The sequence below is a fragment of the Scyliorhinus canicula genome, chromosome 2 (genome assembly GCF_902713615.1).
Source record: "Scyliorhinus canicula chromosome 2, sScyCan1.1, whole genome shotgun sequence".
NCBI classification, from domain to species: domain Eukaryota; kingdom Metazoa; phylum Chordata; class Chondrichthyes; order Carcharhiniformes; family Scyliorhinidae; genus Scyliorhinus; species Scyliorhinus canicula.
Window position 1 is genome coordinate 186,079,173 of NC_052147.1, and position 144,179 is coordinate 186,223,351.

The 144,179-nt window shown below is 47.1% G+C and overlaps 1 protein-coding gene and 1 long non-coding RNA gene across 4 annotated transcripts; one reads left to right on the forward strand and one right to left on the reverse strand.

Moving 5' to 3' along the window:
- The first annotated feature begins 54,112 nt into the window (after positions 1–54,112).
- LOC119961825 (tissue factor pathway inhibitor-like) lies at positions 54,113–109,465 on the forward strand. 3 transcript variants are annotated; one of them, XM_038789204.1, is made up of 5 exons: positions 54,113–54,328; positions 71,230–71,430; positions 88,342–88,545; positions 105,981–106,166; positions 107,813–109,465. In XM_038789204.1, the coding sequence occupies exons 1-5, from the start codon at positions 54,247–54,249 to the stop codon at positions 107,827–107,829; spliced, it is 690 nt and encodes a 229-aa protein (XP_038645132.1). In that variant the 5' UTR covers positions 54,113–54,246; the 3' UTR covers positions 107,830–109,465. The 3 variants fall into 3 exon arrangements, with proteins under 3 accessions (XP_038645132.1, XP_038645131.1, XP_038645133.1); XM_038789203.1 differs by having other exon boundaries at positions 54,116–54,328; positions 71,227–71,430; XM_038789205.1 differs by having other exon boundaries at positions 54,119–54,328; positions 71,227–71,430; positions 88,366–88,545.
- On the reverse strand, positions 69,742–77,826 carry LOC119961826. The gene is made up of 2 exons (XR_005459753.1): positions 77,772–77,826; positions 69,742–71,085 (listed from the first exon to the last, which is right to left on the reverse strand). It is a non-coding gene; the product is annotated as an uncharacterized LOC119961826 (long non-coding RNA).
- Positions 109,466–144,179: the final 34,714 nt, after the last annotated feature.

Genomic DNA, 144,179 nt, shown 5'->3' on the forward strand with positions numbered 1-144,179 from the left:
TTTATATAATCTACTGCCATGGCCATTGTAAAAAATATTAAAACACTTTTGAGTGTTTAAAAGTCAGTCAAGTATTCCAAACTGTATCGGTGCCTTTAATAAAAGTTTATACAGCACTGTTGCAGGTTGGAATAGCTTACATTATTTCAAAACGTGCCAAACTTGTCAACCATTTTCAGCCATATACCCTGAAGAAATTCAACTGGATGAATGCAAAATCATACAAAGTATTTAATTAATATTTATTCATTGATACAGAGCAACATTTAAAGTTTTCAACCAAAGTAGCACGTTTACTGTACTGTTGCATAATACCTAGCCCACTAATGTAGCCATCAGTGCACTAAAATCAATAGAAATCAGCTGACATTGGAAATTGAGGCAGAGTGTCAGTTGTCACTTAAAGTTGATGGGTTGCAAAGCTTGTATATAAATAGGTGAGTGTGTGCTCACACTTCTAATTATTGTTTAGTATTTTTGGAGGTGGAGGTATTTATTTTATTGAAAAGAAAGTAATTTTAGCCCGTCCTTTGGTTTGTGCTTTCCCAGTCTGTGTACGGTTTGTTCCTAGCTAGGATAGCAAGGCTGTGACCTGGGTGCTCAGAGTTGTCCAAGGCAATATTTTGAAATATTCCTTCCTTCTCTGTTAGATCTTCAGTTATGACTTCCCCATGATGGCACAGCTAGGATTTTGTAGATAACTATATGTGCAAAATCACTGTGTTGTCCATATTTGAGCTCCACTAGTTCAAGTTTTCATTTTAATGAAACCTTCTGCTGTAAAGAAAAACTGCAATGGTAGGCAACACAATTTTACGGAGGAGATCTCTCTCAGAGATTTTGCAGGCACTGAACCTAACCACAATGTTTTGAGGAGGTGAGAACACTCCTTTAAAATGGAACATGGTTTTCATTCTCTGCTGAAAACAACATAATGGATAACAGCTGTGTAAAGTTCACAATTGTGACCTCTTGGCCAAAGTAGCTCAATAAAGTGGCAGAAAAATTGTTTCATTGCAACATGAACAAATGATCAAGATGTTATTAGTTTTAGATGTTATTAGTTAGCTGCCACAGTTACTGTGGCTGGTGACCAATTTTATTTAATCACTTGTTATGTAGTAACTAGAGCTATTCAGTCCCAGCAGCAAGAAAAATACCTACCTTTCCTTTTGGCTGACAGCAAGAATAAACTGCAGTGTTTAATTGTCTGGCAGTGCACACGCTGTGTGATTCATCGTCTACCAAAAATTCTCCTATTTTACATCTAGGAAATGCTGCAAAATAAGAGGATTCTAACATCTGGGAAATGTGTTGTCATAGATACTGGAGCCCACACTTAACTGAATGGAAATTGTCTTTGTCCAGATGACTGCACACCGCAATTTCAAAATTGTTTAAAAATGTGAATGCGTCTTTTATAAATCTCTTCGCCTTCATCTCCACAAATCATTTCCCTTCCTTCTTTCCTAGAGGTATTGACTATCTGGAATAAACACAGAAAATGTTGGAATTACACAACTGGGGCGGGATTCTCCCCTACCCAGTGGGGCGGCGGGTCCCAGCGTAGCGGAGTGGCGCCAACCACTCCGGTGTCGGGCCTCCCCAAAGGTGCGGAATTCTCCGCTGCCGCTGACGTCACCCGCATGCGCGGTAGGGGGTTCTCTTCCGCCTCCGCCGTGGTGGAGGTTGTGGCGGCGGCGGAAGAAAAAGAGTGCCCCCACGGCACTAGTTCGCCCGCCGATCGGTGGGCCCTGATCGCGGGCCTGGCCACCGTGGGGGCACCCCCTGGGGCCCACTCACGCCGCCAATCCCGCCGCCACCAGAGATGGTTGAAACCACGGCGGCGGGAGATGCCTCTCAGCGGCGGGACTTCGGGCCATCGCCGCGGGGGGCACGCCGATCGGTGGGGCGTGACTTCCGTTCCCGCCAATTCCCGGGCGGTGGAGAATTCCGGCCACGGCGGGGGCGGGATTTTCGCCAGTCCCGGGCGATTCTCCGACCCTGCGGGGGGTTGGAGAATTTCGCCCAAGGTCTGGAAGCATCTGTGGAGAGAGAAACAGAATTAACATTTCAGGTCAGCTCATTCATCAGAACAATCTAACTTTCTGGATGCGGTCACCCTCTTAAATTTTGCAAGTTTGACTATTACTCATGTCTAAACATTTTTAGTGCATATCAGCAGGCTGTTGAACCTCAGTGGGCTTCATACCTGGATACACACCTTCCTTCATCTGATGCCCACATCGACCCCCTTTCAGCAGTGAATTACCAATAAGGAGTCACAATTAATTCTCCTCTGTCTAATCCATAGATGACTAGACTAATTGTCGCATCCCTAAACTGCCTCAGCTGAAAGGAAGTAACTCGGCATAGAGGAGAGTTCAAAAATAGCACCCTGTTTACTCATATAGTTCAGCTACTCCCTGCCTCAACTGACTAGGTTATCGGATGGGCCTTTTATCCGACGTATTATAGGCATGAAATAGAAAAGCTTTGGAAATTTCCTGGGCGAGATCCTCCATTTCCGAGACTAAGTGTTGATGCCAATGCAGATTCCGTGGACTTTTACGACAGAAAAACAGGCGCCGCACCTGGATTGATTCTGCTACTGTTGAGGGGCTAGAACCGCTGATGCATGGAACACAATCGCTCCCAATGAAAAATGGTGCTGGTTTTGCCGGGTCTGTGGTTGACACTCAGGAGGCTGACAAGCTGCAGTTGCACACACACATTACACTCCCACACACACTCATCCCAGTCAACAAGATGGCACTGGTTGCACTGGAGCATGCCCATACAGATGATGGGTCGGCAGAGTCAGAGGGCACCCAAAGGCGAGCCCTGGTGGGGTACCTATACGACTCATGGCACTAAGTTCAAAGTAGGCTACTAGCGGTGTGCATAGCTGTTCCCTGCCCGTCCACCCCGACCCCACAGCCCGCCTCCTGGCCAACCCCCACTACTCCCCTTAGCCCTGGCAGAAGCCCCCCGGCCAGCGGTACAACTGTCAGAAAACTATGGTGATGTTGGACCCCTTCCGTAAGCCCTCTCTCTCCCTCAGCAGCCACCACAAGCGAACCATGCCGTTGGGAACTCAGCCCATCGGATGCGGAGGCCCCGGAGAAGGTGCCTACTGTATATGCATTCCAGAATGCATTGACGCCACAGTCGAGGTTCTGAAGCATTGCGATTTGTGTCAAATCGGCATCTGCCGTGATTTTAGCATCGGAACCGATTTTCAGCCCAATTGACTTTCCTGATTTCGGCAAACAGAGAATCGCGCCCCCTGTCCTTTAGTAAGAGAAAATCATGAAAGGATTGATTAGCAATACATTATTTTTTTTAAATTTAGTGTACCCATTTCATTTTTTCCAAATAAGGGGCAATTTAGTATTGCCAATCCACGTAGCCTACACATTTTTTGGGTTGTGGGGGCGAAACCCACGCAAACACTGGGAGAATGTGCAAACTCCTCGTAGACAGTTACTCACAGCCGGGATCGAACATGGGACCTCGATGTCATGAGGCAGCAGTGCTAACCACTGGATTAACACTACATTAACAGCAAAGTTACGATTCTATTTTGGATAATACTCTGGTCTCTGAAGAAAGTACAGCTTTCCTCCTGCACCAAATTGAGAAAGCTTTTTATGTTATTGGACTTTAGATTGACAGAATAAATGTTATTCTAAAAAGTTGGCTTGTATTATGTACGGTGGGGGACAGAAAGGAAAATGGAAGTCTTTGTGAACGTAGGCTCCCAAAAGACAAGACTGTCCTGATCCAACCATCTTTCCAGTGAGAGACAAATGGTCTATTTAAATGAAGACAGGTTGATTGATATTTAAGTGTCCAGGATACAGCAGCTTTGTTCTCAGTGATACTTAAATTAGTAAGCTCTCACAGGATAATGATTATTTGATGCATAGAACTCAATTACTGCCCACCAAACATTAGGAATGATTCTGATTGTTGGCAAGTGTTTTGCAGGCTGGAGGAAATAGATGAATACATCATCTTTGGAGACTGACTCGCCAGAGGATATATTTTAAAATGAAGATAGTTAATGTCTCTCAAGAGTAAGATCTGTGATATGGAAGGTTGCTTTTGGCAGAAAAGAGGATGCTTTAATTTTAGTTCAGTATTCATTATCTGTGGTTAAATTTTAATTTAGTTTCTGAATTTGACACTCCAGGGTTGATTCTTAGTCACAATTAGGAACACAAAAAAGTGAGCCATTTGCTATACTGGGAGCGGCAGCAGAGAGGCTCTGATCATTTTAATAGCTGGGCATCTTTAACAAGTTGCTTGCTAACTTCCCGAAGAGGAGGAGCAGTAAGTTGGAGGTAATTACTGTTAAGATTCTGCAGTCAAAGCTCACGGGAGACCTGCTGGAATAGTCCTGAAACAAGGTGAATAATCAGGGAATCCCTATTGGGGAAAAGTGAAATCCCAGCTTTGGTTATTTGGATAAATATTTTTGTATGCTGTGGCTTATCATACTCATGTGACCCCTGGTATCATGGTACACTAGTAAAGGTTTCAGGCCAGGAGCCATTTTACACTATGGACGGAACCTGAAGTGGAATTTTATGGTCCCTTCCACCAGCGGGATCTTCCAGTCCCTCCGAAGTCAATGGAGTTTTGAACAGCTTGCCACTTCTGCTCGCCCTGCCCCCACCGTGAAGGAGCCGTAAAACCCTGCCCATGGTGTCAGAAGTGAGTAACAGTGATTGTGTGGATTTTGACAGCTGTCAGATGTGAAAAGAAAATTAGAGTCATTAAGACCTAGGTCTGAAAGTCTGATTCGGACATCGACAGGTAGGTCATAATGGCTTATAATTTTCCACCACCTGCTCCTCCTGAGAAAGAAAGGTTTGAGAAGGAATGGGCAATTCTTCCAGCCGCAATGGCAAAGTGATGAGAGTCAAACAAGAAATTTGAATAGATAAGAATAGCTACTCTGTTAACAGTGAGGGGAACAAGTACATTCTATAAGTTGCACTGCACCTCGGCCTCACTAAGAAGCAGAACAGCCAGACTTGTGAAATTTTGGGAATCTTGAATGTTAATTGTATTGATTAATGTTAAGCGCCGACAGATAGGGAACACTCATTGGAGACCCACTTTGAACCCGCTCTGTGTTTAACTCGAGAACTGTGAATGGGTGGGAGGATATTGATCGGTATGTGACTGTACTGAAATGTCCAGGTGAATCTTGTGAGTTTGGGAAACTTGAGGATGATTTAATCAGAGATAGAATCGTCTTCAGAACCAAAGATCCTGGTTGGAGTGCACATCTCCTGAGAGAAGGGAAATTTACTCTCAAGAAAGCTATCGACATGTGCAGAAGCTCTGAACTGACTCATCGTCAGCTGAAGAGTATTTGTAGGAGAACCACAGGCACTATGCTGAGAAGCAGTCCAAACCTTCCCAACACAAGTCCATGAAGGAAGGAGGGCCAACATACAGGAGGGCCAGCAGGAAGATCCAGAATGTAAATAGTATGGGGGACAGCACAAGAAGGAAAAGGAAGTCTGCCCACCGTGGGGAAAGCAGTGCTCTAACTGCAAGAAGGAAAAGGAAGTCTGCCCACCGTGGGGAAAGCAGTGCTCTAACTGCAAGAAGGAAAAGGAAGCCTGCCCACCGTGGGGAAAGCAGTGCTCTAACTGCAAGAAGGAAAAGGAAGTCTGCCCACCGTGGGGAAAGCAGTGCTCTAACTGCAAGAAGCTGAACCACTTTGCATGCAAGCGTTGGCTGGGAAAAAAAAGTAAAGGAAGCCTTTAAAGACGGTTATTGGAGAGACGTCGAACAACAATCTGAATTCTACACCTTAGAATAGGTTAGGACAGTTTGTCAAGTCACGGGACAGAAAATGGTTTGTGACTGTTCGAATGATGACAGCAGAAGGAGAGAACCAATTTACCGCAAAGCGTCAGAATAGCCACTGGCACCATGAGCTTCGCCGGCCTGTTTGCAGTGACCCAAGGTGCTATTCCAAAAATAGAGTTGAGGCTCTGATCGCAGGATGCTCACCTGGGGAGGCCAGACTAAGCTGATTGTCCAATTCAAGTGGGGACTATTTTAAATTAGATATCTTCTGAGTAAATTTCTAGGGCCTTTGAACACCCTTCATAAACTTTCCATTTAGATATATTTGTGGGGTAAGGGTATCCAGCACATCAATAATCAGACAGTATCCTTTCCACCAATGGCAAAATCCAAGACCTGCGTTCGGTACACAATTATTTTTTTTAATGAGATTCAAGGGATTTTATGAATGACAAAATCACACAATTGTTGAGTGCAGAAGGAAGCCATGCAGCCCATTGTGTCTGCACCAGCTCTTTGAATGTGTAATTTACCTTGTCCCAATCTCCAGCCTTCTCCCTATAAACTTGCACATTTTCCTTTTCAGATAACAGTCTAATTCCCTTTTGAATGCCTGGATTGAACCAGCTTCCACCATACTGTCTGGCAGTGTCTACCAGACCTGAGCCGATCTCTGCATGGAAACGTTTTCCTCACATCATTTGAGCCTTCCTGAGTGTAGCATGATAGATTGCGACTAAAGACTAATCCCATATTATTTCTATGGACGGGATTTAATGCACAAAACGCAGAGTCTCGTTTTGGGTGTATGTAGCGGGGTCATTCTCGGCACCTGCAATGCTGAGGACAATCCCGCTATCAAACGGCTCTTTGTTTCTAGCCTCAGTCGAGAATGCCCCACCAAGGCCGTACTTACCTAATTTCCTGCACTGACAAGCTCAGCTCAGCAGTGCAGAAGAGATTGGGGCGCCATTATTAAATGCGGTCCCGATCTCTTGACCCACCGAAGACACCAGACTGTTCCAACTTACTTTGTGGTCGTCCTTGAGGTACCCCCCCCACCCGACCTCTTGAGGGCAGGACACTCCCAGGCCTGATCCCTGGCATGGGCAGCCTGACAGCCTGACACCTGTGCACCTTGGAACTGCCAGCCCGGCATCATGGCAGTGCCCTGACAGTCTGGCAGTGCAAGGGTGGCACTGTCAGGGTGCCTGGGTGGCACTTCCAAGGTGTCAGACTGGCAATGTCAAGGTGCCCAGGTGCCAGCAAGAGTGCCAGTGTATCACCCTGTCCAGAACCCGACCATCCAGGGGATTCCAATAGCCTGGGAAATCCCCCGTGGTGGCACTGCACCTGGTCCATATCCATGTGGGCCAGTGCTAAATGGTACCGTGGCGAGGTCTCTCAGGCGAGATCCAGATCGCGACGTCTAGATCTCACGAGATGTTCCGCGTCTTGCACAACTGGTGAGATTTAACAGCCTCCTTGCATCACCGAGTGGGGCATGATGAGGACTTTCCATCATGCCCTATGAGTGACATAGCAGACAATTGCACGCAGCAGAGGCAAGTCCTACTGACAGTCATCTTTAATTATTCAAATTGGTCTCCAGTAGGGGCTGGTTTAGCTCACTGGGCTAAATCGCTGGCTTTTAAAGCAGACCAAGCAGGCCAGCAGCACGGTTCGATTCCCGTACCAGCCTCCCTGAACAGGTGCTGGAATGTGGCGACTAGGGGCTTTTCACAGTAACTTCATTGAAGCCTACTCGTGACAATAAGCAATTTTCATTTTCAGTAATATTCAGGGGCTGCTTTAACCCAAGGTGTGAGTGGATTGGGTGGGTTGGAGTGGGGGTTGGTGTTCCTCAATCAGTGGGGGCAAAACTTTAATGAACCAAGGATGGAAGGAGGGGAGTCACTGGTATGGGAGTGGCTGGGGAGTAACTTCATTGCAGTGCTAATGTAGGCCTACTTGTGACACTGATAAAGATTATTATTATGAAATCCCAATTGTTGAAATCAAGTCAGGAATCCAGAGATCATATTCATATCTGGGTTTAGACTGGAGGGTGTAAAGGTGGAAAAGTATCCTCTACACTCCCCTACCCCCACCCCCTCCCCCACCCTGACACACGCACATCCGCCCTCGCCACCACCCCAGAAGTTGTCAGGTAAGTGATTCAAATTCTCAATGAGTTCAGGAATTAGTTCAGTTCAGAATTCTGGCTTTGGCAGTGAGTGCCCAGTTGTCCCGAGCTGTATGGAGTTCACTACATATGAGCAGGGCAGGGAATGCTTGTTCAGGGAAACTGACAGGCAGGGAAGCCTTCAAAAGACTGAAAATTAATAACTGCAACCCTGCTTGGGGAGGGTTAATCACACAGATCTTCTTCTGAGAGTATACTTCCACTGCTTGGTAGGTGACTTCTGGTCCTGTAGTCCACATACCTTGATCTGGTCTTCCATGCTTTCACTGTGGTAGGGGAGCAGTTTATGCAGCTCTGCTTTGAATCCCTGATGAGGAACTAGAGGAATCGCACCAGCAACACCAACAACATTAGATGCAACATTTCTTCCCCAACCACAACCTGCTTTGCTGAGATCCAGTTGGGAGGAGCTAAGACCCCCACCACAGGCTCCACAGGTAGAGGATCAACATGCCTGAACATCAGTTCCTCAGGTGGTTCAGGTTGATGCTAACTTCGGCAGCTTCCTCATAAAACCTCCTCCGTAGGCCAGGTGGGCAGTCATTGCCAAAGTTTGTCAAGGTGGCTTTAACTGGAGGGCCCCATCCCTACCCAAGTTCTCTGCTCTTGCTGGTGTTGCTGGAGCACTTCCTCTTGTTCCACATCAGGGGTCTAACGCAGAGCTACATAAACTGCTCCCCTACCACAGTGAAAGCATGGAAGATCAGATCAAGGTATGTGGATTACAGGACCAGGAGTCACCTGCCCAGCAGTGAAAGTATACTCTCAGAAGAAGACCTGTGTCCATCAGTCCAGTGCTTAAACAGACAAACAGATTTCAGTGCACAGTTTATATATTTTAGTGGAATGTCATTGTATGAACATTTTAGATTATGAAATCTAAGTGGATACAGAGTTTAATATGGGAATCTGCCAACAGTCCTTCATTATCTGCTAACAAATTACCTTCTTTCAGAGAAGTGTATATTTAAACATGGAAAATCCATTAAGTATCTATAAAACATTTACCCAATACATTTCTTATCAGAATAATAGGTTCATACTCACAAACTCTCCAGATACTGTGGGCTGGATTCTCCACGGCTCCACGCCGAAATCACCAAAATGCGATTGGCCGCAGAACCGGCTCTTATGCCGAAATTGGCTTTGATGCCGGTTTCGCGCCGATTTCCGATTCTCCAAACCCCCCACCACAACGGAATTGCAGCGCCTGCAGCATGGCCTGGAGAATCGCATTAGGTACCCCGACAACCGATTTTCCGGGGACTCAGCGATTCTGCGGCCCGGATGGGCCGAAGTCCCGACCATGGGTCTAACCGCCTATAGAAAATCGTGATGACAGTGTATTAGCTGATGCTGCGGTGGGAGGAGGTAGGAGTTGGCGTGGGGGGACCGTGTGCTCCCGAAACGGACACCGGCCATGCTTGTGCTTTCTGCAGGGGTGGGGGGGGAGGGGGGGGGGGGGGCTGCCAGGGTCGGCGGAGGGGAGGGGAAGGAGAGGGCACAGGCCGAGCAGTCAGGGAGCCCTGACTTGACAGGGCAGTGTCCAGGCACCGAGCCCCATTACGTCGGCCATCTTGTTGGGCACCCACCCCGGGCGCTGGGTGAGCACAGGGTTAAGGACCGTATGGGTGGGTGCTGGCCCCATCCGCGGCCACCCCACTCAACCGGCGACACCCATCGGGGGACCACACAGGGCCACACCGATGGCAGCCCCCATTGAGGGCAGTGCAATCAAATGGTGGCCATGGCAGCAGGGGCGGGCGCCAGGAGTGGGGGCACCGGCGGGGCGGAGGGGGGGGGACATGCGTGGCAGGGCCGCATGGAGCCAAACGGGCGGCCATGTTGCCCATGGCACCTGGTTGTGCACTGGTCCATGTCCCATGTTAACATGTCCTCCTCACCCCCAAAATGTTTTTGAAACCACTCAGCGATCTTGTCCGCCGTGGTGGGGGCTGCTGCCCTGCATGCAGCTCTGTCGCACCATGAGGGCAGGCGGCTCAGGGAGGAGGCAGAGGCTGCAGTGGGCCACAGAGGGATAGGTGGCAGTTGCTCAGGCTGGAGGGCCACCCGCCCAACAGGCCGAGGAGGAGGAGAAACAGGATGAGGAGGAGGAGGTGGTGGTGCCAAGGAGGTGCCTGATGAGGTGCCGCGTGTACCGGCACCGCATATCCTTCGATGACCTCCCAGACCGGGCATGCAGGAGGAGACTGCTGATGAGCCTGGAAACCGTCGCTCACATCTGCTACATGATGGCACACCTGGCACCGCATGGGAGCTGGGGGGGGCGGGACCCGCTACCAGTGGCCATCAAGGTGACGGTCGCCCTCAACTTCTACACCACGGGTTTTTCCAGTCGTCGAGTGGGGAGCTGTCCGGCATCTCACAGGCATCAGTGCTGAAGTGCATTTGTGATGTATAGGACGCCCTTTATGCCCTTGCAGGCAGGGACATACAGTTCCCTGTGGACTGCACCCATCAGAATGCCCAGGCAGTAGGGTTCGCAGCTGGCGCCGGGATGCCCCGGGTCCAGGAGGTCATCGATGGGGTGCATGTCGCCATGTGGCCACCAGCTGATAACAATGGGATGAGAGAAGAATTAGCTGAGGTAGACTGGGAGCAAAGACTTTATGGTGGAACAGTTGAGGAACAGTGGAGAACCTTCCAAGCGATTTTTCACAGTGCTCAGCAAAGGTTTATACCAACAAAAAGGAAGGACAGTAGAAAGAGAGAAAATTGACCGTGGATATCTCAGGAAATAAGGGAGAGTATCAAATTGAAGGAAAAAGCATACAAAGTGGCAAAGATTAGTGGGAGACTAGAGGACTGGGAAATCTTTAGGGGGCAACAGAAAACTACTAAAAAAGCTATAAAGAAGAGTAAGATAGATTATGAGAGTAAATTTGCTCAGAATATAAAAACAGATAGTAAAAGTTTCTACAAATATGTAAAACAAAAAAGAGTGGGTAAGGTAAATATTGGTCCTTTAGAGGATGAGAAGGGAGTTGTAATAATGGAAGATGAGGAAATGGCTGAGGAACTGAACAGGTTTTTTGGGTCGGTCTTCACAGTGGAAGACACAAATAACATGCCAGTGACTGACAGAAATTAGGCTATGACAGGTGAGGACCTTGAGAGGATTGTTATCACTAAGGAGGTAGTGATGGGCAAGCTAATGGGGCTAAAGGTAGACCAGTCTCCTGGCCCTGATGGAATGCATCCCAGAGTGCTAAAAAAGATAGCTAGGGAAATTGCAAATGCGCTAGTGATAATTTACCACAATTCACTCTGGGGTGGTCCCGGCGGATTGGAAATGAGCAAATGTGACACCACTGTATAAAAAAGGAGGGAGGCAGAGAGCGGGTAATTATAGGCCAGTGAGCTTAACTTCAGTAGTAGGGAAGATGCTGGAATCTATCATCAAGGAAGAAATACCGAGGCATCTGGATACAAATTGTCCCATTGGGCAGACTCAGCATGGGTTCATAAAGGGCAGGTTGTGCCTAACTAATATAGTGGAATTTTTTGAGGACATTACCAGTGCAGTAGATAACGGGAGCCAATGGATGTGGTATATCTGGATTTCCAGAAAGCCTTTGACAAGGTGCCACAGAAAAGGTTGCTGCATAAGATAAAGATGCATGGCATTAAGATGAATGGTAAAGCAAAAAGTGCAGAGGATACTGGAAGTCTGCAGAGGGATTTGGATAGGTTAAGTGAGTGGGCTGGGGTCTGGCAGATGGAATACAGTGTTGACAAATGTGAGGTTATCCATTTTGGTAGGAATAACAGCAAACGGGATTATTATTTAAATGATAAAATATTAAAGCACGCTGCTGTTCAGAGAGACCTGGGTGTGCTAGTGCATGTGTCGCAAAAAGTTGGTTTACAGCTGCAACAGGTGATTAAGAAGGCAAATGGAATTTTGTCCTTCATTGCTAGAGGGATGGCGTTTAAGACTAGGGAGGTTATGCTGCAATTGTATAAGGTGTTAGTGAGGCCACACCTGGAGTACTTGTTCAGTTTTGGTCTCCTTACTTGAGAAAGGACGTACTGGCACTGGAGGGTGTGCAGAGGAGATTCACTAGGTTAATCTCAGAGCTGAAGGGGTTGGATTACGAGGAGAGGTTGAGTAGACTGGGACTGTACTCGTTGGAATTTGGAAGGATGAGGGGGGATCTTATAGAATATTTAAAATTATGAAGGGAATAGATAGGATACATGCGGGCAGGTTGTTTCCACTGGCGGGTGAAAGCAGAATTGGGGGCATAGCCTCAAAATAAGGGGAAGTAGATTTAGGACTGAGTTTAGGAGGAACGTCTTCATCCAAAGCGTTGTGAATCTATGGAATTCCTTGCCCAGTGAAGCAGTAGAGGCTCCTTCATTAAATGCTTTTAAGATAAAGATAAATAGTTTTTTGAAGAATAAAGGGATTAAAGGTTATGGTGTTCAGGCCGGAAAGTGGAGCTGAATCCATAAAAGATCAGCCATGATCTCATTGAATGGCAGAGAAGGCTCGTGGGGCCAGATGGCCTACTCCTGCTCCTAGTTCTAATGTTCTTATGTAACAGGTAAATGTCCATGAACTAGAACAGTTACTACTTCATGAACGTTCAGGTGGTCTATGACCACCAGATGAAGATCCTGCACATCTGCGCCAGGTACCCGGGCAGTGGCAGTATGCATGACTCAATTATTATTGGCACTATCATTCACCCCGGCATGTTCGAAGGGCACCCCCCCCCCCAACCCCGCTCCCCCCCCCCCCCCCCCCCCCCCCCACCCCCACCCGGCTGCTGGGTGACAGGGGTTACCTGTTGTGGTCGTAGCTGATGATGCCTATATGGAGGCCACAGAGTGACACGGAGACCTGATACAATGGTGGCCATTGTGTGACCAGGGGTGTGGTGGAGGGTTACTTGCTTTGGCATGCCGAAGATGCGCTTCAGGTGCTTGGACCACTCTGGAAGGGCCCACCAGTACCCGTCGGAGAGGGTCTGCCGCATCGTTGTGGTGTGCTGCATCCTCCACAATATAGCCCAGCAGAGGATGTGCTGGAGGAGGATGAGGAGCAAGGGCAGGCCTCTGGAGACGAGGAGGATGAGGGGGAGCGGGACAATGGGCGGGACATGGGTGCTGGCCATGAACGGCAGGTTGCACTATGCCATCGGCAAGGCCAGCAAGCACGGACACTTTGATCGACGCATGTGGCACGCATGACCGGCACCACTCCCTGCTCCTGCACGCGGTTGGACTCCTCCACCCATGTCTGCAGTGCTGGAAACCAGCCGTTATCCCCTTCTCTGGTCCCTGGGTCTCTGACTGCACCAAAACTATGGGTGGGCGTGGTTATTCCAGGAGCCCCGGACCCGTCTGAGTGGCAGCTGGTTGCTGGGGCCGGGCTGCCCTCCGACCGTCTGGCCCCTTGGCTGCTCCTACTTCCACCTGCTGTACCGGAGTGGCTGCATGGTGCACACCAGTAAGTGTCCCAGAAGCCTCAGCACTAAAGAGCCCAGCTGAGGTGACAGTCTCTGAGATGGTGGAGGGTGTAGGAGACAGCAGTGACGGAAAGTCAGTGTCATCGTCGGACCCGAAGTCCGGCGTCTCCATGTGTCATGTTGTAATGTGTGTCTGTCCCCTGTGTGTCTGTCCCCTGTGTGTTGGCCCCCTGTGTCGTGGTATGCTGTGTGTCGGTCCCCTGTGTGTTGGTCCCCTGTGTCGGTGCCCTGTGTGTCGGTCCCCTGTGTGTTGGTCCCCTGTGTCGTGGTTTCCTGTGTGTCGGTCCCCTGTGTGTTGGCCCCCTGTGTCGTGGTTTCCTGTGTGTCGGTCCCCTGTGTGTTGGTTCCCTGTGTCGTGGTTTCCTGCGTGTCAGTCCCCAGTGTGTCGGTCCCCAGTGTGTTGGTCCAATGTGTCGGTGCCCTGTGTGTTGGTCCCTTGTGTGTTGGTCTCCTCTGTCGTGGTGTGTTGTGTGTTGGTCCCCTGTGTGTTGGTGCCCTGTGTCGTGGTGTGTTGTTCCCCTGTGTGTCGGTCCCCTGTGTCGTGGTGTGTTGTGTGTGTGGTGATCTACGACTGTATATATATGTGTGTGCTTGCATTAGGGGATGTACGACAGTACCTGTATGACAGGTTTTCCGGTAAGCCCCTGCCGGCTAGCTCCACCCACAGGGTGCAGTATAAATATTCATAAGTTTCCCTGAGATGCCATTCTACAGCTGCAGCCGAAGGAATAGCATCTCACTGTAATAAAGCCTCTCTTGTACCGATTCGAGTCTTTGTGTGCAATTGTTAGCGCCACAATTTATTACAGTGAGATTTTCCAACATCATGGACATCAGAATTAAGCCTGATCGCCTGCAGCTGGATCCGCAGTCGCCGCACGCCAGGAAAGACTTTAACCACTGGCTGGCTGTTTTTGAGGCCTACATCACCTCAGCGAACCCTACACGATCGGAGGCTCAGAAGGTACAACTCCTATACTCAAGATTGAGCTCCAGTGTGTTCCCGCTGATTCAGGACGTGCCTAACTACGCCCAGGCCATGGAACTTCTCAAAGAGAATTATGCCCAGTCGACGAACACTCTGTTTGCAAGACATGTACTCGCCACGCGCGTTCAGCAACCGGGTGAGTCGATTGAGGACTTCTGGTGGGCCCTTATCCCTCTAGTACGGGACTGCGACTGCCAGGCCATCTTGGCCACGGAACATTCGAATCTGCTCATGCGAGATGCCTTTGTGACGGGTATTGCATCGGACCCCATCCGGCAACGACTGCTGGAATTGGCCGCGCTCGACCTTGCAGCAACAAAGACCTTAGCGCTCTCAATGATGGCCGCTTCCCGTAATGTGCAATCCTACCCAGCCCGCCTCGCGGCACACCCATCCTACCCCTCGTAGACCCCGCAACCGACCCCCCCCCGACTGGGGCTGCTCCCGCGCAGTATGCCTGCGCTGCTCGCCGCACCCTGGGGGTCCCCGCTGCTACTTCTGCGGTCAGCAGAAGCACCCCCGCCAGCTTTGCCCGGCCCACACCGTGACCTGCAAATCCTGTGGCAAGAAAGGCCATTTTGCAGTGGTGTGTCAGGCCCGCGCAGTTGCCGCTATCATGCCCGAACTCTCCCCCTCGCCTCAGCCGATCGTGCAATGGGCCCTGCCATCCGCTGCTCCCAGTGCCACGTGCGATCAGTGGGCGCCGCCATCTTCCTTTCCCGACTCCATGTGCGATCAGTGGGTGCCGCCATCTTTCGCCGCCCCCACCATGTGCGGACCATGGGCGCCGCCATCTTCATCCTCTGACTCCATGTGCGCTCCATGGTCGCTGCCATCTTGCCCCGCCCCCGCAACGTACGCTCCATGGTCGCTGCCATCTTGCCCCACCCCCGCAACGTGCGCTGCATGGGCGCCGCCATCTTCTTCCCCACAGGTACTCCAGACACCGCCATTTTGTCCTCCCGTCGGAACTGGACCACGGGACCCGGGTCGCTGCCGCTACTCATCGGACTTGTCGGACTCTTCGGCCGATCGCCCGCTACTCGCCTCCATGACGCTCGACCAATCCCTTCCTCGCAACCTGGCTACCGTTTCTATGACGGTGCTTATCAACGGCCACGCGACCTCCTGTCTCATCGACTCCGGGAGCACCGATAGCTTCATTTATCTGGACACGGTAAGGCGCTGCTCCCTCGCGGTCCATCCCACCAACCAGCGGATCTCCCTGGCCTCCAGATCCCACTCTGTCCCGATCCGGGGCTTCTGTCTGGTCAAACTCAACGTACAGGGCGTTGAATTCAACCGTTTCCGCCTGTACGTTCTCCCCAACCTCTGACACTTTTACTGGGCCTGGACTGCCAATGTAACCTCCAGAGCCTCACCCTCAAATTCGGCAGACCCCTACCTCCCCTCACCGTTTGCGGCCTCACGACCCTCAAGGTTGACCCTCCCTCCCTCTTTGCCAATCTGACCGCAGATTGCAAGCCCGTCGCCACCAGGAGCAGACGGTACAGCACCCAGGACAAGACCTTCATCAGGTCCAAAGTTCAGTGGCTGCTTCGGGAGGGTATTATCGAGGCCAGCAACAGTCCCTGGAGAGCCCAAGTGGTGGTGGTTAAAACTGGGGAGAAACACAGGATGGTCGTGGACTACAGGCAGACCATCAACCGGTACATGCAGCTCGATGCGTACCCCCTCTCTCGCATATCTGATATGATCAATCAGATTGTACAGTACCGGGTCTTCTCGACAATTGACCTGAAATCCGCCTACCGCCAGCTCCCCACCCGTAAATCGGACCGTCCCTACACTGCCTTCGAGGCAGACGGTCGACTGTATCAATTTCTTAGGGATCCCTTCGGAGTCACTAATGGGGTCTCGGTATTTCAGCGAGAAATGGACCGAATGGTTGACCGGTACGGACTGCGGGCCACGTTTCCATACTTAGTCAATGTCACCATCTGTGGCCACGACCAGCAGGACCATGATGCCAACCTTGCTAAATTTCTCCACACCACATCTCTCCTCAACCTTACTTTTAACAAGGAGAAGTATGTGTTCAGCACAGACCGCTTAGCCATCCTCGGCTACATAGTCTAAAACGGACTACTGGGGCCCGATCCCGACCGCAAGCGCCCCCTCATGGAGCTTCCCCTCCCCCACTGCCCCAAAGCTCTCAAATGATGCCTGGGGTTCTTTTCTTACTACGCCCAATGGGTCTCACAATACGTGGACAAGGCCCGCCCACTGATCCAGTCCACACAATTTCCCCTCACGGCCGAGGCACAACAGGCCTTCGCTCGTATTCGCTCAGACATAGCCAAGGCCGGGATGCACGCAGTAGACGAGACACTGCCCTTCCAAGTAGAGAGCGACGCTTCAGATGTCGCCCTTGCCGCCACTCTAAACCAGGCTGGCAGACCCGTGGCATTCTTTTCCCGCACCCTCCATGCCTCCGAAATCCGACATTCCTCTGTTGAAAAGGAGGCCCATGTGTTGCTACTCGTGTCTTAATAAAGCTCGTAGTCTCAAGTGTGGAGAAGATGCTTTATTGTGAGTTCGTTCAGTTTCCAGAGCTCGACCTAGAACGACCTTCCAGTGCTAACTACCAGCTTTGCTTGCTGTGTGTGTCCTGCTTACCAGCCCGCCTGCTGTGAAGTGTGTCCTCACTTCCTGTCCTGATCTATTTATATGGCTCTCCCGTGCTCCCTCTAGTGGTTGCTCAGTTGTGTTGCATCAGGTTAACTTGTGATCACCACATCCCCCTTTTTCTCTTAACATATTTTCTGTACATCGTTAAAGAAAATTGTACATCCTGTCCCGGTGTATTTGTAGCTCTCCCGCTCGTGTTTGCTCTGTTGTTCTGTATCTAGTCACTCTACGATCACCACATCCCCCTTTTTCTCTTTACATAGTTTCTGTACATCATTAAAGAAAAATTATAGAAAACAGTTACTTATGATATGCGTATCTATACAGGTGATGGTGCTATTGCATATTTTACAAAGCCAATGTAGTTATATGTCCAACCTTAATAAACACATTTATGAGTCCAAACTTGATGAATTTGTTCAGAGCCTTTTTTCTTTTTGTTGTTGATGACGTGGTGATATTGATATTGCAAGTCCGCTGTGAATGTTGTTGGTGTTCCTTGTTATTTTAAGTACCCAATGCATCATCCCGAGGTGTTTGCGTGGTCACCTCACTGATGTTGACTGGCATGGCCTTTTTTCTGTGCTTGTGGTATTGATTTATTGTCTCATCCGCCTTGGATGCTGGTGTGCTTGCTCGTTCTGGAGCAGACGTGAGTTTGTGCGATTCGTTGTCATCCCATGACATGTTTGTAGTCTTGTCATCGTTTTGCAGTGTGCTGTGGCATTGTCCTTCATGTGCCGAGTAGTACCATTGCGTACAAGTCGTTGTTTCATTGCTGTTGTTTCTGTCGTTCTTGTTTTTGTTGTTTTCGTTGCCGTACTTGTCGCTGTTTTTGTCGTTTCCGTCTTTGGTGTTGGCACTGTCGTTGTTCCTGACTTTGTTGTTCTCGTTGCCGGTCTTGGTGCTGTTTTTGTCGTTTCTGTCTTTGGTGTTGTCGCTATCTTTGTTCCTGACTTTGTTGTTTGTCTTGTTGCGCTTCATGTTGCTTTTATTCTTGCTGTTGTCGTTCTCGTTTCTGCTGTGCTTCTTGCTATTGTTGCTGGTCTTGTCGCGCTTCATGTTGCTTTTGTTCTTGCTGTTGTTGGTCTTGTTTCTGCTGTGCTTCTTTTGACTTTTGTTTTTCTTGTTAGACTCTATGAGTGTCCCGAGTGGATAATTTGAGTCATTGAGCATTCCGTCTCGAGAGTGGTGCGAGTGATCTGATGTTGCATCGGTGCAGGTGACCTCCATCATTTGTGGAGAATTGGATTCCTCATCTTTGCTTTTGTTGTGCACCTCTTCCGGAGTCAAATTCTTCTCGATTTCGTTTGACGTGGTGTCTCTGGATTCTTGGCGCTCCTCTTCTGGAGTCAAAACCTCCATGATTACAATTGACGTGATGTCTGTGGACTTCTGGCGCTCCTCTTCTGGAGTCCAAATCTGCATGATTTCAGTTGACGTGGTGTCTCCGGACTCTTGGTGCTCCGCTTCTGGAGTTGAAATCTTCATGATTTCCGTTGATGTTATCTCACTGGACTCCAGGTGCTCCTCTTCTGGAGTCAAAATCTGCATGGTTTCTTCTGGCTTGGTCTCTCTGGACTCCAGGTGCTCCTCGTCTGGAGTCAGAATCTGCATGGTTTCTTTTGGCTTGGTCTCTCTAGACTCCAGGTGCTCCTCTTCTGGGGTCAAAATCTGCATGTTTTCTTTCGGCATCGTCGCTCTGGACTGTTGGGTGGCCCGACTCTGTGCTTCTGTACAGACAAGCTGAGAACTGTCAGTCTCGCTGTGATCCTGTACGTCGAGTGCGATCACCTTGTTACTGTTCTCGCTCTGTGCGTCGGTACAGACAAGCTGAGAACTGTCAGTCTCGCTGTGATCCTGTACGTCGAGTGTGATCATCTTGTCACTGTCTTCGCATGCAGTGGGTAGAGGTGCATTGTCTTCTTCTTGTTCATGTGAGCTTGTTAGACTTTCATAGTCTGCTTGTGGTTGCTCAGATACTGCGGGTTGACCTTCATGGTCTTGTGCATGCATGGTGTCAGTGGTGAGATGTACGTTGTCTTCTTCTTGTTCCTGTGAGCTTGGTAGACTGTCATAGTCTGCTTGCGGTTGCTCAGATACTGCGGGTTTACCTGCATGGTCTTGTTCATGCATGGTGTTCGCCAGGGAGTGTTTGCTTGCATCCCTTTTGGAGTCTTTCATTACTCGCACTGTGGAGCCTGTCATCGCTCGCTCTGTGGAGTCTTCCTGTGCTCTCTGTGTGGCGTCGTCTTCGTCTTGGGTATTGCTGTCATCCAATGTATCGACGAGCTGCCATGGCCTCATGGTGTTGGATTCATCTACCATGAGTAGAGTCGTGTTGAGCTTTGCAACGGTGTCGCTGATGCTGTGATCAGCATGTCCAAATAACTCCTCCATGTCTGAGTAGTATTCCTTGATACCCATTTCATCTTCGTTGGCTTCTTCTACCACGAGTTGATTTGTGTTGAACTTTGCGACCGTGTCGCTGATGCTGTGAGAAGCATATCCGACTGACTCAGCTGTGTCTGAGTAGTATTCTTCGAAAAACAAATCATCCTTTGTTGTTTCGGAATTCTTTTTGTTCTCTTCACTTTGGGTGGTGCAGACTGTTTTTTTCAGGGTGTTGTGCAAGTTGTTTTTAACTGTTGGTGTAAGTTCAGGCGTTTTTCTGTGTTCTGAGGCAAGAAAATTTGTGTTTACCACTTTGAGTGTCTTATTTTCAATTTTCGGGCATTTCCCTTTTAAGTGGGCGTGGTCGGGATGCTCAGACGTCATGACGTCACGCGCAGGAATGCATTGCGCATGCGCAAATCGGCCTTCCTCCTTCACTGTGCGGTTTTGTTTCCATTGCGCATGCGCGGCGTGCGCATGCGCATTACGACCCGCGACCAAAACTTCTTTTGACTGCGCATGCGCGGCCTGCGCATGCGCATCACGATCGGCACCGCGATCTTTTTTAAACTGCGCATGCGCGGCTTCCGGTTCCGGCGCATGCACAGATACAATTTGTAGTTCTTTGCTTACTGCAAAATGTGCTCCAACGCCATATTTTGCCGTTTTTCGCGGATTTCAGCAATTTTTCTGTCCCACCAGGACCGGTCTTCCAAAATTCGTAAGTTATCTTCTCTTCCCGATTTGGACAGGGTTTCAGCGTTTTGGCTTTGTGAGAAATTCTTTTTATTTCTTCTTTTTGATCTGTACTTTTCATTCGCGATTTCTTGCTCTTTTCGTGATTTTTTAAGTTTTGCATCACTCAGTCTCTGTGCAGTTTGGACTCTGAGTATGTCTTGCTGTTCAAATTCCTTACAGTACTCTTCAAATTTGTTTAGTACCGTTTGTAAGCTGTTTCTGTCTTCACCTTTTGAGTATTTAAATCCATTATAAACTTTCGTAGCTTCATTTCCTTCGATGAGAATTGCTATTTTAATTTCGTCTGAGGCTGCTGCTGCATCATTTGCTATGATACCGAAATCGAACATTTGTTTAAACCTTTCCCAGACACTTCTTACTTTTCCAGTCGTGTCCAGGTGAAGTGGGTATCCAAGGCACATCCTCTCATCAGCAATGTCTTCCCAAGTCGAATGTCCAGTAGGAGATTTCCATGCCATTTTTTTGTTTTCTGTATCTGCAGCTGAGTTGTCCTGTCATAAGCGTCTGAAATCACTCCTGGAACCATGTGTTGCTACTCGTGTCTTAATAAAGCTCGTAGTCTCAAGTGTGGAGAAGATGCTTTATTGTGAGTTCGTTCAGTTTCCAGAGCTCGACCTAGAACGACCTTCCAGTGCTAACTACCAGCTTTGCTTGCTGTGTGTGTCCTGCTTACCAGCCCGCCTGCTGTGAAGTGTGTCCTCACTTCCTGTCCTGATCTATTTATATGGCTCTCCCGTGCTCCCTCTAGTGGTTGCTCAGTTGTGTTGCATCTGGTTAACTTGTGATCACCACAGCCCAGGCAATCGTTGAAGCTGTGCGACACTGGAGGCATTACCTGGCCAGCAGGAGATTCACTCTCCTCACTGACCAACGGTCGGTAGCCTTCATGTTTAACAACACGCAGCGGGGCAATATCAAAAACGACAAAATCTTGCGGTGGAGAATCGAACTCTCCACCTATAATTACGAGATCTTGTATCGCCCCAGCAAGCTCAACGAGCCTCCAGACGCCCTCTCCCGAGGAACATGTGCCAGCGCACAAGTGAACCAGCTCCGTGCCTTGCACGAGAGCCTTTGCCATCCGGGGGTCACTCGGTTGTACCATCTGGTCAAAGCCCACAATCTGTCCTACTCCGTCGAGGAAGTACGGACAGTCACCAGAGACTGCCAGGTCTGTGCTGAGTGCAAGCCGCACTTCTACCGGCCAGACCGCGCGCGCCTGGTGAAAGCATCCCGCCCCTTTGAACGCCTCAGCGTGGATTTCAAAGGGCCCCTCCCCTCCACCGACCACAACACCTACATCCTTAGTGTGGTCGATGAATTCTCTAGGTTCCCCTTCGCCATCCCATGCCCGGATCTGACGTCTGCCACCGTCATCAAGGCCCTTGATTCCATATTCACTCTGTTCGGTTTCCCTGACTATATCCACAGTGACAGGGGATCCTCGTTCATGAGCGATGAGCTGCGTCAGTTCCTGTTCAGCAGGGGTATCGCCTCCAGCAGGATGACCAGCTACAACCCCCGGGGAAATGGGCAGGTAGAGAGGGAGAACGGGATGGTATGGAGGGCCGTCCAGCTGGCCCTATGGTCCAGGAACCTCCCAGCCTCTCGCTGGCAGCAGGTCCTCCCTGACGCGCACCATTCCATTCGGTCACTGCTGTGCACCGCAATTAACAACACACCCCATGAATGTGTTTTTGCCTTCCCTAGGAAGTCTAGGGGTGTCGCTCCCGATTTGGCTCGAAGCTCCAGGGCCGGTCCTTCTTCGTAGGCATGTCAGACTCCACAAGGCAGACCCTCTGGTGGACAAGGTACGCCTACTCCACGCGAACCCCCAATATGCCTACGTGGAGTTCCCCGACGGCCGCCAGGATACAGTCTCGCTCAGGGACCTGGCTCCCTCGGGTGCCGATCCAATGCCCACACTCCTCCCTACCCACGCGCCACCCTCCTTTTTCCCGGCGCCCCCGACTTCAGCCCCACCAGGTCCATCCCTCGTTACCCTGCCCACATTAGAGGATATGGAAGGTTTTGGCTCGCTCCCGGAGTCATTCAGCCACTGGCCAGCACCAACACCGCCAGCACCAACACCGCCAGCACCCACGCCGTCGACGCTGATACCGCCTGTTCAGACGTCGCCACCACTGCTGCGTCGCTCACAACGGAACGTCTGACCGCCGGTCCGACTCAACGTGTGACGGGCACCGGGTTGCCCGATGGACACTTGGTTCTTTTTCCACCCCCTCTGTAAATAGATCACGTTTATGTATTATAGTTTCAAGTCACCCCCGCCGGACTCATTTTTTACAGGGGGTGAATGTGGTGATCTACCACTGTATATATATGTGTGTGCTTGCATTAGGGGATGTATGACAGTACCTGTATTATATGGTTTTCCGGTAAGCCCCTGCCAGCTAGCTCCACCCACAGGGAGCAGTATAAATATTCATAAGTTTCCCTGAGATGCCATTCTACAGCTGCAGCCAAAGGAATAGCATCTCACTGTAATAAAGCCTCTCTTGTACCGATTCGAGTCTTTGTGTGCAATTGTTAGCGCCACAGTGTGTTGGTCCCCTGTGTGTTGGTGCCCTGTGTTGTGGTGTGTTGTGTGTTGGTCCCCTATGTGTTGGTCATCTGTGTCATGGTTTCCTGTGAGCCTGTCGTGGTTTCGTGGCTCGTCTCGGGCGTAGGATTGTTGTCACGGCTGTCCACCCTGTCAGGGGTTGGGGGTGAGGGGGATGGGGTGTGGGTGGTAGGGTGAGGGCTTGGGGGTAATGGGGATGGGGTGAGGGTGGTAGGGTGAGGGGGATGGGGTGACGGGGATGGGGTGAGGGGGATAGGGTGAGGCGGGTGTGGTGGGGGGGTGGGGTGGGATGAGGGGGGTGGGTGAGGGGGTGGAGGTGAGGGGGTGGGGATGAGGGGGTGTGGTGATGGGGCTGGGGTGAGGGGGTGGGGTGAGGGGATGGGGTGATGGCATTAGTGCACAGGGCACCCTACCATTGTGGCTGGCATGGGTGGGAGCAGCCATGTGGATCAGGGTGGGGGTGGGACCTTCCCCCCCCCCGGGGTGGGGGGGCTTGTCACATGTGTGTGGGGTGTAGGGGGGTTGGTGCCAGGGGCACAGTGCTAAGTACTCACCCTGGAAGCCCTGAGGAGGTTGCGCAGCTTATTTCTGCACTGGTCGCAGTACTGGCCATCGCTCCGACGGTGCTGACGGTTTCAGCCACCTGCGCCCACACACGCCGAATGATGGTGCCTGCTGTCCTGAGGCCCGGCCCGGGGTACAACACCAGCCTCCTCTCCTCCACACCATCCAGGAGGGAGTCCAACTCGCCGTCCCTCAATCGTGGGGCTGCTCTTCGGGCAGCCATCTTTCCTGCGACGCTGAGTATGAGGGGGAGAATGTTTATGAGCAGCCGCGACTTTGTGTCAATGACGGACCGCTTTGTGGCCGCTCCCTCGGGCACTTCACGTTCTGCCCGTGCTAGCCCTTGTGGGCTGTTGAATAGCTCCACCTGGGGGCCCGTGACACCGTCGGGAAACTCCACGGTTTTCACGACGACGTCAACACAGCCCCATTTACGGAGAATCCAGCCCTGTGCGTTCGATGAGACAGGCGGTTTGAACAGAACTTTAACTCTTGCTCTCCCTTTCTGGGAGAGCTTGCAGGAAGAAGTGATTAGCTTTGTGAAACTGTCTATCTTATACCTTGCTTCTAGCTATTCTGTGAATAGCCTGTCCTGTCTTATCTGTCTAATGAGCACTTTCTTGACAATTTTGCAATTTCATCCGGTCTTATTGATAGTCTGTCTTTCAAAGCTGATTAATGTTCTTCGATATTGGTTTCGGTGTCAAACGTTTTAACATATACTCAGTCAATAGTTCATTCTAAAAATGACTTCATTTTGTTTATCACTCAGATGTCAAGAGTGCCAAATATATAGTTGAACAGCAGCTTTCAAGACTGATTCTCACTTCTTATCGCATATTTTAGGGAGTCATATATGGTTCGGGGCGAGTGTTACTTAACTGGCATTTCATTATCTGGTGTGAGGGCCTCTTGTTATGGTTTAAAGCCACAATTTAAAATTAAAAGGAATTTAGTCTTTCAAATTATGGGTCCTTTCTGAAAGTCTTTGAGGCAATTTAATTAGCCTAATTAGGTGAGGTAATTTTTCTCCAGTTGCTTAGTGACTTCTAAAATTATGTCTGCTATAATGATTTTAATTTACAGGGAATAAAACACACACGGAATTCTCTGTGAACGGGATCCTCCGATCCACAGGCAGCACACCCACACCTGCGGCTTTCCTGAAGGCGTGAGGAGGCCACAATGGGAAACCCCATTGGCCAGTTGCGGGAACGGATAATCCCGCTGTCGGCAGGAATGTGCCACTCCGGGAAATGCGGCTAGCAGACGACAGAATCCTACCCTGGGATTAATTTCTGTATTAATTTCTGATTCTTAGAAGTGTCTTTATTTTAAACTGAATTCTATGATCAGTGTGATATTCATTGCAATTTGCGACGTCAAAACATCTCATGAGTTTTAACAGAATCTCGTGGTCTGGTTTAGCTCACAAGGCTAAATCGCTGGCTTTGAAAGCAGACCAAGGCAGGCCAGCAGCACGGTTCGATTCCCGTACCTGTCTCCCCGGACAGGCGCCGGAATGTGGCAACTAGGGACTTTTCACATTAACTTCATTGAAGCCTACTCGTGAAAATAAGCGATTTCCATTCCATTTCCATTTCATTCGGCTCATTTGAATATGCATTAGTTGGATTTACCCGGGTCCCATGACTCAACTGCTATGCCTGGGAGATCTCGCCAGGCACCATTTAGTACTGATCCACACAAATGTAGACCAGGCATAACAGCACATGGGGGGTCTCCCAGACCATTGGAGACTCCCAGGTGATCGGGGCAGGACAGGGTGGCACCCTGGCTCTCGCTCTAGCACCTGGGCACCTTGGCATTGCCAACCTAGCACCCTGGCAATGCCACCTTGGTTGTGCCAGGGTGCCTAGGTGCTAGGTTGGCACTGCCAGCGGTCACCCCCTGGGGGATTTTCCAGGTAGAGGGGGTGAGGGGGGGGGTTCCCGGGGACCTCCCAAAGGATGAGGGAGTGAGGGGGTCACAAAAATGAGGGGGTTCCTGAAAGGGGGGGAGAGAAGATCGGGGCTGCCAGTCAAAATGGCACCCCAATCTGTGAGGAAATCCCTCTAAATGGTGCCTTGGCGGAGAGAATCTCCACAAGGCCAAAAAAGACCACGCCCATAAGTGTTCCAACCAAGACTGAATAGTCTGTGCGGAGTCTGCATGTCCTCCCCGTGTGTGCGTGGGTTTCCTCCGGGTGCTCCGGTTTCCTCCCACAGTCCAAAGATGTGCGGGGTAGGTGGATTGGCCATGCTAAATTGCCCGTAGTATCCTAAAAAGTAAGGTTAAGGGGGGAGTTGTTGGGTTACGGGTATAGGGTGGATACGTGGGTTTGAGTAGGGTGATCATTGCTCGGCACAACATCGAGGGCCGAAGGGCCTGTTCTGTGCTGTACTGTTCTAGTCTAGTCTAGTTCTAGTCTAGTGTGCGCTTCACGCTTTTGTTGGTCCACTATTCCTTCCATGATTCAGGTCATGCAAATGGGCCAGTGCTCTGCCAGTGCAAAGTGGAAGAAATCCCCGGCCCCGGGAGGTGTAACCTGCCCTGGATTTTGGGAGCCTGAAGTGGACATGCTGTTCACAGCCAACGGGGAGAGGAGAGACACCCTCTTCCCCAGAGTGGGCTGCAGACTCAAGCCTGCCCTGTTGAACAGCACCCAGGAGGTGGTGGCAGAGGCAGTCAGCACTGCCAGCCTCACCAGTTGGAGGCAGCTTGTGATTCTGAGGGTGGGGAGGTCACTGTCCTGTGTTGCAGGACACAGCTATGTTGCAGGTGTCCTTTGTTTGGGATGAGTTCTGTTTAAGGATTGCAAAGATGATTCTGGATAGGAGCGAAAGTAACAGGGTAGTTGTTATGGGGGACTTTAACTTTCCAAATATTGACTGGAAACATTATAGTTCGAGTACTTTAGATGGGTCCGTTTTTGTCCAATGTGTGCAGGAGGGTTTCCTGATGCAGTATGTAGATAGGCCAACGAGAGGCGAGGCCATATTGGATTTGGTACTGGGCAATGAACCAGGACAGGTGTTAGATTTGGAGGTAGGTGAGCACTTTGGTGATAGTGATCACAATTCGATTACGTTTACTTTAGTGATGGAAAGGGATAGGTGTATACTGCAAGGCACGAGTCCTATCTGGGGGAAAGGCAATTATGATGCGATGAGGCAAGACTTTGGATGCATCGGCTGGAGAGGAAATCTGCAGGGGATGGGCAAAATGGAAATGTGGAGCATGTTCAAGGAACAGCTACTACGTGTCCTTGATAAGTATGTACCTGTTAGGCAGGGAGGAAGTGGTCGAGCGAGGGAACCATGGGTTACTAAAGCAGTTGAAACACTTGTCAAGAGGAAGGAGGATGCTTATGTAAAGATGAGACGTGATGGTTCAGTTAGGGCGCTTGAGAGTTACAAGTTAGCTAGGAAGGCTCTAAAGAGAGAGCTAAGAAGAGCCAGGAGGGGACATGAGAAGTCTTTGGCAGGTAGGATCAAGGATAACCCTAAAGCTTTCTATTGATATGTCAGGAATAAAAGAATGACTAAAGTAAGAGTAGGGCCAGTCAAGGACAGTATTGGGAAGTTGTGCGTGGAGTCCGAGGAGATAGGAGAGGTGCTAAATGAGTATTTTTCGTCTGTATTCACAGGAAAAAGACAAAGTTGTCGAGGAGAATACTGAGATTCAGGCTGCTAGACTAGAAGGGATTGAGGTTCATAAGGAGGAGGTGTTAGCAATTCTGGAAAGTGTGAAAATAGATAAGTCCCCTGGGCCAGATGGGATTTATCCTAGGATTCTCTGGGAAGCTAGGGAGGAGATTGCTGAGCCTTTGGCTTTGATCTTTAAGTCATCTTTGTCTACAGGAATAGTGCCAGAAGACTGGAGGATAGCAAATGTTGTCCCCTTGTTCAAGAAGGGGAGTAGAGATAACCCCGGTAACTATAGACCAGTGAGCCTTACCTCTGTTGTGGGAAAAGTCATGGAAAGGTTTATAAGAGATAGGATGTATAATCATCTGGAAAGGAATTATTTGATTAGAGATAGTCAACATGGTTTTGTGAAGGCTAGGTCGTGCCTCACAAACCTTATTGACTTCTTCGAGAAGGTAACCAAACAGGTGGATGAGGGTAAAGCAGTTGATGTGGTGTATATGGATTTCAGTGAAGCGTTTGATAAGGTTCCCCACGGTAGGCTATTGCAGAAAATACAGAGGCATGGGATTCAGGGTGATTTAGCAGTTTGGATCAGAAATTGGCTAGCTGATAGAAGACAAAGGGTGGTGGTTGATGGGAAATGTTCAGACTGGTGTCCAGTTACTAATGGTGTACCACAAGGATCTGTTTTGGGGCCGCTGCTGTTTGTCATTTTTATAAATGACCTGGATGAGGGCGTAGAATGATGGGTGAGTAAATTTGCAAATGACACAAAAGTCGGTGGAGTTGTGGACAGTGCAGAAGGATGTTACAAGTTACAGAGGGACATAGATAAGCTGCAGAGCTGGGCTGACAGGTGGCAAATGGAGTTTAATGCAGAAAAGTGTGAGGTGATTCATTTTGGAAAGAATAACAGGAAGAGAGAGTACTGGGCTAATGGTAAGATTCTTGGTAGTGTGGATGAGCAGAGAGACCTCGGTGTCCATGTCCATAGATCCCTGAAAGTTGCCACCCAGGTTGAGAGGGTTGTTAAGAAGGCGTACGGTGTGTTAGCTTTTATTGGTAGAGGAATTGAGTTTCGGAGCCATGAGGCCATGTTGCAGTTGTCCAAACCTCTGGTGCGGCCGCATTTGGAGTATTGCGTGCAGTTCTGGTCGCCACATTATAGGAAGTATGTGGAAGCATTGGAAAGGGTACAGAGGAGATTTACAAGGATGTTGCCTGGTATGGAGGGAAGATCTTATGAGGAAAGGCTGAAGGACTTGAGGCTGTTTTCTTTAGAAAGAAGAAGGTTAAGAGGTGATTTAATTTAGGCATACAAGATGATCAGAGGATTAGATAGGGTGGACATTGAGAGCCTTTTTTCTCGAATGGTGATGTCCAGCACGAGGGGACATATCTTTAAATTGAGGGGAGATAGATATAGGACAGATGTCAGAGGTAGGTTCTTTACTCAGAGAGTAGTAAGGGCGTGGAATGCCCTGCCTGCAACAGTAGTGGACTCGCCAACACTAAACACATTCAAATGGTCATTGGATAGGCATATGGATGATAAGGGAATAGTGTAGAGGGACTTTAGAGGGGTTTCACAGGGCGGCGCAACATCGAGGGCCGAACGGCCTGTACTGCGCTGTAATGTTCTCTGTTCTATGTTCTAATCCACTTTTTCCTATGCAGTGGGGCAACGCTGCTGAGGAGTGTCAACACCTGGTGGGTCACTGATTGAGCTTGGCCATGCCCATCTCTTTGATGATACTGTTGGGGTATGAGGGTTTCCAGAGGAGCATCCTGGGTGGGATCCTACATCACCAGAAGCTCGCTGAACATTCACAGGACCCAGTGAGCCCGTCAGCAGCATGAGCAGCCAAGATTCTGTAAGGAGCAGCAAAGGGCTGTGTTTATACTGCATACTGCAGCAATGGTGGTCTGTGTCAGGCCACCCCAATCCTGAGGGGGACATTCTGAGTCCATGTACTTGCAGCAAGTCATTCCCCGGTACTGTCCCCAGCCCGGGCAGCCAGCCCCAGCAAGCCCGACAATATTTGAGGGTTTTTGAGAGGGTTTTCAGCCCCCGCTCTCCCTCTGCAGCCATGGCACCCAGCCCCACTTGTAAATACTTGCATTAATTTGTGCCCAAGAGACTTGTACCTAAAAGGGGTGGAGCATTGCATAGGGATGGAGCATAAAGTCTCCGAGCCACAAATAATATTTAAGTCCATGGAAATGATAATTTTGCATGGGCCCACAGGCGTAGGGCGCAAACTTCAAAAACGCCACCAGTGAGGGACCAGAGCATGGCGTCGGAGCTTTCACCAGGTGCAAAACACAATTCTTCCATTCGCGCTATTTTCTCGCCCAATCGCAATTCTTGCTGCCCATTAAGTGGAGAATTCAGTCCAGTAATTAAATATTATTCAGTAATTGTACAATGAAATTATGCTCCCAGATAGTTTCAATTACGCTATCTGAAATCCTCTAGTTATCTTATCTACCTTTTCTCTCCATAAAGCATCAATATGATATAGCTGACAAATTTACAGCCTGTTGACTCACACTTAAGGGCACTTAAGGCACAAATAGAATGGCATAGATAAGACTCGCCCAGCATTATAATCAGCAAATAATGTTACCTGGTTTGTGCATTTATATTCACTTAATGGAACAATGCAGCTTACTCACTGTTATGGTATGGGGGGATGTCAGAGGTAGGTTCTTTACCCAGAGAGTAGGGGGGCATGGAATGCACTGCCTGTGGAAGTAGTTGAGTCGGAAACATTAGGGACCTTCAAGCGGCTATTGGATAGGTACATGGATTATGGTAGAATAATGGAGTGTAGATTAATTTGTTCTTAAGGGCAGCACGGTAGCATTGTGGATAGCACAATTGCTTCACAGCTCCAGGGTCCCAGGTTCGATTCCGGCTTAGGTCACTGTCTGTGCGGAGTCTGCACATCCTCCCCGTGTGTGCGTGGGTTTCCTCCGGGTGCTCCGGTTTCCTCCCACAGTCCAAAGATGTGCAGGTTGGGTGGATTGGCCATGATAAATTGCCCTTAGATTATCATAGAATTTTGGACACTATGATTAAACTAGGACAAAAGTTCGGCACAACATCGTGGGCCGAAGGGCCTGTTCTGTGCTGTATTTCTCTGTGTTCTATGTTCTATGTTCTATGTCACCATGCTGCCGATAGGTTAAGTAAGTTGGCAAAAATGTGGCAGATGGAGTAATGCAGGAAAATGTGTACTTGTGCACTTTGACAAGAAGAATAGAAAAGCAACAAATTATTTAAATAGAGAGATATTGCGAAACATTGTGGTGCAGAGCAATCTTGAAGTCCTGGTACGTGAATTGCAAAGTATGTAGATAGTGATCAGGAAGGTAAATAGAAAATTAACATTTATTGTAGGATAAATTGAGTATAGTTTTGCAACAGTTTACAGGGTATTGGTGAGGCTGTATCTGGAGTACTGTGTACAGAAAGGATATAATTGCAATAGAAGCAGTTCAGAGAAGGTTCACTTGACTAATTCCTGGACCTTTATCTACTGGAGTTTAAAAGAATAAGATGTGATTTTACGGAAACATATAAAGTCCTGAGGGATGAGGATGTGAGAGGATGTTCCCCCTTATGGGAAAGATGAGGACTAAGGGACACAATTCATAAATAAGACCGAGATGAGGAGAATTATTTTTTTTCTTTCACAGGGCTGTGAGTCTGTAGAATTCTTTTCCCCAGAGAGCAGTGAAGGCTGGCTCATTGAAGACTTTTAATGCTGAGTTGTATAGATTATTGATTAATAATGGAGTTATGGGCTAGAGGAGAGTAAAATTGACTCCTCCAGAGTCCTTGTGGCTGCAGGTCATGCTGGATAAGCTCGTACGTGTGACATCCCTTGACATACGAGAGCACTTGCAGCATCTTTCACTCATCTCTAGATAAGAACACAGTCTGCGATACACCCAAAAAAGCCCAGCCTCTTGATCTTATAAAAACCCGTTCCCTCTTGCTGCTCAGGCCCTTTCACTTCTTGGCCCTATGCCAACCAACATTGGCCCCTCCTCATCTGAATGAGAGCCATTATCAAGGTAGAGTTGCCTGCAGCCTGCATCATCAACGCTTCCATGTAAGTGTGAATGACTTGAAGTGATACATTTAGTGAGCATGTTTTTATAGCTTTCTCTTCATCTCACAACCAGAAGCCAAGTGCTAGCCTTTCACATGGTCTCTATAGAGACAAGGCATCACCACACCCAAAATGGAGACATTGCTCAGGGTGATGAGAACCATGCTCTACAAGCCTAACACAGACATTTTCTGCTTGTCTCCACAACCGTAGAGATTCTATAGAGACACCATTGCCTTGGCAGCATAGAAAGAATAACTAGTTGATCCCTTGTCAGCCATGACCATTCACCTGTGAGGATAGAGATTTGGATTCACTAATTCGCTGCAATCCACCAGCTCTGCTCCTTGGAGATATCTACCTCCCTCCCTTCCTTCATCCCTGCCTCTGACTGCAGCCAATGGAAAATAGCACAGAATGAATGGCAGCTCCACATCTTGTTGGATCACATTGCTATGAGACCCCTGAGTCGAGAACAAACCTGCTGCAATGCTGACTTTACCAAACAGAGGAGAACACAAGTGAGCGTCTTTGACATCTAGTTGCCTCATAATTATTAAGACTGTCCCTTTCATCACTTGTGCTGACCTTGAATTTCACCCACCTGAAAAGGCTCTCCTCTCACCTCCAGGGATATCACTGACTGACTGCAAGGGCAGATTGGAAAAATAATCCCGGCCACCTTTCAAACTCACTCCATCTATTACCCTCTCCCTGTCACCGAACAAAGCCCCCCACTCCCAACACCATAGATCAACCAAATATCACCATTCCTCTCCCTCTGCCACCTTTGAAGCTCCTCTCATTACTCTGGATCCTATCACAGTCCACCTCCACATGCTATTCCTCCTCTCAAAGTTGACACCCATGAGTGTACCCCTGCCCACCCTGCCCCCTCCTGTCATCCAAGCCACCTGTTTGTCTCCATCTGAGAGTCACCTGATGGGACCTTCACCGACTAACTCTCAACCTGAACCTCCCGCTCTACCACATCCCATCCCCACTCTCTGTGATGCACCCTCCCCGCGCCGCCCCCCCCATTACCAGTACCCTGAGTTCTCCCCACAGCACCCCAGCGTTGATACCACTGACACTCTCCAAGACGTTTGCCCTTTTCCCCGGACATTCCTTCCCACTAATGCATATTCTCCCATCTTTTCCCTATGTGCCTACCTCCCTTTTGTCCCACCCTTCCAGCCTAATCCCCTCCCTTCTAGTTTTCATCTTCTTCCCTTGTCCAGCCTCGGTGCATCATTTACTAATGACACCTGGGTGAAGTTATGTGAGTTTCCAAGAAGGAGAAAGTAATACCTTTGGACCTCAAAGTTGATGATGAAATGAAACTTATCAGGTGCCTGCCATTTATATACACTCGGGAAACAAACTGTTCTAAATTCTTGCTGGTGGGGCACTTAATTTGGAGAGGAATGTAATTCCAGAGAGTTGACCTTTTAATGAACATTCATGAGATGCAAATTAATGCAAATGTGGTTTGCAACAGATCAGTGGGAAGCGAGGCCCGGCTTTAACCCACCATCAAAGTCGGGAGAACAAATTTCCAATCTTATTTCCTGCCGGCAGGAAACTGACTTTTTTTTAATCACACCTGGAGGAAGACTCGGGAGTGACCGGTCAAAGGTTTGCACCAAAGTCTCCATGGCAACCACCATCCTAACCTCATTGCGTTAAAGTGTCAGCACAATCACCTCAGAGAGAAAGCAGAGAACCTCTCCATGGAGCCTTTAAATCTGAGGACTGTACCCGACATCCCTTCTTAATTTTCCCAAGTTTACTTGAAACATGACTGAGTCCAAAGGTTTGTCATCTGACTGGGAATCAGCAGATTCCTTGTCTCCAGCAATCCTCCGAGTGCCGGAAACTTTGAATGTCATTGCCTCCGCCTGCTGTGGATCAGACAGTACAATGTGCTCAACAGATTGTGTCCCAGAGGCTAATCTAGCACTAGGTTCTACTAAAGTGTGTGTTTCTGTGATGTGGAAGGTGTGACTAAGAGCTGTGATGGTTCCTCTATTTCCTCTTATGGGCTGCTGTCAGCGCTGGAATTGTAGACCTGGCTGGTGCACTCCCTGGGCTGCTTCCCAGATGTGTCTGTGAAAGAAAGGAGAATTCAATAGTGCATGAAGACCTGAGAAAAAGGAGACATGACTTACAGCATTAGTGACGGATGGATGTGGCAATGTAGGATCCTCACTTGATTGATCACCACCAACCTCACCCTCAGCACAGGAGTGGTCCACATCCTCCCTGGCCAGCAGGATGGCTCTCTCCTCAAACTCCATGAGGACCTTCTGTTCTGGCATCCCTCCACCCATCTGGGATGTCTCCCTCTATGGTGCCAGCTTGACCTGCATGAAAATAGATGAAGAGAATTTCAGCAGGTTGCATGGCAGGACAGATGATAAGGATGTCTGGCATGTGTGGATGATGAGTGGCACCAGTGAGACGATGAGGACCAACCCACTGCAGAGATGAAGATGTGTGTGGGAGAGTGAGTGGTGGTGTCCCTTGCATTAGCAGTGAGATCCCTGTGGATGTGAAATGAATGGGTCTGTGAGAATGTGTGTGTTGAGAGTGATGAGAAGAGAAATTTACCTTGGCAAAACAGAGATCATTCATCCTCTTGTGGCACTAGATTACTGCCCATTTCTGCAAGGAGTTGGCACAATCATCAGGCCACCACATTCAAAAGCCACCTTGCATACAGCTAGCACACTTGATAATGGGAAGTCATGGCTGTGAAAGCTAAGAAGCATATTGCCCCAAAATTCACCAATGCTTCCCTGGAGCACCTGCTTGATGCAGTGGAATCCTGCCGCGATGTGATATATCCGTGCTCTGCATGAAGACCTGCCAGCAAGACCATCAGGCAGTATAGGAGGTGGTGGCAGCGGTGATCAGTGGATAGGTGGAGGTATGGGCTTTCCAAGGGCCGGGGTAGACTCAATGGGCCAAATGGCCTCCTTCTGCACTGTAAATTCGATGATTTTATGATTCCATCTTGCAGATTTAAAGGCATGGTAGAATCCATAATTCGGGTGCTAATGGGCTTGCCCCTAACCTGGGATAGCTGTCATGCTTAAATTTAAGCACAGTGAGGTAACCAGCTGGCTTGTAAAGCAGAACAAGGCCAGCAGCATGGGTTCAGTTCCCGTACCGGCCTCCCCAAACAGGTGCCAGAATGTGGCGACGAGGGGCTTTTCACAGTAACTTCATTTGAAGCCTACTTGTGACAATGAAAGATTTTCATTTAATTTTTCATTTCATTTTCTTTTGGAGAGTTTGAGATTGAAATTAATGAACTGCAAACCATGGCAACAATCCTTTCAGCCTCCACTGAAACATGCCCAAATATTATTTATGTTCCTTTCATGCTTTTGGTGACTGGCCAACAGCACTCCAACCCATATTACAAAATGATTCTCACTTGCTCATAATTCCATTGACAGTACAGTGACTCAAATTTGCTCAGGATCTGTACCTTTAGGAATAAAAGTGTAAATATTAATATAAGCCCTTACAGTTTACCTACAAACAACAGAAATATGGGTGGAGTAGTGTTCTGCAAAAATAAAATTCAGCTGAAATGCATCCATATCATTCAATAATCACATTTGGAACTTCTCAAAAGTACAATGTGCATTAAAAAGACAATTCAAAATGTTCAAAAATATCCATATCCAATACATATATTATTTGAAGGTGCTGATGAGTTCAGTGTAGAACTGTCATTTGAAACTAAATCTACAGGATGAGAGTCTGGGACATATGAGGTTAATGTGGGACTGCGTATTTTGCCACTATTGGTCGTTTCAAAATCATTAGTTTAAGTGCGACTACCATTTTGCAGTTTTAATTAATATGTTCTTAAGCATTTTCTGCTCAAAGTGATGGAAGCAATTTTAATTAACAAGCTGAACCTGTATCATTGGAAACCAGCCAGATTAGTTAAGTAGACAGCCTTAATTGTGAGACAATTAAAGAATAAGTAGTTCATTAATAGAAATTTAGAAAGCTGGAAATGTAATTTGCAACACAAATATTTGTAACTTTTATAGCTATAAACATATTATTAACACTAGATTATTGACACAGACTCTTGGAGTCCTGTGGGAATAAGAATATTTTGTGATTCTCATGCCACAAAATAAAGAGAAAACATGAATATTAACCTTGACTAGGAGAACTGAATAGGATCTTTGTCTCAGTGACCTCAACCCCAAATGACAGACAGCAATATTGGCCAATTATTGGTCGACATTTAACCTACCTAAAGATAATGGCCAGGATTCTCCTAACCTCCGCATCGAAATGGCGCTCGGCGTGGGGGCGGAGAATGGAGCCTCAGACCCGCGATCGGGTCCGATGCCGGGACGCGATTCTGCGGCGATCGGAGAATCGGTGCCAGTTGTGTGCGCACGGTCGACACGGCACTGGTCGGGAACCGTTGATCGGGGGCCCTGCGGCGATCTCCGCAGTTGACGGGCCGAGTTCCCGCCAGCAAGGTTCACGTATAGTTCCACCAAGCGGGAGCTCGGCATTACGGCTGCGGTGGCCATCCTGGTGGAGGCGGGGATATCAGTCTTGGGGGGCGGGGTCCCCCACGACAGCCAGGTCCGCAACCGGGGGCCACCGATTGGTGGGCATGCGCATTCTGGGAGGGGCCTACTTTCTTCTGCGCCGGCCCGCTGTGTGGCTCCGACGTGGAACACGCGCTTGCGTGGACCTGCGGCCAGCAGCCGCATGCGCAGACCTGTGGCCAGCAGTGCAGGGCTACGTACGGCAGCTGGAGCAGCGTGGAGCACTCCGGCGTTGTGCTAGCCCCCTGTGGGCTACAGAATCGCTGGGCCAAGAGGCCTGTTGATGCCGGCATGAAACACTCCGGTGTTTACGCCGGCGTCAACATTTAGCCGCAATTTACAGAATCCCGGCCAAGAGCTATAGTTTGATAAGAATCTTTGGCTGAAATCTGAGACAACATGCGTAATTATCTAAAAACTAAAAGGCTAATTTTCATTTCATTATCAACATGCTATAGACCAACTGGCTACGGTGTGCTTTCAATTTGTAAGGCCTAAAAATCATAGAATCCCTGCAGTACAGAAGGAGGGCATTTGGTCCATTGGATCAGCACATCCATTGCTCCGATAGAGCACCCTATCTCGACCCAACCCCCGCTCTATCCTCATAACCCCACTTAACCTTTGGGCAACATGGCCAATTCACCTAACCTGCACAGCTTCGGACTGTGGGAGGAAACCAAAGCACCCGGAAAAAAACCACGAGACATGGGGAGAACGTGCAAACTCCACACAGACACCTGATGTCTGTATTGAACCAGGGATCCTGGTGCTCTGAGGCAGCATTGCTAACCACTGTGCCACCACACCACCACATATAAAAAAGAGTCTTGAGAAGACATTTTGGGTAGGGCAGGGACAGAGGAAGAGAAGGCAGAGACAGGAAGGTAGACAGACAGATAGACAAAGGCAGAGAGAGAAATGTGAAGAGAGATGTAAAGAGAAAGATATGGGTAGTGAGGGAGAGATAGAGCCATTTACAAGAGGCAGAGTAGAAGAGAGGTGGTAAGAGAAAAATGTTCACGGAGACGTGCTAAGCGCTGACTTCAATGTTTTTTAGAGTCATTATTTCACTACTCGGTCTGGTGTGTAAGTCTGTTCAATTGTTAAAGTTAAACTTCCTCTCCTTACCGTTAATTACTGATGATTGCTATTAATTGACACTTTTCCTTTTATCTTTCTGACTTGTTACCTTTTTAATGATTAATAAACTTTCTGAATTCACCATTGAAAATGTTCTTTCTTAACATATGGTTAAGTCTCTTAAAGCTGAGATGACTTACATTTCGAGGGTTATTGCAAACAAGTGAACCCCATAAATCTTAGTTCATAAATCAAATTAAAAACTGCATAAACTGCCCACATGGCGATATGACAAAACATGTGACTTGAAACTAGGGACCAATCTTGTGTTGGACAGTGCTAGGAGTCAGCTCCTAGCTTGAACTCTTTACTGTGTTGTCATGATCGGGAGATATTAGGAACTTGGTTTCAGAACTGGGGTCCAAGATATTGCAGGCAATTTAGGGGTTAAACAGACTGGAGGAAAAGACTGCCAGCAGCAGAGCCTGAGGGATACGCCCACAATCTGAGTCACCTTGTCCCATTCAGTCTTAACCTCATGAGTGGGAATACACAGGACGTCCCGGTTCAGCCAGGATGATCGACTCGGGATCCATTGTCATTTGTGTCAACCTTGTTTGACCAATCTTCAGCAAATCACAGAGTCTGGTGATCTATTTGTCCATGAATGGAAGGTTAGTTGCATATAAATGGCATAGTTCTGTTCTTTTGTATAAACGGGAGTGGGCAAAAAGCCAAGATAACTAGAATAGATTAATGTCTGGCCACCTCAGGGGACACATTTGTTTGAGGGGCGGAATGTAGAGAGAGATAGAGGAAATACTATTTGAACAGAGAAGGCTGTGGAATTGATCAGGGAGGTCATGAAAGTTGTGACCGAGGCAGACTTGAAAATAAAGATTCTGAATAAATGTTCCTAACAGAAGAAAAGTGATTTGTAAATGCAAGTATTGCATTTGTCTGTTTGTGTAAGTGGAACAAGAGCTGCATGTCCATATACAGTGTTGTGTAATGTGAACTTGTGTGTTGAGGTTAAGAAACTGCATGTATTCTGTTAGTATTAGCTGAAGTAAATATTGTTTTCTTTTCTTTTGTTTTAATAAAACTTGTTTATTAAATAACCAAGCCCTATTTCTTATATTATCACACCCGGAATGAATCAATCTTTCTGCAGTCTTAAAACTTTAACAAGATGCATCTCTGGTTCAGTATCTTAGCAACTGTTGAGGGATGACCAGGCATCTGCAACAGTGTATATGTATATAGTTCTTGTAGTCAATAAATACATACAGTTAATTTATTTAAGACTATGAATACATTATTAAGACCCAATGAACGGTATCCAATACCCAACCACATGATGGCAGTAAATGAAAAAACCTAAAACCTTGCAAAAATGCAGAGAGAAACTAAAATCCTGCAAGTCTGAAGAAAAATCTCAAGAAGCATTTTCACTTGAAGAACAGCTCAAGAAGCAAACATGCAGAGGAAAAGCTCCAAAGAAAGGCTTGGAAGCTCAAGGCAAAAATTATAATATTCTCACTGCAGCAGAAGACTTGGATCCAGCTTCAGTTCCAAGAGTGCAGAGTCAGCAGGCCTAGCAGGGGTGAGCTAACACTTCTAAATTCTGAGATACAGCAAGCCCTGAGAAACTATTGTATAGTTCAGTGGTCAGAAATTACCGCTTAAAAACTCTGTTGGAAAAACCCAACTCCCAAGTTGGCGTCTGAACATGCTAGCTGTTGGAAGAAAAAATATTAATGAATTAAATTGGGCAGCACGGTAGCATAGTGGTGAGCACAATTGCTTCACAGCTCCAGGGTCCCAGGTTCGATTCCCGGCTTGGGTCACTGTCTGTGCAGAGTCTGCACGTTCTCCCCGTGTGTGCGTGGGTTTCCTCCGGGTGCTCTGGTTTCCTCCCACAGTCCAAAGATGTGCAGGTTAGGTGGATTGACCATGCTAAATTGTCCTTAGTGTTGGGTGGGGTTACTGAGTTATGGGGATAGGGTGGAGGTGTGGGCTTTGGTAGGGTGTTCTTTCCAAGAGCCGGTGCAGACTCGATAGGCCGAATGGCCTCCTTCTGTACTGTAACGTTTATGACAAATTGGTAGAATCGTGACGAAGGAATGAGCTTGAAAGACCAGCAACGGCTGGTCTAGGTAGAACCCTACCTAGGTCCATTCCCCATCCTATCCCTGTAACCCCACCTAACCTGCACATCCCGACCAGACAGTCACCAAAGCCAGAATTGAATCTGGACTCTGGCGCTGTGAGGCAGCAGTGCCAACTACTGTGCCACCCCACAATCTAAACCTCAAGAAAACTGCCCAGAATGTTAGGCTGTCTGATCTCCATGTGCAGGCAGCACACGTCCTTTTTAAGAGGAGGAACTAAACCACAGTACAAAGGAAACCCCAAAGTCCTGTCAGCTAATTAGGGAAACAGGGACACTCCAGTCCAAGGGAAGCAATACCATAATTGACTAGTAAAGCGACCATGATAGCGCTGTGGAGCAAAGCATCCTCACAGGCTAGATCAAAGTCTTACAATTTCAACTCAGTGCTTTCAATGTATCAGGGCTGGACACATTGGCAAACTGTTCAGTGCCAAAACATCAAAAGACACAGAAGATCCAAAGATGATCGACAAAGTCAAGAAGCCATGCTTCCTGGGTGAGGTCAACAATCCTGGATTTCTGTTTTGAATGCAGACATTTCAGCCATCTCACAAACTTGAAACTGGACACGGGAACCAGTGTTATGGTCATGTCGAACAGAAAACCATGGCTGATGGCTCAAAGGCTAATAGCACCCACAACACACCTACAGAGAGCAGGAGGCATGAAGCTCCCAGTGAAAGACTCCGTGCAGGCTACGCTGAGATAACAAGGATCAAATAATCCAAGACGTTTATAAGAACATAAGAACATAAGAACTAGGAGCAGAAGTAGACCGTCCGGCCCTTCGAGCCTGCTCCGCCATTCTATAAGATCATGGCTGATCTTTTTGTGGTCTTAGAACCACTTACCCGCATTCTCGGCATATCCCGTAATTCCTTTATTTTTCAAAAAAGCATCTACCCTATCTTTAAATATATTCAATGAAGTAGCGTCTACTACTCCTTTCGGTAGGGAATTCCATACTTTAACCACCCTCTGAGTGAAGAAGTTCCTCCTTGATTCAGTCCTAAATCTGTTCCCCCTAATCTTGAGGCTATGCCCTCTTGTCCTACTTTCACCTACCAGTGGAAACATCCTTTCTACTTCTATCTTATCCATTCCCTTCAAAATGTTATGTTTCTATTAGATCCGCCCTCAACCTTCTGAATTCCAGTGAATATAATCCCAATCTATTCAGCCTCTCCTCATACGATAACCCCCTCAACTCCGGAATCAGCCTAGTGAACCTCCTCTGCACCCCCTCAAGTGCTAGCACATCCTTTCTCAAGTGTGGAGACCAAACTGCACACAGTACTCCAGGTGTGGCCTCACCAGCACCTTGTACAACTGCAACATTACCTCTCTACTTTTAAACTCAATCCCCTTTGCAATGAAGGACAAAATTCCATTTGCCTTCCTAATTGATGGCACAAATCACCGTAAATGACTATGATTTAGTGGCCATTACTGAAACATGGTTAAAGGATGGTCATGACTGGGAGTTAAATATCCGAGGGTATCAAACTATTTGGAAGGACAGAGTGGATGGTAAGGGAGGTGGTGTTGCTCTGTTATTTAAGGATGACATCCGGGCAATAGTAAGGGATGACATCGGTGCTATGGAGGATAAGGTTGAATCCATTTGGGGGGAAATCAGGAATAGTAAGGCGAAAAAGTCACTGATAGGAGTAGTCTATCGGCCACCAAATAGTAACGATATGGTGGGGCAGGCAATAACCAAAGAAATAACTGATGCATGTAGAAATGGTACAGCAGTTATCATGGGGGATTTTAATCTACATGTCGATTGGTTTAACCAGGTCGGTCAAGGCAACCTTGAGGAGGAGTTTATAGAATGTATCCGCGATAGTATCCTAGAACAGTATGTAATGGAACCTACGAGGGAACAAGCGGTCCTAGATCTTGTCCTGTGTAATGAGACAGGATTGATTCATGATCTCATAGTTAGGGATCCTCTCGGAAGGAGCGATCACAATATGGTGGAATTTAAAATACAGATGGAGGGTGAGAAAGTAAAATCAAATACTAGTGTTTTGTGTTTAAACAAACGAGATTACAAGGGGATGAGAGAAGAACTAGCTAAGGTAGACTGGGAGCTAAGACTTTATGGTGGAACAGTTGAGGAACAATGGAGAACCTTCCAAGCGATTTTTCACAGTGCTCAGCAAAGGTTTATACCAACAAAAAGGAAGGACGGAAGAAAGAGGGAAAATCGACCGTGGATATCTAAGGAAATAAGGGAGAGTATCAAATTGAAGGAAAAAGCATATAAAGTGGCAAAGATTGCTGGGAGATTAGAGGACTGGGAAATCTTTAGGGGGCGACAGAAAGCTACTAAAAAAGCTATAAAGAATAGTAAGATAGAGTATGAGAGTAAACTTGCTCAGAATATAAAAACAGACAGTAAAAGTTTTTACAAATATATAAGACAAAAAAGAGTGGCTAAGGTAAATATTGGTCCTTTAGAGGATGAGAAGGGAGTTTTAATAATGGAAGATGAGGAAATGGCTGAGGAACTGAACAGGTTTTTTGGGTCGGTCTTCACAGTGGAAGACACAAATAACATGCCAGCGACTGATAGAAATGAGGCTATGACAGGTGAGGACCTTGAGAGGATTGTTATCACTAAGGAGGGAGTGATGGGCAAGCTAATGGGGCTAAAGGTAGACAAGTCTCCTGGCCCTGATGGAATGCATCCCAGAGTGCTAAAAGAGGTGGCTAGGGAAATTGCAGATGCACTAGTGATAATTTACCGAAATTCACTAGACTCTGGGGTGGTCCCGGTGGATTGGAAATTAGCAAATGTGACGCCACTGTTTAAAAAAGGAGGTAGGCAGAAAGCAGGAAATTATAGGCCAGTGAGCGTAACTTCGGTAGTAGGGAAGATGCTGGAATCTATCATCAAGGAAAAAATTGCGAGGCATCTGGATAGAAATTGTCCCATTGGGCAGACGCAGAATGGGTTTGTAAAGGGCAGGTCATGCCTAACTAATTTAGTGGAATTTTTTGAGGATATTACCAGTGCAGCAGATAACGGGGAGCCGATGGATGTGGTATATCTGGATTTCCAGAAAGCCTTTGACAAGGTGCCACACAAAAGGTTGCTGCATAAGATAAAGATGCATGGCATTAAGGGTAAAGTTGTAGCATGGATAGAGGATTGGTTAATTAATAGAAAGCAAAGAGTTGGGATAAATGGGTGTTTCTCTGGTTGGCAATCAGTAGCTAGTGGTGTCCCTCAGGGATCCGTGTTGGGCCCACAATTGTTCACAATTTACATAGATGATTTGGAGTTGGGGACCAAGGGCAATGTGTCCAAGTTTGCAGATGACACTAAGATGAGTGGGAAAGCGAAAAGTGCAGAGGATACTGGAAGTCTGCAGAGGGATTTGGATAGGTTAAGTGAATGGGCTAGGGTCTGGCAGATGGAATACAATGTTGACAAATGTGAGGTTATCCATTTTGGTAGGAATAACAGCAAACGGGATTATTATTTAAACGATAAAATATTAAAGCATGCCGCTGTTCAGAGAGACTTGGGTGTGCTAGTGCATGAGTCACAGAAGGTTGGTTTACAAGTGCAACAGGTGATTAAGAAGGCAAATGGAATTTTGTCCGTCATTGCTAGAGGGATGGAGTTTAAGACTAGGGAGGTTATGTTGCAATTGTATAAGGTGTTAGTGCGGCCACACCTGGAGTATAGTGTTCAGTTTTGGTCTCCTTACTTGAGAAAGGATGTACTAGCGCTGGAGGGTGTGCAGAGGAGATTCACTAGGTTAATCCCAGAGCTGAAGGGGTTGGATTATGAGGAGAGGTTGAGTAGACTGGGACTGTACTCGTTGGAATTTAGAAGGATGAGGGGGGATCTTATAGAAACATTAAAAATTATGAAGGGAATAGATAGGATAGATGCGGGCAGGTTATTTCCACTGGCGGGTGACAGCAGAACTAGGGGACATAGCCTCAAAATAAGGGGAAGTAGATTTAGGACTGAGTTTAGGAGGAACTTCTTCACCCAAAGGGTTGTGAATCTAAGGAATTCCTTGCCCAGTGAAGCAGTTGAGGCTCCTTCATTACATGTTTTTAAGGTAAAAATAGATAGTTTTTTGAAGAATAAAGGGATTAAGGGTTATGGTGTTCGGGCCGGAAAGTGGAGCTGAGTCCACAAAAGATCAGCCATGATCTAATTGAATGGCGGAGCAGGCTCGAGGGGCCAGATGGCCTACTCCTGCTCCTAGTTCTTATGTTCTTATGTTCTTATGTTCTTATGTTCTAATTACTTGTTGCACCTGCAGACCAACCTTCTGTGACTCATGCACAAGTACACCCAGGTCCCTCTGCATAGCAGCATGCTGCAGCTTTTTACCATTTAAGTAATAATCCGTTCTACTGTTCTTATGCTTCTTGCAGTTAAAACACTGCTTTCCCCATGCTGGACAAGCTCTCTCTTCCTGAGCGTGCTCTCCTCTGCAGTATTTGCATTTTGCTCTTTGTCCACAATTGTTCCGCTCTTTTAGCTTGGGCTGTCTCTCACCGTAATGTATCCCGTTGTCTGCTGTGCAATGCATATGTCTCAGCTGGCAATTCCCAGCTTCCACATCTTGACGCACTTTTATTGTTTTCTTTAGTTTCTCATCTTTCAGTTGACTTGCTCTCATCTTGGGATCTCTCATGTGTAGGATCAATATATCTTTAATCAGATCATCTTTTAGCTAGCCAAATCACATGATTCTGCTAACTGCATTACTACCATGATGTCATGTTCAATGGTCTTGTTTTCACTCTGAACTCAACTGTTGAATATGTAACATTTATATGTAACATTCACTCGCAATTCAAAATCTGCATACTAGTCTTTCAAAATCATTGTCATCATTTTTGCTCATATAATAGATTTAGAGGGTAATACCTTGTAGCAGTTCTTCCCCAGCAATATTAACACTGTGCCTACTCTTATCACTTCAGGCTTGTTAATTAAGTCTGTTGCAATTTTTTCCGCTGTAAGTGGAATAAATTGTCAGTTATTCCATGTATCACTGACCAAGGTAACTGGACATGGGATTGGAAAATTTATTGAAGCCATTTTTACTCAATCCACAATTTTCTTGCAGCCTTTGTTTGCGTTCATTTTGTCATTTTCTCTGCACTTAGTAATTTCACTTGCAGCAGTGTGTGCTTTTTTTGACCTTTTTTTGAGTTCCTGGGTTCTCTGTGTCTTCTCTGAATCATTTACAGGGTTCAAAATCACCCAAACACTTCCTTTCATACTGAACAAAAGAGATAAGCAAAACTCTTTACAGGACGAGGGTGACTGAAAAACACATGCAAAAACACAGTGAGGGAGGATGCTAAATCCCTGTGCTTATTCACACCAGTAAAGATTCTCCACCCACTCATCAAGCAAGTCCAGCAACAGCTGCACAGGATCATGAGCGTCATCTCTCCGTTCACACAACTAAATGCATTGTGTTCCAGGGTGATCTCAATCCAAAAATCAAACGGGTCCTTTCGTATTTACATTAACTTGACACAACTCAATAAAGTTACAACCTGAGAAATACATATCATGTCCTCAGTGGATGAAAACATGACTGGGAGAGATAGGTATATTCAAAGCTGGATGCTAACAGCGGCTGTTGACAACTTCCCCTTGAAGAAGAGTTCAGGCTGCTCACCACATTCATTACCCCCTTTATCAGATTCTGCTTTAATCACCTGCTACTGTATTTAGAATCACTTCGCCATCAGAAATATTTCAGCATACGATGTTGGGCATTTTCCAAGGCATATAGGAAGTTATGTGCCACATGGCTGATGTATTGGTTTGTGAAATAATAGGGTAGGAACATGGCAAGAGACTCACAGCATTCTTAGAACACCTGAAGGAATCAATCAGGGCTGACGTTGAATGAGAAATTTGAGTTCTCCAATACATTAGTTCAGTTCCTGGGCCATATTGTCAGCAATAAAGGCATAACGGCAGAGCCATTGAAAACTAAAGCTATTACTGAGATCCCAACCCCATCATCCATTCCAGACCTCCTGCTAATCTTGGGGATGGTGAACTAGCTGGCAATTTTTTTTAACTGAATTTGGTACATGTCACATTACCTTTGAGGCATCTGCTTAAGAAAGACCAGACATGTGCTAGGGCCCACATCATGAGCAAGCACCCACTAGCAACAAGGTAATCTGCTTTCCATTGATGTTCTGGTCCATTGGTCAGAGGCTAGGATTCCTGCAATGACTAACTCACCTCCTGACTCCCAAAGACTGTACAAAGTCAACAGGGTAAAAGTCAGAAATGTGATGGACTATTCTCCTGGATGAGTGCACCTCCAACAACATTTAAGAAGCTTGACACCATCCAGGACAAAGCAGCCTGCTTGATTGGCACCCCTTCCACAAACTTTCACTCCCTCTAACACTGACCCACAATAGTAGCAGTGTATCTCATCTACAAGATGCACTGCAGGAACTCACCCACTTTCCTCACCCACGACTGCTACCATCTAGAAGGACAAGGGCAGCAGGCATATGGGACACCAACAGGAAATTCACGTTCAAGTCACTCATTATTCTGACTTGGAAATATATCACTGTCCAAGGTAAAAACCAAACAATGGCAGACACACTTTACACCAAACAGGACATCAATCTCATCGAAGAGCTGGAAGCAAAGTCCTAATTGACATGAAACGCCTGCCATTGACCGCAGGTAAACTCCAATAGATTCAACAGGCGCAAATACATGATGAGGAGAATGTCCACATCTGCTGTTACTGCCAATAAGGGTGGTCATAACACAAACCAAGCAGTGGTCCCCTGAAAGCTTGGTACGAACAAAAAAAACACGATGGTCGTAGGTAATCTCCTGGTTTTCAACGAGTGGCTGGTCAGCCCAGTTTCCTTTTGGCTGGAGACTCTTCAAAAAAATACACCGGGCCACCTGAACATCACCAAGTTATGGGCCCAGTCTGCAGTCTTGTAACAAGGCATTTCCATGGAGATTGAGGATACCACAGAAAACTGTCAGGCATGTGTGTTGCACAGGTAGGACCCAAGAAAGGCCCTCTTCCCCACACACCTTTCTACCAGGACATGGGAGAGGATGGGCATTGACCTATTTGCCTTCAACGTTATTCCTTATAGTGCTGGATTTGTTTTGAAGATGGGTTGAGGTGAAACAACTATATACGACTACCGTGGAGTATATGGAACTTGTTAAGTTCTTGTCAGTTTCGTGTTTCTGTTTTTAATCTCTGTCCCTGCAACATTGTGCTTTTCTAATTAAGCTGCAGACTTTGGTCACTTTGGTCAAACTGAAAACACCCCTGGTCTAATGTACTGGCTCAGGTATCCCCTTGTTGCTCCGTGGCACAGCCCGTGATGGACTTTGCAAGCAACCATTCAGTGCCTCTGAAATTCTGGGACTCTCCTGTTCTTGCTTGCGATTGGTGGAGTTTTTTCAAAAATTTCTCGAACAGAAGGAAGTCTCCGTTTTGTCTCAGTTCTGTGCAGACTTGAAAAGCAGCATTCAGCAAAACTCTCTCAATCTATCAGCTCTCGGCCTAGCGATTTGAATGCTTCCAGCCAGCTGAAGGAAGTAACTTTTGCTTTAAATATCTCCAGCCAGGTAGGTGAAAGTGAAAAAACTATGCTTAAAAGGTCTGGTGATTTAAATGCCTCCAGCTGACCTGTGAAAGTGACCTATGAGGGAAGCTGTGGACAAGTAGACATTTTTATCCTGATCAGAAACTGTGAAACCAGTGCTCCAAATCCACTCTCCCCTGTTTGTTTCTTCCTAAGGGTTCAGAGCAATGAGAGGGGCTGTTTAAAAGCTCACTTAAAACCCTCAGGCTGAGAACTGTAGTTTTAACTCAGTGAGGCTCATACTCCCATCCTGTAGATGGAGGCTAGAATTGCACAGTCCTCAGAGGGGCAATTCTCAGTTTGAAGACCCCGGTTGTTAAAAGTGAAAGTGACTTACCAGAACAATTCTACAGCCTGAGGATTCTGATTGAAGACCACCATTAGAAGATCGCTGGCTACAGAGACAGCTTGGCAGCAAAGAATCATCTCATGCCTTTTAATTCCTCTTATTTTTTAACCTTTCCTCTTCCCACTGTGTGTCTGGCTTGTATGAGTCTGGATAGGAGGTGGGATGGGGTTTTGGGAATAGTTAGACTCGTAGACCGTTGTTCCATTATTTGCATTATATATTCATCTTTTACTCCTATTATAAATAAACAGGGTTTTAATGTTTAACTTATATATCTGTTGTCTGTAACTGATTGGGACAGTCAAGGGTTAAAGATCTCAGGGGAATACACAAATTATTGGTTAATTTATTTATGTTGGGACTCCAGGGTCTGTGGGGCTGGGATTGACCACACACTCGCCGAGGGTCTCAGCACATAAATTGGGGGCTCGTCCGGGATTGGAAACGTTGGACAATGAATTTGAGGTACAGTGTAAAATATAAAGTGACATCTGGTTTGTAGTAATATAACAGGATGGTTTTGAAAGCTGGTAATAAACTTTTTGTCCAGTTTGGAAGGCTTAACGCAGGTTCACTTATTGAGGTTTCACAAAGACAAACTTGTCAAGTTGGCAGGTGAAGTACACATGGTGGTATCAGCTAAAGCTATAAAGGTGGAGGCAGTTTATGCAATTGTTAGTCATTTAAATTTGATGCAGGTACCAAGGCACAGGGAAGCCAACGTGATAGTGTAGGATCAGAGCATTGATGAAATGGAGCTGGAGAGAACTCGGTTGCAGTTAGAGCATGAAAGAGAGTTTTTAAAAAATGGATTGGAAGCAGAAAGAAATGGAGATAAAGCAGAAAGAAATGGAGGTGGAAATGAAGAGAGAGGAAAGAGAGAATTTGAAAAAAAATGAGAAAGAGAGAGAGAGGCAAGAGAAAATGACAGAAAAGGATAAAAAAAGAGAGAAGGAAAGATAAAGGAAGAGAGAGCTCCAGCTTGCGGTATTGGAAAAGATGGGCAGCTGCCAAAACATGGAGGAGAGGTGGGGCCTAGAATGGAACTCAGTGGTGATATGTTTAAGTTTATATAAGCTACCCAATATTTGAAGAGAAATATGTAGAAATGTTCTTTCGGGCTTTTGAGAAAATAGCAACCAAAAGAATGGTCACAGGAGTGGACATTACCTTGCATAATATTGCAGAGTAAGTTGATGGGGCAGGCACAGGAAGTTTAAGCTGACTTGTCAGAGCAGGAAGATAGGAATATGACACGGTCAAAAAGGCAATTTTAGATCCATATGGATTGGTTCCAAAGCATATGGGCAGACATTTCGGAATTTTAAGAGACAGCTGGGACAGACCTATGCTGAATTTGAACAATTTTAATAGATGGATACGAGCATTGGGAGTTGAGACTACCTATGAGACTCTGAGAGAGATCCTTCTCTTGAAGGTGTTTAAGAATTCTTTAACTTTGATAATAAGAACCCATGTTGAAGACCAGACAGTTGAACTGCTAGGCAAGCAGCAATTATGGCTGATGATTCAGAGTCAATCCATAAATTTAAACTTTTGCTCCATCACCCCCATAATTTTGAAAAGAAGAGGAAGTGGGAGAGTGAGAGGACAGCAGGTAGCCAAGGTAGAGAATGGATAGCTGAGAAGACCCCAAAATCTCCACCTCAGACCAGAAAGGAAGGTACTGGGAATGGAAGTGAAATTTAGAAGCCTAGGTGTTACCATTGTAACAAGGTGGGGCATGTTCGTTCAGCATGTTGGAAGTTGCAAGGAAGGCCCACAGGACTTGTGGGGGTTCATATGGAAGATTCTGAAAAGAGGGCGAAAGTGGAGGATGCTACAGTGCAGACAATAGTAATAACTGGACTTAGCTGATCTAAGGTGGGCACCGCTATGGGTGTGAGATAGATGAGACATATGCCTGGTTTGTGACTAAGGGGATGGTCATCCCATTTTCTTTGATGATCCAAACCCTGAACAATTTTAAGAGACACAGAGACTCCTCAAACTCCTGTGCTGGAGAAGGATTTGGTTTTCTTTCCAGAGAACTCAATGAAAGCTGAGGTATTTGTGAATGTGATGGGTGGAAGTTCTATCCCAGTTCCATTGTATAAAGTGCAGTTGGAGAGTGATTTAGTGTCAGTTCCAGTAGTGGTTGGAGTGTTTAAAGAATTCCCAGTGGAAGGAGTAGATTTTATTTTGGGGAACAATTTAGCGGGAGTGAAGGTTGTCGCTTCACCCATAGTTACAGATTATCCGATGGAGGTACTGCAGTTAGCACCTGAAATGCTGACTGTAGGGCATGAGAGCTCGGAAAACTTATTGGGCAGTAGAGGACTTACAGAAAGAGATGTTGACAGCTGTTGAGCATTTTTCAAGTAACCATGGTACTGGACCAGGTCCTGAGTATTCTCAGACCAAAGGTGCCGATAAGGATGAGGAATTAGACAAGAGTCTTGACTTTGATTTTGGTTCTGATCATGAGGTGCTGAAAAATAGTTGTTACAAGAGTGGTGGTAAGGAGGAGGAGTCAGACAAAAGCTTTGGCTTCGAACTAGGTCCTCGTTATGAGGTAATGGTAAATAGTTGTTGCAAGAGTGATGGTAGGGAGGAAGAGTCGGCCGACAATCTTGATTTTGGTTTTGAGTCTGACTCTGATGCGTTGATAGACAGCTGCTCCCAGGTAGACTTGTCACCAATTGAACTTGGGCAACTGGCTAGCAATTCTTCCAAAGTTAGTAATGGAGTTAGCAACCCTGAGGAAGTGAGTGAATTGGACTTGCTAAAACGTAATCTGTTCCCGCCCCTTGCAGTAAACCCATTGCCAATTCTTTCAAGTGGAGGAAGTTACCAGAGCAGGCTTGCTTTGAAGGAATGTATACCTGACTGCGCTGCATCAGTTATTCAGGAAGAGGACAGTAAGGGCTGGGGAGTGATAGCAAGTAAGTGACTGATTGACCCATGTCCTTTTGAAGGTTTACCAATTGGAGTGGTTAAAGAATTCCCAGTGGAATGAGTAGACTTTGTTTTGGGGAACAATTTAGCTGGAATGAAGGCTGTAGCTTCACCCATAGTTACAGAGTGTCCGACGGAGGTACTGCAGTTAGCACCTGAAATGCTGACTGTAGCAGTGGTAGATAGTCAGGAAGGTACAGTAATTGGCCTCAATACTTTTCAAGAATTAAGGGGAAGGTGGGTGGTGAATCCTGCAGTGGTTCTGTAATCACAGAGGCCAGGAAAACCCATTCGTAGAGACAGTGTTGTCACATATGCTGTTTCTTAAAGTGGAGATGCAGGTGGTGGTTGTGAAAACTCCAATAAGGAGGTAAAAGTTGTCAGCCCTGTCGCGTCAATCAACTCTGAAAGGATTGACCCCTCAATGGCTCTTGTTACTGAAGCTGGCCCTGTGAAGGACAGGAGAAAATGTAAATCTGATGGGGTTGAAAGGAACCTATTAGTTAAGAGTGTACCCAATACTTCTCCCAGTGATGCCTATCCCACTCTTAGTCTAGTTGCAGGAAACCCTCAAACTTTGAGTAAACATTCATTAGTCAGGAAGGAAGGGCTGTTAGTGCTACATCAGGGACAGAATGAGGCAGGTATAGTGAAGCTACTCAAGGAGTGTAGACAAAGTTGGAGGAGGCACTCTGTTAACTACCCATGGTGTGGACCTCCAAAATCTCGAACCACCGAAACCACCTCCATCTTGACTAAAACCACAGAGACTGGTTCAGTCAGATAGTGAGGAGCAATGCATGTTGGACATGTCGCAGAAACGAGCCAAACTGATGTGGTCCACAGAATGCCAAGGAGAATCTGAGAAATTGACGACCATGGGCAAAAGTCTCCGCAGACCGTCGTAACGCCGATTTCCGGCGAGCATAATTGGTGTGGATGACTCCGGCGTGGGGGCCTTCTTTTAGGCGGCTATTCTCCATTCCCGGAGGGGCCAGCAGCGGACTGACGCGATACGCATCAGTTTCACCCGCTGCGGAAGTGGTGAGACCCGGCGTTTGGGGGGGGGGGGAGTAGGAGAGAGACAGACCCGGCGTTTTTGGGGGGGGGGAGGAGAGAGACTGACCCGGCGTTTGGGGGGGGGAGGAGGAGGAGAGAGACAGACCCGGCATTTGGGGGGGGGGGGAGGAGAGAGACTGACCCGGCGTTTGGGGGGGGAGAGAGAGACTGACCCGGCATTTGGGGGGGGAGGAGAGATACAGACCGGCATTTGGGGGGGTGGGGAGGAGGAGAGAGACAGACCCGGCGTTTGGGGGGGGGGGGGGAGGAAGAGACAGACCGGCATTTGGGGGGGGGGGGAGAGAGAGAGAGACAGACCGGCATTTGGGGGAGGGAGGGGAGAGAGAAAGAGACAGACCCGGCGTTGGGGGGGTTTGCGGCGTTGAGTTGAGAGGAGAGGCGGGGGGGGGGTTTGCGGCGTTGAGTTGAGAGGCAGGGCCGGCTCAAGGCACCGGCAACTCGGGCAGTCTCCATGGGGCGCCATGTGCTAGGGGGCACCAGAGACTCGGGTCCCGCGCATGCGCAGTTGGGCCGGTGCCAACCAGCGCATGCGCGGTGGCCGCCCTCCCCCAGGGCGGCCCCCCCGCTCGGCCCCGCCCCCCCTCGGCTCGGCCCCGCCCCCCCTCACCCCCCCCCTCGGCCCCCCCGGCCCCGCCCCCCCCTCGGCCCCCCCCCTTGCCCCCCGCCCCACGGCCCCCCCCCCCAAGGGCGCCGAAGTTCAGCTTGCCCGGGGCGCCAGCAACCCTAGGGCCGGCGCTGTTGAGAGGGGGGGGGGTTTGCGGCGTTGAGTTGAGAGGGGGGGCGTTGGAGGGGGGGCGGCGTTGGAGGGGGGTAGGGGTGGTGAAGGGGGTAGGGGTGGTGAGGGGGGGTTGGGGTAGGGGCAGCTTCGTGCAGAGGAGGGGGGCGACGGATGCCCGGGGCCAACGCACCGTCGCCCCCCCTCTGCACGCAGCTGCCCCTACCCCAACCCCCTCCCCCAACCCCCTCCCCTCACCACCCCTACCCCCCTCCCCACCACCCCTACCCCCTTCCCCACCACCCCTACCCCCTTCCCCACCACCCCTACCCCCCTCCCCACCACCCCTACCCCCCCCAATGCCGCAACCCCCCCAAATGCCGCAACCCCCCAATGCCGCAACCCCCCCCAATGCCGCATCCCCCCCCAATGCCGCAACCCCCCAATGCCGCAACCCCCCCAATGCCGCAACCCCCCCCAATGCCGCAACACCCCCCCCAATGCCGCAACCCCCCCAATGCCGCAACCCCCCCAATGCCGCAACCCCCCCGATGCCGCAACCCCCCCCGATGCCGCAACCCCCCCCGATGCCGCAACCCCCCCCGATGCCGCAACCCCCCCCCGATGCCGCAACCCCCCCCCCCGACACTGAACGGCATCAACCATCATCAATGGTTGACGCCGTTTTAAAGCTACTCTGTTTTTCGCCGACGTGACCCGTGGCCACGTCGGCGGGACTTCGGCCCATCCGGGCCGGAGATTTGTTGAAACAAAAATATAATGACATCCCGCCGGCACCAGCTGTTTTCAGAGGCTGCCGGCGGGATTTGCACAATGCCGGTTTTTGGCCGGTCAGAGAATAAAAAACCCTGCGGGAGCAGGGATTAACGCCGCTGCCGGCCGATTCTCCAACCCTGCGTGGGGTCGGAGAATTTCGCCCCATGTTGGAGGACGAATCAGTGCTGGCTGTCCTGGACTATTCCAAACTGCTAACCACTTGCATTTATAGAGACATTTAAAAAACAAGAATGCAAGTAAACATTTTTATCCTGATAAAGAACTGTGAAGCCAGTACTCTCAAATCCTCTCTCCCCTGTTGGATTCTTCCTGCGGGTTCAGACAAGAGACAGTACTCGAGGCGATGAAAGAGATGTTCATGAAATCATAGAATTCCAGTGCAGAACGGGGCCATACGGCCCATCGAATTTGCACCGATAATCCGAAAGAGCACCCTATCCCTGTAACCCCACCTAACCTTTGGACACTAAGGGGCAATCTAATATGGCCAATCCACCTAACCTGCACATCTTTGGACTGTGGGAGGAAATGGGAGCACCCGGAGGAAATTCAGGCAGACATGGGGAGAATGTCAAACTCCACTCAGTCATCTAAGGTTAGAATCAAATCCAGTTCCCTGGCACTGTGAGGGAGCAGTATTAACCACTGCACCACCGTACAGCCCCTGATATATGGTATCCCAGGTGAGCCTGTGTCACAATTTTACAATGAATACTTCGTGCACTTCACCACATCTGGGTTCCACCGCCACACCAGCTCCTTAAGATATCCACCGTCAAATGGAGTGGCTGAAAGAGTGCTCTGCCCTGCAAAACAAAACTCTGACAAAAGAACGAGGAGTTGCCCACAGCACTACTAACCCACAGGTCCACCCCGTCCCAATACTACCTGGCCCCATTCAAACATCTCATGGGCAGGAAGCTCCTCACACAACTCCCAATCCTGCCGAAGAAAATATACCAGGATTGTAAACAAACCTACTGAAGGGTATGAAAACTTCACCAAGACCTAATAAGCGGGATCTAACACCGTGCAACAAAAACAATACACATTCTTTCCCGTACTTCTAATACTTTTACCATTCGAAATTGATATTTGTGTTACAAATAGCCTCCTGGAGAAAAATGGACAAGACAGAAATCTCAGTTGATTTTCTTGGTATTTTGCCATTTCCGACGCCCGTCGAATAATTTCAAAACTCCTTTTGAATGTAAGAGTATTACGTGTGTGAGGTGACAGGCAAAATGACTGGGCTCCCATGTGAACTTTCACACTTTCATTTGCGTTGTTCTTTATCGACACTAATCGATGACATGACTTCGTGTCACGTTCGCATGTAATGATTCCTGTATGTATCACAGGATGTACGCTCTGGGCTGTATTTGCACAGAGACAGGGGGGTGGGTTAGGAGTCGTAATTCACGGAGTGGAGTCATCCAGCAGCCGGAAGTAGGTGGGATCTTACTTCAGTCAACTTCGAGAGCAAGAATAGAAGAGGAGTGGAGGGGAATCGCCACCCACTTTTGTAGCAGTCTCTCGGAGGTAGAAGTGACCAGCCCCGTTCTCACCTCCCATCATGTTCTTCACCTTGCTGAAAGTGACCGTGCTGCTGCTCATTGTGGACTGCAAAGCGACTCCCAAGGCATCAGCAAAGACTGGTAAGTACCGTTTGGGGAAACAAGGGATTGTTGACTCTGATCAAACTGGCGCAACTTAGCAATGTGTTATTGATCGCACGGAGAATTCTGAAATATGTAAACCCTCCCAGTTTTGGCAGCAACGTTGTTTTTCCAACGTAACCCTGGCAGGACTGATGGATGTACGATGCACTTACGCAGTACAAGCGTTCAGGAGGAATAACGGGGACACTAGTACACACAGTGTGTGGTCTGAAAAAAGAAATCAACTCCAACTAACCATCCGTTCAAAAACAAGATAAAAGCAGAAAGTACTGGAAATATTCAGCAGGTCTGACAACATCTGTGGAGAGAGAAACGGAGTTAACGTTTGAAGGACTCTTTTCACTTGGAAACTGAACTCCCCTTACATGCCAAACCTGCTGAGTATTTCATAGAATTATAGGACCCCTACAGTGCAGAAGGAGGCCATTCAGCCCATCGAGTCTGCACTGACCATCTGGCCACTGACCACCCAATTCCATTATTTTCTGGGTTTTTATTGACGTTTTGAACAACTGAATTCCCCACTGACCTATAACCATTAACTGAGCACCAGATAGAACTACAAAGACAAAGTTGGTGGCTTATGAGTTAGCACAAGGCATCATAGAAACATAGGTAGAAATTAGAAGCAGGAGGAGGCCATACGGCCCCTCAAGCCTCAGCTGCTATTCATTCTGATCATGACTAATCATCAAGTTAAATACCCTGATCCTGCCTTCTCCCCCTTGATCCCTTTAGTCCCAAGAGCTATATCTAATTCCTTCTTGAAATTACACAGCGTTTTGGCTTTACTTTTAGTGATAGCGAATTCTTCAGATTCACCCTCTCTGAGTGAAGACATTTCTCCTCACCTCAGTCCTAAAAGGTTTACCCCTTATCCTCAAACTGACTCCTCTGGTTCTGGACTCCCCCACCATCGGGAACATTCTTTCTGAATACCCCCTGCCTAATCTTGTTAAAATTTTGTACGTTTCTTTTGTAAGTTTCTATGAGTTCCCCTCTCACTCTTCTAAACTCCAATGAATATAATCCACATCGACTTAGTCTCTCCTCGTATAACAGTCCCGCCATCCTAAGAATGAGCCTGATAAACGTTCGCTGCAGTCGCTCCGCAGCAAGAACATCCTTCCTCAGATAAGGACACCAAAACTGCACACAACACTCCAGGTGTGGCCTCACCAAAGCCCTATACAATTGCAGTAAACCATCTCTATTCCGATACACAAATCCTCTCGCAATGAAGGCCAGCAAACCATTTGCCTTCTTTACTGCCTGCTCTACCTACACGTGGGTTCTGCTGGAATCGAGTAAAAGTGCCACCTTGATGGAATAACTGACTAATGTCAGTGCAATACTTCATACTTAGAACAAAGTTGATACTATACAGTTGTGATTTATAATCTCGCTGACGCGAAAGACAAAAAGAAAACTAAATAAAGACTGTAACACTTTTCAACATCTCAGAATATCCCAAAACAAATGCAAAACTTTGAAATATAGTCACTGTTGTAATGTCGGAAAGTGCGGTTAATAATTTTCAGTAATCACTGAAAAAGCTGCTGATAGCTCCTTTTGTAACTGTCACAGCTTTTCTCACCTCTGTCCTTGCAAATCATTCCAAAACATAATTGTTTATTTCAATCTGTGTATTTTGTTCAGATGTGCATATTTGATGTTTTTATATATTTTCAATGTCTGCAAATATATCAATTTAATTACTGATTTTAAAAATTATTTCATGAGATGTGGGCATCACTGGTAAGGCGAGAGTTTGTTGACCATCCCTAATTGTCTTTGAACAGAGTGGCGTGCCACGGCATTTCAAAGAGCAATTAAGAGTCAATAGTCCTGAACTTCTGTGGTGTGACAATTAGAGTCCGATTGCCACACTGCTCCTACTTCCCTAGCTGGGAATCCAGGTGATCCTTTCTCACCCAACTTTCCCACTCGGGCAAGGTGAGAACAGTGCTGGGACGTGCGCTCCTGTGGATTTCGGCCGAGGGCTGCACAAGGACACAAGGAGGCCACTTCCTCTTTCTTAAGGAATCAGTTGGCATAAAACAAGTAATTTTAAAGGTCAAGCCATTTTCAAGCCGGGGGAACATAAGTTTAATAATTGGTTGGGGGTGTGGGGGGTGTGATCATAGAATCATAGAACTTACAGTGCAGAAGGAGGCCATTCGTTCCATCTAGTCTCCGCCAGCCTTTGGAAAGAGCACACTATCTAATCCCACATCTCCACTTGTCCCTGTAACCCAGCAACCCCACCCAACATTTTTGGACACTAAGGGCAATTTAGCATGGCCAATCCACCTAACCTGCACATTTTTGGACTGTGGGAGGAAACCGGAGGACCCGGAGGTAACCCACGCAGGCAGAGGGAGAAAGTGCAAACTCCGCACAAACAGTGACTCAAGCCGGGAATCAACCTGGGCCCTGGAGCTGTGAGGAAACTGTCCTAACCACTGTGCTTCCATGCCCCCCTATGATGTTGGGTATTCGGGAACAGTCAGAGGGCTTTGCAGTTGGCTGGCGGGGTGTAGTCAGGGTTGGGAAGGGGGGGCAATCGATGGAAGATTCAGTCGGGTTACTCTGAACCTGAGAGGTGGGACAAGCCCACATGGGGTCGGGCGAAGAGGGGCCTTCCCTTGGGGGCTGTCAAGGGTGGAGGTGGGGTGTGGGAGTTTGGAAGTATCCTGTTGGGGCTGTAGAGGGGGGCAGAGCCGGGTTGGTAGTCAGAAGATACCAAGGCAGGACAGGAGAGGCCAGTAAAATAATTACTCAGAAGCTGGAAGTGGTTTTAATTGTTCTAACATTTTCTGAGTAACTATTGATTTAATAGAGTCGGAACCATCTAATGTTTGTGATTAATATTGCATCTTCAGATAGGCCCCATTGTAGAGCTGTTGGCCATTAGAAGTTTGAACTTCCTGGGCAATTGCTGTAGAATCCTTACCTGGGAACTGCTGGGGAGTGCATCTTTGGTGTACCCCACAACATACACTTTCCTCTGCCCTGGAGTTCCGATGTTAAGGGCCAACGCGGGCAGTGTTGCAATGGTATTGTCACTGGACTAGCAATCCAGTGACCCAGGATAATATTCTTTGGACACAGTTTTAAACCTCACCATGGCAGATGGTGACATTTGAATCCAATAAAAATCTGGAATTAAAAGTCTAATGATGACCATGAAAGCATTCTCGATTGTCATAAAGACCCATCTGGTTCATAATTTCCTTCAGAGAGATAAATCTGCCATCCTTACCTGGTCTGGCCAACATGTGATTCATCCACAGCAATATGATTGACTCTTAACTGCCCCTCAAGGGCCATTAGGGATGGATAATAAATGCTGGCCCAGCGAGCAACACCCATGTCCCATGAACAAATTTTTAAAAATCACATTGCTGTGGGCCTGGAGTCACATGTTGGCCAGACCAGACAAGGAAGGCAGATTTTCTTCCCTAAGGGATATTAGTGAATCAGATGTGGTTTTTAATGACAATCATTGATAGTTGTCACGGTCACCATTACCGAGACTGACTTTATATGACAGATTATTAGTAATTGAATCTAAACTCCACTATCTGCCATGGTGGGATTTGAACACATGTCAGAGCTTCAGTGTGGGCCTGGATTATCACTTCACCAATGTCCCCCCATTTACTTCATAAAACATTTAAAAATATTATTTGGGGAGTTGTGGTTTGAGGATGGGTACAGTTACGACTGAGGAAGACTGACAAAGTACAAGAAAGTACAAACCCGCCGAGTGGACGCATAAATAGAAAATGAATTTCAATACAGAGAAGTGTGATATTGTGTATTGGTAGCCTGGGCGATGACCTGATGATGGTCTTTAAATAATGGAATATTTTGAGTGATGGTCTTTCCAGTTTTGGGGTAGCCCAGAACCAGGGGCTCTCCATTACATGCAGTCACCAATAAATCCAGTAAGAAAATCAGGGTACACCTCTTTGTTCAGAGAGCGGTTAGAATGTGAACCTTTCTATCACACAGTATAGACACATTTAAAGGGAAGCCAGATAAGTAGATAAGGAAGAAATGTTGGTAAACTGAGAAGATATAAGGTGGGAGGTGGCTCATGTGCAGCATAAACACAACCAGACTCGTGAGGTCAAATGGCCTGCTTCTGTGCTGCAAATACTGTGGAACATCATCTATTAGAAGCAGCAGTGAGGCTAATACCATTTTCTTTTAAAGGTACTCATTCTTCCAATGCAATATTAAATTACTGATCCCAAGCGCAAAGAGGTTGGAGCTGAAATTTGTGGAACATGTTAAATTGTACTGAAGTGTCCTTGATGTCTCGGAATATGTGGCACCAAATAATAATTTGGTTCACAGAGTATAGTTAATTTGCATATAGTTAATTTAGATTGGGTGATTCCATGCTCTACGAGTATCCATTGGTCACCCAGGTCAGATGACCTTTAATCTGTTTGTGGCATTGAAAGAGACAATATACTCTTGCAGGATTGCTGGTCACTGAATTAATAGCAGCAATGCTATTAATGCCAATAGCAGCAATATGCTACTGGCATCAATAGTGTCACGGTGGCACAGTGTTTAGCGTTGCTGCTTCACAGCGCCAGGGACCCGAGTTTAATTCCGACTTGGGATGACTGTCTGTGTGTAGTTTGCATTTTCCCCCTGTGTCTGCGTGGGTTTCCTCTGGGTGCTCAGGTTTCCTCTCGCAGTCCAAAGATGTGCAAATTAGGTGGATTGGTCTTGATAAAAAGTGTCACTTAGTTTTCAGAGATGTACAGGTTAGGTGGGGTAACAAGGATAGACTGGGGGACTGGGCCTAGGAAAGGTGCACTTTCAGAGCGTCGGTGCAGATTTGTAGGGCCAAATGGCCTCCTTCTGCAATGTAGATATTCTATGGTTCTGTGTGTAGGAAGTAACCTGGAATTGTTATGAAGAAGTCCAAGAAATGAAGGGGTACAGCTGGTAAAGCCTGAACATTTACCTTGTAACAAAATACATGTTTTACTCAGCACTATGAGATGCTTCCAGAATGCAGACAGCCCTGAGGTCTTTTGGTGTGTTTTCAATGTGGCATTACAGATAAGCTGCAGCAGCATAATTTGGAGTCAGTTCTAAGTTAAAAACTGCCTCTGCAGTCTCAAGGTGAAAGGAATTTCTCCTACACTTATCCTTCAAATTCCTGAAACTTCTCTCATTTGCCAGTACTTCCCTGCATATATGACAGATGGGCTTTGACTCCTTATTTGCATTGTCACAATTGACAAAACCATACCTCAAGAAATTATCTTTACACTTCTTTGTGCCGAGTTAAGTTTCTTTATTAAGGGCCATTAACCAGAGGCCCTGGAGGTCTAACAAGACCACTGTTGAGCAGCTCTCTCTCTCGAGCAGATTCTGTTGTGGGATCCTGTTCAATAGGCAAGCTGCCTATTTGAGTCTTTGGCCATCTCTAACTTTTAAGAAAACCTTGATCTTCACAGATCACTTGTCTTGCTTGCTAGTAGCTGCAAAATTGAAGCCACTCTGCTCCATGCTTTTGGGGCCAAAAGCACATGCCTGGATGGTACTTCACATCAATTCTACGTGCAGAGTGTGTAACCTGCTATCTGCTGCTGATTCTGGCCAGAAGACTCCACACAGCCCATTGTATCTCCAATGAAAGGTGGCAACAGGCACCAATCTCCATGTAAAAGCCAGTAGCGGTTGTTGGTTGCTTCTCCCACTATTGAGACCACCGCGGAAATGGTGGGACTGATTGCTTCGTGTCTTTCCTAACACCCGCCTGTGCCCCACCCGTGGGTCACAGGCCTGACTTTGAAAAATTCTGGAATAAGGGCTGGATTTCCACCATTGAGGTGGGAGGCTTAAGTCAGAAGTTTCCTGTCACCATAAAAATATCCCCAGCCAGGACTATTTTTACATTAGGGTGGGGTGGGGCAGCATTGAGTTAGGATCGCTGTCCCCCAGAAACAGTTTTGATGCAGCCATAGAGGCAGCCGAGGGTTGCGGCGGACTAGTTAGAAGGCTTGCTTTGATTCTCTGGGACTTCATCCCAGTTGTATTAAAGACTACTAGGCCCTCCTGCCCCCCTCCATCCTTTTCCATGCCTACTCTCCAATATGCCCTATGTACAGAGCCAACAAGCTATATAATATCAATGATATCTCGTTGAAAATAAAATATCAGTTCAAAACTCTGCTTTGAAAACAACCCTGTAAATGTGTCAATCAGACTCCACAAAATCTCTGGCTCTAAATCACCGTAACCAGTTTTTAACCTTAAAGAACATGTATGAACATCAAAATGCTGGGGCAGCATGGTGGCGCAATGGTTAGCACAGCTGCCTCACAGTGCCCGAGGACCCAGGTTCGATCCCGGCTCCGGTTCACTGTCCGTGTGGAGTTTGCACATTCTCCTCGTGTCTGCATGGGTCTCACCCCCAGAACCCACAAAATGATGTGCAGAGTAGGTGGATTGGCCATGCTAAATTGCCCCTTAATTGGAAAAAAGAATTGGGTACTCAAAATTTATTTTAAGAAAACAAAATGTTTCTGTTTTGTACTTTAATGGAAAATTGCATTACAACAGGTACTACACTTCAGAAATACTTTATTGGCTGCATACACTTTAGGATGTCCTGAAATTGTAAAGATGTTGGACGTGATTTACTGGCCAAGTCCTACCGGAATTGGATGGTACGCGGTCGGTAAATCCTGTGAGAGGTCTGTTCTGGGATTCCTGATAGTCATTACGCCCTGTGAGATCTCAGGCCCCATGTTGAATGGCCTCAGGGTGGCATTGGGCATCATGGCTCTGCCACCCTGTCTGTGCAACCTGGGGACCTTGGCAGTGTCACCCAGGTGCCAACCTGGCACTGCCAGGGTTCAAGTCTGGCACTTTCAAGGTGACAGAGGCATTTTTCCTGTGCTGGGGTTTGGGCCCGAGATTTCCCTGCCAGTATGAGTTGGGTATGGGGAGGGGAGGGGGCGGGGGGGGGGGGGGGGGGGGGGGTGAGGACCCCTCAGCAGGTGAGTTGGAGGATTGGACGGGTTGAATCTGGGGGTCAAGAGATCGGGCCGCCATTGCACTGGCGAGCAGTGCTCCTCAGTGCCAGAAACGTGACTGAATGTCCCACCGAGGAAGAGTCCTATTCGATTGCCAGGTAGCGCCGGGAACGACCCCTCTAAACCCGCCCAAAACGGGACACAGTTTTTGTTTTTAAATTGCGCTTGTCATATATATGCACGTTTTTCTCATTTCTTAATTCAATTTTGAATAGCCAACAGATACAGATAGAATCCAAGTACAAGAGATTTTAAATTAATATACTTTTATGATATTACTGCATGATGTGAACATCATAGGGGTGGTTTAGCACACTGGGCTAAATTGCTGGCTTTTAAAGCAGACCAATGCAGGCCAGCAGCACGGTTCAATTCCCGTACCAGCCTCCCCGAACAGGCGCTGGAATGTGGCGACTAGGGGCTTTTCACAGTAACTTCATTGAAGCCTACTCGTGACAATAAGCGATTTTCATTTTCATTTCATTTCATTTTTTTATTAGAATCTAAAACCACTGTGTAGAGATGGATAATCAGGATTTTTGAATTCCATTATAATAGTGTGTTTCGCACATTTTTGAAGTTAGAAATGACCTCATTGCCTGTACTGTAATAAAAATATGGGTAGGATGTCACTAACCCATTAGAAAAAGGATGACAATTTGTCATCAGAAATATCAATTCATATCTTCTGGGAAACTTATTGTAAGATTGGAATTCACTTGCCTTAAGGTTGGAGATAAACGCATTTAAATTTTAAGGGAAAGAAAATTAATCTTAAAAATAATTATTGCTTAAGTTTAAAAAGTTACCGATTGAGAGAAGAGTCACAATGCCAGGAATAGACAACTTTAACACTTTTAGTAAGATGTAGAAAATTGTCATGAACAGATTTCTCTGAGATCGTTCTCAGAGCTATTGCCTTGTCCAGGACCGTATTCCATTTAGAAGTACCAAAAACACACAGGAAAATGGAAGAATGATTCATTTAATTTGTTACATGACCTTCTTAACGTTCTACATCCCGCAAAGCTAGATTGATATGGTTGTGGTTTGTTGAATATATGTCACCAGTGTAAATTTGTGGCAGCTTGTCTGTTGCTCAATGCACTGCACATTGTTGGCTATAATGTGGAGTAAATTACAGAAGTAAAAGCTTGCATTCTTTAAGAATGTGGGGATTCCCATTTTTGATCCTTTAAAAAAAAAAAAAATTCTATCTGGATCTATTGCTAATTTGTTTTCATTTTGTTACATTAAATTTCCTAAAGATCGTTGGCACTGTTTTCCCTCTGTGATGATGCACCTGCAGAGACTTCATTCGTGAACATAAAAAGAATGAATTACCAAGAAATGTACATCAGCCACATAGCTGCAGCTATCTCCATAATATCTCTTTGTCTAAGACGCCACCACCCCCTGGGGTGGTACCCGACTCTGAGTGGCCATTGGTCACCTAGGTCAGCTGTGTTGCCCTTAAAGGGACAATCATCACACCCCTCCCCTTATCCTCCTTTATACAATCTTCAATAACAAATTTACTTGGTCCTAAATTCTAACTAAACATTATATACATGAGTGGAACAAAATAAATTGAGGTCTATCAAGGATTTTTCTGTTTCTTGTGGAGCGGCGTAATTCTGTAGTCTGAGATGATGCCATTGCGTTGGCATTAACAGGAACTGCAATAACAGGTTTCTCTTCTGGTACAGGCACTTCATTCCTCCTTTCTTCCACAGCAACATCAGTTACGTCTATATCAGGTCAGTCAGACACTTTGTTGCTTGCGGGTTCGAAAACATTTCTTGATAGCAACAGTGACTGCTGGAGCATCTCTCTACTCTTCAAGTTTAGGATGATCTGTCTCTCCATATCTACTTGGTAATACAGGGGTCCAGTTTTAGAGACAATGGCAGGGATTTTCTGATCTGAGTTTGCCTCACCACTGTTGCTAGCAAGAACAGAGAATTTGGTGCTCAGCAAAAACTCCATTAACTGCAACTGGACCAGAGAATCCCACAGGTGGGAATGAATGGAGAATTCCAGGTAATAATTCCGGGAATCCAACTTGATTGACTACCGATGTTTTATATTATGACAATATGGGTGCGATTCTCCCAAAGGGAGACTGAGTGTCGACGCCGGAGTGAAACCCGGAATGTTTCACTCCGGCGTCGGATGCCGCTCCTCGCCCCTTATTCTTCCCCCCCGGGGGGCTAGGAGCGGCGTTGCGAGAAACTCGGCCGCCGGGCCTTGACGCTTGCGTCAAAGCGGCGCGCCGAGAATGACGCAGCCGGCGGCGCCTAAGTGACGTCAGCCGCGCATGCGCAGGTTGGCCGGCTCCAACCCGTGCATGCGCGGTTGCCGTCTTCCCCTCCGCTGCCCTGCAAGGCATGGCGGCTTGATCTTGTGGGGCGGCGGAGGGGAAAGAGTGCGTCTCTTAGAGACGCCGGCCCGACGATCGGTGGACACCGATCGCAGGCCAGTCACCTCCTGAGCACGATCCTCCCTCCGCCCCCCACAGGCCCCACACTTAACTGTCGTGCGATGTTCACGCTGGCAGCGACCAGGTATGGTTGGCGCTGGCGTGAACCGGTCGGGTTCGTCAGGCCGCTTGGCCCATCCGGGCCGGAGAATTGCTGGTCGGCGTGAAAAACGGCAAGCGGCGATTCTCTAAGCGGCGTCACGCAAAACGCGACACTCATTTTGGGGGGGGGTGGGAGAATCACGGGGGGTGCCAGGGCGGCGTGTTGTGATTCACCCGGCCCTCCCACGATTCTCCCACCCGGCGTGGGGAGTGGAGAATCGCGCCCTATGTATATTATGTACAATGTTGTAGTGGTGATGGCTCATTGATGAGATCTTGAGGCATGTGTGTTTAAATATCAATGCTTTAATTGGTAGGCTTTGTCGCATGGTAGCACAGTGGTTAGCACTGTTGCTTCACAGCTCCAGGGTCCCAGGTTCAATTCCCGGCTTGGGTTACTGTCTGTGCGGAGTCTGCACGTTCTCCCTGTGTCTGGGTGGGTTTCCTCCGGGTACTCCGGTTTCTTCCCACAGTCCAAGGATGTGCAGATTAGATGGATTGGCCATGCTAAATTGCCCTTCATGTCCAAAATGGTTAGGTGGGGTTACTGGGTTACGGGGATAGGGTGGAGGTGTGGGCTTAAGTAGGGTGCTCTTTTCCTTGAGTTCACCTTATTTTCCATTATCTTGTTAATTTCTCCTTATTCTTAAATTTGTTTTGTCAATTTTTGCAACTTCTTTATTCTCCAGGTTTGCTGTCAGTCATTTAATCTTATTGTTTTAATCTCTTCTCTAGAGCTTTAATTTGTTTTACTGATACCTGTTTATGTTCAATAGTTCCTAATTTATTTTGAAGTCTTTAATTTCCGTGTTTCTTCTGAGGGGAATCCATCATGCTTACTGGAATTATACATTTCACACCGAATGTTTATTTCTACTTATCTTAACTTCAACCAAAACACTTTGGCTTCACTTTTGGTCAGGTCTGGCTCTAACAAAATGTGAACTTGTTTCCATTCTTCAATTCTCTTGTTGCCCTTCTTGTGCAGTCTTCATTGTCCTTCTTTCAGTGCTCTCCTGGGGTCTTTGTTGCTCTTGTGTGAGGTCTTCATTGCCTCCTCTGAGATCTTACATTGCGTCTTCCTTGAGGTGTTTATAGAATCATAGAATCATAGCATTTTGCAGTGCAGAAGGAAGCCATTCAGCCCGTCAAGTCATTGGAAAGAGCACCCTACACAAGCCCACGCTTCCACTCTATCCCTGGAACTCAGTAACCCAACCCAACCTTTTGAACACTCAGAGACAACTTAGCATGGCCAATCCACCTAACCTGCATGTCTTTGGACTGTGGGAGGAAACTAAAGCAGACACGAGGAGGAAGTGCAAACTCCGCACAGTCACCCAAGGTTGGAATTGAACCTGGGACCCTGGCCTGGGAGCCTAGAGCTGTGAGGTAGCAGTGCTAACCAATGTGCCACCATGCCGCACTGTATTCATTGCCTCCTCTGAGGTCTACCGTTTACTTTTGCTTGAAGTCTTTATTGCCTCCTCTGAGGTTTTTGTTGCTTATGGACCTTTTGTGAGAGTTGCCCTCTACTGTTGCTTCATACCCAGGATCGATCCCCGGCTTGGGTCACTGTCTGTGTGGAATCTGCACGTTCTCCCCGAGGCTGCGTGGGTTTCCTCCGGGTGCTCCAGCCTCCTCCCACAAGTCCCCAAAGACGTGCTGTTAGGTGAATTGGACATTCTGAATTCTCCCTCTGTGTACCCAAACTGGAATGTGGCAACTAGGGTCTTTTCACAGTAACTTAATTGCAGTGTTAATGTAAGCGTACTTGTGACAATAAAGGTTATTAATTAATTATTATCTGGGGTCTTTAATTCTCCTGTCTAGAGCCATTTGTTCCTTCTTGTGGTTGCCATGTTTTAGTGCATTTTAGTGCATCCACGGGCTTTTCACAGTAACTTCATTTGAAGCCCACTTGTGACAATAAGCGATTTTTATTTCGTTTTTCATTTCATTGCCACTTTAAGTGTATTATCTCTTTAAGTGTATTTCCACTTTCAGACTGTCATCCTTTTTCACTCAGCTGACAGGAGCTGTCGGCTTTCTGTCTGTGTTTTTCCCATGCTTTTGGAGTTTTGGCAAAAGCTGGCTATTCTTTGTTTTGAAATTTTGAACCTCCTTTTATTAAAGGAAAGCAATTTTTCAAAAAGTTTTCAGCAATCTGTGGAGTTTTTTTTTCCTTCTGGCTGTTCAGAGTCAATTATTTTAATGAAGGTATCGGTTGTAATAAAATCTTGAGAACCTTTTTGCCAATTGAAGGTCACCAGTGCAGCGATCGCTGCCACATAACTCCTGGAGGCTTATCATGACTCTGTATATCGGGTCCCGTTACTCAACTTCATCTTCTTGATCTTCCTGCAGTTCCAGAGACCTCACTGCAGCTCACTTCGGACATTTTTCTTTACTTAAAACACTGCTTTCTGTGTCTTTATAAAAAGCTTTGCAGCAACTCTTTTTTTAAACTTAAGTTCTATTTTTTGAAACTTAAAACCACAACTCTTGTTTCACAGGGCTATTTTCTCTTGTTCTTTTTTATCCAATATTTTTCCTCATGGCAGACTGGTACAAAAGGTGGAGTCACACAGGATCAGAGGTGAGCTGGCAAGATGGATACAGAACTGGCTAGGTCATAGAGGCAGAGAGTAGCAATGGAAGGGTGCTTTTCTGATTGGGGGGCTGTGACGAGTGGCGTTCCGCAGGGATCAATGCTGGGATCTTTGCTGTTCGTAGTGTATATATAAATGATTTGGAGGAAAATGTAACAAGTGTGTTTCGTAAGTTTGCGGATGACACAAAGGCTGGTGGAATTTCGGACAGCGATGAGGACTGTCAGAGGATACAGCAGGATTTAGATTGTTTGGAGACTTGGGCGGAGAGATGGCAGATGGAGTTTAATCCAGACAAATGTGAGACATTTTGGAAGGTCTAATACAGGTAAGGAATATACAGTGAATGGCAGAACCCTCAAGAGTATTGACAGTCAGAGAGATCTAGGTGTACAGGTCCACAGGTCACTGAAAGAGGCAACACAGGTGGAGAAGGTAGCCAAGAAGGCATACAGCTTTCTTGCGTTCATTGGCCAGGGCATTGAGTATAAAAATTGGCAAGTCATGTTGCAGCTGTATAGAATCTTAGTTAGGCCACAATTGGAGTATAGTGTTCAATTCTGGTCACCACACTACTAGAAGGATGTGGAGGCTTTAGAGAGGGTGCAGAAGAGATTTACCAGGATGTTGCCTGGTATGGAGGGCATTAGCTATGAAGAGAGGTTGAATAAACTCGGTTTGTTCTCACTGGAACGACGAAGGTTGAGGGGCGACCTGATAGAGATCTACAAAATGATGAGGGGCACAGACAGAGTGGATAGTCAGAGGCTTTTTCCCAGGGTAGAGGGGTTAATTACTAGGGGGCATAGGTTTAAGGTGTGAGGAGCACGATTTAGAGGACATGTACGAGGCAAGTTTTTTACACCGAGGGCAGTGGGTGCCTGGAACCCACTGCTGGAGGAGGTGGTGGAAGCAGGGATGATAGTGACATTTAAGGGGCATCTTGATAAATACATGAATAGGATGGGAATAGAGGGATACGGAACCCGGAAGTGTAGAAGATTTTAGTTTAGATGGGCAGCATGGTCAGCGCATGCGTGGAGGGCCGAAGGGCCTGTTCCTGTGCTGCACTTTTCTTTGTTCTTTGTTCAATGTTTCTTTCTAACCCTGCCGACTTGCCGGCAAATTCAGGTCTCTTCTGCGTCTGTCCCTCAGCCTCTCTAATGTAGTAAGCCTCCCGAACCCTTCCTGGTCTACAATGTAACTGGAGATATTTTTCTGTATTTCTCTCACCCTTTTTGTGGATTCTGACCCAGAGGCCTTGCTGTGTTCTCTTCATTGCTCACCCATCTTGCAACTGTCCATTTTTTAAAATTCTATATTACTCCGGGTCTGGCAATATTTTGTTATCTCAAATGGGTCTATTCGCCCAAAGAGAGGCATTCTGGTGAGTATTTTTTCTGACCTCTATTTAAACAGGATACCCACAGATGTCAAGCCAGAGGCAGTGTCATGATAATTTGTCCTTGTCACCAGATGTAAAGATGCACTTTCGGAGACTCCATTAGTAAATACAACAAGGATTTATTGACACGAAATGGACAGTAGTCACTGTGGTGATTGTAGATCTGAGTAGATGCAATACAACTGAGCAAGCACTAGAGGGAGCACGGGAGAGCTATATATACACAGGGACAGGAAGTGACGACACACTTCACGGAAGGCAGAACTCGTAGCAGGACACAGACACAGGCAGGCAGCATTGGAGGTAGCCGTAAGTTAAGCTCTGAAGAGAGAACAAATTCACAATAAAGCATCTTCTCCAACTTTGAGACTACGAGCTTTATTAAGACACGAGGAACAACACAGCCACAAGGCTGCAGCTAGCTCCAAAACTACTCTTTGCCTAAGAGGACTCCACTCCCTGGGGTGATTCACTACCCTGAGTCCCCATTGATGACCCAGGCCAGATGACCTTTACTCTGCTATGTTGCCCTTAAAGACACAATCACCACACCCTCCTCACATTTTACAGGTGCATTGGAAGCACATGTAAAATAATTTTGTTTGTGACATTAAGCCCTCAATTTTAATCCACTACACTCTCCATAACAGGGCAGTGTATCAGCAGTGAGGCCAGAAAATGTGGAGGCAGGCTTACTGCCAGATCTCTGCCTCTTAAATCTCTGTTTGCTTGCTTCCTTTATCCTCCCCAGCAGGAACATGACCACTCTTTGACCCCCTCACTATATTTAGATCATGGTCGGCTGTGGGCTGAAGGAAACTGCCCCATTTCTGGGCCTTTCAATCTCCCTGGTGTCACTGATATGAAGGAAGAGAAGAGATCTGGTGATTATTATACCTCCCAAACTTAGCATGTGTGTAGCTGCAGTACAATCAGAACTTACAGAGCAGGAGAAAAACAGGTCTCCCACAAGAGGCAGTCCCTTTAAGAGATGTGTGCATGGCAAATCTTAAGGTGGCTGTAAATTCCATCAAATGGGCACACAGCAGAGAAAAATTAGGAGGAACATTGGCCGTGGTCCTTCATTAAGCAGTAGCAGGAAATCCTTGAACCGTCTTCTGTTCTACATTTCGAGAACCAGGATGCTAGATATTGGTTTTAAGATGTTGCAGAGAGTCCACACTGAGTTATATCAAATAGGTTTACTTACAAGGCTATAATACACAGCTCCCGGTAATTCCCAGACGGGTCTTAACAGGTGTCGAACTGGCCGATCTTGTGTACAATATAGATTGAGTTTCCCCTGCCCACTTAACTGGGGTGCTCGTACTCTGCAAGGGACATGGGGAAGACAGTCATTCCCATCCCGTATGTCCCATGTGGGTTATGACACTTGGGTCATGAAAAAGGTTTTTCACAAAATTCCTGGACATCTTCGGGAGGATAATGATCCTTATAGACTTTGATGCTCCACATTTTGGGTATTGTAACCCGAGTACCCTGAAGCAGCCATCCACATAGAGTGAAATGTTCATAAAGAGCCCACCATAGAGCTGCACAAAACCCTGACCAAAAAAATGAATTAGGCGCACGGCAGTCTCAAGGCACACTTACTTTTCCTTAATATTTCCACTCTAAATGCAGTAATCCGATGTACTGCAGTCTTAAAGTAAACTGGTGATTTATGAAGAAGTCAACAAGATATTATAGCATTTTTGGGTTATCTTTGTTTTTTAATTATAGTAAATATTCAGTGTGTTAAACAATGACATTTGTGTGAAGAAATATGTTTGTCTTAGCTCTCAAGCTGTAATCCTAGGCAGTTTATAGTAGCTCTCAAGGAAGCTCCCCGGAAGCTCCCCTGTTTCAAGGATACTTCAGTTATGCTATGCTATCAAGAATTTGTTTGTGATAAGCCAATCGTGGGCTGCATTGCTCTCAGATGGACATTGAGTTTTGTGCCATCTCCTCAATGTTAACTTAAAATGCTCAATAGTTTCGAGAGATTTCTAGTGCCCAGTTCTCATCAGTGGAGTAGCACTTCAATTTTGTTTATTTTACCACAACTGATTCTTCTGTTAGGGTCTGTAGTGGTTTCATCTCTCTCGGTACAACATTTAAACAAATGATCAAAACATCTTAAAAAGAGGGGGTATGAGGAGACTTACTTAAGCCCAGAGACTTGTTTTGATCTGGATTGCATTGCTTGCAAGGATTCTGGGACGAAGATTCCATAGTCATTCGGATAACTATTTGAAAGGGCTGACACAGGCAGGATGGGCTGAATGGCATCTTTCTGTGCTTGGTGTTTCTAAGATCTCAAACTGCGAGTACCAATGTAATAAATACATGAATGTTAGCCATTCTCTTAAAAGGAAAGCCCACATTCTTTCATCTTCAAACTGTGAAAAGAACTTTGCAAGCGTTGACAATTTAGTTAATTGTTTTGAAATATTGTAACAAATGTGAAGTTTTCCGTGTCGTAGCTTGCATTTTCAAAGAGAGGTTGGTACAACAGTTGGCGAGGTCCCACGGTCTGCCAGCCATGTGTTTCTCGGCAGCACACCGTTTGCTGGTGGTGCGATTCGATCTTCCCCTTGCTTGTCAATGGGTTTTCCCATTGTAACCACCCCATGTTGGCAGGGAAGCACTGCCAGCAGGAAATGTGAATCACAATGATTGAAGAATTCCGGGCAGTGTCAACATTGTGACCTGACATGGTGAACGCCTTTAGTGCTTTTTATGTTCCTGCATTCCAGCACAACAGATGCTCATCCCATCATTTGTTGGAATTAATAATTTGCCATTCTAATTCATTCAGCCAGTTAAGGGTTAATCTCTACTTGCATTATTCAGGAAATAGAAACAATAAATGGCACCATTTTGAAGTTGGTAGGTGTCTTAACGATAAAGAAAGCAGAAACAAATTATTTCGGTACAAACGGGCATCAGTCACTAGAATTGTGTGGGGTGTGACTGGATCTCATTTTCAATGCTCATAACGGACAAAAATTGCATTTTCAGTCATGGGATGTTTTCTTCATGTTTTTAGAACTCTGAAATCAGATGCAAAAGAAAACATTCAAACAGCATTTAACACATAAACTTAGGTGGAAGAACATAACCAAATGGAATTTCCACTTGAAATCAATATTTAATTTACTTAAATCCAGTAATAACACTCTCTTTTTCTCAAGCAGGTCAACAACTTCCAGATTTGCCGTATGGCCATGAAATATGCACATTAAAAGCTGATGAGGGGCGCTGCAAAGCTTTTAGCCGAAGATATTTCTACAACTTATTTACACGGAAATGTGAAGAATTTATTTATGGGGGATGTGGTGGAAATGAAAACAACTTTGAAACCAAGAAGCAATGTCTGGCAAAGTGTAAAGTAAAGGGTAAGCTTATCAAACTTCTAATTGTCCGACAATAACACCCACTTCCTTGAATCTGGAACTGAAATGGATGGCATCCATTCACCATGTTCAACATTCACTCCCTCTGCCAACCAACATACGGTGGCAGCAGTGTGTATTATCCACAAGATGCACTGCAGCAACTCGCCAAGGCATCTCCCACACCTACAGACTGTACCACCTAGAAGGATGAGGGCAACAGATGCATAGGAAATTACCACCTGCAAGTTCTCCCCCAAGCCACACACCATCCTGACTTGGAACTATGGCCTCGTCGTGCCTGACTTGGTGATGCGGCGAGGCCGTTATCTTTTGCGAGATTTGGAACGCCTCGCGAGATCTAATGAGATCTCGTGATCTGGATCTCGCCCTCATTATGCATGATCCAAATTAACATATTTAAGTGAGCCATTAGGTCTTCAAGGTTTAATGCAACTGGGGGATGGGTCTTCCAGGCCATTGTAGGCCCCAGGGTGGTCAAGCTCTGGGAAGGGTGGTACCCAGGCACTCCTGCTGGCACTCGGGTACATTGGCGCTGCCAGCATGGCACCTTGGCACTGCCACATGGACACCCAGCAGTGCCATCATGGCACTACCAGGTGTGTCCGGGTGCACTTCCAGGCTGGCAGGGGTACTGCCGGAGTGCCAGTCTGGCAGTGCCAAGATGTCCAGGTGCCAGGTTGCCCCTGCCAGGGATCAGGACCGGGTATGCCCTACCATTAAGAGGTGGGGCGAGGGGTGCTTGAGGACCCCCAAAGATGTAAGTTGGGATAGTGGTGGGGTCCGGAGGCTGTGTTGGAGGAGCAGTGTTCTTCAATATAGGAAATCAGTGCGACCTCGGCGGGCGTTTGCAGACCAAGACCAAAAAAAACAAAGAGTCCCATTAGATAGTGGTGTCAGCGCGGAGAAACACCCCGCCTCACACGCCCAAAATCGGACTCATTTTTCCACGTTAAATCGCGCCGATATCATCATTCCTTCACTGTTGCTGGCTCAAAATCCTAGAACTTTCTTCCTCACAGCACTATGGGTGTATCTACACATGGACCAAAGCAATTTAAGAAGGCATCTCATCACCAGCTTCCCAAGGGCAATTAGGGATGGGCAATAAATAATAGCCGACCCAGCAACACCCACATCCATGAAAAAAGTGAATAACTTATTGGACTGATTTTGTGGTCAGTAGTGATTGAAAGGTGCCAGCCAATTGATTTGCTTTCCTGTCGACTGTCTTGGTGTTTTTGCACTGCCGGCTCCTGTCAGGCAACTATCAAAAAAACACAACACCCTCTACAGGACATCTGGGACCTGTGTAAACAGGGCAAATAACTGTGGGCGCGATTCTCCGGAAATGCGGCGAGTCGTAAAGGCTGCAGTGAAACTGGCCGTGTTTCACGGCAGCCTCCGCGCCCCCTCCCGGGACCCGATTCTCCCCCCCGAGCGGGGCTAGCAGCAGGGCCCCGTGAAACACGGCAGTGCGGGCATAGCGGCCGTCGCTAAGTCCGCGCGGCAAGCGTCACGCCGGCTGACGCACACGATGATGTCAGCCGCGCATGCGTGGATTGGACGGCTCCAACCCTCGCATGCGCGGGGCCGTCATCTCCCTCGGCCGACCCGCGGACTGATCCTGTGGGGCGGCAGAGGGCAAAAGAGTGCGTCCGCCCGCGATCGTGCACACCGATCGCGGGACCATGCCCCCCTTGGCACGGCCGTGGTACTGCAAGTTTCTGAATAACCTTATGGCGTGGGTGGGCACTATGGTCAGTCATACCATTTCTGGCACTTCATCCTGTCTTCAGTAGTGACCATTCCACTATGGCTGCAGCATCAAGCCCTCGAAGTAGGGTCACTTTTAAGCCAAATCTTTGGCTCCATTCCAACCTTTGGAGGCCTGGTACAGTGGTCCCCACAGCATCAGGGACCCAGGTTCAATTCCGGCATTGGGTGACTGCCTGTGTGGACACATTCTCCCCGTGTTTGCGTGGGTTTCCTCCGGTGCTCCAGTTTCCTCCCACAGTCCAAAGATGTGCAGGTTAGGTGGGGTTTTCCGGGGTAGAGCAGAGCCTAGGCGTGGTGCCCTTTCAGAGGGTCGATGCATACTCGATGGCCGAATGGCATCCTCTGCACTCTCGAGATTCTATGGAAAATCTCAGTTCATATCAAGGTATTGCAGACTTTGCAATATCCAATTTGTTTATGCATCTTTTGATAGTGTCTCCTCATCTGCCATCAATCAGGTGTTATGTCTGTCAATCAAACTCAATCTTCCAATGCTTCAGGTGACCAGCCCATATAAGATTACTTATCATCCGGGCCTGGAATCCAAGGGTCACTGAAGGGTCAGTGAATGCAGTTTGAATACTTTTCAGTATTCTATCTTGAAAAATGGAAAACAAAGATGCACCCCTCAGTCTTCTCTGCTCCAACAAAACAACCCAAGCTTATCCAACCTCTCTTCGTAATGTTCAATCCCAGGCAAGATCCTGCTAAATCCCCTCTGCGCCCTCTCCAGTGCAATCACATCCTTCCTACAATGTGGCAACCAGAATTGCACACAGTACTCCAGCTTTGGTCTCACCAAAGTTCTGTACAACTCCAACATGATCTCCCTGCTTTTGTAAGCTATGCCTCGATTGATAAAGGCTATAGATCTTTTTCACTATCATATTAACCTGCCCTTCTATCTTCAGAGAGCTATGGACAAACACGCTAAGGTCCCTTTGTACCTCAGAATTTCCTAGTGTCATGCCATTCATTGAATACTTCCTTGTCAAATTACTCCTTCCAAAGTGTATCACCTCACACATTTCAGGGTTAAATTCAGTCTGCCATTTGTCTGCCTTTTGACTAACCTGTCTATATTTATAAGCTTTTTCCAAGAGTGGGGGAAAGTTTAAGGGAGATGTGCGTGGAAAGTTTTTTACGCAGAGGGTGGTGGGTGCCTGGAATGCTTTGCCAGCAGAGGTGGTAGAGGTGGGCACGATAGCATAATTTAAGATGCATCTGGACAGATATATGAACAGGCGGGGAATAGAGGGAAGTAGATCCTTGGAAAATAGGCAACAGGTTTAGATAAAGGATCTGGATCGGCGCAGGCTGGGAGGGCCGAAGGGCCTGTTCCTGTGCTGTAATTTTCTTTGTTCTTTGTTCGATATCTTCCTGTAGCCCAAGACATTCAACCTCACTGTTAACCACCCAGCCAACCTCTGTATTATCCACAAACGTACTGATCCTTTCCTACACATAGTCATCTATGCCATTTATATAAATGACAAATAATAGGGGACCCAGCACGGATCCCTGTGGTACGTCACTGGACACTGGCTTCCAGTCACTAAGGCAGCCTTCTGTCATCACCTTCTGTCTCCTGCAACTAAACCAATTTTGAATACACCTTATCAAATTAACCTGTAAAGGTAAATTTGACCATAGGCTGCTTTCTCCTTTGAGGGACAGAACTGCCTGGTGGTGATTTAACCTGAGGATACCATAGCTCAGGCGAGGAGCATGGTTGAGAAGGTGGGCCTTCAACTGCCCCCCTGTACCCTGTGAACATTTGCCTACATTATAAGTCTCCCAAGCCATATAAGCTGCATCAACTGCACTACCCTTATCTACACACCTCTTCACCTTCTCAAAAAATCAATCAAATTTGTTTGGCATGGCCTCCCTCTGACAAAGCCATGCTGACTATAACTGATCAAACCTTGCCTCTATTTCGGAATTTTCTCCAACAGTTTCTCAACCACTGACGTGAGACTCACTGGTCTGTAGCTCCACTGGCTTATCTAAAAGTCTTCTTAAATACTGGAACCACATTAGCTGTTCTCCAGTCCTCTGGCATCTCCCCCTTGGCCAGAGAGGAATTAAAAATTTGGGTCAGAGTCCCTGTAATCACCTCCCTCTCCTCCCGCAGCATCCTGGGGCACAAGTCATCCAGCTCTGGAGACTTGTCCACGTTTAAGCCAGCCAGCACACCCCCCATACCTTGGGCACGATTCTCCGCTGCCCACGATGGGTCGGAGAATAGCGGGAGGGCCTTCCTGACATTTTTCCCGCCCTCCTGCTATTCTCCCCCCCCCCCCCCCCCACACGGCCGCCCCACGACACGAATTGCTGCTCACCGTTTTTTACGGCGACAGCGATTCTCCCCAGGCCGATGGGCCGAGTTCCCAGGCCTTTATGGCCGTTTTCACGAACGCAAACACACCTGCTCTTCCCGTTCGTGAAAACAGCCGCAAAGTGCCGTTCCAGACAACCATGGCACCAATTGGCACGGCCGCACCACGGCCGTGCCAAGGGTGGTATGGGCCTGCGATCGGTGGGCACCGATCGTGGGCAGCGGGTCCGATACCCGCGCACTATTTCTTCCTCCGCTGCCCCGCAGCATCAGTCCGCGGGGCGGCTGAGGGGCATGACGGCCCGCGCATGCGCGGGTTTGACGCATATGCGTGATGACGTCATCCGCGCATGCGCGGATTGGAGCCGTCCAACCTGCGCATGCGCGGCTGACGTCATCGTGCGTGTCAGCCGCCGTGACACTTGGCGCATGGGCTTAGCGACGGTCGCTAAGCCCACGATGCCGTGCTTCACGGGGCCGGCCCCGCCCGGGGGGGAGAATTGGGTCCCGGGAGGGGGCGCGGAGGCTGCCGTGAAACATTGCCAGTTTCACGGCAGCCTTTACGACTTGCAGCATTTGCGGAGAATCACGCCCCTTGTCACTCCCTCTGTCAATTTGTTCAAGAACCTGCCTCTCTCCCTGAGTTCCATACCTTCATTGTCATTCTCTTGGGTGAAAGCAGATGTGAAGTATTTGTTCAACACCCTACCAATGTCCTATAGCTCCACCCACAGATATCCCCTTTGGTCCCTAATGGGCCTTACTCTTTGCCTGGCTATCTTCTTCTCATTGATATACTTATGGAATATTTTGGGATTTTCCTTACTTTTACCAGCTAGGGATTTCTCATATCCCCTCTTTGCTCTCCTAATTGCCTTCTTGAAATGAAATGAAATGAAAATCGCTTATTGTCACGAGTAGGCTTCAATGAAGTTACTGTGAAAAGCCCTAGTCCGGCGCTTGTCCGGGGAGGCTGGTACGGGAATCGAACCTGGCCTGCTTGGTCTGCTTTAAAAGCCAGCGATTTAGCTCAGTGAGCTAAACTAGCTCCAAATGGAATTTTTGTACTCCACTAATGCCTCAGCTCATTTGCTCCCCTTGTACCTGCTAAATGGCTATTTTCCTTATCATTATATCCTTCACATTTCAATTGTTGGAGAGATTAAAAAGGTAATTTATCTTATTTTACTTTTCCATTCTGACTTTTTTTTCTCTCTCTAATCCTACATATGCAAATATATAGATTTCTGTCCAGATATCCCTTGTTTAACATCCTACAAAATGGTAAGCCAAATTAAATGTGCTAAATGAAAGTTACTTTCCCATTAAAAAGAGTGTATAAGTATGGGTTACACTTCTGACCTGAAATTTTTATATTAAAAACCTATTGGCTTCGTTGAACCTAACTGGCCCCAAAAATCTCTTTGTACATACTGCTCTTATTAATACTGGTTATACTTCCACTCACCACATCTCAACTCCTGTTTATCACTTCCCGACACCCACTAGCTACTCCTCTTGCTCCTTCCCACTCACTTCCTCCTGCTCACCCCTTCCCTCTCTCGGTGGCAAGTGAAGGGGTGCTTTTTTAAAAAAATGCAAATTGAGCATGCCCAATGGCAACAGTAACTGTGCTAAAAGGAAAATGGAGGCAGTACTATTTAAATAATAATAATAATCGCTTATTGTCACAAGTAGGCTTCAATGAATTTACTGTGAAAAGCCCGTAGTCGCCACATTCCGGCAACTGTTCGGGGAGGCCGGTACGGGAATTGAGCCCGCGCTGCTGGCATTGTTCTGCATTACAAGCCCAGTTGTTTAGCCCACTGTGCTATTTGGGTAAATTTACAAACTGTGCTAAAACTAAAATGAGGCACCAGAACACATGATTTAATATCATTCATTGGCTCGAACTTACACTTTCTTCTCAGTCTTTGTACTGCTCATTTCATTATCCTTCAATCTGATGATTAGGGACATATCCTAATCACTGAGCTCTCAGATCCTGCTAAGTTTCCCGCACTGCAATTTTCTCAGCTCACAGTCAGTTACCACACAAGCTAAAAGCCCAAACATGCAAGGACTAGTCTGACTGACAGCAGATGTTGTTAGATACCCTGTCAAAGAGACGTCTGGGCCAAATACATCAAAAAAAGACTCTTTCTCTGGAACGCAGGAAATAGTGAATTTTAACCCCAATTACCTGTGGAAACCAGACACAAGTGGGTAGTTATCTGCTCAGAACTCAGCTTTCCTGCTGTCTCCAATATTAACTGACAGGGCTCTGCAGTCAGATGACACCCCGCCAAAAGCAGCCGCAGACTTAAAAGTTTATGCAAATGAGGCACATGCATCCAATGGCATTCCGACATTGGTTTGAGCAGAGGAGGTGCTTCCCACAAGACTGAGTCATCGTGAGTGATTGTATGAAGGGTGTGGAAGCCCTGTGGGTAAGTCAGAAAATTTCTCTTGCTGGCCAAACAAGGAAAATCTTGGCTTCCCTCACCCGGGAATGCCTCTTTCCTTGGCTCATTGCCTGATGATTCATCATCTGGAGCTGTTTTCTTGGCAGTTTTTGTCAGTGGTGGTTTGTCATTGTCTTCCACTGTCAGAGGCTGGGCGAGGAGACAGGTCCCAAGTCTACCTTAGCTGGAATGGAAGTCAAACTCATGCTGTTGGTGTTATTCTGAACCATACGCTGACCATCCAGTCAGATGAACTGACTGGTGCACCCTCGAGTTTATAATCAAATCTTAAATGCTAAGCAGTTGATAGACAATGGAAAAGGTGTTATTTTATATTGTGCAACTTGCATTTGCACGTCTTTCATCTGTTCTCATTCCGAGGGTTGGCCACACTATGATTAGCCTTTCTCCACTGATTCCTCTTCGTCACTTCCCTCACTGCCTGTCCATAGAAAGGCCAGTCCACATTCTGATATTATCCATCCATGCCATCTTGTGACTTGTGAACGTTTTTCAGGTGTTTTGCCCTGCGTTACCCCTTTTTTGAAGCACAAACCTCCTTGTTGGCATTACATGTCCAAAACATGTGAGGTCCCTTGATATCATTGCCTCAAACACGTTCCTCTTCACAGCAGCTTTCTCCAGCACCCACTCATCTGTCCACTCGGTTGTCTACGACACACAAAATATTTGTCTGCGTCTTTTAATTTCAAACCCTCCTATTCGAGCTTCATCATTCCTCTTGATGCTCCCACTTTCACAGCCATACATTGCCATCAGTCAAACAAGGGCTTCCACAAAATGAATTTTTGTTATTATCATGAAGCTATGGTTGTTCCATACTTGTATCAGCAAAATAAAATTTTACATGTATTTTATTTTGACATGTATTCTTTTAGTATTTCCTGGAGCAAACGGCTTAGGAAATGGACTGGAAGTTAAACAGTGAACATAGAGTCATTGAGTTTTACAGCACTAAAGAGGCCCTTCAGCCCATTGTGTCTACGCAGGCCATCAAGCCCCTATCTAATTTAATTCCATTTTACAGCACTTGTTTTTAGCCTTGTATACTGTGGCATTTCAAGTGCTCATGCAAAAGCTTCTTAAATGTTGTGAAGGTTCCCACCTCTAGCACCCTTTCAGGCATCGAGTTCCAGATTCCCACCACTCTCTGGGTGAAAAAGATTTTCCTCAAATCCCCTTTAAATCTATGCCCCTGATTATTGACCCCTCTACTAAGGGGAAAAGTTCCTCCATAGCCTATCCATGTCCCTCAAAATTTGGTACACCTTGATATATCCATTGGGTTATCAACAAAACATTGCTGATGTGAGCTGATCCAATATATACAGTACTGATGTTAATAACCAAACTACAGATGTAACATACAGCCCCTCGTAAATCTATTACTGTCACAATAGAGCAGCTGTCTGATTCTCTCAATTTGCTTCCTTTAGCTAAATGCAAGACAACTTGTCCTTGCTTCATTGCAGATAACAGTGTTGGGGACTCATTACAAAGTAGCCAGATGTTTCCTGCCTTACATGACTAACCCATCAGCCATGTGCAGCAGTTACACCAAGTCATTTGGAATCATTGCAGTAAATTAAAAAGCACCAGTGCTCCAATTTATTATATTGCATTTTGGACAAGATGTTTCTGGCCACATACCACATGATATTAAACTTAGAATCATGGAAACATAGAAGCAGGAGGAGGCCGTTCAGCCCTTTGAGCTTGCTCTACCATTCAATATGAACATGGTTGATCATCAAGTTCAAAATCTTGATGCTGCCTTCCCCCCGATATCTCTTGATTCATTTAGCCCCAAGAGCTATATCTAATTCCTTCCTGAAATTATACAATGTTTTGGCCTCAACTACATTTGGTGGTAGCAAATTCGACAGATTCATCACTCTCTGGGTGCAGAAATTTCTCCTCACCTCAGTCCTAAAAGGTTTACCCCTTATCGTCAAACTATAACCCCTAGTTCTGGACACCCCACCATTGGGAACATTCTTTCTGAATCCTCTTAGAATTCTCCTAATTTTCTATGAGATTCCCCTCTCACTCTTCTAAATTCCAATGAAAATAATCCGAAACGATTTTGTCTCTCCTCATATGACAGTCCCGCCATCCCAGGAATCAGCCTGGTAAACCTTCGTTGCACTCCCTCCATAGCAAGAACATCCTTCTTCAGATAAGGACACCAAAATTGCACACAACACTCCAGGTGTGGCCTCACCAACGCCCTATACAATTGCAGTAAAACATCTCTATTCCGATACACAAATCCTCTCGCTATGAAGGCCAACATTCCATTTGCCTTCTTTACTGCCTGCTGTACCTGCTGCTTACTTTCAGTGACTGATGCATGAGGACACCAAGGTCTCACTGAGTATCTAACTGCCTTGATTTACACACATTCAAATAATAATCTGCCTTCCTATTTTTGCCACTGAAGCAGATAACCTCATTTATCCACATTATACTGCATCTGCCATGCATGTGCCCACTCACTCAGCCTCTCCAAACCCCATTGAAGCATCTCTGCATCCTCATCACAGCTCACCCTCCTACCCAACTTTGTATCATCTGCAAATTTGGATATAATATATTTAGTTCCTTTGTCCAAATCACATTGTGAACAGTTGGGGTCCTAGCACAGATCCCTGTGGTACCTGACTAGTCACTGCCTGCCAATCAGAAAAAGCCCCATTTATTCCAATGTTTTGCTTCCTGTTAGCCAGCTTTCTATCCATTTCAAGACATTACCCGTAATCCCATGCGCTTTAACTTTACATATTAATCTGCTATGTAAGACCTTGTCGAAAGCCTTCTGAAAGTCTAAATAAACCATATTCACCAGTTCTCCCTGGTCAACTCTACTAGCTACATCTTCAAATAATTCTAGTTGATTTGTCAAGCATGATTTACCTTTCATAAATACATACTAACTTTGTCTGATTACACCACTGCTTTCTAAATGCTGTGCTATGGACTCCAGCAACTTCCCTACTACCGACGTTAGACTCACTGGTCTATAGTTCCACCTCCCTTCTTGAACAGTGGTGTTACATTCGCTAATCTGGTTCCAATCTGTCGGAACCATTCCAGAATCCAAAGAATTTTGGAAAATGACCACCAATGGATCTATTTCTAGGGCTACTTCCTTAAGTACTCTGGGATTAAGATAATCAGACCATGGAGATTTGTCTGTCTTTAATCCCATTCATTTCGCCAAAACCATGGGCTGGATTCTCCGTTTTGGAGACTAAGTCCTCAAGCCAGGTGAAAACGGTCGTCTTTTACACCAGGAAAACTAGTGTCAAAAGGCCACCAACTGTCCGTTTTGCTGGGGTCTAGCAGGGAGGCAGCATAGAGCTCACAGCTCCAGCTGCCGCTATGGCCCCCAGCACTTCCAGTTCGGAGGCTGCGCATGGGACCATGAGGGTCCCACGCCATCGGGAATTCAGCCGGTCGGGGACGGAGCATCGTGGGGAGGGCCTTAGGCAATGGCCTGAGGCAGTGGATAATCGGCGCAGCTTACTCCTAGAGTACGCTGCTTTTCAGGGGGTGGAGAACTGAAAAACCGGCAGGGTTCCCGATTTTGGTGGCAAAACGGATTCTCCGCCACTTCGCCGAACGAGATTTCGGCATTGGGGAATGGAGAATCCAGCCCCATTTCTTTCCTTTCGCTCCTGATCAAAACTTGTGCTTCTCAGAACATCCGGTACATTATTCATGTATTCCTTTGTGAAGACAGAAGCAAAGTACAAATGTAGTTCCTCAGCCATGAATTCTGTTATGAATTCCCCCTTTTCTGACTGCAAGGGGCCTACACTAGTTTGTATTCACCTTTTTCTCTTTACATGCCTATTGAGATAGATAAACATACTTCAGTAATTGAAATTTGTTTTGAAGTGACGAGACCACTCAGCTTATCACATTGGGTAAATTGTCCATCACTAATGAGCAGTTGAAACACCAGAGCATACAAGATTATGAAGTAAGTGCTGTAAAATGGGATTAGGATAGATAGGTGCTTGATGGCCGGCACAGACACATTGGCCAAAGGGCTCATTTTTGTGTTGTAAAACCCAATGACTATATGGCTAATCTTTCACCTTTTCTTTGCATCAGCTCATATTATAGGCACTTTGCTTGAAATCTTTATATATTAATAAGGTGTTTTCTTAATCTGCAAGTAGTTATGTATCTCTGAACGTTATAAAACCCTTCACAAAAATTACTGATCATTTTAGGCACACTATACTCTCTTCCTAGAGCTACTAACTTGCTTCTGCTGACCATTTCCTTTCCTTTCTCCCTGCTAACAGACATTATTGAATAATATTGCAAGTTATAGTGTGGGGCATGTGAATGGCTTGAGAAGCCGAGTCAACATAAACTCTGAAACCCATAGCAACACCTTCAGGAACTGAAAATTCTTCATGCATTCCATGAGATTGGTAGAGGGGAACAGTTTGATTTATGGGACAAAGACTAAACTTTTCAGTTGCACAGCTTAAATTTTGGCAACTAAAATACAGTGCAGTTGTAAGTCTGAAAGAGAAGCCAATACTTTTACACAGGCAACACAGAGCAGCATGCACAGGCTAACCTGGTTTATCGTATATTCTTAGGGTATCTTTCTCAAACCCATAAGGTAATTTTTGAATTTTATTTTTTCAACATTTACCTGTATAATGATGTAAATACTTTTGCGATATTAATTATCAATAATTTCCATGCTCCTTGCCTCACTACACTGACACTATTTGTCAGGGGAAAGAATTTGCTGAATATGCGGAGAATTGATATGTAAAGACTGAAAGCATGCACCACACCTGCTGAAATAAGACCACATGAACATGATTAGTTAATCATTTTTCTCACCCACATATTCATGATTAACCAATTCACATTACATTCTGATTTCAAATAATAATTCTCTTTTATTACCAATGCATACGTCCATAAGAATTTTGGCAATGGTTTAGAGTTGAATGAAAAGACAGGCTTTGACAAGGGCAGCCATTCACTACCTTTCAATGACAAAGGAATGATTCACTGTGGTCAGAAAGTTACAGGGATAAGCATATGCCTGGATCGTTCTTTTAATCCCCTTGGCGCTAGGTATATAACCAGTGTGTGCCCAAACTTCCTCAGGGCCAGTTGCTGGCAGTGGGCACACATCTTCAACCAGCTTGCCCCAATGGGAAATGCCAATTTCGGGCAGCCTACCTTAGCAGTATTGTCTCTTAGGGGCTGGTTTAGCTCACAAGGCTAAATCACTGGCTTTTAAAGCAGACCAAGCAGGCCAGCAGCACGGTTCGATTCCCGTACCAGCCTCCCCGAACAGGCGCCGGAATGTGGCGACTAGGGGCTTTTCACAGTAACTTCATTGAAGCCTACTCGTGACAATAAGCGATTTTCATTTTCTTGAGGCAAACTCCAGGTGGGGGAGTTGGAGAGACTCTGGGATGAGGGGGAGAGTCCAGGGGTGAGGGTGGAGGGGTTGACATCTATTGTGACAGTGGTTCTGTTTCAAAGCCAAGGATTTTGTCAGCATCTTGGTGGATTTAGAAGCCACTGAACCACCCTGAGTGAGAATTGAAGTTTTAAATTTTGTTTCTGCTTGGGTCAGGTAGTTTACTCTTTTTAACAGTTTGTTACAACAATCTTCCAGTTTCACTTCAGGCTTAAATGTGTGGAGGGTGAGAATTCCTTTGGGGAATTAGTGTTTAGATAAGAAAGCCATGATGTGGAGATGCCGGCGTTGGACTGGGGTGAGCACAGTCATTCACCTGAGGAAGGAGCAGTGCTCCGAAAGCTAGTGTTTGAAACAAACCTGTTGGACTTTAACCTGGTGTTGTAAGACTTCTTAACAGATAAGAAAGAACAGTGAATAGACAAGAAAGGCAGTTGCAACGGGGCTTCGTGAATAATGCACACACACATCCTGGTGACTTCATGTATCAGCCCAGGCAGTCCTTCCTGGGCCTGCCAGAGGTATTTGTCTTTAGTGCCTCTGCCTCACAGAACAGACTGCCCTAGAGCTGGGCCACTGCCTGGAGGCCAACCTGTGGAGAATTTGTACCTGGAATTTCCCATGATATGAATGTCACTACTTCTGTGAAACTTCTGCTTCACTGGATCCTTCCAAGCTGCCTCCAGTGATGTATGCTAAATTCGACCAAACTTTCTTACATAGCTAGATTCATTTGGTTTTCATTGTGAAAAGGATGCATCAGTTCAACAGGGCACAGTGTGGTAGGGTTCTTGAGAGGGAGAGAGAGCAGACTATCCTCAATGATAGCCAATAGCCATGTACTGTATAAATCATTGAATGTTGTCCTCACCTCCTGACAAGCATGGTGCTTCTTAGGGACATTGCTGAAGTCATTTGCAGCAACATATCACTTTATCAGATATCAAATGGTGGCAACATGTTGTCCTGCCACTTTAATACCTCCATAGTGGGTTTTCTATTCATTCAATTCTTGTACACCACCATTTCACCTTTGGCAAATATTAATAAACATTTAAAATCTATTTGAATTTTTATGAAGGCTGAGAAGGTATTTATTCCCCTGTGTAGACATTTGATGTAAAATTGGAATGTGTGGTGTCTCTTGTTTTGATGCTATAGGCACAACATGTATAGGGACCACAATGGCACATGTAACTTACGTGCTCACTTGTGAAGCAAGTCAAACTGGTGCCATATTGGTGAGGATGTTAATATCTTTGCAACCATGTGGTTGGCATGATGAAAGCTGGCAGTGTGCAAACTGGAAGATGCGAGTGTGGTGATTTGAGTAGTGCCTGAGGCGAGTGGTACAATTGGCAAGCTGTGTCATTTGAAGATGCATTCACTGACCTTGACTCATATGAGTGTGGTAGTCACCACTGATGTATATATTAGGTGATTTGTGGTAAGGCCCTGCACTACAGGTACGGGGGTAGTTCCCTGCCTGCTGGCTCCACCCAGTAGGCGGAGTATAAATATGCATGCTCCCCGTACAGCAGCCATTTCGCGAGCTGCTGTCGGAGGCCACACATCTTAGTGTATTAAAGCCTTGATTGCATTGAACTCTCGTCTTTGTGTAATTGATCGTGCATCAATGAGGTCATTGGATTTCTTGCGACTCTGCATTCAGGCCCTCGGACCATGACTCCTGGCATTGACCTCCATGGCTATCTTCTCCCAATGACTTTTCACCTTGTGTCCGGAGGGCCTACTTACACATACAGATACACGACATCACTCCTGTTTTCCACCTCCATTTAGGCCATCAGTGCAGTGCCCCAAAATCTTGGAGACACTGCTCTGCCATGTTGTTCCATTTTTCACTGTTTAGCAGATCAGACTAATTCCCTGAAATCAGCTTCTACTCCTGCCAGACTGCACCGACCGCGGCAACCGATCCACAGCAGATGCTATCTCTCTGGCCTTACAATCAACTCTCGAACATCTTGACAACAAGGACACCTACGTCAGACTGCTGTTCATATCCCAACAAGACTAATAACCAAACTCTGCAACCTTGGACTTGACCCCTCCCTGTGCAGCTGGATCCTTGACTTCCTCACCAACAGATAGCAAGCTGTCAGGATAGGCAACAACACCTCCTCCACAATAGTCCTCAAGACCGGGGCCTCGCAAGGATGTGTGCTCAGTTCTCGACTGTACTCCCTGTACACACATGACTGTGTGGCGGGATTCAACTCCAATTCAGTCTATCAGTTTGCAGATGATACGACTGTGGTGGGTCGTATCTCAAACAACGACGAATCAGACTACAGAAAGGAGATAGATCACTTGGTTGCATGGTGTACCGAAAACAACCACTCTCTAAATGCTGGAAAGACCAAGGAACTGATCATCAGATGGCTGTTTTAAAATTGTCCCTCCGTCAAGTACTACCTCAATGTAGATTAGTGAGCACAAGGTTAATGGGTGAATGTGATTTACTGTGAATTAGGACATAGGCAGCGGAGTTTTGGATTACCTCAGGTTCAGGGGAATCAAAGGCATGTCAGGGTTTCAGCAGCAGATAGGCTGAGGCAGAAGCAGATTGTGTAATGTCACGGAGGTAGTTATAGGCTATGTTAGTGATGGGACAGATTTGTGTTTGGAAGCTCATCTCGGAGTCAAATGTGGCACTAAGGTTACAAATAGTCCTGTTAAGCGAGGGAGAAGGATTGGATTTTGTGAGCAATGTTTGCTCATTAATGTTTGAAATGTCTGAATCCCTGCACTGATTCCTTGACAGGTACACACTTTGAACATAGCTTGTCGCTAATTAATTTGGTATAAGGCATTCTATTTAACAACAGCTGTTTGCAAATGTGCAAATTAGATTTGGCTCAGTAGTGAGGATCTGGAATATAATACAGGCTATTGTGGTAGGTACTGACACTCCGAATACTTGCAGAGGGAACTGGACTAGTTCCTGCCGAGAACAGAAATCACAACGTACTAAACAAAGGGTCGTAATAAATCTTTGTAATCCTTGGTTCATGTGACCTCCTCAGCTTGTTTCAGTGACCTGAGGGTGGGGATTGGAAAGGAATTTTCCAAGGCATAATTTTTCCCCTGTTGGCCCCAGGTTTTCCCGTTTTCATTGATCATAATTTTTAAATGGGTTGTGAATAAAACTGCCAGTGCTGGATATCGGAAATTAAAAGCAGAAATGAGGCGCATACACAGCAGGTCTTAAGGCTTCAGTGAAGAGAGACACAGGTTATTGCAGAGAGTACTGTGACTGTCCAAACCAATGCTGCCCTCCCATGGCTGGAACCTGCTAATTGAGTCCCATTCGAAAGCACAATCTTCCTTTGTGATTTTACCATGTTTGAGGTTTCTGTAACTGTGTTACCCGAACAGGAGAGATAGCAGGAACACACAGTAGGGTAGAAATGAACGACTGATTTATTATGGTTTACACCGAACTACGAAAAGTACTACTCCTCTTCCCGAAGGGTCACCTTCCCTGACCTACATCCAGGTCAGGGATTTTATACAGAATAGTTTCCACTTGAGGAAGACCCACCCCCAATTCATTGGGTGTTCATACTCAGCTGTGCGAGGGGAAAATTGATGGAACACATCCTTGGCCCCTCAGGGAGTTATAACAGTAACCCCAGCAAATTGTCGGACATTACTGTAACTTCCTCCGTAACAGCATTGTGGGTGTACTGACACTACATACAGGAGCTGTTTAGCACACAGCTAAATCGCTGGCTTTGAAAGCAGACCAAGCAGGCCAGCAGCGCGGTTCGATTCCCGTACCAGCCTCCCCGAACAGGCGCCGGAATGTGGTGACTAGGGGCTTTTCACAGTAGCTTCATTTGAAGCCTACTCGTGACAATAAGCGATTTTCATTTCATTTCATTTTTCATGGACTGTAACAGTTCAAGAAGGCCAATTAGTGTTGGACAACCAATGCCAGTGATGCTCACAGCCAATGAAAGAAACCCTCTGCCTCTCCATCTCACTTTCCTCCTTTAAGGGCCTTCTTAGATCCTATTTGTTCAAAAAAGCTTAGAGTCCAGCTCTTCTGCTTATCCCTTGTGTCAAGTGTCTCAGATTGTTTTGTCCTGTATGCTGTACGAATGTCATTTGTTGCTGTGGTCTCAAGTGATTTTTTAACACAAAAACATATTTAAAATGTACACAGGCAACCTTTTTTGGAACAAAAATGTTATTTATCTTTTTTGCACTTAAAAAGGACATATTTTGGCCTATTCAATTGAGAAACGTATGCCTATCTGCAATGGATAATGTGAATGTGAGCTTTGATGCATCTGTATTAATATATTTTATATTTGTTTTTGGTATGTGTGTATTGCTTGCTGCTGACATTTATTGCCCATCCCTAACTGCGCTTGAAAAATTGGCAGTTGGCCGCTTTCTTAAACGGCAGCCCTCAATGTGGTGTAGCTACACTCATAGTGCTACAAAGTAATGAGTTCAAGGATTTTAACTCAGTGATAGTGAAAAAGCAACAAAGTATTGCCAAGTCAGGATGGTGGCTGACAGGGAGGGCACTTTAAGGTGGTGGTTTCCCATACACCTGCTACCCATGTAACACCATTGCAGTGTTAATGTAAGACTACATGTGACAATAATAAAGATTATTATTATAAAGCAATTAAGTTGGCGAAAGGTTTAATTTCTATGAAGATACCCAGAATGGGTAGTACCTAGCACTTTACCATCGGTCACGACTTTACAATTGAGTATAAACATAATACTCACTCCAAAATGTTCACATTTTTGTTTTGTGATTTTAACAGTACAAAAATATCCACATTTAACAGATCGAAGGAGCCCGTGTCGTATGGATGCCGATAGTGGACCTTGTCGAGGGCTTTTTACTCGGTATTTCTATAATAAGCTCACAAAACAATGTGAGGACTTTATTTATGGGGGATGCCTTGGAAATCTGAACAACTTCAGAACTGAGAAGGATTGTCAGAATGTCTGCCACAAAACAAAATGTAAGTGAGTTCACTCTGATTCATTTCACCTCCAGCTTTTTGTCTTCACATCTGGTTATTGTTTGAGAAACTTCAGATTAGACAAATAAAAGATAATGGGTGGAATTCTCCGCAAGGCCCGACGCCGTTGTGAAACCCGGAGAGGTTCACGATGGTGTCAGAGGCCGCTCCTCACCCGGGGGGGGGGGGGGGGGGGGGGGAGGCTAAGAGGGCCGTGCTGTAAATCCCGGCCTCGTCGCTGGCGTCAAGGCCCGGCGCGCCTAATGACGTCAGCCGCGCATGCGCGGTTGCTATCTTCCCCTCCGCTGCCCCGCAAGACGTGCCGGCTTGATCTTGCGGGGCGGCGGAGGGGAAAGAGTGCGTCCCTTTGAGACGCCGGCCCGACGATCGGTGGGCACCAATCGCGGGCCAGTCCTCTCCTGAGCACGGTCGTGGTGCTCACTCCCCTCTCCGCCCCCCACAAGCCACAAACCAGCTTTTGGCGCCATGTTCACGCCGGCATGGCCCAGGTGTGGTTGCCGCTGGCGTGAACCGGTCGGGAACGGCAGGCCGCTCGGCCCATCCGGATGTGAGAATCGGGGGTCGCCGTGAAAAACGGCGGCCCGCGATCTCCGAGTGGTGTGTCGCAAAACGCGACACGCCATTTTGGGGGGGGGGGTGGGAGTTGAAAGGTATGAGAGGTCATGTAGCACCTTCTTTCCTTGGTTCTCTCCTCTGTCTAGTGGCCCAATCCCCTGCCCCTGTCCCCATAACCCCACCTCACCTTTGGACAATATTAGCATGGCCAAACCATCTAACCTGCACACCTTTGGACTGTGGGAGAAAACCGGAGTACCCGGAGGAAACTCAGGCAGACACAAGGAGAATGTGCAAACTCTACACAGACACCCGCAGTCACAATCAAATACAGGTCCCTGGTGCTGTGAGGCAACAGTGCTAACCACTGTGCCACCATGCTGCCCATTGAATTAATATTTCCTGTCAATTATCAGTTTAAGGCCTTCAGGTCATATTGCAGATTATCAGAAGCCCCTGGTTTTGTGGAATCATCAGCAGCCAACACCCCTGTTGATAGAGCAAAGGCCACATTGTGAAGCAGCTGAAGATAGCTGAAGGAAGCTTCCCTGAGGAACCAGTGCAATGCTGTCCTGAGCTGCAACATTTGGCCTCTGTCAACTGTCTTCATTTGTGGGAGGCATCATGCCAGCTTCTACTTTTTTTTTAATCCCCGTTAACTTTATTTTTCTTCTGCTTGGTAGCATGTATGGTATGAAGGGCAGGAATGATGTTTATAGTGAGGCTATGATGACATTATAGGGGCTGGTTTAGCACACTGGGCTAAATCGCTGGCTTTTAAAGCAGACCAAGGTAGGCCAGCAGCACGATTCAATTACCGTACCAGCATCCCCGAACAGGCGCCGGAATGTGGCGACTAGGGGCTTTTCACAGTAACTTAATTGAAGGCTACTCGTGCCAATAAGCGATTTTCATTTTCATTTCATCTGGAGCCTGTTGGTTCTGGTGGAATCCAAACTGAGCATTGATGAGTGGGCCACCATGGGTTCCCAGTGGCGTATGTGCAAACAACGGGAAACCCCGTTGACAGTGACAGGCCTAGAAGATCCCGCTGCCAGCCAATGGTGGGCCACCTCTGCCACCATTAAACACGCCGTGGAGGGGGAATAAATTCCCACCCTATATAAAAGCACGGCCTAAGTAGCTTGCTTCACCGAGCTAAGAGATGGTTTTTTGTGAGGAGTAAACATTCCTAGACAAGGCACGCGGCAAGAAGAAAAAAATGGCCTTTGCACAAACTCCTGCCAAACATTTGTATAATAGGAGCAAAAGAAACATGGAAATCTGTCTGAAAGTTATCCTTGGTTTTGATTGAGTGCTGTGCTTGGCAGTGATAGCAGTGGGAGAGGCTGCAAAAGTGGAGCAGTATTTAGTCAGTAAGTTCAAACACAAGAGGGATTGTTTTAACCAAACTCACTTGGCACAGAATGGTTGTGTTTGAGTTCAGTATCACACCAGGCACCGTTCAACCTCCCTTGGTGTAGAATTGGAGTGGTAAACACGACCAAGGTTTGACTGCATAGCAAGCAATAATGCACAATGTGAGCTATGCCCAGTAGGTAGATGATTGATACTCTCATAATTATCCTGCCCTTCAGACATCCTATTAGTTTAACAAGATAGTATACATGTCAGTTCATTATTAACTTAATTAATGTCCAAAGTGCTTGCCACAACATTTCTTGAGCTAACAATATGGAGCTACTGTTTACTCGTCAGTGAGTCATAGTCAGTCATTTCTGCAGATTAGGAATGGAAGTATCTGTGATTAGCTTGTTTATCGTAATAAAAATAATAATAATTTTATAAACACAAGCAGAAAACAGCACCGTTTCTTATGCTTGTAATTTTGATCAATTTGGGCCTCAAAACACTGCCAGAAAGAAGTGCTGCTCTTTTAATGGTAATTAAACTTTCGCTCGGAAGTCACTTGTATTAATGAGTCTGAAAGATGTTTGTGGCTATAACTGATTACATAAACTTCTCCACCATTCGCAAAGTGAATAATTGCTGTTGTCAACATTTCAATGCCTCGTCGAATTTTCAGAATTTCAGCCATTCAGAAGCCACCAAGCCATGTTCTATACTTGTGTCTATTTACCCCCCCGTGTAGACCTGCACTTTCACCAGTTTTGAAATGTTGCACAGCAATGCTGTAACTCCTGTTTAATTGCACTTCAGTTTCCAGCACTCAAATATCCTGCTGAATCTGAACAGCTGCCTGTACCTGGGCAATAGGCACTGACCATTAGCCAGAATTGTGGGCAGCAATTTCCAAAATGGCACTTAAAAAATATTAAATGCTCCAACTATTATGGGCAGATCAAATAGAATACCTTCTTGCCTCAGACATTTACACCTTGTTGCAGTATAAATGCCATCGAGTCAGTTTATTGTTCTTGATAACCATTTGATAATTACATTATTTAAAGACAAAAAAATAAAGAGACTGTCATTGAAAAGGCATTTACACATTCAGCCCCGCCACATTTTACCCCCAGACCCTCTGAGACCCTGAAATCCCTTGCAAACCCTTGTTAACAGTTTGTTGAGTTCCCCTGTTATTTCACCACACCACTCTTTATTGGTTACACCTTGGTTACAACACCCACTGCGTATAGCGACAAATCTTATTGACATCAACACATCTGCTACAAGAGGTGAGGACAGGGTAAACATGTTATCATCCCTGTACCCACTATTTATTTGCCCAGATAGGTGATTCTGACTGAATTAGGAACATAGCAACAGGAGTAGGCCATTCAGCCCCTCTAGCCTGCTGTGCCATTCAATGAGATCATGGCTGATTGGTGACCTAACTCTATATACCTCCCTTGGCTCATATCCCTTCAATATCTTTGCTCAACAAAAATCTAGCTGTCTCAGATTTAAACTTAGCAGCTGATCTAGCTTCAACTGCTGTTTGTGGGAGAGAGTTCCAAACCTCTACCACCCTTTGAGTGAAGACGTTCTTCCTAACATCTCTCCTGAACTGTCTAGCCCTAATCTTTTGACTATGCCCCTTAATTTTAGAATCTCCAACCAGTGGAAATAGTTTATCTTTATCTACCCTTTCTTTCCCTGTTAATATCTTGAATACTTCGATCAGATCAACCCTTAACGTTCTAAATTTTAGTGGAAACATTCAAAATGAATTTTGTTCTTGATACACCAGTCAATTAATTTTGTTTAAATTCTTGCTTGTGGAGCTTTCTAGCATCAAGTGTGCGCTTGAACTACAGAGTTAGAACCAAGTGAACAATGGGAAGGAATGGGTAGATGAAATGCTGCTGCTGATTCAGCATGAACCGTGTTTCACCCAATGATTAAAATTAAAATGCCCCTATTGACTTTATAACCAATTTAGGTAAGCTGTAATTATGAATATAATCAGCTTATAAGTGAATGACGAAAGTGGAAAATAACAGTTCAAAGCAAGATGTTTACTCTACAATTGCTGGCATCATTTGCACCTATTTTCTGGTTGGTAGGAGTACCCTTGGAGATGTAAAATAGCATCCAGGGCGTGTGTATACATCATTCCTGTCTTCTTGCTGTTCCTTCATTTCTTGGTTAGTCTGCACATTTTGTACATCTGAAGCGATGAAGGCAGAATAATAAAGTTATTGTGAAGGAATGGCGTGAAATTAAGAGGTGAATGTTGGCACCATCAGCAATTTGCAAGTGAGAAGAGAGTGGGGTGATGAGAAGTTGGGATGTGAGGTGGTTTCAGCATGAAGATACTATAATCAGTAGCAGCCTCACTACTGACCACAACCTCACAAATGGCCACCACAATAAAGACCCGTGCCGTCTCTTCCACAGCAGTCAGGACATGGAGGTATGCCTGTCAACCTAGAGTTGGTCCTTACTGTAATTGTGACTACGGCAAACTTAGATGGGTTTTAAAGATTGCCGGTGATGTGGTTGTGATTATTTCCTTTGGGAGCTTGTCCCATTGAGGGATTGTTCTTGGGAACCCCCCCCCCACTCCACAGTCCGCCCCTGACCCTTCCACGGCGAGTTCCCGCCGGCTGAGAGCAGGTGTGGACGGCGCTGGCGGGACTCGGGTTTTTCACGACGGCTGCTCGGCCCATCCCGGGCCAAGAATTGGCGGGCCGGCTGCATAGAGCGGCCCCCGACCGGCACCGTACCAACCACTCCAGCACCAATGGCGCCGATTCTCTGCTCTGCAGAGAATTGTTTGCCGGCGTCGTGGCGGTGTGGCTCGTTTCGCGCCGGTCGTGGGGATTCTCCGGCCTTGCCCCGGGCTGATAGAATCCCGCCCTATATATCTGTCTCTAGTCCCAGCCGTATTCTGTTCTATTTAAAATGTCTTTAAGTTGCCCGTGTGAAGTTATGCAGATGTTATGTCCTTGTGCATCAGAGAGCTGGCTAATTCCCAAGCAGTATTTTGAGCAAGCTCTGATGGTAATCTTTGTCCGGAAATTTTCCATTGTTCCACCCCCCCCTACCCATTATGACCCCACTCCTTCCAAAATAAAAATGTGTGCAATTTGTTTACCTACAATGCTGGTTACTCTTCTTGTATCTTCTCACACTTTCCCCTGGACAGTGCAGGGAAATGGTGAAAAGATTTTCAAGCTGATTAATAGTCTGATGGGTCACAATTAACATGCTCCTTCATGTCTGTAATCACCTTCATAACAGCCAGTAGAGTGGTTAGTCCTATAAGGTATGTGGATTTGTAGGCTGTGCTGTTGATTAACAAAAAATAAATGCTTGGAATTCCGACAATATCGAAGGATGCCAATCGGCCCATTGAGTCTGCACCAACCCTCTGAAAGAGTTCCCGACTTAGGCCCACTCGCTCACCCTCTCCCTGTCATCCCACCTAATTTGCACATCTTTTGGACACCAAGAGGAAATTTAGTATGGCCAATTCACCTAACCTGCACATCTTTTGGCTGTGGGAGGAAACCGGAGCACCCAGAGGAAACTCACGCAGACATGGGGAGAAAGTGCAAACTCCACACGGACAGTAAACCAAAGCTGGAATTGAACCTGTGTCCCTGGCGCTGTGAAACAGCAGTGCTAACCACTGTACCACAATGCCGCTTGTATCTATTTGGGATGCCCCAAAGTACTTCATAGCCGAGGAATGACATTGAAAATGCAGTCAGTGTTGGAATGTTGGAAACATGGCAGTCAATCTAGGCACAGCAATCGCCCTCATTCAGCGAAACGATAATCTGTTTTTGTGATGTTGACTGAGAGATAAATATTGGCCAGTACATTGGGTTACCTCTTTGAAATAGGGATCTTATGTTCACTTGAGAGGACAGAGAGGTGTCATTTAACACCTCTTCTGAAGGAAGGCACCTATGACAGTGAGGCAGTTCCTTGGTACGGCACTCGATGTCAACCGAGATTTCTCTATTCAAGCCCCACAGTGGAATGTGAACCCCTCCTTTTGTGACTCAGGTATGAGTGCTACCAAGTGAGCCAGGGCGAACAGGATGCGTTGTATTTTGTTCATACATTAAAGGGGTTATTTTGTGATTTCACTCCCAACAGGAAATCATGCTTGCAGTGAAGGTGGGATGGAGATGGGGCAGCAAATCTATATTTCGATTCTCCTACTCAAGCTCCTTACAAGTACAGCCCACTGACCCCCCTCCCCACCATTGAGACCATGAATACGCCCCTTATATTTGCAGGTGCAGATTGATGACATGCTTGTGGCGCCAGCCTGTTATGTGATTGCAGCTTCCTGTAAACCGGATGTGCACCTTAAAGTACAAAGAACAAAGAAAAGTACAGCACAGAAACAGGCCCTTCGGCCCTCGAAGCCCGTGCCGACCATGCTGCCCATCTAAACTAAAATCTTCTACACTTCCTGGGTCCATATCCCTCTATTCCCAACCTATTCATGTATTTATCAAGACGCCCCTTAAATGTCACTATCATCCCTGCTTCTACCACCTCCTCCGGTAGCGAGTTCCAGACACCCACTACCCGCTGTGTAAAAAACTTGCCTCGTATATGTCCTCTAAATCGTGCTCCTCACACCTTAAACCTATGCCCCCTAGTAATTGACCCCTCTACCCTGGGAAAAAGCCTCTGACTATCCACTCTGTCTGTGCCCCTCATCATTTTGTAGACCTCTATCAGGTCGCCCCTCAACCTTCGTCGTTCCAGTGAGAACAAACCGAGTTTATTCAACCTCTCTTCATAGCTAATGCCCTCCATACCAGGCAACATCCTGGTAAATCTCTTCTACACCCTCTCTAAAGCCTCCACATCCTTCTGGTAGTGTGGCGACCAGAATTAAACACTATACTCCAAGTGTGGCCTAACTAAGGTTCTATACAGCTGCAACATGATTTGCCAATTCTTATACTCAGTGCCCCGGCCAATGAAGGCAAGCATGCCGTATGCCTTCTTGACTACCTTCTCCACCTGTGTTGCCCCTTTCAGTGACCTGTGGACCTGTCCACCTAGATCTCTCTGACTTTCAATACTCAGAGATTCGGATTAGGATTCGGATTCACTGCAATAAATTTACATTATATGGCTTCCTGTGCAATAGGGCCGGGATTCTCCCCTACCCAGTGGGGCGGGGGATCCCGGCGGGACGGAGTGGCGTGAACCACTCCGGCGTCGGGCCTCCCCAAAGGTGCGGAATTCTCCGCACCTTTAGGGGCTAGGCCCTCACCGGAGTGGCTCCCGCCGGCCGGCGCGAACGGCCTTTGGCGCCCCGCCAGCCGGGGCCGAAAGGCCTTCACCGCCGGCGGAAGTCCGCACATGCGCGGTGCGTCAGTGGCTGCTGACGTCATATCGGTGCATGCGCTGGGGAGGGGTCTCTTCTGCCTCCGCCATGGTGAAGGTCATGGCGGGGCGGAAGAAAAAGAGTGCCCCACGGCACAGGCCCGCCCGCCGATCGGTGGGCCCCGATCGTGGGCCTGGCCACCGTGGGGGCACTCCCCAGGGCCAGATCACCCCACGCCTCCCCCCCCCAGGACCCTGGCGCCCGCCCGTGCCGCCAATCCTGCCAGCACCAGACGTGCTTTGATTCCCGCCAGCGGGAAAGGCCTGTCAGCAGCTGGACTTCAGCCCATCGCAGGCCGGAGAATCGCCGCGGGAGGCCTGCCGACCCAGGGGGTCGGAGAATTCCGCCCAGGATTTCTACAATATACCATTGGGTGTTGGTGGATTTTGGGAGGGGATGCAATAGTCAGTCCACTGCAATAGCACGTTATACAGCTGCCAGGCTTCTGTCTATTGCAATGCTTTAAATATTGCTGATAACTTTCACGTGAGCTGGCAAGAGAGCTGAGGACCTCTGGAATCTGATGGATGATATACAATGGAACAAATGCCGATTAGGGTTTAACCAGTTTTGCTTGCAATTGCAACTACCTCAAATGTTTTAAGTTATTAATTGCTGGGGAGGGAAATACTTTGATTATTTTAATCGGAAGGTTCATAATGTTTCTTAGAAATACTTGGAATGTCATGGACCATATTTTTAGACCACAATAATGATTTACATTGTGCAATGAGAAATACGACACTGCACGAGGTAGAACATTCTGGGCTCTGAACCTTGATAATTCTGTACTGCAGTTGATACTGATTTATTAGTTTAGTGAATGGGAGAGATTATAAAGGCAGGATTAAGTTCTGAGGCTGGAAAGTGTTCAATTTTATTCTCGTCGTTTAATGAATTCAACAATTAACGTTAAAGGATATTTCACCACTTTCTTCAACTGCTTCCTGAACGTAGCCTGGCTCACAACATGAATAAAGGTGATTGTGCATTAACTGTTCAGTTGGAAATCATTTCATTGATCCTTGATTTACCCCAGCTTTTATTACTTTTCTTTCCCAATGTACATCTGGAATTTTGAGCCATTTATTTCTATTAGAATTTTATTTTGGGGTAAAATGTTTGATATGAAGGAAATTAATTTTACTGTGAGCTTATGGACCCCAACTTTAGGACAAACTTGTGTCTCAGCACAGAACCCTTCCAGCTGCAGCACCTGCTCGACATTTTTTATGCCGGCTGCCTTTTAGTCGTCCATCTGTCGACCCACCAGCCAAGTAAGCAGGCAGGTTCTTGATGCTGCTGGCCCAATCAGAGGACTGGCAGCTGTAAAGCCTCCGGCATGCCACCACGAGAGGTGGATGCTGTTAAGGCAGATTGGAGACTTCAGGGCACCTTTGGATAAGTAAATTAAAAGTCAAAATTTCAGAGGGGAGGAGCCACGGGTCAGAGGGGAAAATTCCTTTGGGGGTATTGTTGGGTTCACGGGTGCTATCTTTCCTGCCCACAGCCGCCCTTTGGAACATTAAGCCTCAGGCCACATAGCTGCTGGCCCCCCACTTAGCAGGGGACAGCCCTGCTGACAGTAAAATGTATAACGTACTCTATTGAGGGTCTTCAGTTGTGCAAATATGCTGTCTGCCTCCTTGTAGCAGGAAGCTAATTTCCTTCACAGCCGGCTGCTGGGTCATTTATCGCCTTGACCTGGCATTTGAGTTTTAAAAATTTTTTCCAATTAAGGGGCAATTTAACGTGGCTAATCCACCTATACTGCACATCTTTGGGCTGTGGGGGTGACCCATGCAGACATGGGGAAAATGTGCAATCTCCACACGGGCCAGGGCCGGGCCAAATGCTAATCACTGCGCAACCTTGCATTTGAATACATGCTGTGTAAGTTCAGAGAGTAGCTGAAGAATGTGGTAAAATATCCTTTTACTGTTAAATGCATTAAGCGATGAGAATAAAACTGAAGACTTTCCAACATCAGAACTCAATCCTGCCTTAATTTTCTGCCCCATGTACTAAATGAATAAATCAGGATCAAAAGTAGTACAGAGCCCAGAATGTTCTACCTCCTGCAATGTCTTATTTCTCCCTCATGCAATGTCTTATTTCTCATTGCGCAATGAGCTACATACACTTCCTTATTGAAGAATGTCTTGGCCTGCTTCTTTCCCAGGAACGCTGAATTTTTTTCCTCCATCTTCCCTAAATAAGAAGATAATGGCAATTATTACAAAATCTTCTAAAGGAGTTGGAAAGAATACAATTATTACCACAACTTAACAGTCATTCCTGCCCTCAATCCCATTCCTTGTCTGCTTGTAATCTGCCCTCTGTCCCAGTATTTCTAAAAACTATATCACTATTCTCATAATATTGAGGGATGGATATCTGAAAGCCATCTTTAAGACTTGATGGTGCTTTTTCAGAAATCGTCATGGCTTCTGGCAAAGTGGCCCTGCCATTAGCCAGTGGACAATCCTCAAAGCAAAATTATGTAATTTACACTCTTAACGTTCCTCACTTTGCCTCTTCTAGAACTGAACTGTTGAAGATAATTTTGGTAATCAGATGAATATAGTTTGGAACATTAAAGCAGATACAGTGACACTGATTTAAATGTATTACTTTGTAGAGATGTTCTTTGTAGAGATGTTCTGCAGTTAAAATCCCCCCTCTTCCTTTATTGGAAGCTATGACACCCCCATGAATGTGTATTTATAGATGAACTGTAAGTCTGTCTGAATGTGTTCAATGGTTTGGATAATATTGTTTTCAATGCGCAGTTTTAGTCACACAGTTGGTTTAGTGTCAGAGTGTTGGCCCTGGATTTTTCTATGGACACTCCTTTACACTTCTGAGGAGGGGATAGATGGAACATGTGTTTGCATGTTAAAAAGTAGGAGGAGACAGCATTGCTGCTCAAAGATCCTTTGGCCAGAAAACAGGTTTAAATGAGAGACCCAGTGTAACTACCTCCCCTGATTCATCAGCTAGTGTCTGACTCTCTGCTCAGGACCAGGTCAGAACTGTGTTTACAGTGAATATTTGATTCTTTTACCTCATTATACTTCACAAGAGCCAAGTTTGAACTAAAGAGGTGTTCAGTCTGCCTGAAGGGACAAATTCAGGTCACTGACTATGAGCCTCCAGCAGTCTGCTTGGCACACTACAGAGGATGCTGCTCTTGATCCCCGCTGAGATTGAGTGAGTTTGCCGACGAAGGGGCAGAATTTTCCAGACTGTTTGGCCATCTGCATCATTTTTGACACTTGACCCCATTTGCTACAGCAACTGTTCTAGTTCAGTTTTCTGGTCAGTAAAGAACCTACCTCTGGGATCATCGTCCAATTGGAGATGGTGGGGTATTGCAGGACTGACTAAATTGGCATAATTGACTTGTCAGTGAAGGGCAGGAAGCGGGTTAGGCAACTGGCTTGGCCTATGGCAGACGAGGCATGCCTGAGACAACAATATACCCTCTCGTCCTAAAATTGGCCATGAAGGAAAACAACCTTCCAGCATCCACCCTGTCAAGCCCCCTGAGAATCCTACATGTCTCAATAAGGTCACCTCTCATTCTTCTAAACTTCAATGTGTACAGGTCCAACCTACTCAGCCTCTTCTCAAAAGAAAATCCCTCCATTCCCAGGATCAACCCAGTGAACCTTCTCTGGACTGCTTCCAATGCCAGTATATGTTTCCTTAGATAAGGGAATCATAACTATATTCCAGGTATAATCTAAATTGTGACTTGTAGAGTTGTAGTAAGACTTCTCTAGTTTTATACTCCATTCCATTTCAAATAAAAGCCCTACATTTTATTTGCCTTCATTATTACCTGCTGAGCTTCTATGCTAACTTTTTGTGATTTATGTAGTAAGAGGACTCCCAATTCTCTATGTGCAGCAGCTTCTAAAGTCTTTTAAAATAATATTCAGTCTTTTATTCTTCCTACCTCAATGCATAACTTTACATTTCCTACATTATATTCCATCTGCCAAGTTTTTGCTAACTACTTTACCTGTCTGTATCTCTATGTAGACACTTTGGGTGGGATTTACCGACCACCCCGTCTCGTGATTTTTGGCAGGGGAGGCGGCCCACCAGCGGATCTACCGTTCCCGCCATTATCATAGGGATTTCCATTGACAGGGCCCCTCGTCACCAGGCAACCCACCTACTTTCCTGTCATCTGCAAACTTGGCCCCAGTTGTGGCCCCAGCACTGATCACTGTGGCACTCCACTAGTTACAGGTTGCCATCCAGAAAATGCCCCTCACATCCCAACTCTGTCTTCAATGAATTAGGCAATCCTCTATCTCGGTGGTTCCCAACCTGTAGTCCATGGACCACTGCTGGTCCGTGGAAAAAAAAGAGTAATACAATTCTGTTTACCTCGTATGTATCATAATCAATGTTACATTATTATTTGCAGTGTAATTTCCGTCACAAACAACCTTGTGTAATCCATAATGTATTTCTGATTGTGCATTATAAACTACCAGAAATACGTTTTTAATATCCATTGAGACCCAAGTTTGACTCCTGTCAGCCATAGGCTATGTAAAAATAATGTTTGAAACGACTTGCATACATTGCGGCTCGCAAACGCTTTTGATGATGATTTATGGTCCACATAAAGGAAACGTTTGGCCACCACTGCTCCATCCACAATAATATGCTGTCCCAACACCATGGGCTCTTACCTTATTAAGTAGCCTTTTCTGTGGTACCTCACCAAATGCTTTTTTGGAAATCCAAGTATGTTGCATCTATTGGTTTCCTTTTATCTATCCTGCTCATTAGCACCTCAAAGAATTCAAATACAGTTGTCAGGCATGATTTCCTCTTCATGAAACCATGCTGACTCTGCTTGATTATATTTTGTATTTCTAAATGCTCTGCTATTACATCCTTTATTATGGATTCTTAACATTTTCCCAATGACAAATGTTGAGCTAACTGACCTATAGTTATCTGTTTGTTGTCTCCCTCTCTTGAATAAGGGTGTTACAAGTACAGTGGTTAGCACTATTGCTTCAAAGCTCCAGGGTCCCAGGTTCGATTCCCAGCTTGGGTCACTGCCTGTGCGGAGTCTGCACGTTCTCCCCGTGTCTGCGCGGGTTTCCTCCAGGTGCTCCGGTTTCCTCCCACAAGTCCCGAAAGACGTGCTGTTAGGTAATTTCGACATTCTGAACTCTCCCTCTGTGTAACTGAACAGGCGCCAGAATGTGGCGACTAGGGGATTTTCACAGTAACTTCATTGCCGTGTTAATGTAAGCCTATCTGTGACAATAAAGATGATTATTATTATTGCATTGGCAGTTTTCCAATCCTCTGGCACATTTTCAGAATTTAAGGATTCTTGGAAGATTATTACCAATGCATCTCTGCGGCTACTTTCTTTAATATCCTAGGTTGCAGACCATCAGGTCTAGGGGACGTATCGGCTTTGAGTCCCCATTAGTTTCCCTGGTACTTTCTCATGATAGTTATTAAATTTATTTCCTTCCCCCCCCTTTATCCTCTTGAATATTTGGTATGTTTTGAATGTTATTTGTGTCTTCCACCATGAAGAGTGACGCAAAGTAATTATTTAACTCATCTGCAATTTATTGGTTTATCATTATTATTTCCTCATTTCATTCTCTAAAGTGCCTCTGTGCACTTTGGCCTCTCTTCTTTTTTATGTATTTGAAGAAGGTCTTACTGTCTGTTTTTATATTACTTGCTATTTCACCTTCACAGTTTATCTTCCTCTTTATATTTTTTGGTTATCTTTTCCCAATCCCATGCCTCACCGCAAACCACATTATTCTTTCAGTTTAACACTATGCTTAACTTTTTTGGTTAACCATGGTTGATTTATCAGCTTCCTAGAATCCTTCTTCCTCATTGGAATATATCTTTGTTGTGAGTCATGAACTATTTTCCTAAATGTCTGCTTTTGCTGATCTGTCTTTTCTGCTAAAACAGTCCATCCAGCCAACTCTACGCCAATTCCTTTGTAATGAAAATCGCTTATTATCATGAGTAGGCTTCAAATGAAGTTACTGTGAAAAGCCCCTAGTCGCCACATTCCGGCGCCTGTTCAGGGAGGCTGTTATGGGAATTACCCTATTTTCAGTTTAGGATAGTTGTCTCTGACCCACATGTCTCACTCTCAAACTGAATGCTAAATTCCACCATGATCATTTATCTGTGATTGTTTATTAATCCTGCCTCATTACACATTATCAGATCCAAGACGGCCTGACCCCTGGTTGGATCCACAACATATTTGTGTCTTCCACCATGAAGATGGGAGTTCATCTTCATGGTGGGCAGCACGGTAGCATTGTGGATAGCACAATCGCTTCACAGCTCCAGGGTCCCAGGTTCGATTCCGGCTTGGGTCACTGTCTGTGCGGAGTCTGCACATCCTCCCCGTGTGTGCGTGGGTTTCCTCCGGGTGCTCCGGTTTCCTCCCACAGTCCAAAGATGTGCAGGTTAGGTGGATTGGCCATGATAAAATTGCCCTTAGTGGCCAAAATTGCCCTTAGTGTTGGGTGGGGTTACTGAGTTATGGGGATAGGGTGGAGGTGTTGACCTTGGGTAGGAGGTCGGGTGCTCTTTCCAAGAGCCATTGCAGACTCGATGGGCCAAATGGCCTCCTTCTGCACTGTAAATTCTATGAATATTGTTCTAGGAATCTGCCCAGAATATCAGCATATATGATATGTATGACTTCCTTTTCCCTGCTCCTCCCCCACCCACCCCCTGAGACCGCTGATGGCTGCACAATCTCCATCCACTATTTGTACCTGGTGATGGAAGTAAACCCCTGTTCCATGGTGATTTCCCTCCTTATTAACTTGGTTATTAAATCATTGGAAGGTGGTGAATGGTCTCAGCAAATGATAATAAAGCCTCAAAACTCCCCCAGTAGAAGGTGAGGGTTCTGTTAACGGTCCCCGTTCCATTTGGACAGCCAAACATCCCTGCTGAAGGCCTCTTTCCTGGTCATGGCCTTCAATGGGAGCTCATCTTTTGACTTTTGGGCTGTTTCTTTCCCTTTAAGATCACTTGTCACCTGTCCTGAAGAAACTCTATGAAGTGGTTACCTCCCACTTCAGAACATAGGAACAGGTGTAGGCCACTCAACTCGTCGACCCTTTCTCACCAATTAGATCAACTGTAGCTCACCTTCATTGACCTTTCCTTTCTCCATGTCTCTTGTTCGTGAGAATATTGCTGGGATCTTGCCAGGCATCTATTTGGAGCATTAATTTGTACATTAGCACCTTGTCTGGAATGTCGTGCACTATTGTTCAAAAAGTGGAGATAGGCCTGTATAAACTGGCAGAATGTGAAACCCTAACTACTCACCAGGCCGCTGAGAGCTCCAGTCACTCACTACCAGGATAAAACAGTGGCTCATGCCATGCCCATTTTGTACTCGCATGCTTTGTGTGCAGAGATCATGAGAGAAACTTTCACTGAGTGAGATTTTGGCTTAGCAAAAGGGAGTTTCACTTTTATGGGATTTAAGACTGAAAGAATTGGATCTGGGCAGGAATTGGTCTGTATTGGTTATTCCAAACATGTCAAAATCTTTTAATGTTTTATCAACAAGAGTGAGAAAGTTAAAGTTTGTGACGAGTCAACAAGGGCAAAACCGGCTTAGATGATGAGGAAGCGAACAAGGGCTATTAAAGAGAATGGAAAATATTCCAATACTGTAAGTTGTTTGGGACAGAGGGTAGTTAGGGTAACTACATAGAAAGAAAGGACGTGGAAAGGACAATAAGGTGAACCGTTACTTCTTGACAGTTGTGGGCAGGAATTAAGATCTTGGGAGCCTCACCTAACTGAGGTTGGGACAGTTAGCGTTCTGCCTTGGGCTGCTCATCACCCACACTTCTCGCTCGAGTTAAAATTAAAATCTTGTCCTATTTCATTATATAAAACGCTGGAACATATTCGCTGAAATTTTCCGGCTGTTCCCGCCAGCAGGATCTACTGTCGCACTGCCGTCGACTGCTGCAGCTGATTCCCCGGTGGTGGAGGGTGAAAACAACAGGAAGACCCATTGACAGCGACGGACCCCGAAGATGTCGCCGCCAGTCAATTGTAGCTGCCTCCACAAAACTAGTCGCGGGGGTGCGGAGAAGACCACACTCATTGGGCGTGATTCTCCGCTGCCCACGACGGGTCGGAGAATAGCGGGAGGGCCTTCCCGACAATTTTCACGGCCTCCCGCTATTCTCCCCCCGCTCCGGCCGCCCCCCGACACGAATCGCGATTCCCCGCAGGCCGATGGGCCGAATACCGTGGAGTTTACGGCCGTTTTCACGGCCGCGATCACACCTGCTTTCAGCGTTCGTGAAAACGGCCACAAAGTGCCCGTCCCGGACAACCATGGCACCAATTGGCACGGCCGCACCATGGCCGTGCCAAGGGTGGCATGGGCTTGCGATCGGTGGGCACTGATCGCGGGCAGCGGGTCCGATACCCGCGCACTATTTGTTCTTCCGCTGCCCCGCAGGATCAGTCCACGGGGCGGCTGAGGGGCATGACGGCCCGCGCATGCGCGGGTTTGACGCGTCTGCGTGATGACGTCATCATGCGCGTCAGCCGCCGTGACTCTTGGCGGGCGGAGTTAGCGACGTTCGCTAACTCCGCGTCGCCGTGTTTCCCCGGGCCCCGATACTAGCCCTGCCCGGGGGGGAGAATCAGGTCCCAGGATGGAGCTCCGAGGCTGGCGTGAAACACGGCCAGTTTCACGCCAGCCTTCACGGCACGCCAGATTTGCAGAGAATCGCGCCCATTGTTTCGGACAAATTCTTTATACATTTGAAAGTCATAAAATGATTGAGGAATGATTCATGTGGTAAAAAAGGAGTGATTTTACTGAGGATAAAAGAAATGATGGGAGGACACAGGATTGCGCCCTGAAGCTGTGTGATCTGACTGGAGACTGTGGGCACGATCATCCGGCCACGCTGCGCTGGAAAAGCACCTCACCATGGCACAGCGTGGCCGCTGAAAGCTGGGAGACCCCACTCCCGGGATCTACCCAGCTTGTAATGCCTCGGAAGATTCAACGCAATCTCGTGAGATGTTGTAAGAGGCATCCCGCCCACAATGGGTGGGATTGTTCTTTGGCAAATCTGCATATTAGAGCGAGGCAGTAAGCCTTACTCTAATCTGCAGATTACCCAAGGTACCTGAGGCTCTAGGATTCAATCTCTTCATTTCAGGGACCGAGGGTGAGTGCTATTTGGTACTGGTCCTCACAAATGGGGACCAGCTGGAATGGCACTCATGGAGATATCAAAGGGGGTTGTAGGCCCCTAGCTGCAGGGTAGTGCCCTGGCACTGCTGCTGCCACCTGGGTACTCTGACAGTGCCAGCCTGGCATCTTGGCGCTTCCAGCCTGCTACCCGGGCTGTACCAGCCAGGGGCTGCCAAGTTTCCCAGGTGGCACTGGGAAATGCCAAGCTGGCATTTTTTTGTGCGCGTGTGATTGGGCTGGGGTTGCCCGGCATAGGTGTTGGGTGGTGTGGAGAGCGTGGGCGGGGGAGGGGGGGGGGGGGTGTACCCTCCCATGTTGCTTTCGGGCTGGGGGGTGATCAGGGATTTTTTTTGTGTGTCTCTGAGATCGGGACGCCATTTAAAAATGACATTCTTGCTACAATAGGGTGCTCTGGCGAGCAGAGCTCCTTGTTGAAAAAAACAGAGCTGTGTGAGGCCTACGTTTCGGCCCCTTGTTCAAAGCGAGTCGCGTTCAATAGCCATGCATTTCCCGGCACTGCGAGAGCCAGGAATCAAGTGGCTAACTGGGCTCACTCGGTAACTTTCTTTACTTTTGGGAAGATCGGGCCCTTTGGCTTTAAAAAATGTTGGATTCCTGATTTAATTTGTGCAACCTAATGGGAGTAGGGTAGGTAATCACTGCAGCTTGGAGGATATTGCCTTGGCCACAATTGATCCTGGAATTGAAAATAATTTTGGTGTTACTTTCTGGACATTAAATAGGCCAGGGTTAATTGTTCTGTTATCTTTGTCTCCGCAGTATTGCGTTCAGCTCTCCCAACCCTCTGTAAGGCCCCTGCAGACAGGGGCAACTGCACTGAATCCATAACCAAATACTTCTACAACAATTCCATTGACAACTGCGAGACCTTTAACTACAGTGGATGTGGAGGAAATATGAACAAGTTTAACACCAAGCAGCTATGTCGCCGGACCTGCAGAAGAGGTATATATATTGAAACAAAAACTCCTCTGTTCTTGTGTAAGACCGGAATACAATAGCTGCTGGAAATCTGAAATAGAAACAGAAAATGTTGGGGTACTCAGAGAGTCACAGACCTGAAACGTTAACTCAGTGTTTATTGCCACATGCTGTCTGGCCTACTGAATATTTACAGCATTTTCTGGTTTTGACCTGTATTCTTGTGTAACTTAATACTGTAAAAGGAGCTGGGTGCAATAAAGTTAAATATCACAGAAGTGAATATAGTGAGCAACTCAAATTTTAAAAGTAATAATAATAATGCTGTACAAATGCATTCCTTTATGGACCAAGTGTATATAGAATGGGGATGCAATTAAGTATCTTTTACACTATATTCAGCATATGCTGAACATATTCATAAATGCAGCATTATATTAAAAATATTTTTAACCTGGAAACTTACAAACAAAACATCTGATGTTCATTTTAAGATGGATGTTGGAAAAATGTTACTATGGTGTATGATTTCTGTTGAAGAAGCCCCAAACTATCTTAAACATGGTCAGACCAGGTTAAACTAATACCGTAAACTCGATAACAATCCAAACTTGTCTTCAGCTGTTTGAATAGTTTACCGAGTTTGCCCACACTGTCTAAACTATATCTTACTCAAATATTTTCCATAAAGTTGCTGCAAACTAACTATTTAATGGTGACTCATTGTTGTTGGATTATTTTATTTTACTTGATTTGTGGTTGGACAAAGAACCAAAAAGCAACAGCTCCCTCTAGTGATCAGAAATGAAAAGTTTATTCGAGTGGCTGGGAGCCAGTGGCTGTTACTCTGGGGCCGCAGGTAATTTTGAATGTTGAGCCCAAAGTGCCAGAAGGCGGAGTCTATCAGCACAAAGTAATTTACTTACCTGAACAGGTGAAAAATTCTGTCTGCAAACTGCTAGGTTTGTTTTAAAAGGAATGTCAAAAGCGACAAGTGTTGTGATGATTCTGATCAAGGGAAGATCCTGATGTGGTCACAATATTAAAGCCAGAGGAAATATTTTAGCACAGGGGTCTCCCTCCTCCTTTTCAGAGCAGCTTGCAGTCATGTGGCCCACTGTTCGCAGAGAGTTTTACATCATGGGAATGATACAAGGGTAGGGACTCTATTTGAGAGGCTTCCAACTCAGCAATAAAATTTGTGTCAAACAATTAAAGAGCAAAATAATTTAGCCAGTGTATTATTTTCTTTCATAAAAAAGGGTGTTGAATTTTTAAAAATGTTTCTGAAGTATTCATTGCCCTTTAATCTCCATTCCAAACTGAAGGGCTATTTTGGAATAGGCCACAAAGATGTGTTTGAAGTGTGGGTCTTTGGCGCATTCCTAAATACAAATTAATCATGGTGAGTGATTTGTGCATCTTTCTTGTTCACTGGTTTGATAAATTGTGCACTGATTTAATCAGAATTTCTGAATGTCACAGAAATGAAATATCCTGCATGAAGCTTAGGAAAGCCTTGTATTCCACCCTTCCCAGTTGACTGGACATGTTCTTGTGCACATGCTGTATGTTTCTCAGTGTAACAACAATTGCTTCACCCAGGAAGAAAACAACACAAATGAATTTAATGTTCCAGAGCAATTACATTTCTTTATTTTAACTTTCAGGAGCCAGAAGGCAATAGCCCTGAAGGTTGCCTGAAAGGACATGCAACGTTCAAGCAAACTCTGAAAAGAACTGGATTGTCACAGGATTCCTTGCAACCTCCTGGGAATTAAATTACGCTTAACCTGAAGATGCCACACTCTGCCCTTTTAAATTCCGCTGTTTAGACTGTTTTCTTGTTTGCAAAAACAATGTTAGTCAACCCAATAGCATGTTGCAAGTCGTCAGCTATCAATATCTGCAAACTTGCATCCATCGTAGGTGACATATGCCGTCGGCATTGTCAGAAATATGCAGTTCCTATTGGACTTGGGGCAGCCTTCAAGGTGGCACATGTGCCTTTAAGTAGTTGGTTGTGAGAAATTGTTAGGAAGCTTGCACTATAGACTGTGTAAAGCCAATGAAGGCATTGAAAAATAATAACCAATTTTGTATTCACCTGATATAGACTATCAACTTCTTTAAAACAAAAAAATCAGAATTGTCTTCATTGCCAGAGAGCAGGTGATGTTTTTACAGTGAAGTTATACATTGCAAATTCCACCATCACACTGATCGGCCGGCAAATTAGCAAAAAAGATCTGCCAAACCTTTCTTAATAAACATCATAGCCTTACAATTCTGATGGTTGGGACTTAATAATTTAACCATATAGCCGATCACATTCATTTTAACGTGCTGGATAATTGGAAGCACTCTGTCCCGATCCATTTTTATAGTTAGTTGCAAAAGGAGCGCTCATTTATTCTTTTCTTCCTAGTCCAGGTCCTTTATCTTTTTAAACAATGGGATAAAATACTGGAGGCCCTTTTGGTTCAATCATTTCACACTGGAACATATTTTTAACGTTAAAAGATTCTATTCTTAATATGTTAGTATTAAAGGTAAATGGTTGAGAGTACCATTATATCAAAGTACCATAGAAGAACCATAGAATTCCAGCAGTACAGAAGGAGGCCATTCGGCCCATTGAGTCTGCACTGACCCTATGAAAGAGCACCCTACCTCGGTCTACTCCACCGCCTTATCCCTGTAACCCCATAAACCCACCTAACATTGAGGGGCAATATAACATGGCCAATCCACCTATTCTGCAATTCTTTCGACTGTGTGTGGAAACCGAAGCACCCAGAGGAAACCTACACAGACACAGGGAGAAAGTGCAAACTCCACACAATCACCCAAGACCGTAATTGAACCTTGGTCTCTGGCACTGTGAGGCAGCAATGCTAATCACTGTGCCATGGTGCCGCCATTAGTAGTTTTCAGTTAGGTCAGGATTCTGAGGTTATTGGTTTGTCTGAATAATTCATAATGCTTTTCATTTATGATTTCTGTCTTTTGAAAAGCAAAATTACAATATTATTAGCGGTAATGGTTCACAGATCAAGTTTCTGCCCGATTAATATATTCATCATTTAATGCAGTATAGGAATGCAAAGCATTACAATGGACATGAAGTTTTGAAAGAAAATACACAGTTTGTATTCCAGTCTGAAGTAAATCATTATTTTTAACACCCTTGTGAATCCCGTCAGGAATATGTGTTAATATTTGCAAAAAATATTGTAGTTGTTCCTTAATTACAACATTAATATGGCAATTAAGAAAAGATGCCCTGCTTTTGTGATATAAAATAAATCATAATCTATGAATGTGTTTTAGCTTTATTTAATACTCCAGATATTTTATCATTGATAAGGCAACAAGTATTCCCTCTGCCCTTTCCCTGAAGGCATTAACCTCTGCTGTTCCTTGGTCCACAGGCATGATCATTCCACAGTGCCTTGTAGAATTGACCATGCTTCATGTGTGAGTCTCGCTGGTGGACTCTGCTGACCTTCCAACTAAAGGAGACCAGAATTAGGCTTTTTAAGTTAGTATGGGGTCTGGATCAGACATGGGAAGGCTGCAATCTATTACCACTGGCCTCCATGCCAGTTCATGCCTACGATCCTGACCCCAGGTCATTTTCAATGAGGGCTGCCTAGGATTGGATCAGCTAAATGCGACACTTCCTGGCAGGTGGGTTAATTATTGATAATTAAAGAGCCTAATAAGGCCCTGTTCCTGTGTCGACGACGATTTACAGTCGGCCATGTAGGCAGCCCACGTCGACTTGGATCATGTCCAAGCACACATGGTGGGCTCAGGCAGGAAGTGAGTGCAGAGGGGGCTTGGGTGTTGGGTGGGGATGGGAGGGGCCAGGAGATTACACGAGGGGCCTCTTCTACCCTCAACCTAAAATGGGTGTCGGGCCACAGCTGCAGGTACTGCCTGTTCCCTGGAGGGCTTGCCACTCCAAGACCATGGCCATGGTATTCTTAAAGCGATGGCATTTAAAAAATAAAATTGATTAATTCTGAACCTTTGACACCTTTGTACAAATTATGGAATTGGTTTTAAGTATTTATAATTATTACAGCAAATTTTGAACCTGTGTAAATATCTTTAAAAATTTTGTTTGCACTATTTTTACAATCCATCTACATTGGGAATATCAAGGGGTAGCATTTTCTGGCCCCTCCCACCGTCACGATCCTCCAGTCACACCGAAGTCAACAGAAATTTGAATGGTTCTCTGTGACCCAAGCCACCAAAAGTGAATATTGCTCACTAATCTGACTGCTGTTACTATCTGCTTTGAAGAGATTTTTTGAGTCTCTAGTACCAGAGTATAAGATTTTAAAATAAATTCTGTGTTCCTTCGGAGACAATTAGAGCATTTCTGAGGTGGTTGGATTTTTGTTTGTGGTGTCATCGAATTCTGATTATTTCTTAATTTTCTTGACATATTTGTGATTTCCTACGATGATAAAACTGGTTCTGACTGGATAGCCAGCAGCATCTTTTTCAAACTAGGGTGGGAACACATTGGAGTGTATCAGTGGCCCAGAAGCTATCAATACTCATCAGTATTATGGGGTAAACTAGAGAGAAACCTGAGTCTGGAATGCATAGAGATTGGAAATCTGAGCTGCCTTGTTCCCCACCAAGCTGTGCTACCACAACACCCCGCTCGTCAACTCGGCATTGAAATCAATGTAAAAGCATGAAATGGCTGTACTTATCCGTCAGTTACCCACGAAACTTGCCAGGGAAACATCAGCTGTGTGTTGATTCGACCATGGTGGAGGGCGATTCTCCAAGCCCCACGCCGGGCCAGAGAATCGGCGCAACCGCGGCACGATGCCCCGACGCCATCGCGCGATTCTCCGAGGTGCGGAGAATCAGCGCCATTTGTGCCGGCGGGTTTGACACGGCGCCGGCCGCGGGGCCGCTGGAATCGGTGGGGCTGCCGATTCTCCGGCCTGAATGGGCTGAGCGGCCGCGCGGATACGACAGAGTCCTGCCGGCACCATTCCCCCCTGGTCGCTGCCAGCGGAAACTCTGCGCGAAGGGTCGGGGGGCGGGGAAAAGCGATCCTTCACGGGGGGGGGGGGGGGGGGGGGAGGTGTTCTCCGATGGGGTCTGGCCCGCGATCGGGACCCACCAATCGGCAGGCCGGCCTCTTCCCCCCCCCTCCCCTTCGCTCTCCCCGGGCCTGCTTTCCTGCGCGGCCGGCCCCTGAACACCGACACCATGTTGAGCCAAGGCCGGCGCGCTGAAGAAGTCCCCTGCATGTGTGGGTTGGCGCGGCACTCATTTGGCGCCGGGAAGGGAGGCTGGAGCGGCCTTAAATGTTCTGGCCCCCTGTGTGGGGACAGAATTGGGCATCCCCGTGCCCTGAATGCGACGGCGTTCACGACGGCACGAACATTTCATCTCCCGCTGCTTTTCCAAAGTGTCGGTTTCAGCAAGAGAACCGGAGGGAATCCTGCATCATCTGTGGTAAAAAGTCCCATCTCTTCAACCACTTAATAATTTGAGCTCAGCAATCAGTGGGGCACACCTTTTAACCGCCCCACCCCGGAACTTGTTCCAAGTCCAATCGGGGTGGGGGAGGGTTGGCAGCCGGAAGTTGATTTTCAGAGGGGAGCTTTAACAAAGGTGATGGATGGGATGGAGCTAAGGTGTGACATTCTCTACCCTCACACAGTCAGACAGTTGACCAGCAAGGTTAACAAGCCTGCATGGGAGGTTATGACAGCGATAGTGAGCACCAGCTCCCGCATAAGAGGACGGAGATTCAGTACAAGAAGTAGATGAATGACCTGCTTTGTCCAGTCAAGGTGAGTTACATTTCTCATGTGTTCACCTGCACCCATTAACACATAAATTACACTTCCAAGAGGAGCTCACTCAGACACCCCAAGGGGTCCTAACACTTGCCCTATCACCCCACACCTCCTGTTATCCCCCCAGCAGATCCTCTCTTCCTCACATTGCCACTCCCATTCATCTACCCGCATGCCAGGCATCGTTACCATCTGACCCAGCACGAGTCCTGCCTACACTCTCGCCATCTGTGTCATTGCAGGACAAACTTGAGGACAATCAGCTTGAGAGGGCACAGCCTGATGCCTGAGTTGAAGACCCTCATGCCATTCGAGGAGAGAGCCATTGAGATGGCAGGCAAGGAGCAGGACTGCACCTGTGCAGAGGGTGTGGTGGAGGCAAGAAACAAAAGTGAGAATCCTCAACAAATCCAGCATCATGTGCATTCAGTTGCTGCTATCCTTGTGGCCCAGTCCTCCAATAATTCCATCTTGCTTGCCTTGCAGATCAATGACGACATGCCCAGCCCAATCTCACACCCTCTGGACATGACGGACCTGAACAGCTCTGAGGGAAGTATGAGGAGAATAACATTGAAGAGGCATCGCAGTTGTCACACGCACTCTCCATCAGCACAGATGCTTGCACATTGGTGGGAATAACTCGTAGGCAGACTTTTGGATCACTAACTGGTGACCACCTCATACTTGATGATCCACAGCAAGCAGAGGCAGGAACGTTCCAGAGTTCCAGCACTTCGAGGTTTGCTGGACCCCAGAATACTGTTGCCCTAGTCAGATAACATGCCCCTGGGTTCAGTCATCCCACAGCTGTAGAGCTACAAGACAGAGCCATGAATATCACAAAGGGATGACAGCATCCCTACTCGGACTGCAAAATTTTTTATTTATTTTTTATTTTTTAAATTTAGAGTACCCAATTCATTTTTTTCCAATTAAGGGGCAATTTAGCATGTTCAATCCACCTACCCTGCACATCTTTGGGTTGTGGGGGTGAAACCCACGCAGACACGGGGAGAATGTGCAAACTCCACACGGACAGTTACCCAGAGCCGGGATCGAACCTGGGACCTTGGCGCCGTGAGGCAGCAGGGCTAACCCACTGTGCCACCGTGCTGCCCTCGGACTGCAAAGTTGACTGGAGGAGTCATATTGCCTTCTGCGGAGGAGTTGGTGCTGTCACTCCAATGCAACAAGGCCAGCACTGCGAGGATGGAGTCTGCAGTGGAGACCTAGGTGCAGGTTGTGCACTCCATGGTGGGGGCTGTCCGCTCCATGGTTCAGACCATGACCTCCATGGCTGAGGGCATGAGCTCCATGATGCAGGGCTTCAACTGCATGGTGCAGGCACTGGTGGGGCTGCAGGAACTAGATTGTCACCAGAGGATGGCAAGACTTCTGAATCTCAATCCAGCTGTCCCATGGAAGATCCCATGCACCCACAGGGATGACGATTGTTCGATATATAGACCAGGGTCTTACATCCAGGAGACCTTAGAGGTGTCCAGCCCATCTGTTTCCACCCTTCCTGTGATCAACCCACCTCCAGCCCCGCACACTGAGGTCGCAAAGCCCATGTTGCCCGAAAACAGGCCCAGGCCTGCTAGGTCATCAGCTGAAAGTTTGTCAGTTCTGTCCAGCTGCACAATAGGCGCAAACCCACGTCCTACCCATGAAAGGAGCGATAAGTGAGGAGACCTGATGGCAGCACACAAGTAATGATGTCTTCGACCTCATGGTGGGACATATCTGTCCACTCTAATCCTGGTCCTCCCCAAAGCGAGAGGGCATCCCAAGCCCTGTGCCCCATTCCGACGTTGGCCATCACCCGAGGTCCTTCCCCTTCTTCCTTTAGGGGTTGCCTCTCACCACCCTCCTCAATCTCCTCCTCATCGGGGAGATGTGGCATACCTCCATCTCCTCCTCACCCAGCTCCTCGCACCATTGCAGTGTCAGGTTATACAGGGCGCAGCACACCAGAATAATGTGCAAAATGTTCTGGGTCCTCTACTGGAGGACTACCCCCGAGTGGTCCTGGTACTCAAACCACATCTTTAGTAATCCGATCGTCAGCTCCACCAGTGCAAATATAGTAGCTTGACTCTCATTGTAGCAAGTCACGGTGGGTGTTTGTAGTCTCTGCACTGGCGCCATCAGCCACCTCATGAGGGGATACCTGTTGTCCCCGAGGAACAATCCCTCTGGTCACTGATCTCCCTCGAAGGTGACGGGCATCAGCGAGCATGTGAGAATGTAGCTGTGGTGGACTCTGCCCAGGAATTGGACACACAACTGCATGATGCGTTTGGTGCTGTTGCAGATGATCTGATGTGGAGATGCCGGCGTTGGACTGGGGTGAGCACAATAAGAAGTCTTACAACACCAGGTTAAAGTCCAACATGTTTGTTTCAAGCACTAGCTTTCGGAGCACTGCTCCTTTACCCGAGGAAGGAGCAGTGCTCCGAAAGCTAGTGTTTGAAACAAACATGTTGGACTTTAACCTGGTGTTGTAAGACTTCTTACTGAGCAGATGATCTGAACAGTGAGGCAGTGGAATCCCTTGTGGTTCATGAAAGGCACGCTATGCTGCCATGGGAAACAGAAGCCACTTGAATACAGTCAATTAGACCATGTGCTTGGGGCCAGATAGCCATGCAGGCAAAGTCCTGGCATCCTGGCTAGCCTGGTGCCAGTCAAAGTTTATGCCGTTATGAGCCCTCGCAAGTAGCACATTGGGCACCTCCCTTATGCTCTTACATGTGGCAGATTGGGAGATGCCTCAGAGCTCCCTTGTGAAGCCCTTAAATGTGCCATTAGCATCAAATTTCAGTGTGCCTATAAACCTTCAGGGCCACAGGCAATGGGTGACCCCGAGCCCATGTGGCACCAACTCCTGCATGACCTGGCACAGGTGGTCCACCACCATTTGGGACAGATGCAGTTGTCACCGGCACTGGTTCTTTATCACATGGAGGTATGTCATTCTCCGGTACACCTGTACCCGGCACTGTCACATAGATCACATAGAACAGTACAGCTCTGAGCTACCTCGATGTGTGGCCCCCTGTAACTCAGTGGATCCTGCCACCCCCTCTCTTCAGGGCGCTGGCTCTGTCAATGTGCAGCCTCATATTGATATCCTCTTCCATGGTCCACGGCAATCAGAAGAACAGCCAACTCCCCTGGTTCCATCATCCCCAAACTCCCAAGGACTGAAAGGGAGGAGACTGATCTGTGAGCAATGAGAAGTCTAGATAGAGAAATACAGCACAGAACAGGCCCTTCGGCCCACGATGTTGACCCGAACTTTTGTCCTAGGTTAATCATAGAATTTTGGACACTAAGGGCAATTTTTCATGGCCAATCCACCCAACCTACACATCTTTGGACTGTGGGAGGAAACTGGAGCACCCGGAGGAAACCCACGCACACACGGGGAGGATGTGCAGACTCCACACAGACAGTGACCCAAGTCGAAATTGAACTTGGGACCCTGGAGCTGTGAAGTCTAGATAGAGAAATATGAGGTCAATGCTTTGACCCATTATCCTACCAAGAGAGGGACAGCCACCCATGCACATTCCCCTAGGCCAGTGCCTTTCCACTGAGCTTCAATCCCTTTCACTCATGCACAATAGCCTTGTCCCTACACGAGCCTCTCCCTTGGATTGCTTTAGTGGCCTTCAGAACATCCCCTGAGGACTGAGGGTACATGCATACATTGACTGACCCCAAATTGCCGCAACTCAACCTCAGTCCCCGAGAATGATATAGCTGGCTCCTCAATGCTCTCTCCGGTGCCCCCTCTCCATTAGACTCCCTGGTTGGTCGTGTCGATCTGCACACTCACCTCGATTATCCCCATCAGGAGGTGAGGCCATCAGAGTCATATTTTTATAGAGCTGTTGTAAATCGTACCAGCGTGATGTCACAACAGCACGGTTTGAATATTCAATGCGGGTGGAAGTGACGGTGGGATGGCTCACTAATGATATTATAATTTATTCAAATGAGGTTCCAGACCCTCCTGGGTGGGAAGCTTGTTTCTTTGCTGGCGAGGGGTGTGGAAAATCGGGAAACAAAATCTGGCTGGCGAAAACTACGTTTCCCGACTCTCATGAGTTTTTGGGCACTCGTTGCCGTTCACGCTAATGGCTAACGCAGACTCTAAATTCTGCCCATCAAATGTTAAATCTTATGCAGCTGCGAAGTATATTGATGAAATAAATCTTCAATGGTAACTAAGTGGGAAATTGTTCTGTGTCAGAGAATGCATTCTTGTTGGTTCTGCGGGCAATTAAGAGTCCCATATTGCTGTGGGTCTGGAGTCACATGTAGGCCAGGCCAGTTAAGGACAGCAGATTTTCTTCGCCAAAGGGCATCGGTGAACCAGATGGGTTTTTATGACAATCAACAATGGTTACATGGCGATCATTACACTTTTAATTCTAGATTTTTATTTAGTTCAAATTTCACCATCTTCAGTGGTGGGATTTGAACTAATGTCAGCTGAATGTTGGTGTGGGCTTTGAGCAGATCACCATCTTGATTGTCTGAGCAACGTCCTTAATCTTACTGTGCTTTATAAGAATTCAGACTGTAAAAGGCAGCACGATGGCACAGTGGCTAGCGCTGCAGCCTCATGGCACCAAGGTCCCAGGTTCGATCCCGGCTCTGGGTCACTGTCCATGTGGAGTTTGCACATTCTCCCCGTGTCTGCATGGGTTCTGCTCCCACAACCCAAAGATGTGCAGGGTAGGTGGATTGGCCACGCTAAATTGCACCTTAATTGGAAAAAATGAATTGGGTACGCTAAATTTAAAAAAAACAATTCAGACAGTGGGCACCTTTCCTTTCCTTTTTGCAGCAACAAAGAAGTTTATCAGAAACTATAACAACTAAGGACAAAAGCAAATTACTGCGGATGCTGGAATCTGAAATCAAAGAGAAAATGATGGAAAATCTCAGCAGAGCTAAGATATGCTTTGACAAAGGGTCACCTGGATCAAAAAGTTAGCTCTTTTCTCTCCCTCCAGATGCTGATAGATCTGCTGAGATTTTCCAGCATTCTCTGTTTGGTGCTATAACAACTAAGTCCGGTTTCAGGGGGCTGCAACACTGTAATTTAGCCCGCTATTTATCAGCACTTTGCCAGTTTATTGGCTTCACGAGGTTTCTCCCTACCGAGGCCACACTTTAATCGATTTTTTGCACTGGCGAAGTGAGCTTACTAACAGACTGGCTCCTCGCTGATCGGGGCGCTATTTTGACCATCAGCCCCGATGTCTATGCCCTCCCGCTTTCAGGCCATTTCCTGAATAGTGAGATCCAGATCATGGTGAGCGGAGTGAGTCGGGTGACTTGCGATTGGCCTGGCTGAATCTGGCCCGATAGCTGTGAAACACAGGTAAAGAGGACCAAGCTAAAGGTGAATTTGAGAACTCTACTCTTACTTTAACATTAAAGTATTAAAGTGTATGTCAGCTGAAGAGAGAGTCTGGAGATTGCTATGTTGGGTGATTGAAGTTGTAGTGTACAAACTACCAGTTTAAATGTGGATTTTACTTCAGGAACATTAGTCCAGATTCTGAGATCAATGTCTGCAAGGATCTAGTGTGGAATGATATTTGGACATTCTGATTCGGATTCCTCTGGACATAGCTAAAAACGGGAAAATTGTCTAATTTGGTAACCTCAATCAGAATCTCAAAGAGATGGCTGGAGTAGTGAAAGAAGTGGAAAAGTAAAAATAAAGGTACATTCCCTTTATGTAAGTTCTTTAGAATGTGTTGCCATAAAGGGAAAAACTGAGGATAAAGTCCTTCTGGTGTCTATATTAATTGAGGAAAGTAATACTAACTATAAAAGGAACTCGAAAAAACTTGTACCATTTGTGATGCCTTTCTAATGATTCTATTATACCCCAGCTCCAGGCCCACAGTCAAATCTTAATACCAGCCGATCCAACTTGGGAGGAATATTGCTATTCATACTGGCCACCAGCTACCAGCCTCTAAGACACAAGAAGAATGGTCACTTAAATCATCCCACAACCACACAACACACTCCATGATCACAGCCCTGCTGCACTAATTGTATAATGTCTTCAAACTACAAAGAACTATGCACTACTGTTTACACTCAAACAATTATAGAAACAGAACTGTAACAGAAATGAATTTGATATATTTGTATACAATTATTTTACCAGAGTGAAACTTTTCTTTTCAGTGATATTTTATCTGCTAGAATGGGAAATCAAAAATTTAGGGCGAGATTCTCCGCACTCCCGACGGTGCGGAGAATAGCGTGGCTCGTAAAATTTTACGGCCACGCTGTTCCGACGCCCTCCCGCTATTCTCCCCCCCCCCCCCCACGCCCAACTCCCGACACGAATCGCTGCCGCCGTTTTTTTACGGCCGGCAGCGATTCACAGCTGATGGATAGGCCGAGTTCCCAGCCCTTTACGGCTGTTTTTACGAACGGCAAACACACCTGGTCTGGCCATTCGTAAAAACGGCCGTAAACTCTCGCTTTTTATAACCATGGCACCGATTGGCACGGCAGTACCACGGCCGTGCCAAGGGTGCCATGGGCCCGCGATCGGTGGGCACCGATCGCGGGCAGCGGGCCCGATGCCCGCGCACTATTTGTCCTTCCGCCGCCCCGCAGTATCAATTCGCGGGGCGGCTGAGGGGCATCCCGGCCCGCGCATGCGCGGGTTTTGCGCAAATACGCGATGACGTCATCCGCGTATGCGCGGGTTGGAGTCTTCCAATCCGCGCATGCGCGGCTGACGTCATATGATGCGTCAGCCGGCGCTAACTCTGGCAAGCGGGCTTAACGAAATTCGTTAAGCCCGTGATGCCGGAGTTTACGGCGTCGGGCTGCTAGCCCCGACCGGGGACCAGAATCGGTTCCCGGTCGGGAAGGGGGGGGCTGGCGTCAAACCCGCCCGGATTTGACGCCAGCCTTACGATTTCTCCCAGTTTGGGAGAATCCGTGCCCTTGACCTCTTGGGCAGAATCCCTGTTAACCAACGTCGAAATTGGGGTTTGCGATCGGGTGGAAAATAGCTTCCGACGGCAAAATTGCAGGCGCCGGTTTGACAGCAAATCACGATGCTCCATCACCTCAAAAACAGCGTCAATGCGATGCACGCTGCGTTTGCACATCATTAGTGGGCCCACCCGCGATTCACCGCCTCCGATGGGCCGAGTTCCTGACGGCGCTGTCCACGTGTGCTCTCAAATATTGTGAATCTAGCATGGTGGCTGCTGAGAGAGAGAGGTTGTACTGACAGTGTCCAACACCGCCGACAGCCATGCCGCTGGCCAGGGGCCTTCTTCCAGGGCTGGGGAAGAGTAGTAGGATGTGGCTAGGAGGTGGGCTTTGGCGTCGGGGTGGACGGACATGGAGCACATTGCCGCGGCCATCAAGGCAGCCATGCAGCTGCGTACGGGCACGCTCCAGCACAATCAATGCCATCTTTTAGGCTTTGATAAGTGTGTGGGGAGTGTGCACCTGCAGCTTGTCAGCCTCCCGAGTGTCAATCATGGATCCAGCACTATTTCTCACGGGGATCGACCATGTTCCATGCGGTGAACATGGAACATGGTTCCCCTCAATTGTAGCGGTATCGGTCCAGGTGCGGTGTAGATTTTTCTGTCGTAAAAGTCCATATTCTGCGTTGGCGTCAGCACTTAGTCTCATCAAAGGAAAATTCCGCCCCTTATATCTGACAGGCTGTTTCATAGATACATAGAACATATAGTGCAGAAGGATGCCATTCGGCCCATTGAGTCTGCACCGACCCACTTAAGCCCTCACTTCCACCCTGTTTCGATTGAACAATACAGGTTTCTCCATGCTGTAGTGATATGTATATATGAAGATATAAAAAGGGTTAATGACTACATCATAGAGTAAGACAACCATTAGATGGCAGCACTAGATTCATGTATAAATATGTGAACTCAAAGGATCTTGGGTCTCTTCGAACCAGGAGTGACTAGACAGCAGTTAGAGAGATAGAGATAATAGCACAATTAGCACGTGTAGTTAAATATAGTTAATACTTTATTCTGCATTACTTTATCATCAGTTATAGTTATATAAGAGTGAATAAACTCAACATTATTTAATTCGTTATTCATTAAACTTATTTTGCTTTGAATTGAAGATTGCGTGTTTCTTTAGAATCACACCATCAGACTGTTCTGGAAATATAAAGCAAAGAGTAACAACATATTACTAACAAGTAATGTAACACATGCTACAGTTAGGAGCTTAAAAGAAAGAATCCCTGTCAATAAGAATTTCTATCTATTAAACGAGAAACATCAGATAAAGTTAAACGTTACAATATTTAACATAATTGGGTGCTAATAAATATGCCACGATTTTTGCTAAACAAAGCTTTCTACAATGCAAAGTTTCTAAACAAGAAACAACAAGTTTCTAAAGTTTCAAAATGTGCTCATTAAGCTGGTATGCTCGTCAGTCAATTATAATTGCAATTTCAAAGTTATATTTTACACTCCAAATGAGCCACTCTAATATTGCCCCAAGTGCAAAGCTGATACCCAAAATTGTATTCTCTGTTAACTTCGATGTATACATGCATAGAAAAATGCTGGATTAAAAATTTGTTCATTAAATCCAGTGACGCTTTACTTTTACTGTGGTGTGTTTAGTCTGCAGTTGGACATCAGAGGGCTTCCTCTCTCATAGATCTTCTGACTTGAATTAACATGGGCAGAAAAAGAAAGCCTATTTTTGTGAGGGCCATGAAGAATCCAGCACGAGTTTTCAAGATGCAAAGAAATAACATTTATTTACAATAACATATGTGTGCACAAGAGTAGCAACAACTTCCCTTGCTGCCCACTCCTCTCTCTCTGGTTCCAAACTGGCCTGAGGATTCCCGCTCTGAGGTGTCTTGTGTCTCCATCTTGGAATCAGAGTCTGCTGCCTCCGTCATCTCGGCGTCTTTATCTCCACGCGGTTCTGTCATGACCTGCGCAGGCTTTGAGTGCGGCACCAGAGGAAGATTGTGAGGAATACTTTCCATTGTGTCTGGTCTCTGCAGCTGCAGAAATTAGCTCCTGGGGCAGAGAATCTTTGGAAGGGATAGTCTTCTGGACTGAACATGGTCTACATGTTTGCGCTGGAGATGACCCTGGGCTTGCACCTGGTAAGAGATAGGGCCCGTTTGCCGAAAGATTACGCCAGGGACCCACTGGGCACCACCAGCAAAATTCTGAACAAACACAGGGTCACCGGGCATAAACTGCCGAATCGGCCGATGCCGAGACAAACAGTGTCCCTGCCGTTCTTCTGTGCGGCGTACGTTTGCGCCAATGTCCGGGAAAACCATGCTAAGGCGGGTGCGAAGTCTCCGGCCCATTAGCAGTTCTGCGGGAGCTACCCCAGTCACTGCATGGGGGGTGGTCCTATATGAAAACAAAATAACGAGCCAGTCTCGTGTCCATCGACCCGGAAGGCTGCTTCTTTAGGCCTCGTTTGAATGTCTGCACTGTGCGCTCCGCCAACCCATTTGAAGCCGGGTGGTAAAGGGCAGTGCGGATATGGCGTATGCCATTCACCTTCATGAACCTCGCAAACTCCTCACTTGTGAACGGAGTGCCGTTGTCCGTGACCAGCACCTCGGGGAGGCCATGCGTACTGAAAGACAAACACATCTTCTCGATTGTTGCGCAGGACGTTGTGCCTCCCATCTTATGCACCTCCAGCCATTTAGACTGGGCGTCGATTGATAGAACGAACATGGATCCTTGAAAAGGGCCGGCGAAATCCGCATGCAAGCACGCCCAAGGCCGCCCTGGCCATTCCCAGTGATGTAGGGGCGCGGCCGTCGGAGGCATCTGATGCTCCTGGCAAATGGAGCAGTTTTGGGCCACCTTCTCAATGTCGGTGTCGAGGCCTGGCCACCAGACATAACTCCGGGCCAACATTTTCATTTTGGTCACACCTGGATGCCCATTGTGCAAGTCTCTCAGTATCAGCTCCTATCCTTTTTCCGGGACAATCACACGCGTCCCCACAAAAGGATGCCGTCTTCCACGCTGAATTCGGACAGCTTGGAGGAAAATGCCCGCAACTCACCTGGGAGCTGTCTATGCTGCCCACCATACAGGACTATGTGCTGAACCTTTGACAGGACTGGCTCCGTCTGGGTCCACTAACGGATCTGTGATGCCGTGACAGGCAAGGTGTCCATAAAATTTAGGGTTGCAACCACCTCACCGGTCGTGGGGGTCGACATGCGGCCGTTCAATAAAGGCAATCGGCTCAGTGCATCGGCATACCCTATCTGGGTTCCTGGTTTGTGCTCCAGAGAATACTTGTATGCAGCGAGCAACAAAGCCCAGCGCTGAATCCGTACGGAAGCAATGGCGGTATTGGCTTATCCTCTCTGAAAAGTCCCAGCGGAGGCTCATGATCAGTCACGATAGTGAAGTGGCGGCCATATATGTACTGGTTGAAACGTTTCACTGCAAAGACCACTGCCAGGCCCTCCTTCTCAATCTGTGCATACTTTTTTTCCGCTGCAGTCAATGTGCGGGAGGCGAAAGCTATCGGCCGCTCGGCCCCGTTCTCAATCTTGTGGGACAGGACGGCCCCAATACCATACGGGGATGAATCACATGTGACGAGCAAAGGCTTTCCAGGATCATAGTGGGTTAGTAACCCAGAAAACGACAATTGTTGTTTTATCCGCCGGAAAGCGGTTTCTTACGGCTGACCCTAAACCCAGGTGTGATTTTTCTTTAGCGGAAGGTGCAACGGGGCCACGTAGTTGCCAGATTGGGGAGGAACTTTCCGTAATAGTTTACGATGCAGAGAAACAAACGAAGGTGCGAAGTGTCAGTCATGGTGGGGGCCTGTTAAATCGCGCGCACCTTCTCTGCGACGGGGTGCAAACCTTCGCGGTCCACCCGATAACCCAGGTAGACTACTTTCTTCGCCTGAAAGACGCACTTTGTGCGACGTAAACGGACTCCAGCCTCCGAAAAGTGTCTAAGGACAACCTCCAAATTTTCCAAATGTTCCTGCTCCGACGTCCCTGTGATCAAAACATTATCTAAGTAGACAGCAACACGCGGTAAACCTCTCAAAATGCCCTCCATAATGTGTTGAAAAATAGCGCAGGCAGAGGATACTCCAAAGGGCAAACGTGTATATTCATACAGGTCCCGGTGTGTATTAATCGTTACATATGGCCGGGAGGCAGGATCCAGCTCCAACTGTAGGTAGGCGTGACTCATATCTAATTTTGTGAATGAGAGTCTGCCTGCAAGCTTCCGTAGAGATCCTCTATGTGAGGCATTGGGTATTGGTTGAGTCGGGAAGCCGTATTCACTGTAAGTCAATAGTCGCTGCACAAGTGAACTGTGGCATCTGGCTTCATTACAGGCACAATTGGTGCTGCACAGTCAGCGAAACGGACGGGCCTGATGATAGCCAAAGTCTCCCAAATGAGTGAGCGCCCCTTCTACCTTCTCGAGCAAGGTGTAAGGCACCGGGCGCGCCCGGAAATAGCGCGGCGTGGCTCCTGGTTCGACTTGGATACGGGCTACAGCCCCTTTTATTTTCCCCAAACCGGGCTGGAATACATCTGGGTATCATCCTAGCACCTCCGTCAACCCTCCAGAAACTGTTTGGAGGATGTGCTGCCACTGCAACTGCAAATGGTGCAACCAGCCCCGACCCAACAGGCTGGGCCCATGGCCGCGCACCACAATAAGTGGGAAACGCCCCTCCTGGTGTCCATAAACAACAGGGGTCATCGTAGTTCCTGCAATGTCCAATGGTTCCCCCATGTAGGTGGCCAACCAGGCCTGTGTGTTGGTTAATGTAAGGGTCTGTATACCCTGCTTGATGTGGTCGGAACGACGGCGCCTCCTGGACCAGCGTCTGCGACGGGGTCGGCGCCTACAAGTCTGACACGGGCACGGCTCCTCATCCATTGGTTCTGGAGAAGGCTCCCTTCGGGGAGGAATGTCTGACGGCCACTGGCGTCAATCCGGATGTCGCCTCACCCAAGGTACCGCAGGGGTGCAGGGGCACGCTTTCGGACGGAAGGGGGTGCGCCCCAAGGCATGCACCTCCATTCCCTGTAGCTCCTGCACTCCTCGTTCTGTGCTCTCTCGGAACAATACTATTTGAATGGCCTGTTGAAAAGTCAATGTTGACTCAGCTAACAACTTTCTCTGGGTGGCCGCATTGTTAATACCGCAAACCAAACGGTCGCGTAACATTTCTGACAAGGTCTCACCATAGTCACAGTACTCCGCAATCCTGCATAGCCTGGATAGAAAGTCGGCAAGGGATTCTCCTGGGGTCCTCTCAGCGGTATTAAACCGGTAATGTTGGACTATCATGGATGGGGTTGGATTATAATGTTGCCCCACTAAGTTCACAAGTTCATCAAACGTTTTGGTGTCCGGCGCAGCTGAGTACGTAAGGCTCCTAATCATCCCAAACGTATGCGGGCCGCAGGCGGTGAGCAATATGACCACCTGGCACTCATTTTCGATTATGTTGTTTGCCCGGAAATAGTAATGATTTCTCCGCCCCCCTCATTGGGGAAGCTCATACTCCCACAGGATTGTGGGATTGTCATTAGTCCCCAGCCAATGGTAAGCAGGCAGGTTATAACACCTATGTAGTATGTTCTGGTAAGACACCAAATATGACATTGTTCTTTGTACAATGTTACACAATTACCAGAAAAGGACTAGCACAGACAAAACATAATTTGCAGTATCCCAATTTGGGTGCTTTTGAACTGAGGCAAGTGATTTCATTGGAGGGAATGAAAATTGGGATCCCACACAGACAATAATAGCTTTTCATTTATAGCATTAACTGGTAAGTGCTGGGAAAAGGTCAACAAACTAACCCTTCACCAGGGAATAGGATTTGAGGAACTAACAGAATGGCGGAACAGAATAAGAAAATAAGGAATAAAATATCAGAGAGATAACAAAAAGAGTCAGAGGCTGATGTGGGTAAGGTGGATGTTATTAACCCAATTTGGGCTGGATTCTCCTTCCAAGGACGGCCAAAATGCTGAGCCGATCCGAATGCGATGCAGCGTGTCAACCTCTGCAATTGTTTAACAGGTTTGAGATTTTTCAGCTGGTTTGCATGAGAGTGGCGGCTGTAGGGTGGATGATCTGACTTACCATGGTACAGGATGCCATTCAAGTGAGGGGAGCACATAAAAATATAGTTGGAGTAAAGAGAATTCTGCAAAACTAATTAATACATTTATTAAGTAGGTAGAGATGGCTGGGCAAGTGATGTAGTATCTGAATAATGTGGGAGCTAGCAGATCCCATTGCGAGCTGCAGTGACCACATCTGCAGCAAAGTGTTGGTTTCTTGAGGAATTTCGGCTCATAATTGATGAGCTGGAATCTGAGCTTCGGATACTGTTACACATCTGGAAGGGGAGAATTACTGGGACTCATTATTTCAGGAGGTGGTCATACCCCGTAGATTAAGTACCTCAAAATCGGTCAGTGATCAGGGATAGCAGGGTGTGACTGCAAGTGAGGTAGGTAGAGATATCCTGAATTCAGGAATGGGGGAGCCTCAGTTCTTGACCTTGTCCAACAGGTATGAGGTGCTTGTAGGGGATTCTATAATTATGGGGATTGATAGCATATTTTGCAAACAGAATCGAGAGTCCCGCATGGTATGTTGTCTGCCCAGTGCCAGGGTGAGGGACGTCTCTGACTAGCTTGATATCGGATATTGGAGTTGGTGTGGAGGATCCAGTTGTTGTGGTCCACGTTGGGACAAACAACATAGGCAAGACTAGGAAAGAGGATCTGTTGGAGTCTTATAAGGCAATAGGAACTAAATTAGAGAACAGGTTATAATCTCAGGATTATGACGCAAGCCACGTGCATTAGCACAGGGTGAGAAAATTAGGGAGGTACACATGTGGTTAAAGGAGTGGTGCGGGAAGGATGGGTTCCTTTTCATGGGGCATTGGCATCAGTGTTATAACAGGAGGAATCTGTACCGTTTGGATGGTTTTCACCTGAACTGATCTGGGACCTGTGTTCCAGTGGAAAGGATAATTAAGGTGGTCACAAGGACTTTAAACTAGCAAGTTGGGGGAAGGGATGAGTGAAACTATGGGAAATATCCTATAACAAGGAGAAAACCAGGAGGTTAGCATGTGGGGAGAAGGGAAAATTATGAAAAAAAGATAAAGGGAAGAAGAAGAGATGTTATTAATGGAGGTGTTAGGATTCAAAAAGAAGGTAAAAAACTAGCATAAAGACACTTTACTTGAATGCTCGTAGCATTTAAAACAAGGTAAATCAGTTGACGGCACAAATCATCGCGAATGAGTATGATTTAGTGGCCATTACAGAGACACGGTTGCAGGATGGTCACAACTGGGAATTAAATATCCAGAAGTATCAGACTGTTCGGAAGGACAGACAGGCAGGTAAGGGATGACATCAGGGTGGTAGTGAAAGATGGGTGGAAATTAGAAATAGTAAGGAGAAAAAGTCACTGATAGGCCTAGTCTATAGGCCACCAAATAATAAACAAAGAAATAATTGATGCATGTAAAAGTGGTACGGCAATTATCATGGGGCATTTTTGTCAACATTTTGATTGGTCAAACCAGGTCGGTCAGGGCAGCCTTGAGGAGGAGTTCATAGAATGTATCTGTGACAGTTTCCTCAAATAGTATTTAATGGAACCTGCAAGGAAGCAAGATATCCTAGATCTGGTCTGTGTAATGAGACAGGAATAATTAGTGATCTCATGATAGCACGGTGGTGCAATGGTTAGCACTGCTGCCTCATAGCGCCGAGGTCCCGGGTTCAATCCCGGACCTGGGTCACTGTCCATGTGGAGTTTGCACATTCTTCCCATGTTGGCGTGGGTCTCACTCCCACAACCCAAAGATGTGCAGGATAGATGGATTGGCCACGCTAAATTGCCCCTTAATTGGAAAAAAAATTGGAGACTCTAAATTTAAATTTTTAAAAAAAATTTGTGATCTCGTAGTTTTTTCTTTCTTTGTTTAAATTTAGAGTAGCCAATTATTATTTCTAATTAAGGGGCAATTTAGCGTGGCCAATCCACCTAACTTGCACGTTTTTGGGTTGTGGGGGTGAAACCCACGCAAACACGGGAAGAATGTGCAAACTCCACACGGACAGTGACCCAGGGCCGGGATTTGAACCCGGGTCTTCAGCACCATAGGCAGCAATGCTAACCACTGTGCCACCATGCTGCCCTGTGATCTCGTAGTTAAGTTTGCTCTCAGAAGGAGCGATCCAGATTGGTTGAATTTAAAACACAGATGGAGGGTGAGAAGGTAAAATCCAATACCAGTGTCTTGTGCTTCGACAAAGGAGACTACAATGGGATGAGGGAGGATTTGGCTAAGGATTTGACTGGGAGCAAAGACTTTATGGTGGGACAATTGAGGAATAGTGGAGGACTTTCAAAGTGACTTTTCACAGTGCTGGGCAAAACTATATACTAGTGAAAAGGAAGGACTGTCGGAAAAGAGCGAATCAGCCAAGGATATCTAAGGAAATAAAGGAGGATATCAAATTGAAAGAAACTGCAGACAAAGTGGCAAGGGTTTGTGGTGAACTAGAGGGTGAGAAAATCTTTAAAGGTCAACAGAAAGCCACAAAATAGATATAAAGAAAATGAAGCTAGATTATGAGAGTAAACTAGCTCAGAATAAAAAAAATTGACAGTAAAAGTTTGTACAAAGATATAAAATAATAATATAAATAATAATAATTTTTACTGTCCATCAGTATTGGAACAGAAGGGATCTGTACCGTTCAGATGGTTTTCACCTGAACTGATTCGGCTTACATTAACGTCGCAATGAAGTTACTGTGAAAAGCCCCTAGTTGCAACATTCCAACGCCTCGGTACACAGGAAGAATTCAGAATGTCCAAATTACCTAACAGCATGACTTTCGGGACTTGGGGAGGAAACCAGAGCACCCGGAGGAACCCATGCAGTCACAGGGAGAACGTACAGACTCCACACAGACAGTAACCCAAGCCGGGAATTGAACCCAGGCCCCTGGTGCTGTGAAGCAACAGTACTAACCACTGTGCTACCATGCCGCCCAACGAGAAAGAGTGGATAAGATAAACATTGGCCTTTAGAGCATCACAAGAGGGATTTAATAATGGGAAGAGGGATTTAATAATGAGAAATGAATAAATTGCCGAGGCATTGAACAAGTATTTTGTGTCAGTCTTCACAGTGGAAGACACAATTAACATGCCAACAATTGATGACAAGGAGGCTGTGGCAGATGAGAATCTAAAAACGCTCATAATCACTAAGGAGGTAGTGTTGGGCAAGCTAATGGGGCTAAAGGTAGACAAGCCTCCTGACCTTGATGGAATGCATTCCAGCATACCAAAAGAGATGACGGAGGAAATAGCAAATCCGCTCGTGGTAATTTACCAAAATTCGCTGGACTCTGGGGCGGTTCCGGCAGATTGGAAAACAGCAAATGTGACAACACTGTTTTAAAAAGGAGGTAGACAAAAGGTTGGTAACTATAGGCCAGTTAGCTTAATGTCTGCAGTGGGGAAAATGCTTGAATCTATCACCAAGGAAAAAATAGCGAAAGATCTGGATAGAAATTTTCCCATAGGGCAGATACAGCAAGGTTTCATGAAAGGCAGGTTGATTTGATTTGATTTGTTTTCTTGTTACATGTACCAAAGTACAATGAAAAGTATTTTTCTGCGGCCCAGGGAACGTACACAGTACGTAGATAGTAGATAAAGAGAATAATCACCAGAGAACATTGACAAATAGTACATCGACAAACAGTGATTGTTTACAGTGCGGAACAAGGGGCCAAACAAAGCAAATACATGAGCGAGAACAGCATAGCGCGTTGTGAATAGTGTTCTTACAGAGAACAGATCAGTCCGAAGGAGAGTCATTGAGGAGTCTTGTAGCTGTGGGGAAGAAGCTGTTCCTATGTTTGGATGTACGGGTCTTCAGACTTCTGTACCTTCTGCCTGATGGAAGGGTCTGGAAGAAGGCAATGCCTGGGGGGGAGGGGTCTCTGATAACGCTGTCTGACTTCCTGAGGCAGCGAGAGGTGTAGACAGAATCAATGTGGGGGTGGAAAGCATATGTGATGCGCTGGGCTGAGTTCACATCACTCTGCAGTTTCTTGCGATCTTGAACCAAGCAGTTGCCATACCAGGCTGCGATGCAGCCGGATAGAATGCTCTCTATGGCACATCTGTAGAGGTTTGCGAGAGTCGATGTAGACATGCCAAATTTCTTTAGCTTCGTAGGAAGTAGAGATGTTGTTGGGCTTTCTTGACTGTTGCATCAACGTGAGTGGACTAGGACAGACTGCTGGTGATGGTGACCCCAGGAACTTAAAGCTATCGACTATCTCCACTTCGAAGCCATTGACGCAGACGGCAGTGTGTGTTGTGCTACGCTTCCTGGAGTCAATGATCAGTTCCTTGGTCTTTCCGACATTTAGAGAGAGGTTGTTTTTGGTACACCATGCAACCAAGTGATTTACCTCCCTCCTGTAGTCTGATTCGTCGTTGTTTGAGATACGGCCCACCACAGTCGTATCATTCGCAAACATATAGATTGAGTTAGAGTTAAATCTTGCCAAACAGTCATGTGTGTATAGGGAGTACAGAAGAAGACTGAGCACACATCCTTGCGGGGCACTGGTGTTTTGGCCTAATGTGGAGGAGGTGCTGTTCCCTATCTGACAGCTTGCTATCTGTTGGTGAGGAAGTCAAGGATCCAGCTGCAGATGGAGGGGTCAAATCCAAGATTGCAGAGTTTGGTTGTTAGTCTTGTCGGGATAATGGTGGTTGAAGGTGGAGCAGTAGTCTATGAACAGCAGTCTTCCATATGTGTCCTTGTTGTCGAGGTGTTCTAGTGTTGGTTGTAGAGCTGGGGAGATAGCATCTGTTGTGGACCGGTTGTGGTGATAGGCAAACTGCAGTGGACCAAGACGGTCTGAGAGGCTGGCTTTGATCCTTGTCATGACTAGCCGCTTGAAGTATTTCATAATAACAGATGTCAGGGCCATCCATCGGTAGTCATTCAGGCAGGCTATCTTGTTCTTCTTTGCTACTGGGATTATGGTGGTCTTCTTGAAGGAGGTTGGGACCTCAGAGTGAAGGTGTGATGTGTTGAAGATATCTGCGAATACACTCGGCAGCTGGTCTGTGCAGGATCTGAGTTCTAACCCAGGGACTCCATCAGGTCCCGTCGTTTTCCACGGATTCACTTTCAAGAAGGCAGCTCTTACCTCTGAGGCTGTAATAGTGGGTATGGGTGTGTCCAGGTCATGTTTAACTAATTTATTGGAATTCTTTGAGGACGTTATGAGTGCAGTGGACGATGGATGTGTGTATCTGGATTTCCAGAAGATATTCAACAAGGTGCCACACAAAAGACTGTTGCATAAGATAAGGGTGCACAGCGTTACGGGCAATGTATGAGCATGGATAGAGGATTAGTTAACTGACAGAATGCAAAGAGTTGGGATAAATAGGTGTTTTTCTGGTTGACGATCAGTGGCTAGTGGTGTCCCTCAGGGATCAGTTTTGGGACCTCAATTGTTTCCAATTTACATCCATGATTTGGAGTTGGGGACCAATTGTAACATGTCAAAGTTTGCAAGTGACACTGAGATGAGTGGTAGAGTAAAGTGCGCAGAGCACACAAAGTTTGTAGAGGAATATAGATAGGAGTTGAGAGGATTGGCTTATGACGAGAGATTGAGTGGACTAGAATTATACTCATTGGAGTTTAGAAGAATGAGGAGGAATCTTTTAGAAACATATAAAATTGTGAAGGGAATAGTTAAGATAGAAGCAGGAAGGTTGTTTCCACTGGTGGGTGAAACTAGAACTAGGGGGCATAGTCTCAACATAAGGCAAAGCAGATTTAGAAGTGAGTTGAGGAGAAACGTCTTCACCCAAAGGTTGTGAATCTGTGGAATTCCCTGCCCAGTGAAGCAGTTGAGGCTACCTCATTGAATGTTTTTAAGGCAGAGATAGATAGATTTTTGAACAGCAAAGGAATTAAGGGTTATGGTGTGTGGGTGGGTAAGTGGAGCTGAGTCCACAAAAAGATGAGCCATGATCTTATTGAATTGCAGATCAGGCTTGAGGGGCCAGATGAACTACTGCTGCTCCTCGTTCTTATGCTCTTTTGGCATGGAAATTACATAGCTTGGCAATGGGGTCATGAGGGGCCATAGAACGGTGAGTGGAGGGGTGCATAGCTTGGTATGGGGGAAAGAGGAGCCATGGATTTGGATTTGCTTATTGTCATGTGTACCGAGGTACAGTGAAACGTACTTCACTGTACAAGAAAAGAAAATACGTAAAAGGGCAGCACAAGTTACACAATATCATGTAAATACATAGACACCGGCATTGGGTGAAGCATACAGGAGTGTAGTATTAATCAGGTCAGTCCATTAGCGGGTCATTCAGGAATCTGGTGACAGTGGGGAAGAAGCTGCTTTTGAATCTGTTTGTGCGTGTTCTCAGACTTTTGTATCTCCTGCCCGATGGAAGAGGTTGGAAGAGTGAGTAAGCAGGGTGGGAGGGGTCTTTGATTATGCTGCCCGCTTTCCCAAGGCAGCAGGAGGTGTAGATGGAGTCAATGGATGGGAGGCGGGTTCGTGTGATGGGCTGGCCGGTGTTCACGACTCTCCGCAGTTTCTTGCGGTCTTGGGACGACAGTTGCCATACCAGGCTGTGATGCAACCAAACAGGGTGCTTTCTATGATGCAACTGTAAGAGTTTGTAAGAGTCAATGTGGACATGCCAAATTTCCTTAGTTATCTGAGGAAGTATAGGCGCTGTTGTGCTTTCTTAGATCGTAGTATCAACATGGGTGGACCAGGACAGATTGTTGGTGATGTGCACTCCGAGCAATTTGAAGTTGTCAACCATTTCCTCCTTTGCACCATTGGTGCAGACAGGGGTATGTACGATACTTTGCTTCCTGAAGTCGATGACCAGCTCCTTAGTTTTGCTGGCATTGAGGGAGAGATTGTTGTTTTTACACCACACCACTAGGTTCTCTATCTCCCTCCTGTATTCTGACTCATTGTTCAAGATCCGACCCACTATGGTTGTGTCATCGGCAAACATGTAGATAGAGTTAGAGACAGATTTAGCCCACAGTCGTGTATGTATAGGAAGTGTAGTAGTAGGCTAAGTACGCAGCCTTGCGGGGCTCAGTATTGGGGACAATCGTGGAAGAGGTGTTGTTGTTCATGGGGGTGAATGGAGGGCATATCTTGGCATAGGCTAAAGACAGACCATGGGGGGATTGGTGGGAAGTGGAGCCTAGTGTGGGTGGACCTGAGGTTGCATGGATGGGGAATGGAGAGTGTGTGCAGGGAATGCAAGGAGGGCTGCAGGGCCTTTGTGATTTTGTTAAATACGAGATAAAGTCCAACGGTACGATTGCCAGTCTTTTGAACTACCTCCCTCAGCATCTGTCTCCCCTGAGGCTGTCTCTGAACTTTTTCTCAGGTTGGCTAGTCTGACGGGTGTGATTCTCCGCAAATGCGGAGAGTCGTGAAGGCTGCCGTGAAACTGTCCGTGTTTCACGGCAGCCTCCGCGCCCCCTCCCGGGACCCGATTCTGCTCCCCGGTCGGGGCTAGCAGCGGGGCCCCGTGAACCTCGGCATCGCAGGCTTAGCGAACTTCGCTAAGCCCGCGCGCCAAGGGTAACGGCGGCTGATGCGCACAATGACGTCAGCCGCGCATGCGCGGATTGGACGGCTCCAACTTGCGCATGCGCGGATGACGTCATCACGCATATGCGTGGAACCCGCGCATGCGCGGGCCGTTATGCCCCTCAGCCGCCCCGCGGACTGATCCAGCGGGGCGGCAGAGGAACAAAGAGTGCGCGGGGTTCGGACCCGCTGCCCGCGATCGGTGCCCACCGATCGCGGGCCCATGCCACCCTTGGCACGGCCGTGGTGCGGCCGTGCCAATCGGTGCCATGGTTCTCGAGAACGGCACTTTGCGGCCGTTTTCACGAACTGTGAGAGCAGGTGTGTTGGAGTTCGTGAAAACGGCCGTAAATGCCTGGGAAATCGGCCCATCGGATAGGGGAGAATCGCTGCTCGCCGTAAAAAAACGGCGAGCAGCGATTTGTGTCGTGGGGCGGCCGTGGGGGGGGGGGGGGGGGGGGGGGAATAGCGGGAGGTCGGGAAAAATGTCGGGAAGGCCCTCTCGCTATTCTCCGACCCGTCGTGGGAGTCTTATATTTTGACACTACAAACAATCAGCTTTGGTTGCATTGCCATTCTATGAATGCTGTATATGTTAAAATCTAACACCAATCTAAACTATTCAATTCTATCAGTTACATTGTTCATAATTCCATGCTTCAGTGGGTGAAGGCCAATACAAATAAAACTGGAAGCAACTGAGACAAACTGAATAATTGCAAGCACTATCTTTTATGTACCGCAATGAATGAAGTTTTTAAGACAGAGATAAAATGTATTACACTTTAGATACAGAAATAGCTGGATGAATTAATGGTGCCCATGATAGTTAGATCTCAGAAAATACAACAATTCAGGGAAAGGAGACATGTGCCATGAATTCTGAACTTCTGCAATCTGCAGGGTGATTTGTGCTGGTCCATTGCTAACCTCAACAAAACTAAAAATAAAACAAATTTGCCGCGCAATTCCCTTTCGAAGTTCATTGCATGTCTTGAAATTACTGGATTTACACCATTTATGACACCAAGTCTAGATAAGGGCCTCAAAACATGGTTTGCCAACCCATTCCATGCTAAATTCTTACTTATGCCATGCCCTCACAGAGCTTTGCAGCACCTGTATTGCATTGCATGCATACATATACTTAGATAAAGTGCTCATTCACGATACAACATTCAATCGAACATCTTGCCACATTTATATTTTCCGAGACTGTCACACATCAAACTATCAAAACTCATTAATGTCTCCATGTGACATCTAGATTAAGTTTTAGTTACCCCTCGGGAAATGCAACAGTGCAGCAACATCAAGTAAGTCATATCATCCATTGAGCTGGAAAAGAGATTCAGATACTGACCAATGCTTAACTCACGGTGATACTTGTGTGAATTTTCACAGACCTATTTTCACATTATGTTGGGGGAGTGAACTGTTGTCAATGTAAAGCATCTGCTCAAAGAGAGCTAATAGTAAACTCTAAAAATTCATTGCTCAAGATCAAGCGGGGTCTCACTTCTTCGCCTGCGGCCGGCCTTCGCCCAGGTGACTTCCCTTTATTCTGGCCTGCCAACCATGTCCAGGGCCCTCTGCACAGCCACGGTGAGGACCGCATGTATGGCAGTCCCCCTCCAGTATCCTCCCGCTCCCGGCGGTTATGGGTGGCCTTCTCATGGGGAGACGGAGGGGAAACGGAAAACAACAGTATTAGACAGTCTGACATATGCAGCCCAGGGGCTGGGGAGCTGGTGGCCTCAGTGGCCAGGGTATCCGGCCATGGCTGGCGGCCGGTACCGATGCAGACATGAGGTATGATGCACTATCAATTATGATGAGACAAGAGTAGAGAGTAATCGAGGCTTTATTACACAGAGATGTGTGGCCTCCTACAGCTGCTGCCAAAATGGCTGCAGTTCGGAGAGCACACACATTTATACTCCACCTACTGGGCGGAGCCAGTAGGCAGGGATCTACCCCCGTACCTGTAGTACAGGGGCCTTACCGTAATACCCTCATATGTGGTATGTACAATACAACAGTAGTGACTACCACATTCACCCCCTGTTAAAATGAGACCAGCGGGGGTGGTGGAAAACTAATTAGATACAGATTATCATTAAAGTTTCAGAGGCGGTTACAAATTTAGACGATCGGGCGCCTTGATCCGTCATTGAGAGTGCCGCAGTGTTGGTGGTGAGTCAGGTGTCGAATTGGTCGTCGGTGACTCCGGGAGCATGTCAACATCCTCTTCATCCCCGGATGGGACCAAGGGGAGGACAGATCACACTGGAGCAGGGACTGTGGCGGGATGCGCCGGGGGAAGGGAGGGTGGTGCCGGGGCAGAGTGGGGGCGTTGCGGGGACCCAGCTGGTGCCAGGTCCCGAAGGGAGACTGTGTCTTGGCGGCTGTTGGGGTATGCTACACAGGCGTACTATGGGTTCGCGTGGAGTAGCTGTACCCTTTCAACCAACGGGTCCACCTTGTGTAGTTGCACATGTTTACGGAGGAGAACGGGTCCTGGAGCTGCCAGCCTTGTTGGGAGTGAAACCTAGGAGGTGGACTTCCTGGGAAAGGCAAAGAGACGTTCATGGGGGGTTTCCTTAGTCACAGTACACAGGAGTGACCATTCAGAGTGAAGGGCGTCAGGGAGGACCTCCTGCCAGCGGGAGGCCGGGAGATTTCTGGACCGTAGGGCCAGCTGGACGGCTTGCCAGACCGTCCCATTCTCCCGCTCCACCTGCCCATTTCCCTGGGGGTTGTAGCTGGTCGTCCTGCTCGAGGCAATGCCCCTGTTGAGCAGGTACTGGCGCCACTCATCGCTCATGAATGAGGATCCCCATTCGCTGTGGACATAGGCGGGCAAACCGAACACAGCGAAGATGGGGTTCAGGGCTTTGATGACGGTGGCAGACATCATGTCGTGGCATGGGATGCCAAAGGGGAATCTCGAGTACTCGTCGACCACATTGAGGAAATATGTGCTGCGGTCGGTGGAGGGAGGGGCCCTTTGAAGTCCACGCTGAGGTGCTGAAAGGGGCGGGAGGTCTTCACCAGGCGCGCACAGTCTGGCCGGTAGAAGTGTGGTTAACACTCCATGCAGACCTGGCCGTCTCTGGTGATAGCCCTGCCTTCCTCGATGGAGTAGGGCAGATTGCGGGCCTTTATGAAGTGATAAAAGCGGATGACCCCTGGGTGACAGAGATCGTCGTCCAGGGTGCGGAGTTGGTCTACTTGTGCGCTGGCACATGTACCTCGGGATAGGGCATCAGGGGGTTCGCTGAGCTTACCAGGACGACACAAAATCTCGTAATTGTAGGTGGAGAGCTCGATCCTCCACCGCAAGATATTATCATTTTTGATCTTACCCCGCTGTGTGTTGTTAACCATGAAGGCAACCAACCGTTGGTCAGTGAGGAGAGTGAATCTCCTGCCGGCCAGGTAACGCCTCTAATGTCGCACAGTTTCTATGATGGCCTAGGCCTCCTTTTCGACAGAGGAGTGCCGAATTTCGGAGGCATGGAGGGTGCGGGAAAAGAATGCCAAGGGCCTGCTTGCCTTGTTGAGGGTGGCGGCCAGAGCGACGCCTGATGCATCGCTCTCGACTTGAAAGGGGAGCGTCTCATTGACCGCGTGCATCGCGGCCTTGGCGATGTCGGTCTTGATACAGTTGAATGCCTGGTGAGCCTCGGCTTTCAGTGAAAAAATGGTGGATTAAATGAGTGGGCGGGCCTTGTCCACATAGTTTGGGACCCACTAGGCGTAGTACGAAAAGAACCCCAGGCATCATTTGAGAGCCTTGGGGCAGTGGGGAAGGGGGAGTTCCATGAAGGGGCGCATGCGATCAGGGTCGGGCCCTAGAACTCCGTTCTGGACCACATAGTCGAGGATGGCTAACTGGTCCGTGCTGAACATGCACTTCGCCTTGTTATAGGTTAGGTTAAGGAGTTTGGCAGTGTGGAGAAATTTGGAATGGTTAGCGTCGTGGTCCTGCTGGTCAGGACCGCAGATGGTGACGTTATCCAGGTACGGGAAGGTGGCCTGCAGTCCATACCAGTTAACCATTCAGTCCATCACCCATTGGAAGACAGAAACAGGTACACACTGCTCGAAGGGAACCCTAAGGAAATGGTAAAGGCGGCCGTCCGCTTTGAATGCGGTGTACTGACGGTCCGCCTTACGGATGGGGAGCTGGTGGTAGGCAGATTTCAGGTCTACTGTCGTGAAGACCATAAGACCATAAGACCATAAGACATAGGAGCGGAAGTAAGGCCATTCGGCCCATCGAGTCCACTCCACCATTCAATCATGGTTGATTTCAACTCCATTTACCCGCTCTCTCCCCATAGCCCTTACTTCCTCGAGAAATCAAGAATTTATCAATTTCTGTCTTAAAGACACTCAATGTCCCGGCCTCCACCGCCCTCTGTGGCAATGAATTCCACAGACCTACCACTCTCTGGCTGAAGAAATTTCTCCTCATCTCTGTTCTAAAGTGACTCCCTTTTATTCTAAGGCTGTGCCCCCGCGTCCTAGTCTCCCCTGCTAATGGAAACAACTTCCCTACGTCCATCCTATCCAAGCCATTCATTATCTTGTAAGTTTCTATTAGATCTCCCCTCAACCTCCTAAACTCCAATGAATATAATCCCACGATCCTCAGACGTTCATCGTATGTTAAGCCTACCATTCCTGGGATCATCCGTGTGAATCTCCACTGGACCCGCTCCAGTGCCAGTATGTCCTTCCTGAGGTGTGGGGCCCAAAATTGCTCACAGTATTCTAAATGGGGCCTAACTAGTGCTTTATAAAGCCTCAGAAGTACATCCCTGCTTTTATATTCCAAGCCTCTTGAGATAAATGACAACATTACATTTGCTTTCTTAATTACGGACTCAACCTGCAAGTTTACCTTTAGAGAATCCTGGACTAGGACTCCCAAGTCCCTTTGCACTTTAGCATTATGAATTTTGTCACCGTTTAGAAAATAGTCCATGCCTCTATTCTTTTTTCCAAAGTGCAAGACCTCGCACTTGCCCACGTTGAATTTCATCAGCCACTTCTTGGACCATTCTCCTAAACTGTCTGAATCTTTCTGCAGCCTCCCCACCTCCTCAATACTACCTGCCCCTCCACCTATCTTTGTATCATCGGCAAACTTGGCCAGAATGCCCCCAGTCCCGTCATCTAGATCATTAATATATAAAGAGGACAGCTGTGGCCCCAACACTGAACCCTGCGGGACACCACTTGTCACCGGTTGCCATTCCGAAAAAGAACCTTTTATCCCAACTCTCTGCCTTCTGTCTGACAGCCAATCGTCAATCCATGTTAGTACCTTGCCTCGAATACCATGGGCCCTTATTTTACTCAGCAGTCTCCCGTGAGGCACCTTGTCAAAGGCCTTTTGGAAGTCAAGATAGATAACATCCATTGGCTCTCCTTGGTCTAACCTATTTGTTATCTCTTCAAAGAACTCTAACAGGTTTGTCAGGCACGACCTCCCCTTACTAAATCCATGCTGACTTGTCCTAATCCGACCCTGCACTTCCAAGAATTTAGAAATCTCATCCTTAACGATGGATTCTAGAATTTTGCCAACAACCGAGGTTAGGCTAATTGGCCTATAATTTCCATCTTTTTTCTTGTTCCCTTCTTGAACAGGGGGGTTACAACAGCGATTTTCCAATCCTCTGGGACTTTCCCTGATTCCAGTGACTTTTGAAAGATCATAACTAACGCCTCCACTATTTCTTCAGCTATCTCCTTTAGAACTCTAGGATGTAGCCCATCTGGGCCCGGAGATTTATCAATTTTCAGACCTTTTAGTTTCTCTAGCACCTTCTCCTTTGTGATGGCAACCATATTCAACTCTGCCCCCTGACTTTCCTGAATTGTTGGGATATTACTCATGTCTTCTACTGTGAAGACTGACGCAAAGTACTTATTAAGTTCCTCAGCTATTTCCTTGTCTCCCATCACTAGATTACCAGCGTCATTTTGGAGCGGCCCAATGTCTACTTTTGCCTCCCGTTTGTTTTTAATGTATTTAAAGAAACTTTACTATCATTCCTAATGTTACTGGCTAGCCTACCTTCATATTTGATCCTCTCCTTCCTTATTTCTCTCTTTGTTATCCTCTGTTTGGTTTTGTAGCCTTCCCAATCTTCTGACTTCCCACTACTCTTTGCCACATTATAGGCTCTCTCTTTTGCCTTGATGCATTCCCTGACTTCCTTTGTCAGCCATGGCTGCCTAATCCTCCCTTGATAACCTTTCTTTTCTTTGGGATGAACCTCTGCACTGTGTCCTCAATTACTCCCAGAAACTCCTGCCATTGCTGTTCTACTGTCTTTCCCACTAGGCTCTGCTTCCAGTCGATTTTCGTCAGTTCCTCCCTCATGCGCCTGTAATTACCTTTATTTAACTGTAAAACCTTTACATCTGATTCTACCTTCCTTCTTTCAAATTGCAGACTGAATTCTACCATATTATGATCACTGCTTCCTAAGTGTTCCCTTACTTTAAGATCTTTTATCAATTCTGGCTCATTACATAACACTAAGTCCAGAATAGCCTGTTCCCTCGTGGGCTCCATCACAAGCTGTTCCAAAAAGCCATCCTGTAAACATTCAATGAATTCCCTTTCTTTGGGTCCACTGGCAACATTATTTACCCAGTCCACCTGCATATTGAAGTCCCCCATGATCACTGTGACCTTGCCTTTCTGACATGCCCTTTCTATTTCGTGGTGCATTTTGTGCCCCTGGTCCTGACCACTGTCAGGAGGCCTGTACATAACTCCCATTATGGTTTTTTTGCCTTTGTGGTTCCTCAACTCTACCCACACAGACTCCACATCGTCTGACCCTATGTCGTTTAGTGCTATTGATTTAATTTCATTTCTAATTAACAAGGCAACCCCGCCCCCTCTACCCACCTCTCTGTCTTTTCGATAGGTTGTAAATCCCTGGATGTTTAACTGCCAGTCCTGAACCCCCTGCAACCATGTCTCTGTGATGCCTACCACATCATACCTGCCAGTCACAATCTGGGCCACAAGCTCATCTACCTTGTTCCGTACACGGCGGGCATTTAAATATAGCACCTTTAATTCCCTATTGACTGTCCCTTTTTGTTTTCTTAGTGTGGTGGACCTTGGTTTACTGAGCCTTTCCATACACTGTGTCATATTTTGTGAGATGGGGACTATCGTAACCTCTCCTGAGCTCTGTCTTTTCGTGATTTTTTGTAATCCTAAGCAGCTACGCTTCCCACTGATTCCTTCACCTCTTGGTTCCCTGACTTTCCCTTCCCCCCCAATCTCTAGTTTAAAGTCCTATTGACCACCCTATTTACTCTTTTCGCCAGAACACTGGTCCCAGCTCGGTTCAGGTGGAGACCATCCCAACGGTATAGGTCCCCCCTGTCCCAAAACTGATGCCAGTGTCCCATGAAAAGGAACCCCTCTTTCCCACACCACTCTTTCAGCCACGTGTTAACTTCCCTTATTCTTGCCTCCCTATGCCAATTTGCACGTGGCTCGGGCAGTAATCCGGAGATTATGACCCTTGAGGACCGGTTTTTTAATTTGAATCCTAACTCTTTATAATCTCTAAACAGGTCCTCTTGCCTAGACTTGCCTAAGTTGTTGGTACCGACATGGACCACAACAACTGGATCCTCCCCCTCCCTCTCCAATATCCTTTCAAGCCGGTCAGAGATGTCCCGCACCCTAGCACCGTGCAGGCAACATACCATGCGGGACCCTCTATCCTGCTCACAAAGGATACTATCTATCCCTCTGATAATAGAATCCCCTACAACTACAACTTGCCTATTTACTTCCTCCCCTTGAATGGCCTGCTGAACCATGGTGCCTTGGTCAGCTGACTCATCCTTCCTGCAGCCCTGTTCGCCATCCACACAGGGAGCAAGTGCCTCGTACCTGTTGGACAGGGTCAAGGGCTGAGGCTCCTGAGTTCCTGACTGCTGGTTCCCTTTACCTGCCTGACTTGCAGTCACACCCTGCTGTCCCTGGCCACTGGCAGGATTTAAACTATTTACTCTGACAGGTGTGACTGCCTCCTGAAACAAAGTGTCCAGGTAAGCCTCGCCCTCCCGGATGTGCCTCAGTGTGTGAAGCTCAGACTCCAGCTCATCAACTCTGAGCCGGAGTTCTTCGAGCAGCCAACACTTCCTGCAGATGTGGTCGCTGCAGCTCGCAATGGGATCTGCCAGCTCCCACATCAAGCAGCTTAAGCACATCACCTGACCAGCCATCTCTAATTAATTAATTTGTTTAATTTAAGTTTACGAGTTTTAAATTTGGGGCAGATTGGTTATCAACCAATCAGATCACAGCTTCCCTCTGATGTCACTTTTGAAAAAAAGTGGAAAACAGGAAGTTACCGTTAGGTCTGTATACTCACCCAGAGACTGCTCCTCCTCCTCTGAACGGCTCCCGAAACTAGGCCTCGATCCCCGGGTTAAAGTGAGTTTTTATACTCACCCAGAGACTGCTCCTCCTCCTCTGAACGGCTCCCGAAACTAGGCCTCGATCCCCGGGTTAAAGTGAGTTTTTATACTCACTCAGAGACTGCTCCTCCTCCTCTGAACGGCTCCCGAAACTAGGCCTCGATCCCCGGGTTAAAGTGAGTTGTTATACTCACCCAGAGACTGCTCCTCCTCCTCTAGACCCAGTATTGTGCAATCTGATTGACCATATTAGATAAGCGAGGGAGGGGGTACTCGTTGAGCTGTGTGTACCGATTGATGGTCTGACTGTAGACAACGACCATCCTGTTCTTCTCTCCGGTTTTCACCACTACCACTTGGGCTCTCCAGGGGCTGTTGCTGGCCTCGAGATTACCTTCCCGTAGCAGCAGCTGGGCCTCAGACCTGATGAAGGTCCTGTCCTGGGCACTGTACCGTCTGCTCCTGGTGGCGACGGGTTTGAAATCCGGGGTGAGGTTCGCAAACAGGGAAGGTGGGTTGACCTTAAGGGTCGTGAGGCCGTATACAGTAAGGGGTGGTAGGGGCCTGCCAAATTTCAAGGTTAGGCTCTGGAGGTTGCACTGGAAGTCCAGGCTGAGTAGCAGGGCAGCACAGAGGTTGGGGAGGAAGTAGAGGCGGAAGCCGCTAAACTCTACGCCCCGGATGGTGAGGGTGGCAGTGCAGTACCCCTGGGTCGCCATGGAGTGGGAGCCGGAGGCCAGGGAGATTCTCTGGTTGGTGGGGTGGACCGTGAGGGAGCAGCGCCTTACCGTATCGGGGTGGATAAAGCTCTCGGTGCCCCCTGAGTACAGAAGGCAGGAAACCTTGTGCCCGTCGATCTTCACCGTGATCAAAACGGTCGCGAGGTTGTGCGGTCGTGTCTCGTCAATCGTAACGGAGGCCAGGCGTGGTTGTCGGCGGAGGTTGCAGACGATGAGCGGCCCGATGAGGCGTCCGACAAGCAGGGAGACGAGCAGGGATCCTGAGGCATGGAAGATGGCGGCGCCCACAGGCCGCGCGTGTCCTGAGGTGGGCAAGATGGCGGCGCCCACGGGCTGCACGTGTGAGGCAAGCAGGATGGCGAGGAAGATGGTGGCGCCCACGGGCCACACGTTTTGTGAGGACAGCAATATGGCAGCACCCACGGGCCGCAAGTGGTCTGCAGGAAGGAAAATGGCAGCGCCCGGGGGTCGCATATGGGGGGCACCGGGGCAACAGCGGCGACCGAGCAGGCCTGACACACCGCAGCAAAATGTATTTTCTTACCGCAGGCCTTGCAGAGCGCGTTCCGTGCCGGGCAACATTGTCGGGGGTGCTTTGACTGTCGCAAATGTAGCACTTGGGTCCCCCCGGGGTTGTTTGGTTGCCACGTGATGCAGGCCTGGGGATGGCTGGGGGGGTTCACTGACAGGGTGCACAGTAGGGGGTCCACTGGCGCAGCCCATGATGTCCAGGAGGGGTTGGGCCGTGCTGTTGGGGGCATAGGCTTGAATATTGCGCGAGGCGACTGTGAGTGTAGCGCTAGTTTCTTGGTCGCCGGTCGAGGGTTGCCCCTTATAAGAATCGCTGGTGGATGGAGGCCGACTCTATGCCTGTAACAAACGCGTTTCTAAGTAGCAAGTCTGAATCTTCAGAGGCTGAGATGGCCTGTCAATCGCAGTCTCTCACTAGGAGTTGCAGGGCACGCCAGAAATCATCCACAGACTCACCAGGGAGTTGATGCCATGTGGAGAGGAGGTGCCTGGCGTAGATCTTGTTGGTCTGCTGTGTGTAGTTTCAGTTGCGCCATGGCCTCGCCGTGTATCTCGGCGCGTCCCGGACGAGTCGGAAGATGTCCGAGCTCAGGCGCGTGTAGAGGATCTGGAGCTTCTGTGCCTCTGAGGGTGGTTCTGTCACAGATTCGATGTATGCCTCAAAGCAAGCTAGCCAATGTGCAAAGGCTGACTTGGCGCTGTTTGCTTGAGGGTGCAGCTGCAGGTGATCAGGCTTGATGCGGAGATCCATCGTTTTAAAATCGCTGTGCAATAAATTGATGCACTATCAATTACGACGAGACAAGAGTAGAGAGTAATTGAGGCTTTATTACACAGAGATGTGTGGCCTCCTACAGCTGCTGCCGAAATGGCTGCAGTTCGGAGAGCACCCATATTTATACTCCGCCTACTGGGAGGAGCCAGCAGGCAGGGATCTACCCCTGTACCTGTAGTACAGGGGCCTTACCATAATACCCTTGTATGCAGTGCAGTGTATACAATGTAATACAACAGTGGTGACTACCACAAGTTGCTGGGTGGGGGTTCGGCCATGCTTCTGGTTGGAGGAGGGAGATCAAGGGAGTGTGGGATGGGGATTAAGGCCAAGGGCACAGTGCTGCCTACTCATGGCAGCCCTGAGGAGGTCATGTAGTTTTTCCCTGCGCTGCTGGCTGGTCTGGACAGTGTTGTTTGTGGTGCTGACTGCCTCTGCCACCTGCGCGCAGGCATGGCAAATGGCGATGGCTGGCAGCCTCCTTTCTGGGCCAGGGTAAAAGGTCAACCGCCTCTCCTCCACCGCATCCAGGAAAGTCTCCAGCTGGACCGTAGTGCCGCGCGTCTTGCTGCCATCTTGTTGGCTGAGATGGTGGGTGTGGGGAGTGAAGTGTATATATGTGACTCCCAGAAGTTATGAGCAGCCTCCTCCTGGAGAAAGGGAGGTGAAACAGAAAGCTACAATGTTAGACAGTATGATGCATGCAGCCCAGGGGGTGGGTAGCTGCTGGCTTCCTGAGTGTCAATCGCGAACCCGGCAAATCTTGCACCGTTTCTTATTGGAACAGCTAGTGTTCCACATGGTGCTGGTGCTAGCCCCTAACAATTGCTGAATCGGCCCAGGTTCAGCTCCAGTTTTGCT

Coding starts and splice junctions, on each gene's coding strand:
- LOC119961825 (XM_038789203.1), top strand. CDS start 54,247: ATGTTCTTCACCTTGCTGAAAGTGACCGTGCTGCTGCTCATTGTGGAC. Junction 54,329..71,226: donor CAAGGCATCAGCAAAGACTG/GTAAGTACCGTT, acceptor CTTTTTCTCAAG/CAGGTCAACAACTTCCAGAT. Junction 88,546..105,980: donor TGTCTGCCACAAAACAAAAT/GTAAGTGAGTTC, acceptor TTGTCTCCGCAG/TATTGCGTTCAGCTCTCCCA.